The sequence below is a fragment of the Chelon labrosus genome, assembly GCF_963514085.1.
Source record: "Chelon labrosus genome assembly, chromosome: 17".
In the NCBI taxonomy this organism is placed as follows: domain Eukaryota; kingdom Metazoa; phylum Chordata; class Actinopteri; order Mugiliformes; family Mugilidae; genus Chelon; species Chelon labrosus.
Window position 1 is genome coordinate 5259602 of NC_140350.1, and position 144179 is coordinate 5403780.

The 144179-nt window shown below is 40.5% G+C and overlaps 1 protein-coding gene across 3 annotated transcripts; it reads right to left on the bottom strand.

Moving 5' to 3' along the window:
* Positions 1–11589: 11589 nt before the first annotated feature.
* pcdh1a (protocadherin 1a) lies at positions 11590–83293 on the bottom strand. 3 transcript variants are annotated; one of them, XM_084565150.1, is made up of 4 exons: positions 82227–83293; positions 79231–81417; positions 31890–32109; positions 11590–12927 (listed from the first exon to the last, which is right to left on the bottom strand). In XM_084565150.1, exons 1-4 carry the CDS (start codon positions 83019–83021, stop codon positions 12557–12559), a joined length of 3573 nt encoding a protein of 1190 aa, XP_084421276.1. In that variant the 5' UTR covers positions 83022–83293; the 3' UTR covers positions 11590–12556. The 3 variants fall into 3 exon arrangements, with proteins under 3 accessions (XP_084421276.1, XP_084421278.1, XP_084421277.1); XM_084565152.1 differs by lacking the exons at positions 11590–12927; positions 31890–32109 and adding an exon at positions 59805–60156; XM_084565151.1 differs by lacking the exons at positions 11590–12927; positions 31890–32109 and adding an exon at positions 61118–61214.
* Between the last annotated feature and the right edge of the window lie 60886 nt (positions 83294–144179).

The window sequence follows — 144179 nt, forward strand, 5'->3', positions numbered from 1 at the left end:
CGGGCTCTATTTAGAGGAAGATTTGCTGAAGTGAAGATATTAACTCAGAAATTTGTTTTGCGATGTTTTCAAAGAGGAACCGAGGGTGACAGCTAAATTTGACAATTCGGTGGACTTTTAAAGAGATTTATATTTGTTGAGGAGAAGATTTGGCTGGAAGTAAATCTGCCTTCTGCGCTGTGATAGATTTAGTTTATCTGTAGCTACAGCTGGCCAGAATCTTCAAACAACGACAAAAGATGAGTTGAATTGTCTTGAAGGTAGATACGTTATGGGTTATTGCAATGTTGATCTGAGACCAGCAAATATGTTTGATTTGAAACTGTGCGAGAGCTCACAGCTTCTAACAAAAGGTCTGTCGATGCAAATGGATGGCTTGTATGTAATTTAGTAATGGCTGAGAGTGTGCTCTGCCAATGCACATACAGTGTGTTTTATGTGTGAGAGCAACTGATGGGCACGGTTAAATTAATGATGATGATGTACATGAAACATACCAAGTGCACTTCTCTAGAGTACTTTTTCACTTAAAGCAAACGTCCCGTAATGATGATTCACTTTAATTCACTTCATCAATTTTAATGCCGTAATAACCTGCTCGGTTAAAGTAAAAATGCTGGAAAGTAATTTAAATCGGAGAGTTTGATCGGACTTAAAGGCATCATTTAAGGCCGTCGTTCATGCCACCTATATTTCAATTATCAATCATTTATACAGGAATGGCCTTGAACGGATGAGCGGTGCGAATCCTCCGCATTTCCTGCGGCGCTTGAGACGAACCCCGCTGCACACACAAGGATGCAGATTTGGATTGATCACTCAGGCATTTTTCTGCTCCTGTGAAAAAGCCGTGACAATGTCTGGAACATTGTTTTCCTCGTTTGAGCACAGAGCGGCGTTGAAACGGCGTAACAAGCCAGTGTCTGATCTATGTTACATTTGTATCCTCGGTATTAAAAGGAATGGATTTGTGAAGTCATTCATTGATATAGCAACCATGGCGCAGGCTTTGAGAAGCATGGCTCCCAGGTGCATGGTTTATTATATAGAGAGCAGATGTAGCTTGAAGAAACATTGCGATTTGAAAGTATTTAATTGGAGACTGCATTTCAAGACAGCCAGCCCCGCCGCTGGTTTTATTCTAATTGCCAGCAGCAACGCACTTAATGAAGCGAGTGGTGAAGAGTGTGGGTAAAAGAGTGAGAGTGACCAGGTTTCCAAGGCAACAGCAGCGGTAGCTGAGTAGTGTTTTCATCTTGAGGAAAAGGCTACAGGAGAGCAGTGTTTCCCTGCAGTGTTTCCTGCAGCTTTATAATGAATATCTATACAGTAATAGACATATTTGTGGAAATGTTGCGGAGCTGAAAAATGCACACCAACCTGTAGAGCAAAGCCTCAACTATCCACCAGAGGAACAATTTTCCTCCAAACCTCAGGATTAGACGTGTGTAGGCCACTTCTGAAGTATACTAGTGCACCGGCTTAAAAGTAACTCTGCAGGGACCAAGCTTTGAAAGCTTTCTGTCTTAAGCTTTGAACAAAGAAACAGACTAGTAATATTTTCCCTGCTTATCCTATTGATGTATATCACTGAAGCAGCCACAATGGATGTCCACAATGGACCATCACAGCAGAACAGCTCCGCAACGCTCCAACGAAGTATCAGGTTTTCTTTTCTTTTCGTTGGTTTGTTTGGTGCACTAAAACCTTGGGTTGTGTTCAAGTTTAGTTATTTTTCAAACCATCGTTTATTAAAAAATTGCTTTCTTGCTTTGTTTTCACCAATGGTCGGCATCCATGTGCGTCATATGTTCCAAGTAGGACACGCCATGCCCAGCAGGGAAAGAGGAAGAAAGGCAGAGCGTAGCCGATGCGTTGCATTAGCCTGACGGGCAGTAATGGATGAAATAAAGCAAAAACTTGCTAAGGGAAATGTCTCAGAATCCCCAGTGATTCGGGGAAGGCTTCTTTACTGTAGGAACATTACATCCTTGTGTGATCTATGATTATGCCTGTGTACATAGAATTGTCAAATCTCTCTGAGTAAGATGCTCGGAGTATAAATAAGCCAGGATGTAGCCGGTATCGAGAAAAGGCAATATTAAGCTTGAACTGAACAAGTTTTAAAACCTACTATAACTGGTGGCGTGTCAGTGCTTTCAAAATGTCCTGTGAGAATTTGCCACAGTTACAGTATGTTTAGGGTATAGCGCAGTAAATCTTAACTAAAGACATCTGTAGACAGTGTAGTTTTCTTGTTGCATTTTGTCAAATTCTTACTGATTGTAGATACATTTAGTCCATAAATTTGTTCTCAAATTCTTAAAACCTAATGTCACTGAACGCAGTATGTGTCTTAACAATGGTAGAGGGTCAAATTCATGAGAGTTATTTAAAGATCGCGGTTTGATATTTACACTTTTTAACTCTAAAGCAAGCTGAGATGTCACAGTTGATGCCAACCTATTACACTGCTAACGGAGTACAACCTGTAAAACTGAATTATAAGTCAGGCTGCTCATGAGATATGTATGGAGTTATTGATTCAATTTAACGTCTTCAATTTATCATCTTCCTGGCCTCACCTTTATTGCGTTGTCAATTACCACATGGTCTCGAGTCTCTCTTGCCTGATTCCAGGTGACTCCCCTGAATAGCAAAACACTTCCATGAGTCAAAAAGCAGATAATAACCATAATACTGAGACAGCACATCCCTCAACTAAGAGGGTCTCCAGCAGAACATAGACACATTAATAATTGATAGATAGAAAGCCAGCACTACACGACAATTGCGAGGGGCCCAGTGCCTGCCACAGGAGAAATTTCCAGCAGCAAATAGGTCTAGAAGGTGCCAGTTATGTCATCTTTCGCTACGGCAGTGAAGTGAAATGGCGAGCAAGTCTAATAGACTAATAAATTAAAAAACGGAGCCCCTTACCCTGAGTTAGAATTCAGTGGAGAGTGGAATTGTGAAGAGTAGAACAATTGCATCAGTGTTACAGAGATCACAAAATATCTGTGAATGGTGAAAAAGATTTTCACGGCCAAAAAGCACCAAAAATGTGTCTACTGTTACAGTTAAGTGTTTAGACAAGTGGTCCATCACTCAGCAGCATGCTATAATACTTTAACCTTTTCCCTTTGTTATTTCGACTGTGGGTTTGAAGAGCAGGGCCAGTCTGCCAGCCACTGTTTGTGAGTTCATGCAACATTGAAAGCTTCATTTTTTTTCTTCTTCTATCACAGCAGTCTCTGTCCAGCTTTAAGGTTAGATGCTATTGATAATATTGGCTTTTCTCACTCCCTAGGAAGCTGGGGAGGCTAAAATTAGCAGCAAGTTAAGCATGGCATCAGAGCTGATAAACTCAGTGAAGTTACTCATGCAAGTTCCTTACTCATGCAAGTCCCTTAAGCAAGGACCGTATAGGAAGGGAAACATGGGATGGGGAGTCTCTTAAAGCACTTGCACATTCACCGTGCTGTTTGGCGTGACAAAGGTTCACTCAAGTGGCAACTTTTGTTTTGGTCTCTAAGGGCTAGGATTAGGGTCCCGCTCATTACAACTACAGAGGGAAGGATTTTTATTAGGGCTGTCAATAGATTAAAAGATTTAATTGCATGATTTCCATTTTCATGTGTATGAGCAGAAATTAATCATACTTTTTTAAATCACACATCTGTTGTAAATGGTACTGGAAGGGATATATTTCAAGTTTGTATTTCTCTTGTCAACACATCAGCTGCTCAGAAAATCGTCCTGTTCAGTTCATCACTAAGTTCGCATTGACAGTAAATGCAGATCATTGTGTTATTGTCAAGACAACCATCTGATAAGGCTTAGAAACGACTTGCTGTTCAAAACATTGATGTATTTATCCATTTTTGTTGTTTCTGCTTGCTTCCTTATTCTGTTTCTTTAGTGATTCTTGGCAGTTTTTATGCTAAAGTACATATTAGTGCCCCCTGCAGGCTAAAATTACTTATTACAACAGCACTTCAAATGCTGCTTGCTTTCCACACCATTATTGCTGCTTCTGGATTGTACAACGTTTGACTTGCAGTTGGCGTTAACACATTAGTCTGTTTTTGATAGTTCAAATGTTTATGTAACTCGCACATTTAAATGATACTGAGGCTTTAAGTTGTGCCACAAAAGGTCGCTAGCTGTCTGCCTACACATCCACATCAGCTCCGCTCACATTCCACCTCTTTGCCCATTTTTGGATTAGCCAGGATTTAGGAGGAGTCAGGTGCCAGGACGGCTGGTGCCACCGCACTGAGCTTCAAAACAGCTCATACATGAAATCCATGGTGGCATTTATGTGAGGAATGTAACAAACCTAGACGTATGAGGTACCAATTCTTCAGACCCTCACGCCGTCAATAAGATATTGTTTTGACCAATATTTATAGGCTGTAATTAATATATCTATCAAATGTTCCGTATGAATATGTGTTTAAGTTTGCTTCCATGTGCAGAGGTACTGAAGACATTTCCCTTGGGGCTAGGCCTTCTGAATCCATCAACTGAATCCCTTTTCAGGCTACTTTCTATTAAGATACAGCTACTGCTTGCCTTAACAGCAGGTAACAGGGTGAGGGACCTTTGATCTATTCGCCCATCAAAATCACAAACTCATCAGACTGGACTGGAGCTACGGCACGCTGAGGCAGGACCCACCCTTCATACCTAAAAGCACTGGGAGTTTTTTCAAGTTTTGGATGGATGACTTGGATGCTTTTAATCCTCTTTCTCACGCAGAGAAAAACACACATCACAGTTGCACCGTGCGTTTGCCGCTGCACGCAGAATTTCAAGGTCTCTCTTAGGGTCTGTTTTGAACTGTGGCTCGAGTCAGCCATGTGCCCCCTCTTTTTCAGTGTGACTTGTTCTCAACAATGCACATCCCTCCGCCTCAGCCTCTGCTAAACACCGCTAGTGAGCCCTGCAGGAGCAAGAGGCCATGCGCACAACCAAGAACATGCGTCGCATTCTCAAGAGACCCGAGCCATGTGAGGGCATGTGTCGCTTTATGCTCAAATCGGTATTTGAGCTTTTAAAGTCTTTTTTTTTCACAGTGTGGGCACATAATGTGAATATTGTGACAGCTTTCACAGTCAGATAATATTAGATTTGACACAAAAATGCTGAATATGTACCTTGTACTCAAAGACAACAAAGGTGAGAACCAAAGGCAGCAAATAAGTGATGTGTCTCCCTTCCTGTCAGTTAGCCACTGAGCACTCGTACAGTGTAAGTCTCACTATGCTACATAATGAATATGTTGTTTGTGGTTTACTGGGACATATCCTCACATTTACACATGACTGGATCTGATGCCAAAGTGTTGTGTTGTTTCTGGAATATAATTATTTTAGGAAGAGGAACGGTGATCCTTAACATCTGCAAGATCCAATTAAATATGATGAGCTGTTTTCCTTTGTGTAACCCTTTATGCTCAGTGTCACTTTTTTGCCAGTGTTCATTGAGATAAAGTATGAAAAGCAAGCATGCAATTATTGACTACACTGAAGTCTTTCCATAATAAAGCCATACACTGACTGAAGTCTAAGCCCTAATGTTCACTGGCAGCTATGACCGAGGACAATGTGAATAATGAGTGTAGATTAACAGGCTTACACAAGGGGGGAAATGCTGCCTTTATGTATTTCCTAAAGAGTTAATACCTCCATTTGTGCTGGCCAGTGCAATTCTCCAGCAGCCTCATGTTGCCTGTAGCATATGTTTGATCTTTGAGGTAAATATTAGCCTATGTAGGTATATTAGCCTTGTCCGCTGTGATAATATAATTACATAACGCCTGAGTGCTCAGTGTCCTAGACTGTTATATTATCTGCCATATTTTAACCATGCCAGTAGCATGGCAATGTCCTGGGCAAAGGTTTTTCAGAAGTTTTTTGATTATTATTTGAAATTTTTGTACTCATTCATGTTATTCAAATCATGATTCCTAATTACTTTTAAGATAATGTTTATATGCCCCTAAATTCTGGTTCCTGGAGCAGTAGTGGGCCACAAAGCATTTACTGCCAGTTCATGACTGACTATTTGTGCGGTAATTGCACTGAACTTGGCAATGTTTGTCTGTATTGCAGCAAAGGGGGGGCTCACTGGTAAGGGCTTTTGAGCTGCTGCAGAGATTTCTTTCTGAGTAAAAGTCAACAGTGGCACCAGACTACAATGGGAAGGGAGGATAGCAAAACTCGATAACCTGAAATCTTCAACTTCTTCAATGAACTCAATTTGTCCCTTCAGGGGAGAATGACAACTTCAAGATGGCAAAAAAAAAAAAAAAAAAAGTGTCTGCATTCAAACCAAGCTGAAACTTCGGGGACGGTGAGTGAACAGGAGCAAGTTTGACATGTTCCCAAATTAACTGGGATTTTGGGAGAAACTGACGGTGGGCCGTCCTAATCCCAGCTGGTGTGCTGTCACCTGGCGTTACGGTAGACAGACTTTGACTGTTACGTCAAACTGCAGATGACTCAAGGAACGCGAAGGAATGGATGAGTGACCCATTTGTGAATATTTCCCGGCAACGTCCAAGTCAGTGCACGGAGAAGATCGACTCGTGGAGCTTGCAGTGATGGTGGGCTGGAATGTATGTTTGATATAATACGGCAGGTGGTATTTTGGATTAAAGCCAAGGCTGAATATTCTGAGATACAGTAGCTACAAAGCACTGAAAGGTCTGATATTTGCTTCCATTCCCCATATCATATCTCTGGCTTTCTGCAATAAACAGAAACTAAACTGAAGAATGGACAAAAGGGTGCTTTGGTTGGCACTGTCACCCATCCTTCATCACCCAGCCTGGTGATATTGCAGAGTTGCAGTGTTTTCTATGTTCACAATAGGAAAAAAGTACACTAATCCAAACAACGTGGCATATATTATCTCGTCCCAGCTAACAGAAGAACATCACAGATTTTGGCACACATATAAATGTTCATGTTCCTCAGAGGATGTATTCTAACGGGTTTGATGATCCTCCTGCCTCACTGGTGGGTCAACATTTGGGCTTCAGAATGAAATATCTTGACATGTATTGGATGGATTAAGTCAAAATACAGTAAACACAGGCTCTCAATATATTTATTTGTTTTCTACTAATAGTACCTATACTGACAATATACTAAATTGAAATGTTAACAGTGGTAAACAACACTGAAAATCTCTGATGCGTAAATTATATAGAATTAACAATCTCTGCTGTGTTATAAATATACCCCGACTACATCTTGACTTACTGCATCTTTGCTCGCACAAGATATAATATAAAATCTCACTAGTGACATGATGTAATTCCTGCTTGCATGATTAAATTCCTACCGCCACGCACAGTTCTTAACACTTCAATACTCACAACGTGATGAATCCCTCTGATATAGGCTGCCAAAAACCGTTAATGTGCATCTGTGCACCCGAAAAATTGCTCAAACCTACAAAACAAGAAAGTGCACAGACACAGTTTCAGATTCTAGTGTAGATCCCCTCAAAAAAAAAAAAAGATACCAAATATTTCAAAGTGAATGTCGGTGGAACTTATAGAAAATCTTGCAAGAGATTATTTTATTTGACTCCAGAAGTGAATCCAGAGGAGAATCTTCTTCTAAATCATCTATCAAATGAGAAAAAGATGGCACTCTATAAAACACTTCTCTAAGCCTGGATATATAGTTAATGAAGAGTTGTAACAAGCTGATACTGTCAGTCTGCGAGGAATACAATGATTTTAATGTTAAAGCTACTGAAGGGAAATGAATGGTAAAAACTGTATGTTAAGGATTCACAGATACAAATGGTAGAATGTCAGTGCTTTGTCTATGCAGCACTGTAGTTCTCTCCACAGTGAGTATTATAGGCTCACTGAACTGTGAGCATGACTATAAACTATTTGCAGCTTTTCACTGTCTCTCATGTAAGACAGTCTCTTGTCATTCTCTTCTGGATTTCTGAAGTTACTCAGAGAACTGTCCACCCCTCTGACATTTTGATGATTTTCGAGGACAAGCTTTTCTTACCCCCGAAAAGACTACACTGAGCGCGGTCTTAAAATTCCTTGAGCGCAGAGTAAAGGCAATGAGGAGTAAAAGGCGCAATGACATGCAGACCCATATTCTCTCCGTTCAGTAACGCTACATTGCCAAATAAAAAAAGTAGTGACACACGACTCGGACCGCCGTTCGTGAAAGAAGCCTTAGATTACCTAATCGCTCATGTTGCATTACCGCAGTTCACACATAATTAAATAATATGGTATCTGTGCAACAGTGATTAAGTCAATTAAGCTCAGAGCTTATGTGCCGGCAGTGAAACAAGTAGGAACGCATAGAGCGTAAATATCCAGACATAGAATGGGTTCCCCTTTTAGCTGAATGCTTCCAACCGGAGCTTATTGTTCATTAAAAAAATTCTTTTCTCTCTCACTTTAAGCAAAGGCATCTCAAAATTAACATCACAAGACAGCAGCCTTGTAAGCCTTGAAGGCAATGTGTGGCTCTGGGCCGCTCATCAATGCTTTGTGGAAACGCTGTGCTGAGCTAAGTGCATGATGAGGACCATGCACATTGTTTTTCCAGTTGAGGCAGTGAACACAGGTCCTGGGACTCTCCTACTTCAAGCCCTTGAATGCTTCTCTCTCAACATTCTGAGGCTTCCTGACTCAGAAATGAGGCGCTGGCCCCCTGCATGACAAGAATACTAGTTCTTCTTAATGAGCCCCGGTCCTGGAGCGAGACACATTTTAAACAATGTCGCTCCAAGGCTGAAGAAACGCAACAACCGAACCCTTGTTTAACAGTCAAAAGTGATGAATGATAACAGCAAACAAAGAAAACACTGACAAAATTCTCTTTTTTTTTTTTTTTTTTCCCTGAAGTGATTTTATTATAAAGTTCATGAGGACTTACAGTATTACAAGAGAATTTGTCAACATGCGGAAACAGAACAAAGCAGAACACAGGAGTTTAACAAACTGGTAAGATAGGACGATCCACTGTTCACGATAAACATAAAAACTGAATAAGTCCTCAGGAGGTGGGAGCCAGTGAATGACTACAGTGCAGGCATAGAACGGCCACATTCACACTGACTCAGCAAAGGTCAATCCAACCAAGGCAAGATGTGCACATCTCAAGAAAACATGTTACAATTTTTATATGCCATCGGCTTTTCTCAGAACTTTTAGAAAGCTTCACTTGTATGTACATAAAACTGTACAAAAACATGGCATCACAAGCATTTTATCCTATATAAATATACCAACAATTAGGATAACAACTAGATTCTCTCTTGCAAAGACATATTTTCAAGGCAATTGTCTTTGTTCTAGATGAACTGTGGAGAAAAAAGAAAAAAAAAATAGATGAAACGTTCTGTTAATTTCAGTTCGTTTGTGAGAGGGCCTTTTTGATTATGAACCAGCACTGACACTGCGGAAAATTAAAATGAAAGAAAAAAAAAAAGAGTAAACAGCTTCTACCAAATTATCTTTGGAATTCATGCTAAAATCGTCGCCCGCTTGACGGCAGACATGGGGTTGTGGAGATCTATGTACACTACACCACCGACAGGTTTCTTTATTTTTTTCACACAACCAGTTTGCTAAGAGTCTTTGACCAGTAAGAAGAAAAAAATAATAGTTCCTCGCCAATTACAGTACGGTAATTTGTCCATCTGTCCACAGAAATCATCACCATACGATACACACTACAGAGAGGCAAAAGATACTCAAGTGAATTCAACATTAAATCAATGTTAAGTACAAATTAAACATTATTCAACATACTTTCGAGTGTATTTAGGTGCTTCGTGATGTCCTCTTACTTTGACCGAGGTTCTGTGTTTGAGCCAGAAGTAAACACAGTTCATTCAGCATGAGTTCAAAAGAAAGGTCAAACCTGGTAATGTATTGTTCCAGAAGTAAGTAGCAGGAGGTCATTATCGGGCGGAGCAAAAACAGTCCGGCTCGTCGAGAGAGAGAGAGAGACGAGGAGGAAGGAGGCCGGGGCTTGTTTTTGTTTTGCAGAGCACCTACATCAAACTCCTGTCATCTCATTTGGATCGACAACCGGCGATAACGGCTTATCTGCTGAGAGTTATGCAATTTACGTCACATAGCGGCGAGACAAATCAGAAGACGTGTTCCAGATTCGCTGAAGTGATACTCAGGCTGGAATCAGGTTAAGATTTAACCCAAGAGGTCGATCTGGAAGCGAAGCAGTAGCGGATCTGAGTCGATTCAAAGCATTTGAATAGATGAAATCGTGATTGAGGCTATGTGACACTGGTTTTATCACTCATTGCTATCCTTCTCACTTGTCATTAATTCCAGGTCAGTGATCTTACCCGCTGCCTTCAGTTCGTGAAGCGGCTATCCACAGCTCTGAGAGGGGCGCTCGGGGGAGCCGTGGGGGTTTAATCACAGTGTATCATGGCTGTTGTTTGAATTTTATTTCAGTCGCTAAATGGCTTTGAAAACGGCATAATGTGCTTTCTTCCCCTCAAGGCGGGATAATCGCCCACCTTATTTAATCATGGCCATGTCCAGTAATTTCCATATGTTTTCAGTTTAATTATTCGAGACGCAGATTTCAACGGCGGCATGATGAGGTAAGTGCTGATAAAAATACCCCTTTTAACTGATTGTAGCTCCGTGGGTGGATTTGCATTATCTGGTGGGTGCCTTGTCCTGGGGGTGTGCTCACACATGCCCTCGCTCAGGACTCATTACTCACCCTAATTAGGAAATGTCCATTCTAAGCTCTTCCACCCTTACTCAGAGACACAATCTCACTATGGAAATACTCCGCAGAGGTGAAAGGTATCTACAAATCTAATCAAATCAATGTTTAAATCAAAGACACCGACTAGCTCTATGCCGTCGTAAGGCAGGCCAGTGGAGTTATCATTAACATCCAATTACTGACTAATACTTAGTGTCCTTCAGACATATCCTTCAGATTCACTTGGAAAATCTTTGTAAAGATAAATGAAGCCCACAGGCATGCCCTATTTTTATTCTCTGTTCAATAGCCAGAGGAGGAAAAATGCCTAATAACTTATTAAGCATGTTGTCCTCAATACAAGGAAAATGATAATTAGCAGGAGCTGTAAATCGAGCCCGACTCCTGCTGTCTAAACCTACGCTAAAGCTCAACAGATTTACTGTCTTTGCAGATATTACTGAATTACTGACACAAAATCAGATATTTGCTTCAGATATTCTTTTCGGAATCTGCCATCTGCCGCCAGATTCTATCGGTGCGCTGTGCATTGAGTTCAGCTCTGAAGAAGCGCACGTCAAGCGAGGAGCGAAGCAGTCGGAATGCAGAGCGAGTTTATATTATACCTTATATTAAGTTCCGTGAGTACGCCATCTCTCCAGTGGCTCTCGACACTCAATTGCCCTTTTGTGTAAATAACTCCTCGGGCATTCATTAGATGTACAAACTTTATGGATTTCAAGGGGAAGGGACTGTGAGCTTTAGAGGAACTGCTTGTGAGTTAGGGCCCATCTGATTGTCACAACAGAGAGGAGCTTTCTAAACTGACACACGGGTATAATCTCATCAACAAAGTGAAAAGCCAATCAGAATGTGTCCAACCAGTACTCTGCGCTTGGTCGTTGTGACTCTGGGGTACTGTGGCCGAGTCAACCGTTTTCATGATGAACGATAGGTCACAGTGCTGCGAGTCAGTGGAACATAATGTCAGTTTAAATGCTGCCACACTGCTCTCTCCACCAGTGGCAGAGCTCTACAGGGAGCAGAGGTAAAGGCCATTCTACTATGATTAGGGGTCGAAGGTGTGTGTGTGTGTGTGTGCGTGCGTGTGTTTGCGATTGTGTGGAGCGGATAAATGCCTTCCACAATATCAAGCGCCACTCTGGGAGATGGTTTCAATCAAGTTTAAACAGCAGCAGTAAAGAAAAGCTTAATATGCTAAAATTCTGAGGCAAATCTTTTTTTTTCTTTTTTTTTTTTTCAGCTTTATGCCAGACAAAAATATATGTAGAACACACCATTCAAATGTATTTACAGCTCTGTACATTAAGATAGACCATGTGATTGTTAATCAAAAGCGTTATGCCTTCCGATATGGCCTGACTGGCTGTCTATTAAATTATACCTAATAATGGCACAAGAGCACTGATCACAACTTTCAAATTCAAGAGATCACTTCACAGAATGGGACTTGGCTAACTACAACGATAATTATTCACTGCTAAAGTAGCAATTACCATCTACATTTCCTTTTCATCAGTCTGAATTGTATTCTTCAAGGTTTCGAATAAATTAATGAGCGAGTGCACCAATTGACTTTGTGGAATCATTAATAAATATGCTAATAAATTATTAATTTAAGGAGGAAATGTCAAAAACAAGTGTTCATGCCAGTAATTGAATGAGTCACAGCCTATTGTTACCTACAAAATGGGCACTGGCTTTAGAGTGTGGACAGCTTGTTTCTCCTTCTGAAGTGGGCGTATCTTTTCTTCGTTTGTATACCAATCGGATGAATATGTTCCTCACAGATAAATTTCTCTTTTCGGGGTGTGGGCAGATGGGGAGGTGGGCGGGAACTCAGAGGCCACGCTCAGGGGCATCTCCTCTAACGGGCAGTCCTGATTGGCGTCATGACCACCGCTGGAATAGGCACTGCGGGAGGGTGGAAGGCGCGACCGGTGCTCCTCGCCACCCAGCCTGGCGCTCCCGTTGGCCAGGCGTCCCAGGCTCCCTCTCTCCTGGTAAGGCACGAAGGTGGAGAGTTTCGGGGGGTTCCTGGTCTTGCGTACGGGGGAGGGATGCCCAGGCATCCAGCAGGCGTCTGAGTGGCCCAATTCGCTGCACTCAGTCGTACAGTTTCCAGTCATTGCCACATCAGGGAGGGAGCGGATGTCTGTGGGCAGGAGAGAGAGAAAACAGCACAATCAGAGAGGGCTTCATAGTGATAAACACTGGAACAATATTCATTAGGAAAAAAAAAAAGTTGTAAAAAGGGCATTTGTGAGCAGAAATGGTGTCATCTGAAACACCCCATGAAACCCACCCCCTCCTCCTTGAGGTCTTTGCAGCTGTTGCTAAGCAGTCAGCAGCAGTTGCTATGTAGCTGTTGCTATGCACTGTGTAATGAGCGCCACTGTGTGTGTAGTCCACGAGCTCGATGTGATACATTGAAGAGATGGCGTGCTGCGTCTATGTCATTTAGAAGTCTCCAACAGCAGTTCGCCTGGTATGTTTGTAATATATCATTGCATTGTTCAGCAGCGATGTATTCATTTTTATCACACGCAATTTGTAAGCCGTAAACGGTGCCGTCTTTAACACAAAGAAACGGTGAAAGGGTGGACAAAGTACAACAGGCACACAAGCTGGAGTTACGCAGTGTTTGGTTACAGAGGGAATAGCTGAATCCCTTTGGGCAATACCAGCGCAGAATGAGTTATTGACTGACAGTGAAATGAGTTCCCCTGCCCTTGATTATCATCCATTTTTTTTTTATTCAACTGTTCCTAATTAAATAAATGGGCCCATGACCCAGTGACCTCATTTTAATGTACAAGCTGTTAACGCGCCAAAATAAGTTTGCCACAGCTGTCACTCACACAGTTCTACAGGCAAAATCCGAACCAAGGAAGAAATATTTGTTCTCAAATACTGTACAGCTGGCAGCCCGTAGGACTTTTTAAGCAGCCCACCTGTTGACAAGCCAAACATACTGCCCAGATTAAATGGAAATACAACTCAATTTATCTTTGTTATCCCCTCAGACTCAGACTCCGGACGGCCAGATCAATGTCTGCGAGAGGAGCAGACAACTAAGATCTGTGCGCCTGTGATGTCACCGACATGTGAAGTTTTGATTGCTGTGATAAATGCATTACTGTAACGCCACGGCGCTGTCCACGCCATGAGAGAACACGTCCATCACGGGCGCTCTCTGCCTTCGTCTGCGGCTACGGGACAGTGTGTGAAACGGAACAAGTGTACCACTCGCAGGGGACGCCGAGAAGTGGGTGCCGCACAGGCACACTGAACGTGCGAATGATGCAACCACGAGAGGTGACGTATTCGAGACAGTAGTAAGAGTTCGCAGCTAACAGAGAAAATGCCAGCTTGACAGTAAGCCTATGAGACGTATCATCAGTATTGTATTCGTGACCAGAGGAAGGATAATTATCCCACAAAATGTCAGACCTCTGAGGCAGGAAAAACTGCATCAGGTTTTTTTTTCCCTTCTTCAGTCAGTCAAAAGCCAAAAAGACACAATTTCTGTGTTAAAGATTGAACGTTAAATAACACTGAATGGAAGTTATTCATTTTAAGTCACTGTCCTTGTTGGTGTCTATAATATTCACTTCTCATGGTTAATCCAAATACAATTGTCCTATTGTTTATAGAAATAATAATAATGGGACAAAGAAGAATGCATAGCATGATCTATTGTTGCAGTTCATCTCATTTTTCCTGTAATCCTAACTAGATGGATGTTTAAGCCATTTAATACTGTACATTCATGCTTAATTATATCATTAAGCTTAAGTGGCAGATTCTTCTCTGCTTTTATTAGGTCAATGTCAACGATCTAAGATTCTTATCAAATGAATGAACTACATTTTTATGCTTGACTAAGAGCAATAAAACTGAATCTGAAACTATAAGACTCGACAGGCAACCAAGGCAATGCTGTGTGTGTGTGTGTGCGTGTGAGTGAGGACTGCCTCATGCACACAACGATGATTGGAGTTTCATTTTCTCAGCTCAGCTAAGAGCGCTGTCTGTATGCATCACTGCAGCGAAATGGACTCTTGCTACAAAAGATGTTCATGGGAAGAGAGGGTTGAGGAGTGCGCTTCCAAGGCATCTACCCCAAAAGGATTTCACACTTGATTAAAACCGCTCCACAGCTTCCAGGAGGTTTATGCCACACCAAGAAGCCTCATGTTAAAAACGGGGCAGCTCCACATCTACAAATTAGTCTACGGGGAGGAAAAAGGTACACAGGTTTTCTGAAACACTTCACATGCCAAAACTTTGCGTGTTTCTGCCTTTGAACTACAAATTGCCATTATATGAGTGAGGTCGGGTTTGGTATGAATACAAGCCCAGCTAACTCAGAGTTACCTACTGAAATACACCCAAGTTCCCCTATTTTATGAATATTTCCTCTTTGAAATCATTCAGTCCAACTTAAGAACAGATAAAAGGCATGCACGTTAGCGGTGATTGCCACTTTGTCACCTAATGTCAGGTCGGTAATTGACTTCAGGTTGACTGTGTTTTTAGAAAACATAATGCGGACTTATTTAATGAAATGCCAACAAAAGGAAAACATGCAAAATGATCCCATGCACCAGTGACAGGAACTGGAGCACATCCTGAACCGTGCTCATCATCATCAAGGGCCAGAAAATCAGCAGTGACAGCTAAATAAACCGACAAACATGCCAGATTCTGCCATTTTCTTCCAACGGTGCCAAGGCACATATCGCGCGTCATCGAGCGGGAACATAGATGCTCTAATGCCAGATATTTTAGTAGGCCATCACCTTGTCTCTTAGCGTTTCATCTAAATTTCATATGGTTTTATTTATAATGTAGCTTTGACATACAGTCTATTCTTAACAGACAATTTAACAAATGAAAGGTCTATATGCAACCTGCCTTGTTGCCACATGCTGTCATTAGCATTCAGCAGCGCCTATAATCCAGTCACACATGTCAGCTCGCCACATATAATAATAATGAGTTGGTTATTGTGCGGTTATGACAGCATGTTATGATAGGGTGTATCATTTGTGAAAGCACAAGTTTTTGCATTTGCTTGCGCTGACCTTTCTGCCACACTCAAATCCATTTCCACAAAAAAAAGAATCAATACCGATAATTATACTTTTGTGTCTGCCTTTCGCTGCGGCCATTAGCCATCTGTAGCTGTAGTACAGTCCGCTTACAGCGTGGAGGAATACTGTCTGCTGTGCACATCAAAACATACTCCCACACTTGGATCATTGTTGGAATATTAGGTGGACATGCCGAAGCAAATGACTCAACCTCGGGTTTAAGGTGCAGTCAAAGGCACAGAGGGAAAATTGGTATTTTCTCACCCACTCAACCCTGTTTTCTGCTGCACCTATACCTGAAATAAATCTGCTCACAGTCTGGAACAAACCCTTTAGAGTTTATAGTCTTGTATGTCATGGATGGGGAGCTAAGGTGGACAATGGAGAACAGATGGGCAAACCGCACTACTATTATGCAAGTAGCTGAAACAGGCTGACTGGATTTGGAGAGCTTGTGATTTGATTTTGAAGAGCAATGACTCGATGACATTTCTTCCTCTCTGCACAGCAGAATTCTTTTCCTCTAGACTTGGAGATAGGTTGCACCAGCGCCTTTCTCCTTTTATATTGGGTCAGTCTCAATGCTTGCTTAAAAAAAAAATATCATGAAAAGAAAAACAGTAATTTTTTTTTTTTTCTTTTACCTTCCACCACGTTCAGTACCACATCAGCGACTCACAGTGAACCTTAGCCAAGCTTCTGAAAGCACCTCCACCGGAGCAGCATAACATCCACTCCACAGTGCAGTTACAGAGTTGGGGTACACACAGAGCTTAACCCCCCCCCCACCCCCCCGGCTGACGGATACATGTGAGGGGTGGGTTTGCATGCTGCTTGCATCAGGGTGCCAGTGGGAGGTGTTGAGTGTCTGAGGCAGGCTTCCTCATCGTCTGATCCCCTGCCCACGGGCATGGGGGAAGCTGCCTCTTCCTGAGATTTCACACTGCTCCTCTCTGTTTGATTGCAAATGCTGCCTCTCCCCACCGGCTGCTTTCCAGCGTGCGCGCCACACCGCTATGATCGATGGCGAACAAATATGAGAGACCCACAGCTCACGGAGGGATAACCGGGGGAAAAAAAAAAAAAAACAGCTACTATCGTTAGGGAGTGTGCGAGCGATATTAATGATATATTTTTTTGGTCTCTGCAAACAGTTTATGTGGCAAATGACTGAAGAAGTTCCACGGAAACAAAAATAGAAGAAATAGCCCACATCTGAGCAGACATTAGCGAATGTGGTGGCTCTCAATGTAATGAGTGGGTGTGAATGTATCCAGTGGTTGTCGTCCTCTGTGAAGAAAAGCAACAAGAAGCTAGGGTTTTGTATTTCTTTAGTTGTGACATGTCAACTCTTGTTATTCGAGTGTTCACAGCGAGCACAGTAAGCTGGAGCTACCAAAACAGTATTTTTTTTTTTTTTTTGCTCCAGAGCGGTACATTTTTAAGAGAGTGAAACTTACTACAAGTACACAAACATTGTTGACATGCACATTTCCCTTGCTTATTGTAATGGATTCCGAGAGAACAATGGAGGAGTTCGTAACGTCAGATGTACACTCTCACATCTCACCGGTGAAATTACAATGCTTGGGAGCTTTGTCACCTTACCTAACCATGTTGTTACTATACTGTGGTGTTGCTCTAAACATAATTGGTATGCATTTATTCTGAAAACTGCTGTGTGTGAAATAGTTCATTATATGCACTGGCACTTGCATATTTAGTAGGGCCGGGACTCGATTAAAAAAATTAATCTAATTAATTAGAGGCTTTGTAATTAATTAATCGAAATTAATCGCATTTTAATCGCATATAAATATTTGACCTGAGAACAGTGAGAAGTAATTTTTTTCATATGGATATTTAGTATACCATTGAATAATGACTAAATTTCCCATCCACGGGGCCAACCAAAGCGGTCTCATCAGCTTCTTCTTTCATGTTCACTGTGGTTTGTTGTTGTCTGAAGTATTGAACAGTGTTGCCAACTCCTCAGGAAAGGAAAGTAGCTATTGGCTGTCCTAAAAGTCGCTGGAAGTCGCTAAATGACGTCATCGGCTAATTTGCATAATTTACCTTTTGGATGTAATTGTGATGGACGCTGTATTATTAACGCGCCTCCTTTATCCGGGCTTGGTATTGGCAAAATGACTCTAAAGAGACACTCTGGCACAGTAACTTAAGTTTTTTTTTTTGTTTTGTTTTTTTTTAGTTTTCTTAAGTTTGGTTTAGTTTCTAGCCTACAAGTCACAGGCACAGAAGAACATGAGCATTTTTTGCCATAACTAGAATATTTTTAAAAATTTTTGTACAAACGGTTTTTACTTGACAAAATTAACAATCTAAATGGATTATTATTTTATTATTTATTTTAGTGTGACAGTGAAGAAACATTTACATCCCGCTCTGTAAACCAGGGCGCGATCAGCGGCAGTTTTGCGCATGCGTCATTCGTTTGCAGTCTGGACCATACCTGTCAAGTATCCCGTTTTGGCCGGGAAAGTCCCGTATTTTACCCTTCTTTCCCGCCGTCCTCCCGTATTAGTATTTTCCCGTAAATCTCCCGTATTTTAACATGCGGAGTAAAAAAAATAAAATAAAAATATTCCCAATCTGAGCTCTGTCACTAGCCTCGCGATAACTGCCACCTGCAGTAGCGTACTACGGGTACTGTAGATCGCGATGGTAGTGCGGGTAGATCGCGTGCCATTGAATTTTTTTTTTTTTTTTTTTTTTTTTGATGTTAGTCTAAAACATGCATCCATTGCAACTCCAAAACAAACAGCAAGACAAACCTTCATCTTTATTTTTACTTTATAGTTGCAACATGCCCTCAGTTCAGAGGCACACATCCACATCCACGAACAACTCCAGACTACCGTCTTTCTTAAAGAGACAGCGCTATTTTTGTAAAGGTGCAGTGCACCAATTTTTCTTGATAAAAACAAAAACAAAGATGGATAGAGCTTTTAACACTGTAACAACTACTAATATGACAATAAAAAAAAAATGTGTATATATATATATATATATATATACGGGTAGATCACTTTGACTTGGTCATTGTAAAAGTAGCTCGCAAGCCAGAAAAATGTGGGCACCCCTGATATAAGGGATACTGGAGCTTGGTTGGGGTGGTGGGACTGCTTGCGGCGGGCGCCGGAAAATTTCCCTTATTTTTAAATCCAAAACTTGACAGGTATGGTCTGGACGCGGTGGCGTGGTTCTCCCTCTCTGCTCTGACCGCTGCTGCGCGGGGCTACTGTGAGACTGACCGCCTGTGAGTGCTTTGGGACGGGAGAGGGGCTCACGGCAGCACCCGCTGCTTGTTGAGGACACTGGTAATGAACGCTAGTTGGTGCTCCAGTATAATCGGTCCGCCGAAACTCATCCAGTGAGAAACGTTCCGCGGTGCAAAAATAAGTGTGATTAAAATGCGTTAAAAAAAATTAACGCGTTATTTTTGTGTAATTAATTAATCTTAATTAACGCGTTAAAGTCCCGGCCCTAATATTTAGACAAATTCAAATACTTATAGGGCCGATCATAAATGTTTTATATCTTTTATTTTAGGAAGAATGTATAAAGAATGTATAAATGTATAAAACACTAACCAACCAATTTATAAAGCCATAAAGATAATTCTGTCTGTTAGTCTAAATGGTTAGATTTAATCAGCTCTCAGTCAAAACTACCACCAGACGGTGATGCCAGGATAAGATTTGTATTGGGTTTGAGACACACGTGTTAAAGTCTCCTTTCCCAGACTCGGCGAGATCTGAATTCTCAGTTTCCTGAGCAGCCAGGCCTTTCGCTGACGAGCAAGTCTGATGAGTGGACATGTCGACCAGAGGCACGTCAGGAAAAGACGCTGTAGATGGTTCAGTGGGCGATGGTACACCTCCTGTCAGTTCTCTCACCATCCACCATTTTGTCTAGGAGCTCCTTTATTTGAAGACTGCCTTTTGTATCACTGCATTTGACAAAGCCTTAGCACCTGCTGACAGATCACGCTATGCACCAGCTCCTCCAATTGAGAAGTTGATATGCGGTGTGATACGTCAACCAATACTAAGGCTTTGTCAAACTGTGACACGCACAAGGCATCCACAGATAAAATAGATTCAAAACACCGGTATAGGGCTGAGGGGTAAAGTGTGCTAAATGATGATATAGTTCCCTTTGCAAGTAATAAAATCACTTCTCTGCTGGTGCACACAGGTATTTGTGGACAACAGCTTCATGGCTCTGCCTACAGCTACAGTATATGTTTGGTTTGCTGGCCAATTACCGACTGGAAATTGCTTTCTGAACCTTGACAACAAAATATCGATCCACAGCACCTGCCAATGAAAACAAACAAAAACAAAACAAATAATATATTATGAGCGCATAAGATGTAGGTTTAGGCTGATTATACGAGTGTAAGGAACCTAAAATTGCCCATGAACTTACCTAGTTCAAACAATATCCCTTTTGTTTTCGCAGTCAATAAACTGAACTGCGCGGAAACACCAAATTAATCCAAAGTGGGCCTTCAGATAATCGACCTATGCATCGTCATTAAGACTACAACATCTACACTTGACCACACCGTTACCTAAATATTTCATTAGAGCAGTCAGCTCCGAGCATATAAAGAGCATCACTCTGTGTGTTGTTTCCAATCTCACATTCATTCACCGAGGGCTTCGGGGAGTTGAATGTACACGCCGAGTCTTAAAAGCATTAGTTAGACCTTGGCGCTTTACTCTAAATTTAGAAATTTGCATTTGCACTCCGGGCCGGTGCAGGTATTTTTATTAATGCTGTTCATTTAAAGCTTTACTGTGGGCTGTGCCACACTTGCTAAAAAGATGGATGCTGATTAGGATTAAAATACAGTGGTAGCACAAAGACTTAGTACTTTATGCATGTGTTAAATATATTTGTAAATCTGTAATATGTACTGACAACATCAGATACTGTATATATATCATTGGGCGTTGTCGCATTAACATGCAGGATTGAATATAGTGGGAAACTACTGCATAGACATTTTAGCTTCATAGGTTTCTCCTAATATATTTCTACCAGCTTGTGTAATTACATTTATGCCCACTCTGCTTCTTCTCCTCTGTTTCCCTCACTCCTGAAATAGGAAACCTTGCATTTCCCATTCAGTTTTCTGTGTAATTTAATTAGAAATGCTCAAAGAAATGTAGACTAAATCCCTGTGGTGTGGGGTTGTGACTGGACGCTCAATAGCCTGATGATTCCTTTTATTTTATTTTACTTTTTTTTCCACGCCATTTAATTCAATCACACATTTTGCGCAGGTTAAAGAAGAACCACACTTGAAAATGTTAAGACTACATCTGTAGCTGAACAGCTCGATTACCTTTTAGCAAATGCTGGATGTGTACATCAATTGGCAGCGGAAGTCTGTCTCTTGAGCAGATTAATTAAAAAATAAAAAAAAACATGCAAGACTGCAGCTTAATAATGGGTGACAGTACAAAAATGTAGCTAAGAAAATAATTTTTTTGTGTGTGTGTGTGTGTGTGAAGTTTATGACTGATTTAATGGGAAATATCATCATGATAATTAAACAGAACATTTTATCACCCAACCCATTCTCTGATTACTGCGGAACTTTGACTCTGGAGGCGCTTGTCTATTCCTGTCTCACACCCGAACGTTCTTTCTTCCTCATGTCTGAATGTGTCTTTTTTGGTCCCTGCCTTTGAAGCTTTCTTCCTGCTTTAGGCTCTTTCTATGGCCCTTTCACAGTGACAGCACTCCATGGCCTCACACTGGCAGGTAGGAGATGTTTCATTTTGCAGAAGCTGAAAAAGGGGACACGTTAAGTCTTCAGTTCAATGTTTGTTACATTTAAAGAGTTTATTTCCTTTGAATTAATTATCCTTGAAGCACCTGCATAACATACATACACTGCCATGCCGCCTTCAGCTTTGATTACAGCACTCATTTGCTGTGGCATTGTTTCAATAAGCTTCTGCAATGTCACAAGATTTATTTCCATCCAGTGTTGCATTAATTTTTCACTAAGATCGTGTATTGATGATGGGAGAGCCTGACCACTGCGCAAAGCCTTCTCGCAAATGGGGTTAAGGTCTGGACTCTGTGGTGGCCAATCCATGTGTGAAAATGATGTCTCATGCTCCCTGAACCACTCTTTCACAATTTGAGCCCGATGAATCCTGGCATTGTCATCTGGGAATATGCCCGCACCATCAGGGAAGAAAAACTCCATTGATGTAATAACCTGGTCATTCAGTATATTAAGGTAGTCAGCTGACCCCATTCTTTGGATACATAATGTTGCTCAACCTAGACCTGAGCAACTGCAGCAACCCCAGATCATAGCACTGCCCCCACAGGGTTGTACAGTAGACACTAGGCATGATGGGTGCATCACTTCATCTGCCTCTCTTCTTACCCTGATGCCCCCATCACTCTGGAACAGGGTAAATCTGGACTCATCAGACCACATGACCTTCTTCCATTGCTCCAGAGTCCAATCTTTGTGCTCCCTAGCAAACTGAAGCCTTTTTTTCTGGTTAGCTTCACTGATTAGTGGTTTTCTTAAGGCTACACAGCTGTTCAGTCTTGAAAACGATGGTTCCCCACTATCCTTCCAGTTTTTAATAATGCGTTGGACAGTTCTTAACCCAATTTTAGTAGTTTCTTCAATCTCCTTAGATGTTTTCTCTGCTTGATGCATGCTGATGATTTGACCCTTCTCAAACAGACTAACATCTTTTCCACGTCCACGGGATGTGTCTTTAGACATGGTTGTTTAAGAAATGAGAAGCTATTCATTGCATCGGTTGGGGTTAAATAAGTTGTTGCCAGCTGAAAGATAATCACCCATGCAGTAATTATCCAATAGGAGACTCATACCTATTTGCTTAGTTAAATCCAGGTGGTGACTTTTTTTTTCGGCCAGGCAGTGTATATCTAATAACCGACAATATATTGAATAGATAGTCGTTGTTCTATGTTCAAATCACACTCAACAAAGTGGGTAAATCTGCAATTTTATTTCAGTCAACAATAAAATCAAAGTCTTCCTTATACATGATTTCCATCTCTAACTATCAAAGAAGGAATTAATGTCCTCTCAGGATTTTCCCCAAGAGTACATTCTCGCGTTCGGCTTTCATGCTCACTATCTTTCACTCATTGATCTTATTGACATGTAAAACGAATGTCTTCCATAATCTATGCGTTACTCTTCCTCCCCTTTCGATCAAGACGTTATCTTTTCGCTAATTCTGCCTTTGATCAACACTGTCTGTGACGTGGTTAATCTGGGTGAGCTAACTTTAGCTGCTACTTAGCCTACACCTGCGCGGGAGCCCGAGTTAAAAATAGAACGGGTAAACACAGTTTCAAAGAGTTTGTGTACAATGCTGTGACATAGATTCCCCATGTCTTGTTTGCTATCTAACCTTGCCTATGGCCCTGCATGTTCCATGACTACTGTTATTATCTGATCCTGCATCCTATCCTTCAACCATAAACCAAATGGTTTCCGTCAGATTTATATCAGAGTACTATGTAGTCTGGACACATTGCAGGCATAATGCATGTATCAGCACTAGTGATGTAACTGTGATAAAACTTAATACACCCAGATTTAAATAACACAGTCACAGGAGGTACATCATTTTCATGCCCAGTATGGACAAATATCAGCGTAATCTCACAAAATCCGTTCTTTAGAATCATGTAAGCAGTCCATGCAGCGGCTAAATAACGACCCCGGAGAGGCAGAGCTTTATTTGACCATTTACTGGAGATAGAGAGTTGCTGCATGACTGACAATTCTCTACGAAAGTCAGCATACTAATGCAGTCAGATGGAAAGCTCTGTTCTCACAATGCTCTGAACAATACAGCCATGTGTTTGGAGCAGGACAATTCAAATTTATTCCATGATGGAATATGAAAATTGCCTTTTGTGTAGCAGAGAGACTTTAGGGAAAGAACAGCGGCAATCTCCCAATGCTGCTCTACCAGTCTATACCCTCAGCTGGGCGGTACCGTTTCTGACAAGGCTTTGATTAAGGGAAGGGGGAAAAAAAATATCACATGGAATCAAGAACATGATTGAATACATAATTATTAAGGGAAACTGCACATTTCCGTCTTTAAATATGGACTTAAAGAGAAACGCAAAACACAGAAGGCAGTGGGGGGTCATCAAGGCGGCTTTTGAGGCCAGCATGAATCCTCCCTCCCCTGTTGCTCCCTACTGATCCGTTGCATTCAGATGCTGGTGTTTGATTGACCTTTTTTAAGCTCATTCGGCGAAGAAGGGTCAACATTCATGTTCTTTGCTGCTGTCGAAATCCCCCGACAGAAATAATCCAGTACAATAACAACATCAACTTAACATTTCCTCAGATTTGGGAGCGAATGTGGGTGAAAGGCAGAAACACTCGTGTCTTGGAGGCCAAGTATTTCAGTTAATTTAATGAAAACCGCAGCAGCACTTTAGTGCTGTCTTGTGAATTAAAGAAGCGGTAAAATAGCTATATAAATGTTTTATCACATAAAAAATATCATAAATGGACAGGACATACTCTACATTATGAGATAATAAAATTAAAATTTAATGCACTGATGAGTAAATTGGGTCATGTGCACAGCAGCAGTCTGGATCTGTCTGCGACCCCGGGAGTGCATGGCTCACTGTCCCTGACCAGTTAAAACATCAATGTTATGTTTCAACAATATTTGTCATATTCACAGTGTCTTTTTTTCTGCAATGTGTTCTAGTGGTGAGTTCGACTGGGGTAACTGAGCGCAAAGAAGCCACCGCAATTACAATAACAAAGTAGGGAATCAGTAAGAGAAGAAAAAAACAACATATAGTAAATGTACAACGAGAGTAAACATAAGTATCACTTCATCTTTTTTTTCCTTTTTTTTTTTTTACTGAATGTCTCCTCTCGCCATCTGTTTTTTCAGTGCCTGTGGTGGCTGTATGTTTGATGGGTACCTCATCTTCAGGCTAGATACTGTTTCAGCAGACAGCTCATCAAGATGAGTGACAAGTGTTGGGGCCTTGCACATGGCATGGCCATCTGAGAAGGAGTTAGCCAAAGGGAAAATGAAAAAAAACAAAAAAACAAAAACCCACTTTGTTTCTTTAAGTAAAAAAAAAAAAAAAAAAAGACCTCTTCTAGTGACCAAGAAATCGCATGAAGATGTACAGAACGTGCCTCTGTTACAGCAAAAATCAGTCACTTTTTTTTTTACAACGAAGACAAGCACGCTCTCTAATTAGACCGCAGATGCAGCAGCAATACGTGGTGGAACCAAGCTACATCGTCATGCAATATTCTGTCAGAATTACTTTACTTTTGGCTTAAGAACAAGGACTCTTTAGGGATACAGTAGCTTACAGACGTGCGCTTTAAAGTAAGTTTTGAAAGGCAGAAATTCCTAGAATTGGTGAAGTCAACGTAGAGATACGGCACAGATGAAAAGCTCTGTCAAGCCCATGTAAGAATACTGTGATGATTTTGTGTAAAAGGGAAGTAAAATGTCAGTCGCGTCACCTTAAACGCATAACATTGCAGTACTGTTGGCCATGAGGGTAAGCATGACTAAAGTCGTTTTTATTTAGCTTAAGGCATGTAGAACATCGACTGCATGATATACCATGTTAACACAAGACTGCAAATTAGGAATTGATTCTTTCACCAGGGGTATAAAAAAAAAAAAAAAAAAAAAAGAATTTACTGCTGCTTTCCGTTTGGTGACATGAGGACATTTTCAGTTTCACTGGATGTAGTGCTCATTGAGTTTGTGCGGTCCTTGAACTGCAGTGAATTCTTGAGATATCTGTGAGAAAGCCTTAAAGCCAGAGCGGCTCCATTCCTGTGAGACTCACTGGAAATAAGGAAATGCATGTCAGGCCCATACAGTACAATTCCAGTCCCTCAAGTACCATCCATCATTGAAGGGCAGAACACTAGTTAGTGGGAGGTTCAGCGGCTCTTGGTCCCCATCACACTATGATGGAGAGATGACCCCCGGGGCCTTTCTCTGATGCTGGCTTGAGCAGCCCGACCAACTGAGGCTGAAGTGGACCTGGCCCCCATCCAGCATCCCCTCCCCAATGCACAGTGCTCTACCTGCTCAACGAATCACATCTGGGGTGACACTAGGTAAGACCTACTGAGAGCAACAGTACTCTACCACCACTTTCTATTTCTGCCTCCATAATCACCCTTAAGTTTCAACTCAAGACCTCATAGATCTGCCAGTGGACGCCGGGCTAAAAGAAGCATCTCTTACAGCCTTGAGCTACACCAGGCTAATTAAGTAATTCTCCATGTGTCTTTACAAACTCATAATTTCAAGCCCAAATTTACACACACATTGCCACCTCCAGACCTGCTGCTTCAGTACGCTTCTGCCCAGACTCACTGGCGTGGCAAGAGTAGGCACCGCGCTATCCAATTTTTGCCTAAGTACAGAGAGCCATCCACTTTTGTTAGAGTAATACATGAGCACATCTAAAGCTTAGGGATTCTGGCTTAGGCGTACTGGCTCACTCATTCATTTTACAAGCTTAGTGCTAAAACCAGACACTTTCTGTGGTGGCATGGTGTTAAAAGCACTATTTATGGAACGTAATGTGTGGTTATATGCATGTACTTTTCTTTCTGCACATAATTCTCAACACTCATCTGGGTTTTTACCCATGTTATATACATGTGGATAAGAGCCGAATAGCTTGTGTAGATCTCAATTAAACTGAAGAGGACCGGGAATCTGTCCTTCGAAAATGTGCCAAATATCTTCCACTAAATCTCTTCTGATTTTAGCTTCCCCCTCATTTTATTATTTAGGCAGCATCTATGTAGCTGTGTTTTATTATTAAGCATGTTTTTCTGCTCTTTTTCTTTTGACCAAAATAATAATAGAGCAAAAACAAACACTGAGATAATAAGATATGATGAACAAAAGCCCAAATGATTTTCAGGTTCTGACAAAAACATGCCATTATCAGTGATGGTACAGTCTTCCAGTCAACTGGACACAATGATGAAACTGCAGAGAAATCACTTTTATGGGCAGAAGAAGGTAGTATGAAATTGAATGCAAGGGGTAGATTTATTGGGATAATGGGACTTCTATTCTGGTTCCATCTTGATTTCACATGTGGCTGCAATCACTGCCACACACTAAGATCAGTTCACTCTGGAAGACAATAAGCCAATTCTGTACTTTGCTACGGTTAATGGTCTGAGATGTAATAACATGGACCTTCTGTCTCACAGCCCCTTTCAAAGGTCTGGCCTGTCTGCAGTCATTTGACAATTGCTGTAATGTGTGTGGCCAAAGTTTGGGTCGGGTGCGTGGGTCTCATTGTCAGTGACCACACAACCGAAAGCACATTTTCAATGTCAAATTGGGCGAGGGGAAATCTAGACGCATTCAAAACTGTGACATGTTGACATATAATCATGGCCATTTTGGATTCTGAAGCGATGTCTCATAAAGTAATTTGTAAAGAGCTTTAGTTAACCATTGTGTGTGGTGTCAAAGCCTTATCCAGGTTAGAGAGTTTAATTCTGCTCCAGTAAGGCTCTTCCAATGACCTATTTGTTCTGGAATAAAACTAACCAACAATTCGGGGGCAACAAACAGCAGTGGCTGATGTGTGCAGAGCATAATGTGTTTGCTAGAATGAGCTCGGGATTATAAGCGTATTACTCATGACAACTTGCCTCAGGGGGCCACTTGTAAGGACTTTTTTTTCCACAGAAGCCTCCACAAAACTGCCAGTCCCATGACCTGTCCCTTCTCTGGGTGGTGGCAGTTCCAGCAGCGGCTGGCATAGGCCATGATGCTGGTACAAGCTGGCGTGGTCAACTCCCCTCAATATTACTAACAGGCAGGGACACTGACAAGGCACAATGACATCTGTTTGAGGAAACCTACTCCCTTGCACGCGATACTAGCACCCGGGCAGGGGCCCAAGCTGGCACTCATAGGACAAACAAGCCCCATTAGGTTGACATCCAATGTCTTTCTCTACATCTTTATTTGTTGAAATATTTCCTCATGCTTTGTGCAAACAAACCAGATGTCCGAGTCATAATGTTAAAGAACTAATGGCTAAAATACAGAGATGGCAAGCACTGAAAGCATATTAAATCCCTTGACAGGACTTCAAATGGAACAAATATATGTCACTACATGCATCATCCCCAAGATCTAAGGCAGAAAAATCAGACAGCATTACTAAAGAACCTCATTATCATGCAAATGCCATTTATTCCATTTTATCTCACCCCTCTCAATAGCCCATATGGCAGTGAGTCCGCACAGAGGAAGACACAGGGAGACCTCGTGCTGGGCAAGCGGCCACATCAAAATTCCTCCATCTGTGGTCAATTGAGTTTGCGTGTGTCTGTGTTCGTGTGTGTGTGCGCTTGCTAGTACCTGTCTTCAATCCACCTGTGTCGGTGCTAGCCCTCATATTACAGCCAAGATGCCTAACCACTGATCCCTGGAAGAGTGATTACTGCCTAGGTTGGTGTGGACCAGACAGACTTGCCGGTCAAACTCGTGTCCCAAGAAGAGAGAAGGAGGCCTATCATGTGTCCTAGGTGACTCGTGCTTGGGGTTCTGGGGCAGCAGGAGGTTAAACCTCTTCTGGTATGTTAATTCAGGTGTGTGCTGGGATCAAAATACACCCACTGACATGGGCTAATGTTGGCAAAAGTGTACAGAAGAAAAAAGTAATTAACGTAAACAACTGAAAAGGGATGTGAAATTAAATCAAGATTAAAGCTGCCTGAAGTCATCTCAACTTTTTTGCCACTTTGTTCTTTTATGGAGGCTTAAAATCATTTAATGAACATATCAATCATATGATCACACTCGAACATACAATGAACATAGCAAATCCTCATTATGCATTTGCCTTGAGAACCAATCAGTAATGAATACTCTAAATCACTCTGACATCGTCACTAATCGAAATCTGATCAGCAGTGTCTGAGATGCAATGGGTGGAGAGATGGGACAGACAGAGAGCAGTCACTGGTCTCCCTCTGATTTCACTGTGAATGACAAATCATGCATCTTGACAGCAACCAGACATACAAGATAAGCAGTTTTCATGCTGTCTGAAGCAATCAATTTAAAGGGAATTACAGAGCTCAGTGATTATGATGAGAGTCTATTAAAGTAAAATAGCACAGCAATCAAAATGATTTAGAGATACGGGGTGTGGTGCAACACCCCTCCACAGCAAACGACCACATGCATGTATGCAGGTTCATGTATGCATGCATCTGATGGACAAACAGCTCTGATTAGAATGAGGACTGTGCACGCTACACACAAGAGTGGAAAATACACACGGGGAAACTGGAAATGGAGTGCACTCTAACACAGCCTGAAGACAAGAATTAGAAAAAATGGGAGGAGGGAGCAGCTGCTCAGGCATACGACAGGAAAAAAAAAAAAAGAACTCCCGCAATTAATTGCTGCAGATCAGACAGTGTACATGTCACATATCAGAAATTTTATTCCTGTAGTTTGAATCTACTTTTAATTCCAAAGCCAAGGACCATAGGGGAATATGTTGATGTCTACTTCAGTGAACCGGTGAGACTGTTCCAGACCGCAGACACATAGTTTCCTTTCTGCTATTCAGTCCACCAGACCAAGGTCATGTTACTTATGTCTGCAGACAGCAATCAGAGAGGCACAGCTAACTAAAAGAAATCACCACTGAATGTAGATGAACTAAAACTAAAAAGAGAAGGCATTGATTTGATCAGTTAAATATACTAAAAGCCTGACAAATACCCAAATATAATATAACATCACTCTCCACTTGATGCCACTGAGAATCTCTAAAAATCTGGATGTGCCAGTGTCAAAGTTCAACTTGTATAACAGAACACACATCCATGCTGATATTTCCAGGGCCCGGTGACGCAGAGGCTGACAGTCTGGGGTTCATATATTGCGTTTTATCCAACTTAAACGGAATGACACATCATGCTCACCTCCCCATTTTTTGCCTGTCAGTCATCTTTACTGCAATGAATAAAGCTCTGCACCAGTACAACCTGACACTCTGTCACTCAAATGTTTAAAAAAAGACTTCATGTCACTATTCAGGTGGAGCTGGGGAGGAATTCCACTGTCTCATTTGATTTTCCTGTCTAATCTTTCATTTTATGTGGGCTCTCTGTTATCTCCCTGAAGTGGGAATCACATTTTAATTAGGTCTGTCCTTGCTTAGCGGTTCATCTTTGCATCTCCCTGTCCTGTTTTCTCATCCTATGGGCTTTTGCTTCCTTGTCGGAGACTCCTGGTTCCCACACACGATCTAACATCTCCCCCATCTTGTGCCACCTTTTCATTCTTTAACTGCTCCATCTCCACTCACAATCAGGCTCTCCTGCTACTGACAACAAAGAGAACCCTGTCCCACAAAAAAACTGTGCTCTGCAGATGGGGGAAACACAATAAACAGCCACAACAATAGAGAAAGGAAAATGCACATTATTATGCATCCTAAGCACAGGGAGAGAAAGGAAATACAGGAGTCAACTGCTGGCTGCTTGGGCAATCAACAGCTAGCCTGGATTGATTGAGTCTATCAATTAACAAGATGTTAAGCTATGTCTGACCTCTAAAGGGTCGAGAGAACCGAACACCCACCACCCACTCCATTCTATAATTATCGTGTCACTAATTGGCACAAAACAAAAACATTCTCAATAGAGATTAATAAACTGACTAATGAGACCCAACACAATTGTCTAGTAAAGAGGCAATGCATTACAATGCAAGACGCCGTACTAATAATAGAAGCAAGTCATCTGCTGTTTTGCTGTGACGGTGACACATCATTTTAGCCTTTCATCCTGCAATGTTTTGCAACCTGGGAATGCTTGAGATTGAAGCAGGCTTTTTTTTCCTCCTCTCACTTAAAAAAAAAAAAAAAGACAAAAATCTTTCTTGCATTCATGATGAACAGTCCCCCTGACAATAGATACATCTGTGGCTTTTTCCACTCACAGTGCGACAACATAACTGTCAATGTTGATCACCGGGTCCTTGCTGATACATTCCCCTGTTTTCTATGGGACAGTAAAAGCCTTAAAATCCACACCTTGTGCACAAAAAGCAGAGCCAACGGTTCATGCTGCTGAGATAACAACACATTATTATGACAAACTAATGATATCCAGATATAAGGGGAAATACGAGGCCTTCTAGGTGAGCAGTGATATATCACACCATGTAAAAGTGTCCACTCCACAGCGGTGCAATGCGAAACACAATAATAACTGAAAATGCACCATGTGAATCACTTATCATAGCACATTACAAGACAGGTAATGGATTATTTTTGGCAGCTTAAGGCAGCAAAATTGTTACTATTGTACACTCGCTCACAAAATGGCAGAATTGGCTATGACTATTTTTCTAATATGGACCAATGCTGAGAGTATCAGCTTACTGAGCCTAGAAATGATGGCACCTGCACACCTAAGCTGCGGTGTAGCTTGCTACCAGCCAGAGACAAGCAAATGCTTAGAGAAAACACAGTGTTGTCTGCACAGATGTCATGGTTCAGATTTATTTAGAGGGCAAATGCTCCATTAGTTGGGCTTTTTAATTAGCACACTTGTGAGAGAGGGTCATTAAGGATGTCTGACAGAAGACCTGCTGATGAGGGGGATGGAGACACTGCTTACTCCGGCCCTGATACACACACACAAACACAAACACACAAATCTGCCTAAAACCCAATAACATTTCACACAGTCATCGACAAACGCAGCAACTCAACGTCACGGGTGCCACAATATTTCCACTCCGAAATGGCCACAGAGCGCAAACAAATCTCCCACAAATGTCTCCATCACCAACAACGCAGCACACACACAACAAGCCCCTATTAGAGCCCATTTACATTTAAATACATATTCATAAAGAACGAGCCAGTGTCACCGTACCATTTTCCGGGTGTTCGGTCTCTCCAATGCTGCCATCTGGAGTGGTTCTCTCGTAGTGGTCCTCAGGCAGGGTCAGGGGTCCGATGCGAGGACCAGACGATGACTTACTGCTGGGAGTCTCCGATTCCTCCAAGCCGCTGTCATAGTAGCTGTGCTGAGAGGCATCCTGCAGGTCCTGCACAGGGTTGGTGGTGGAAAAGGTCACTCGCCGATGGGGATGCTAGAAAACAGTGAGACGACTAATGAATTTCATCAACGTAAAGAAACTTTTTTCCAGCTACATTTTATTCTAATGCATTTTCCTTTTTGTTTGGTGGTTCCTCAACGGGTTGCATGGTAAATGTTCCAACTCAAAACTCACCCATTTAAGACCCATTGCTGGCCTTATAAAGTTCACTCTTCAGAAGTCAGAAAATAGAATTAAATATTAAACGCTCTTAAATATTAAATAGTCTTTTGCACTATTATTATTCTGAAGATTATATAAGGTAGAAATATATGGACAGAGCAAGGTTTTCGACTTCAATAATAAGTGTGCAAATTAGCCTCTGCAGAAATGAATAAACTAAGGCAAAAGTATTACATATTCCATGCTGTATGACCAAGTTTTAGTCTAAATATGGGGCACGCATTTGAATATGCTTTACAATACTGTCATGTTTATGCAGTATAATAAATAATTGGCTGTCCTGCATGTTCAGGATGTTGTGCATCTACAGATGGTAAGGCTTTACAGAACAGATCCAGGCATGCTGTATGTGGTGTCCCTGCCCATCTTATCTACAGTAATAAAAGAGGAGATATCGATCCAGCGTGCAAAACGTAAAGACGTGCATTTACTTTGTTCATTTTCCATCTTATGAAGAGCTCCAGATGGAGGTGGGATACGCTATGTAAGTGCCACGTGCATTATCATCAGTCAAAATGACAAGTTGAGAACTAGTTATAAAATGTGTGTACAGATACAGCCTTATTGTTCCCATACACTGCATAGTGCACAGTATATGTACACTTGCATGGACATGAAAGCAAACATCATGAAACAAGTGTCACAGGGTGTCGCCAAAAGTGAGAATGTGAAAAGTATTCTATTATTATCATTATTAGCCAGACAGAAGTTTCATTTTCTAAATCTGCCACTGCCAAATGAATTCTGATGACAATGATTGGTACACTAATCAGTAGCCCCAGTGAGCTACTTCCTATCTCCATATTTTAATATTTCTCTTTCCGAGGCTTTTGATGTTTAACTGAGCGGAGAGCTAGACAATATTTCCTCAATTTAACTAAAAAGGAATCCCAGGAAGATCTAAATAAGGCTAACAAAACACTGAAAATATGCTTTGGCTTTATTTTACAAGTATTAGAAGATGTCATTAAATCTGACTTCGATGAATGGAAACACTGATGAATCCTGATTTTGATAGTTTGAAGAAGCCTAAAGAAACGTATTATAAATCATTTGAGATCACACCCCTTATCAAATTGAATGGCTTGTAAATACAGTTAGGAGACCATTAAATTTCCTCTTCCAAAGATCAGTTTACTAATGGCTACTTACCACCGATCCACAACAGAAAGATGACTCCTTACAGCGCGCATGCATTCGCACTCTTCCCCCCGCCCCACCCCACACACGAGCTCCTCTCGTAAAAGTCAGGAAAGCACTGATACAGCAGAACAGGCCTGCCTCTGCTACACAAGTCAGCCCCGATCAATACCACGGGCCTGCGCTTTCTACCATTCAACCACTTTTCTGGCAAACAAATCCATGCCAGAAATCATTCGAACCGTCCGCTTTTTAGTACACACACGCCAGAATACTGAGAAATGCTTTTAGAGCTCAGGTAAGTGCCATCAACACCATGTCCTTAATGCTGTTAGTGGGCTTCCAAATGATTCCAGAAACCTCTTTTTCGCCCATCATCCCGACCTGTCAAACAGTCGTGTTTTTCTGGCTTTACATATGCGTCTCTCGGACTTTCCTCTAAATAATGATTATTAGGTTTTTGGGATGCATTATTATTATTATTTCTTTTTTCCTCCCAGCAGTGCTGTTACATCAATAAAGTGTACATAGTATTGATAATTCACCTGTAACATTTGATGGAACTAAATCTACATTTTCAAACAGGTTTCGTGAAATATAAGAAATGTTGTGTTTCTTTCAAACAGTGATTTGTAGAATGGGTGCTCAAATGAGAAAAAGCGTGTAATCTGAGGTTATGGTTTGCTTTCTTTCTATTGAACGTGCCTTTGATAGGTCTTTGATCTACACATGAAACAGTTTTAACTGTCAAAATGTGCTATGTGTGGAACTGAAAATACAAAGCAAGAACGTTTAAATTATACTGACTGATCTATTTTAACCCATTAACACCCGAGGTGCCCCCTAAAACAGCATTCTCAAGCCTGAGCATTGTTTGAAAACATACTGAGGCTTGAAAAATGTGAAAACGTGACAATGTGGTCACGCTGCATCCGACTTTAAAGGGAGAAGCATGCAAGTGTCGCAGTCAGTCTTAAAGAGATGTATGCACGCACGAACTTAATGCATTAAAGAAGCAGGGTCAAGGAAAAATTGGCAACTAGTGGTGAGGTTGGAGATTGCAAACCACCGAATGCCCCTCCCTTAATCTGCCCTTTCCAAGCATGTACAGTGGCAGCTAGTTAAGTCAAAAAGCCGTTATTGTTGGTAACATGGTGGCACAACTGGGCGGATATGAAGGACTAAAGAAAATAATGATTAGTAGTTACAAGTGATTACAAATGAATGAAAACACTATAGTCCATTTGTGCAAGTACAGATTTCCCTAAATTCTACGCATTGGTTCTTTTGTTCCATCTTCCATGATATTACAATATAAACTGTAAAAAATATACCATACTGTAGGTGAAGAACTCCTCCATCACCCAGGTAAATAATGAGTTCTGCTGCTTTTGTAATATTCAGATAAATGCAATGTTGACACATGACCAGACGAATTACCACTAAAACATGACTGGCCACGACTATTTAGATGTGAGGGGGCATTTAGTTGTTCAAATATGGATTCTTGCTTAAACTTCTCCTCAAGGCATCACTCCAGAGAGTCAGCATGTTTCCAGAGTATGATAACTAGCTAAGGCTGCAGAGATGGAAAATAGATTCTCCTTTTAGTCAGAGCACAAATCCTTTGCCAGGCCTTGGGGGCTGCAGGGATGCGGCAAGACGGAAGGATGGAAGGGGAGGCTGAGCAGGAGTGGGGAGTTGGTCAGGCAGACATAGGCGGCGCTTTGGCTGGAGGGGACAAGCAGAAGGATTAGATTCTGGGAGACTAGGGGGCGGGAGAGCGGGATTGTTTGGGCATTGTTGTAGGAGTAAGAAGCTATGGGGCTCGGAATGAAAGAGGGGACATTTACGGTGACATCGGAATTCATAGCCCCATTTAGATTGGGCTAAAATGGCCTTATTTATAATAATGCAATCCCAAAGCAGATGGAAAGCTACAGCAGGGCGTGGTCTTTGCAGGAAACAATTTTATTAAAGAGCAATCAACCTCTTCTCACCCAGAGCGCCCTTTTTTTCTGTGAGACTGACAAACGTGTTTACAGTTACATACTGACTCTAAATAAAATGAAAAGTGATCGGGTGCACTAATTTGTCATATAAGTTTCCTCATTATACTAAATAAACCAGTGGTCTTCCGGTACATTAAGTTGATATAAATTGAAAGAAATGGAAATGCTCCTGTATGTCCACTTGTTTTTCTCAAACTATTAAAACGACAGATCTTACACTCACCTGCACCCCAGAGCTGGAATTCCTTGAACTTAATACACAGTGAATGACAACCTGTTCCTTTATTTCCCATTGACCATCTCACAGAACATAAAAAGTGGTATTTCAAAAACATGGGTCAGTACCTGAGCCGGCTGACTTTAAATGAAGCTTGTTATAAATGACATTTTTATAATTGGTTTGCACATTATCACCTTGATGAGAAAAGCGGATGTCTGTATCACATTCCGATTACAAGTCATCTTTTGATATTTTCTAAAATAGAAAGCGAACTGGACATTTCTGAGTTTGTTTGAAGAGGTTTCACCACCACTCATCCAGCTGACGTCTTCAGTCTTAAATGACTGGTGGTGAGTTTTAGGTTCTATTTGAAACATCCCACCCAAAACTCACCTGCAATTAGAGGATGTTGTTCAGATTAACCTGGGTTCTATTCTATTATTTCTTTGACAGCGGTTCTCTAAAGACCCATTAAGGGTCAGAAACTCCAAAGACTGCCCAAGAGTAAGCTAGAACTGCAGAAGCCACTTAGATGAGTGGTAATACGTCTTCAAGAAGGCTGAAACAAGTTTGGTAGCCTTTGTTTTAGCATTTTAGATATCTCAATATTAACGTATTTTTAGATATACCATGACCTGGATAAGTCAAAGTCTTCACAGACATTTCTAAAAAAGGGCTCTGCACTTAAGGAAAATATACTTTAAGGTGATGGACTGATTGTGCCTGATATTTCATTGTTTTTTTTTTATGGGGGACGCAGCCTTTTCTGGAGTTTCAAATGACAGAATGTCAAATTAAAAGGCCTTGTCAAAGAAAACAAACACCGCACGGTACACCAAAATGCTTTTTATGGGCTTGTATTCGAGGCTGTTATGTAAGCTGATGGAACTCATTGTTAATTAACAGAACCACTGATAAAAAAAAAAAAAAAACATCAACACGGAAAGACATCTGAGCTCAGGAGCACTATACCCTCTCACCGTCTAATCCTTTCATTGATCTGTAGCAGCCAACAAATCTCATAGTATAGGCACAGACATACAGTATAGATCGTGCGAGGTGTAAAGGCTGAGTCACCTCTATCTAATGTCAGAAGTTGTGACTTTATCGGATTTAAAATATCAGATGTTTTATCAACCGGATATTACAACATTGACATAACACGGATTAAAACAACCACCAGTTGTGTTTGAATTGATGCGTATTGAAACAGTCTGAAGCAAAACATTGCAAGTGATGATCTGTGGGAATTAAATCACGAGTCTGTGGTGAAGCAGAGAGAAGACGTCTGGTTTGAACTTAAGAGTGCATTTTAGGTTATGTTGCGACTGGCGGCCCCTATGAAATTTTCGGCACGCAGACACATCAGCATAAATATTTCATTCATCATATCAGATTTAAAACAAATTCATGAGGGGCGCTGATATCTGATATAAAAACTAGCTTTCAAAGCATCCTTTACATCATTTTCTACTTGGCACCACAACAGTGACGTCACACCCGGAGAGCTGCTAGCTCCGTTAGCTGGCTGCTGCAAAAACCATATATCAACCACCTCTGTCAGTAATGTTGTCTGCTGTGATGGAAGACTTCTGCACTGAGACTAGATATTGGTACGGTGTGAAGAGTGAGAGGATATATCTCCATTATTCACCCGGCCTGTGGCTCGCCGTTTTGTGTCTGTATTGGAGAAATGCACCACCGGTTTGTGAATGTACTCACGCCTATGTCATCTCCACAGCAACTGACCCAGATGGGTTATTGTTAATGGTTATATTTAATCACATGCAAATAACAGTCTGGACAGCCTGTCCTCAAGATCGGGCTTGAAATAAAAAGTAATGTGTTTGCCGGCAGCTCAGATAAAGGAATAAAAAGAAGTTCCTGGGGCAAGTAGCTGTGCCTGAGCAACAAGGATAGCATTTTGGGGGACTGTGGCGCATCTCGATAGCCGCCGCAGATTTGCACCACTGATCCCTGATGGGATAGCAGACCCCACCGCTGCTGTGCTCTCACATTGCACCGAGTTCCCTGTCCATTGCGAATGCCCTGGAGCTACCTGACACCACTCTGCCGTCAGGTGCCCTGTCATCCAGCCAAGCCTCACTGATTGCCAGTGCACAGGGCTGCTGGTACTTATGCAGATGGGAAAGCTCCTCCATCTTCTCTGCCACTTTTGGAGCAGACTCCCAGCAGAGCCGCAAGTGAATTAGACTCAGTGTTTGAATCTCTGTCTTGTGCTTCCAAATTTGTGTTTTGACTGATCTGTGTGTGAACATTTGGTGATCAAGCTGGTGACTGTTTTGTTTGTAATTTAACCACTTAAGATGCAAAAGCTTATAGGTTGTATAATATACTACAAGAAACTATACATATACTGCAGAGGCAGTGGATGCATATTCATGAATTTAACAAATAAAACACTAAAGATTAGATTATTTTTAGTATAGTAGATTAATACTGGTTGTTCCCATTGACTACTGGTTCTTCCACACAAGTACTCCCCATTTGTTCTGAGTAATAACTGTACATTCTTTAATATCTAACCTAAGCAGCTAATCCTGGATGAATAACCTCTGAATTTTAAGTCAAAGTGCTTGATAACCCACTTATGCCCTCTGATTGCATCTCCATTTATACTACTCCGTCTGCTTGCTAAAACATATCTGGATCATAGTCAAGTGTTGCATCATTTTTATGAATTAATCATAAAATAATCCTTTTTAACCAATTTAGCTATCCATTTTCTCCCAGGGATGAATAACGACATGTGCTAAATTAGTGTAGAGTAGTTAAAATAGATTTGCAACTTGCAGGAAAAATAATCAGCATTTGCTACTTTATTTTCCACCGCTGTGTTGGGTAAATGTTACTTTTTTCCAAAGCTTAACTAATCAACACAAGCACCCAAACATCGTATCTTAAACAAAATCTCTTGCTGCTTTCCATGTCCAATGGGTACCAATTTATTTGTCACAGCTAGTTTGTTGCCAAATGTTTGTATTTAAATTTTTTATTACACTGTGGTATTGTTCAAGCTGCGTCACTGCAGCCGGTGAAACATGCTGAATATTCAGAATTTGCAGCAGCAAAGCAAGAGTCTGACTTTCATAACTCAGAAGACGACACATGAATGGGGATAATAACCGACTAAACACAATCATTGCCACACTGTAGCAACTTGGGAGCAATTTGTTGAGAGTGGAAAATACCGCTTCTGCAAAGACAATTAGGGAGCAGTATCTTCTCCTCATATAAAAGCGAACGGGTAAAATGGGAGGCTTCGGAGGGTAAAGAATGTGGGCAATATGCTTCGCACTGAGACAGGTGGAGAGAAAGGAATGCATAAGGTTATGAGCGTGAGCTGAATTTAATTTAGTTTACAATGGAGTGCTTTTAACCGGTTGTGAAGCCAAACAGCTATAGCATGCTCTCCTCCAACTTTTCAAGCTGCAGGAAACCTATGTGGCCCTGTTTATCAATCCTGAGTTGGGGTATATCGTATGTGTACTGGTGCTGGAAGCCAGAGTTTTCCTATTGAATCACAGTTATGTGTCTCTCTGATATTATGAAATGGGTTTTCTGCCCATGTTAAAGGAAACGGCTGATGTCTCAGTGCCCCTGTGATATGAAAAATTCAATTTAAAAGGATGAGAGAAAGAATGGTGCACGGCCTATTTTCATTCCCTCACACTGAGAGATATGAGAATGATGTTCTATTGTGTGGAGGAAATGATGCCAATCGTGCTGCAGAGAAATTCCTTCATAATTCAATTCAATTTCTTCTAAATCCCAATGGCAAGCTCCTCTGCCAAAGAGAGGCAGAATGACAGAGACAAAAAGGGAGGGCTAGAGACTGAGATGGAAGGAGAGGGACCGAAGATTGAGACTGAAACAATGGAGAAATGGAGACAGACTAGCAGAGAGCAGACACACTTAGCGAAAGGTAAGAGGAGGAGACGGCGATACAAAGTGGAGGGGAAGTGGATGGAAGAAAAATGTTTTAGTAGTGATTAATTCTGATCACTGTGGCATTTTGAGTATAGCCAACTAATTTTCTCTAATTATCACTTTGCAGCGTCTGACAGAAACTGAAAACAATTTTTTTTTTGAGACATAGCTTGTGGTTTATTTGAAGTAGTGTTCAAACTGCACACGGGCATACAGTAAATGTATAATATATATGCACGCTCTGTTATTCTAAGTGAAGCGCTATCTACAAAATGTGCATCTTTGATAGCCTGGGAGAGTTCCCCCCAGTGAGGGACGTAGAATTTCCATTTAGTTACAGTGTTTGTGAGTACATCCTGGCTCTGGCATTTTGGGCGTGTATGCAGGAATCAATGAGCTGCTGCCTCTGAAGGCACAGAAAAAATGAGCTGCACCAACAAATGTGACAATGAAGAAGTGCACCTCTCAGTGTATGCAGCAAGCATAAAACCATAAAGACAGAAGCAGTTGCAAAGGAAATGCATATGGAACTGTTTTTATTTTCCATCCCACCATTATGTCCTCCATTCTCATCCCATCCACTGCTCTCTCTCTCCCTCCCTCTTTCACCACACACACACACACGCACAAACACCCACGCACCCACGCACACACACAGTTGTTTTTGTAGGTGCAATAGCTCCGAGGCAAGCAGCGTGGAATTGGAGTCTTCAAAGAGTCTTGGATTATCAAAGAGACACAGCTACCAGAAAACTAGGGGACACGCTGGAGAGGGGGAGGGAAGAACATAAGCGTGAGGCAGGGAGGGGGAAAGAGTGCAGAGGAGTCAGCATGGGTTTGGGTGGAGGATGAAGTGATCAGACAGGGGAGGGGTGGGGGTGAGGGGAGGATAAAGACCAGAAGTCCCTTTGTTCACGTACTGTAAATGGAGAGAGGGAGAAAAGAAAAAAAAGGGGCTGGAGTGAATGCATTAAAAAACAATCACATAGACCTTAATGGTCTTGATAGGCAAGACTGGATTTGCATTCTTCACCGTCTGCGTTGTGGCCTATTCTGGAGTATTTCTTTTACCCTACACAGTGAATTTCATTTCAATAGGCACACTGGCCTTGAAATACCATAATGTTGTCACAGTAAAACCAAGTATTACTGCAGCAGGACCCACCAACTGTAAATATAGCTGCCACATCTAATGACAAATCTGACTGTTCATGCCATTCCATATGACATGAAGTGGGAGTGCTGGTGCGAATGCATCACCCTCCGACAAAAAGCTCTCCGTCAGCCTCTCTGTCCCACAGTGAGCTATGGATGTCTTTTTTTCCCCCACCCATTACAAAAACACTCCTCTCTATAGAACACATTTCAGGCGAGTGTATGAAACTGATTCTGGTCGGTTCGCTGCCGTGAGCTACAGGGCATCATCCGGCGATGATCTTGTCCCGGTGCCACACATGCAGCTCCCATGTTCGCTGACCTGGTTCCGACTAAATTACGTCTGATGAAAGGATAAAAAACGCTTTGAACACACAATATCAAAAACAAATCATAGTCTGAAAAGTGATCTTCTTCTCTACACAACTCTTGCTGGGAAGCTGGGTACTTTCATGAACAAAAGTGTTCTCCCTGCCGGCGCCCATTCGGTAATTTCGGGGCACGCCAAGACTGCGCTGGTGGTGCAGTCATTTGTTGTGACACAGGAAGAGGAGTGCAGGGGAGAATCGTGTCTGCTCAACTGTTTGTCTACAGAGGCCACATGTGTAGATGGCCTGTGCCTTTTTAATTGCACCTGTTAATTCAGGCACATGTGCACATGAACAAAGAGAAAACCGCTACATCCAAACCTGCAAAAATACAGTTTCTTTGAGTATGTGTGGGTGTAACGCTAAAGTTAATATAGACACACAATGTTCACAGATAGTCAAAGCAGCTTTACAGTACACAATATATGTCGGCTAATTGGTAGCTTTCTGACATAATTAAATAAGATGATGGAATGAGGAGACACAAACGTAATATTCTTTGGTGTCGGGAGAGATTCTGAGGCAAGGGATAAGCTTGGGGGTAGCCAGAGAAAGGATCAGTGGTAAAACTTAATTGGGAAGGGTGCAGGATTAAAATTTTTGATTGGTTTAGGGTTTAGATGGCGACGTCTTTCGACTGACACTCTCATTGTCTTAAACTACGGGGACCGAATATGCTAATATGAATAAGCTAAAAGTGGGGGGAGGAAATCTTAAAGGATGGAGCGCAATTTTTAGAGCAAGAGGTTTGCAAGAAAAGTGCTACCAGATGCTCTGGAAAGGAACCAGCATTCAAAACACAGGTAACACGAGGTAAGCAGACAGGTTGAAATGGAGGACACAATGCACAGTGAGTCAGTGGAGCATAGAGATGGGGAGGGATTGCAGGAGCTATTCCCTGCTACATAAGGAAGAAAAATACAACTATGTTGGAAATTCAGCCACCAGTGAAGTCAATATTTTCCACTTATCAGCTTTAAATATCTCATGAGCTTTTACTGAAAACTTGATTAACCTTGACGAGGTACAAGACTGCAACCTCAGATGTACATGAATTCATGGCCAGTGTTTTGTTATCTAACATACAGTGGAACAGTGGTACAGTGTATCGGCAGAGTGTATGGTTTTATTTCCCTTATGTAAAGGGCCCGTGTTCACGGTGACTCATTCGGATTTCATCGGTTTCACTGTGAGCGATTATGTTATAAAACTATTTCTTTATTCCCTCTTTTTGGTTTATCCGTTGACCCAGACATTAACAGTCTCTTTGAGGCCAAAGTATATTTGCAGCTGAAAAAAAATCCAGGAACCACGAAAAGAGCTGCATTAAGAAGAGGACTGTTGTGAATCACAGTCAATGGTACAATGTACCTTGGAAGCAGGCCAGCAGGGCACAGGGTAAGTGAGAAGCAGGGAAGAAGACAAATGTTTAGAAACCTGGACTATTCAAAATAGAGGGGCTAATCTTTGTTCTCATTAGGATGAGGGCTCGAGTGTGGTTCTATATATATATGTATATATATAATATATATACACAGTGTAGGTGCGCCTCCAAAACAGTTGTGACTCATCAGAGAATGGACATGGGCCTTCTGAGGGTGTCCTATGGTGTCTGGCAACAGAATGTTATTAGTGGGGGCCTTTGGGTCCTATGGGTTGAGGGGAGGAGCCTCTGTGTATCATCCCACAGATACTTGATCAGTTTGGGATCTAGTGAATTTGGAGGCCAGGTCAACACCTTGTGCTGTTCTTCATGTTCTTTGTGTTGTTCCTAAAGCGTTTTTGTGTGTGTGCCTGTGTCAGGCTGCATCCTGCTGGGGATGGCTGCTGACATCAAGGAGTGTCATTGCTATGGGGTGGGGGTGTCTGGTCTGGTCTAAGTGGGTGGTACATGTCTAAGTAACATCCACATGAATGCCAGGTCCAAAAGTTTCCCAGCAGAACATTGAATTGTCACAAGATGGTCAATGTTATTCACTTCTCCTGTGACTGGTTTTAATGTTGTGGCTGATTGGTGTATATAGATAATATACTGTATGCTGGACTTCATGCTAACTTGATTCCTGATAACAAAATAGAGTGTAAACACTACAAAGATAGCAGTAGTTCTCTTTATATCATCTAACTGTGAAAATCTCTGTCAGCCACCATCCTAACTATAAATTCACATCACCCCACATGAAAAGCATGTTGACAGTGATTTTAATGCTTACAGAAATTTAGTTTCAACCTAAAAGCTGAGATCATATCACCTCAGCAAGATATTTTTGGAGGCATATATTTGTGCACAGAGCCTCTGCACCTCTGATCCTGGTAGATCACTTATCTCTTTTGTGAAACAGTTTTCCAATAGTGGAGAGGTCACTGCTTTTTTTTTTTTTTTTTTTGGTCAGGTGAGCTGATTTCATTGGGTACAGAGTAAGCCTGCGCCATGGATATGTTATGCAAAATATCCCAATTAAACCCACATTAATGTACTGCAGGTTAAAAAAAAAAAATCTTTCGGAGATCTAATGTTACAAATTTGAGCCAGCATCCGCGTTTGAACATTAAAGCAGAATCTCTAATTTGCTATGCCAAAAGCAAGACGAACCAAATTTTACATAACTGTCGGGAATTGGCCCCAAATTTTGTCAGATCACATCTGGCCATGCTCTATAATGTTGCTGAGCAGACGCTTTGGCAGCTTTGCAAATTGCTGTATCTGTGTGAGTTTGGCCTCTGGCTTTAGAGCCCCCAAATGGTCAACTGTAGCTATATATTTTTTTTATCTAAATAAATGTCCCAAGGGCAAGTTTCCAATTCAATCTCAGAGAGCTGTGGTGCTAAACAAAATTGAATTAAAGGCAAACAGAATTTAAAGGCAATGCTTTTACAGAAAGATGTGAAAAGGGGTAAAGTCAATGGACCAATTTTCCACCATACTGATGGTAAGCAGAAACCGGTCACTGACACCAGCAAACAACTTATTTGGAGAGTTGGCATCTATGAAAGTAATGTTGTTGTTTTTTTTAAACCACATCATGGCCTTGTCTGACATGGATTATGGCAGATTTTCGCACTTTACAATACATTTTCTATTTGTTTAACCTCGCAAGCAGTTGCTTCAAGTTTGTGTGAAACCAATCAATATTTACTGGTCTTAAGCCCAGAGCAGAAGCTGCACAGTCACCACACCTTAATAGCTGTCTGTGGGCCAGTATACACTTTGTCAGTAGACGCATGTCAGCAAGGAATGGTAAGCTCAATTGAGCAAGGTTTATGTCAAGTACCTACTTAGATTTTCTGATACTTCAGATATTGTAAATTGCAGACTGTCCGAGGTTATTTCACGTATCTAATATCTCCATCTCCTGTAATGCACTGTAAAATAAGCATCTTCAAAACTGCCTATCTGAAAGACATATCAGGAGTTAATAACGGCAGAGATGGGGGAAGATAGACAGAGAAGGAGATGGGATGATGGGGAAGTAAAGAATCAGACATGAGAGAAATTAATCCTCAATATCCACTCCCTGCTGGGTACCTTATTGCCTCTCAAACTTCCCATCTTCAGAGTTAATATCTCTATTGCTGCAGCATCTGGCTGAAAAGCATGCATATACTTCCATTTGTTTGAACTGGAACATAATTGGATTGGGGAGAGGGATGAAAAAGCCTTCAACCGTACTTAAAACTTCCTCTAATATGTGCACGAGGGTGTGCAACTTGGCATTCCAGGGCGTGCGTGCGTGTGCATGGACATTTATGTGTTGCTATTAATAGCACCTCTCATGGTCTCGCTTGTCTTGATTTGTTACCCTGCATCCGAGATTGTCCCGATTGGCAATACATTCGGAGAGCTGGACCATTTCGGAAGTGTGTCTGCATCTCATTCTTGCACTCAAAGTAATCCTTTCGATGCAACTGGATGGGGAGCCCTCATGCGCCGCCATCTTATCGAGGAAGTGAAAAATCATGCTTAATTAGATTCAGAGTGACCTTTTTCATCTCTGGCTACAAGCGCCCAGCTACCGCCGAGGCAGAATGTGTTCTCGTCATTGATCTGCCTTCAGACCTGGGGATTGAGAAGAACCCGGATCGGTGAAACGAGGCAGAAAAACAACACATCAAAAATCATCAGATGTAGAGATTACTCAGTTTGAGTGAGCGGCTCCGAGCGTCGAGGACTTTGAAGAGTTAGCATGTTTTTGCGAGAGGAGCTCTGTAATCCACCTACTGCATCTCAGTCGCAGAGCAAACACACTCGCACACTCGCATCAAGAGCTGCCCTCTGTCTAATCGCCCATTTGCCAGACATGCGCATGTAATCCTAGTGCATTTCACCTTCTAAAATCCTACCTACAATCTCTTCTTCTTTTGCATCACGCTACTCGGCTTTCTACTCCCTTTTTTTTCTTTTTTTTTTCTCGCAACAACAGACCGCGACTGAGCTATGATCTTCCTGGAGGCCTCAAACAAAAGATGACTTACAACTTCCACACAGGAAAAAAAAAAAAAAAAAAAAAAAAAAAATAGATGCCCTGCTGATGAGGCCCTGCTGATGAGGCCCTGCTGAGTTTCAGGCACTGAAGAATGCATGAGTTGTTCCCAAAATTTTCAACACAGACTCAGTACATGCATGCATTCACCATCATTACGGCTTGGTTTACACTGTTATAAATAAAGAGCGCATCACTAAGAAAAGAGCTACTAAGATATAAATATATATATATATATATATATATATATATATATATATATATTTAAGCACATTCCTGTCACAGTCTTTCTGCAGCTTTGCTAATACTGTGGAGGAATACATTAGACACAGTTGATACAGATATGGTATGATATTGATGACAGATTTGATTAATCTTCTGATGAAATTTTGGCGGAGTGCTCACAATAGGGTTTAGACAAGGCCCCAAAGCAGAATATCTAGAATGAATACTCAATTGCCGTATCCTTTCAGAGCACATTTGAGTCATATCTGACATATTTATGGCTCATCATGTCATATTGTAGCCATCAGAGTACAAGCACCATGAACCATTTAAATACTGTGGGCCATGCTGTCATCTCCTGTTAGTAACATATGTCTGATAGATAGCATAAGAAGAGGCACTCAACTTGATTCTTTTTGTAGTGCTGCGGAGAAGCCGGAGCCCAGAGTTGGCGAATTTACTGGCAGGAATGCTATTTTGCAAGGAGGCCTATTTAGCTGAAAAAAAAAAATAATTATAAAAAAATAAAATAAAAATGGACCACTTCATGCTGAATGGTATGCAAGGGGTGTGCTGTTGTAACAAACAGGAGCCTTATCAGGGTACAGAACGGTACAATATCTTTATAAAGAAGTACAAGTTAACAGTTGCACCCAAGAAATCTATAATGGTCCTTTGTGTGCGCCCTAACAGAGTTGCCTGGCAACAGAAGTCGAGCTCTGCAGTGAATTAAAGTGTCAAACGAAATACATTTGTAATCCAAAGGCAACATGGATTAAATTTTAGACAGTAGGAGTGCCTCTTAGACAAGATTTCAATAGCTAAGGTGGGCAAAGTGAATTGGAAGAAGGCAAATAATTTTCTGCACCTTAATAACTTTCTGAACACCAAGTTGCACCGGAACATGGATGGTTGAATGAGCACAGAATAAGCATAACTAATTAACAGTATGGTTTTACAATAGTCCGCCCGAATGGACACAGTTATTCATCTGCCCTCAGCTGGAATCTATGAACTATCATGAGGGCGGACGTAAAGCGGATAAATCACGACAGCATATAGATCTGTGTCATACCATTTGCTATGGAATTATTGACGAACTCATAAGCAGAGCTGCTGTTTGAAAAATATATTTCCTGTTGGTATTTGGCCACTAAAAGGAGCTTGATACATATCATATGGCTCATGGAAAACAATGCTGCAAATGTGTTAAAATATGCTTTATGTATGAGGAAGATGAAAAATCTTAGAGACTCTCTTTCTACGCCCCCCCTCCCCCTCGTTCCTGTCGTCTCTGCATTTAATGCCACACACACAAATAAGCAGACTGCTTATTTTGTGCTAAACAATGTTAAGCATTAACACAAAGGAACCCAAATGAGCCACTGATTGAAGATGGAATCAGTGCCCGAGCAACCCATCACAGAGCCTCTCAATCCCACATATGCATGATTAATACATCAAACAACATCAATTCTCCTTCCTCTTCCACTTGTCAATGAGCGCGCACATGCACGTTCACACCCACGTGCACATTATGTGGGCCAGCGCACGCATACGCGCACGCACAGACACAATGTACCCAAATCCTTACAGGACTGCACATGAACACACAGACACTGCCCCCTCCATCATGGTTAATACATCAAACAGCATTAGCTTCCTGGATTCCTGAAGCTTAGACAGACACGGTTCTGACAGCCCATGATTCCTCACTGGCTGCCTCCCCCTCCAGCTTCCCCACTTTCTTTATTCCCTATGAAGTCTGTTTGGGTGGTTACAGAACATGCTGCCAAAATAGATTCACTTACATATTACCTTTGCTTTTTGTAAGTCTGTATAATGTCATGTTAGAAAGCCATCTCTACAATGAGATGACACTGCTGAGGAGCTTTAGAAGCTCAGGAGACACAACAATAATAACAGCAATGCCCTGATCAACAAAGTATTTTATAAGATTTCCATATTCTTCTGCCATCAGCAGGTATTTATAACTGCAGCTGCTTTTGTGCCAGCGTCAGTTCGTGGAAATAAAATGGGAGCCTGAGATCAGCATCAAAACCTGCAGGCCATCAAATGCATTCAAATCTGACCTTTACAATTCAAATATGCTCTTTTTTTCCCTTTTTGGCTGGTCATACTCTAACATCAATGAATCTTCACTGAATGAAGAGAGCAGGTGGCTTATTGGATCCCGGTCTAATAAAATGGACATTCATTAGTATATCTTTAGCATTAAGTGCTCTGTAATTACCATGAGAGGCCTGTATCCTTACAGTGCAATCCTGCATATGATCTCCATTTATTTTACGGTGCTTTCAGCGCGATATTGATTTGAACTTGATTTTAGCGATCTTAGCTGGATGATGTGTTTGCATGAATTAGTAAACCCGAGTCACTGAGTATCCTGTAACGAACCTGAACCACAAAGGAAGTATTAGACATGGTATATCTCCCCTAATACGGCTTTTTTTCTGATGCTTTCAACATCAAATGAATAAACATGCTGTTGCCTCCAGTCTCCATCTGTTTTCCCTTCAATGTGTGCTCACACAAACACTACAGCAGTTTTAGAATTTCTGAGAAAAAAAAAAAAAAAGCTTTACATTTAAGGCCCACTATTTACTTATTCCAATACAAACTACCCCATGCTGTTATCTGTAAACTGGTGGTTATCTAATGTTTTTTTTTTTTAGATTGAACAAGTGATTTAGCAGTGAGCTTCTTAGGCAACAAAGACAGATGCAGCACTGATATTTTTCCAGAATACTTTCATTGGCTTAAAGTAGTAACTTTAAGGCACTTAGGAGATTGCTTTGTGAATTTGAACGGTATCCAATGAGTATAGCTCCTCAGTAAATGAGGAAAAAGAAAAAAAAGGAGAAAAAGAAAAGAGGTTGCATGTGTTATGGATAGCATACTGAGCTACTGATAGTGTAGCTTAAGTGCAGGGGAGAGTCACATGTGATCTGCTATACAGCAAATCCTCAAAAAGAGGATAAAGAGGCTTTAAAATCACATTTACAGCGCAGGAACAGCATCCTGCTGATAAATACAGATCATGGTATTTGACCCTGTCCGTCAGAGCATTGAAAGGCTTGTGGCTTCTGCACTATAGAGTCGCAAACCTACTTTTGTCACCAGCAGACACAGGGCTGCACTTTGAGAACTCCAGATAGCGGCATAGGTTTTTGAGGCCTTGAGGGACCAACCGGGGGCACGTCAACAAAATCTTCCAGTTGTTTGACCTTTTATTTGTTCTATTAAGTGAAAACATGTTCTTGATTTTAATTCAGACTTGCGTTTTCAAAGATCCTGTTGGGAAATACGTTGTATGTCACGTAGATCAATGGGCTTCCTAAAAGCCAACATGCCTTAAATGTCAATACTGATCACCATCTGCTAGACATTTTTAGCTGTACCTGAAAGGAATTAACCTCGCTAGATTACAGGACAGAATGAGCATGGATCTAACTCCTCCACCCATGGCCATGTTATTGTTGCTGAAACTAATGACATCCAGCTGAGGAAATATGACCTTTATTGGGCCAATGTGTCACATCAGGCTTTTTAGCTAATAACACAAGCAAGATACTTGTGTCTTTATGCAGAAAAAAAGAAAAATAACAAGATGCCTGTTAATCGCTGGCAGAGAGCCATATTTTATCTGTATTGACATTTATCTCTACAGAGGGTTTTCAAAGTGTGTAGCAGTTTATTAATTATTAGCTCTGTTTTCCTGGAGAGAAAATACTCAGAGTTGAATGAAAAGAAATAATGGATATTGGAGTGGTTTTTAAGGGCGAGCTTGTGTTATATTAGCCTTGAAATGTGGAAATATTTTATTGTCCCCTCAATCTAATGGGAGCCAATCTGTGGACAGGCTCCTATTATCTGATTTTGGCAGGAAGTAACGCACGCCGTAAGTCATTCTGAAAATAAAGTTAGGGCATGAATGCAGCACCATAGTTTTCAGGTCTTTCCATAGAGAATAGTGCACGCAAGGACACAGCTCCTCACGGTTTATATTATGGAGCTTGTCAGGTGGGAATTAAATAATAAAACTGGAGGGGAAAACATCATACATGAGTTGACATTTCCTCTTTATTTATTTCTTTTTATGTGATGAACATGGCAGAGAGAAGTCACAGAAGGATGCTGTATGCTTTGAAGGCTACAGTGTGGAACTCATGTCCATAGATGGGCTTCGTTTTAAATACATATACGGTGCGATGAAAGATGCATATCCGGCTTTACAAAACAGAAGGTACAAGTTACAGCGGAACTACTAGAAGAAAACTGCAGGGGCTTTTCTTGATAATGCTTTAGAAACGTTTGCAAATTGCCTTTAAAATGGCCTCTGGTATGAGCCTTTCTGAGGTCTGGCATTAAGTTCCACATATTGATCCCGTGAGTTGGGAAAATTCCCTGAGTAACTGAGCAAGAGAGATTTCACCATATCGCTGAGCACAAGGTGCAGCTTATATGTGTATGGATACAGCAGGCCTAGCATTGAGATGTCAGGGTTAGAGACCCTATCTGGTTACAGACTTGCTGACTGTTTTACATAAGCATCCTAAGAGTGCTGATTACTGAAGAAGATGCTTAAAATGATGACTTTTCATTCTTTTCATTGCAGCAGCTGCTACAATGGTATATAAAATAACACTTATACCAATTATTTAAAAGAAGCTTCAGCTACGCTGGCGATAAAACGGCATCAGCCTCGTTGCAAATCTCAACTTATTTATTGCCTTCAAAACTCAAACACCACAGATCCTCATAACCCTGTTATTTGATGGAGATAATGAACAGCCGCTCTAAGAATTCAGCTGTGTTTTTTTCCTTCCTTCATACATGAGTGAAAAAAATAGCTCTATTTCCCTGGTGGCATTTTAGTGACATTTTGATGTGAAGCATCTCTGGTGAGTTGGGCAGAAATCATATGTTCAAATAAAGGATGCTGTGCGCCTGATAACCACCTTGTATCATCTATCTCGGATCAATCGCCAAATCCAAAATCCACATGACCACCCAAATCAATAGGAGGAAATTAAATGTGTGTTCTTTATCTAATCTTCACGGAGTTTAGCAAAAGTGTGTTTTTACACACTGCACTGGGGTGGATGGAAGCAGGGGAGGGAGGGTACGGGTTAGTGCAAATGCAATCATGGCTGGTTTTCATAAGTGTTGGAGGTGGTTTGTCATGCTTTCCGACCATTTCCTAAACTCAGTGAGAACAGACCTAGATGACTCATTGGCACTACAGTAGTAGGTTCCTGCTTTATTTATGAGAGCTGGTGGTTTTCTCCTGCGTGTCTCATAGGCCCAGTGATTCATGAATGGACTAGACAGCCTGAGCCTGCAATTGTGGAGGTGCACTGGGAGCAGTGGATATTGAGGATTAATTTCCTTCGTGTCAGACTGTTATTCCCAACCCCCATCAAATCCATCTCTTTCTTGCTCTCTATCTACGATGACTTTCTCATTTCTTAGTTTAATAGTGTGAAGCACAATTATTTGTCCACTACCTGACAAATGGTCTGAATATTACGGCCCTCTGATATACTGCAGTCTGTGTTATGTTGTTGGTGCTGGTAATGATTTAGACACCACCAGTCAAATTCCAGCTTGTTTTTAAGCACATACTGTATAGGGTTTCATTACTTGTGCTGGGGGCCGAGGCAGAAAGAACAGTGCGCCTATTATGCTGCGGGGTGATGCAATCGAAGGTTCAAAGAGTGAATGAACCAGTATATCCGGCAGCGCTAATGCAACAAGGCTCAGTTATTTTCTGGCAATGGCGAGATCTGGACATTTTCTTGCTCACTGACTAAACTGTGTTGTACTGACACTCAAATGGGGGAAGCCCATTTATTTGATGAGCCTAAATGACGAAAATCATGCCACATTCTGTCACAATTGGAGCCGTTAGACGGTTCTCTTGAAATACAGCCCGTGTCTCCAGTTTCAGCGACACACTAGGTGTCCAGAGGAATCTTTGAAATAGATGAATATGTCCTGGTTTCAACAGTATGTGTCCCCAGATATTCAATTTTTTGGCAGATTGTTAAATATTCCTTCCTAAGTAATGTTTCCTCTGCATCCTGACCCACAAAAATCAAACCATAAAACAAACAGCTATAACCCCATGTGGGGTTATTTCAGCAGCTGTTGACGGTTGCTCAGCTGCTGGCACGCCAGTCAATCACAACAGAAATAGTCTGAACCGTCTTTCCAACATTGATTCTGAAGCATCTCCTGCAGTCTGACAGGAGAGATTGCTGACATTCTGCATTTCGCCTCACCAAAGACAAACTGTTTAACAAAGACCCATCTATCTAGAATTCCTTTAATATTGGCACACACTGAGCAAAAAGATTGCATTCCGATAGAAAAAAGGAATGTAGCAGATCTTTATATGTTTTGAAAGTACAGTGTGTCTGTCAGTGTCAGTTCAACTATTTGTTATGTAACCTGTCATGCACATTAGAACAATGTGATTACCTTGGCCTGGATGTTACAGCGCTAATGCATAAGGCTATCAGCAGTAACGCTGGACTCATCCAATAAGCTTCACCAGAACAAAAGATTTCTATAGGGCCAAAAGCGCATTTGCATTAATTATAAAAGAAGCAAGTGCTGCAGACTTCAAAAGACTGATGACACTATTTTCTACTGGCCCACTTTGTGTTGTTATTAGGCAGCTTCCTGGCTGATCAATGTGTTAATTTGATTTATAAAGAACAAGATGTATTGAACTTACCAATTACTAAGGGTTGTAGAGAGTGACTGTGGAGAAGATCAACGCACACCCACCACAACCCATTTTGTGCCTGGGTACAGCTTTGATCTGTGAGAAAACATATGCAGATCTGCAAGCATCCTTTACATTCTAATCCCATTTTGTGGTATAATCTGTTCTCTCATAGTTGTTTCATAGTTCAGCTGTCACTGTCAAATCTTGCTATTTTTTACTTGTGCCACGTCATGAGTCTCTCTAAAAATTTCAGCAGATCAAGGCCATTCACCCCTGCTTCATATTCACATTTCCCGGAGAAAAAAAAATAAAAATACATTTTGCAACACTAGGATTTGAAACTCGGTTATGAAATGATACATTCAAGCTCTCTGTTACACCTCTCCGGCACTGTAAATATTACAAGATAAGCTACAGGCTAACAGTCTGAACCTTCCAAAAAGAAGGATGTGCTAAATTTCTCTCAAGACGTTTTGCTGGGGTGTTTTTTTTAACAACACTGGAGACATGACCACTTGACCTTAGAATTACTTGTGTTAAAATACAGGTTTAATTTTCACTGTGAATACAATGGGACAAACAGCTGTATCTGGACAGTAAGAAAGAGCTTCCAAGTGCTCTTTAATACACATTCAGAGTTTTGTATCTATGATTTAATAGGATTCATTTAAACTGGTGCGTAGCAGTTATAATGTAGCAGATAAAATGATGGCAACTTTATATGTTAGCACACACTAACAATAGTTATAATGTTATAGTAACATACTTTATATGCAAACCATTCCCTAGTCCTAAAGTCATGCAGGTATCATTTTGTTAAGGGTCCCCTTTTGTGACGACAGTTTATAGTTTTGTTGTTCCTGAAATACAATCTCAGATTTCTGACTGACGCGAAACCGTAGCTCAGCTCAAATTAATGTCAGATTGGCTAAATATGTCTGGAAATGATTTTTTTTGTTTTGGAGAGATAACTCCCACTGGAAATAGTAGAATGTTTTTCTTCAGTCTGCAGTCAGACCTGACTAAGTAGCCAGGAGGGTTATGATGAGAACAAAACCAACAGGACTCGGGTAGCCCCGGAGCTAACAGTGGGTTTATCATAAGATAAATATTAGAGGAAAGAGATGGAATAATTCCAAGCAGCTCGATGGCAGCAGAACAACATGACCCAGCCACTCTTTCTCATCATGACATCTTCTCTACAGCCAAGCAAATAATAAGACAGAATTTCTTTCTTTTTCTTTCCATGCCACACTCTCTTGCCCCCGTGCTCCGTCACTCACTGTCTGCGGTCTGCTGGGTGTAAGAGCATGTCTGACACATTTCCATTAGTGGGGAGACTATTCAATTACCATAGCTCAAGATATTTAAACCTTGCCAATTACTGAACATCTCCCCTTTAAATTATGCATACAAGGAGCTGATAAGGTTGTGTGTAGTGATTTCTCCTTTTGACAAGTTGCAAGAGTGCTCTGTTGTGTCAGACTTGCTTCTTTGGAGAGAAAGCTTCCTTTTCATTTCTCCAGACAATCAGGCCTAGTATAGCTCAGTCATATTGGACATCTATAGCCTGTATCCATCCACCTGTAGACCGAACGTTGTGTTAAACTCCTGAAAGTTTTATTTATTTATTTATTTTTCTATATGAAGGGTGAGGATGATCAATTTTGCAGAACTTTGTACATGTTTTTGTGCGCTAAACTGCTGATTTTGCTGAGGGCATCTTAATCACAAAATTGCTTGATCGTTTGCGCTTAAACAAGTATGAATGATTGGCTCTAATTTTTTTTTATGCCAAATCCGGTCGACAAATTGTGTGCGCTCTCCAAGAGCATCTGATCTCTTCCCTCGTCTCCTAGCAACCCCCTCCATTTCAAACAACGCTGTAACGTTCGCACCAACTCCTACTCGACAACATCCCACACACCTTTTCCATACCCGCTCTGTTTCTGCTCTCTGCTCCTGACCCCCATCCCCAGGTGAGCAGCTACCTCCACTCTCTTACCAGACTTTTTCTTCACCTTCACCTCAACCCACTCATTTTGTTCAGCTGAGACACAGGACTAAAGGACTTTCTCTCTATTCTCTAACTATATTCTATACATACTCTTTATTCTTCAGAGCTTTATGTTGTGTGCACTTTGACACTTTCAGTTCAGTATGGCATGGCGCTCTCCGGCAACCACTCACTTGCAGTGAAGCCCTTGTGACCTAGAAATCTATTTCTTTCTTTGTACTTGTACTAAATTAACAATTTTGTCTCGTTCAAGAAAGAGGAGGAAAAAAAAGGCGAGTTATAGGAATCTGCTAAGAGATTCGAGGAGAGACTACATTAAAAGATGCGTGGAAATGGAAGACAAACTGAAACATTTATACAATTGGGGTGAAGGTGTATATTATAAAAGATCTGCCTGAAAGTCCAGATTACCTTGAATGAGAACTCTTACATGGTAACTGACTCAGTTCGGTTCAATGGAGTATGCCAAGTTGTTTTCTGTTCATAAGGCATTATCATATATATAAAGAATTAAAGGTTAAAGTGTATTTCATCAACACGTTTAATTGTAATCGGAACACAATTAATCGTCGCTAACCAGCTTTTATAGATTTAATCAATGGAGAAAATAAACAGTTAATTGGTGCTTGGAGAAAAGCTTAGTTGGATTATATCTGCCAGCAATTAGTAACGAGAAACTGTGACTTCAAATATAGGAAAGAGACGCTACTCTGTGACCTCCAAAGTGAGTCAAAATCAGAACAGACAGTAAACAGATGAGCTGTGTCATTAGCTTGTAAGTCCTAATGACAAACAAACCACGCTAGTGTCAACTATTATGCACAAAGCAAGCAGGGTAATTGCTAATTTTATTGATAAAATATCACTGAGAAGCTAACAGGCTGGCGACTACAGGTAGCAGGCTTTTCAATACCAGTGTTCCTACTTTACATCTTGACTGTAGATCCAAATGAACTGCTTTTACATATCATATATAAAAATTTAAGTTCAGTTTTCCCAAACAGAAGGACACTTCAGGTTGCCACATGCACATATTTATGTAAGCAGTTCATGCTTAACATTATGACCACCTTCCTAATATTGTGTAGGTCTCCCTTGTGCCTCCAAAACAGTTGTGACTCATCAGAGAATGGACATGGGCCTCCTGAGGGTGTCCTGCGGTGTCTGGCAACAGAATGTTGTTAGTGGGGGCCTTTGGGTCCTATGGGTTGAGGGGAGGAGCCTCTGTGGATCATCCCACAGATACTTGATCAGTTTGGGATCTAGTGAATTTGGAGGCCAGGTCAACACCTTGTGATGTTCTATATGTTTTTTTTTTTAGTTGTTCCTGAAGCGTTTTTGTGTGTGTGCCTGGAGTGTCATTGCTATGGGGTGGGGCTGCCTGGTCTGGTCCGGTCTAGCTGGCATGTCTTAGTAACATCCACATGAATGCCAGGTCGAAAGTTTCCCAGTAGAACACTGATTGTCACGAGATGGTCAATGTTATGTATTTCTTCTGTCAGTGGTTTTAATGTTGTGGCTGATTGGTGTATTTCCACAAAACTGCATTTATTTCTGAAATGACCGTCACACACACAAGCCCTGACAGAGTCAAGCATGTTTCAAAATGTGGGGGGGCATTCCCTCTGATCTTATCCTGGAATAAATGACATGCCAAGGGATCACTTTGATAAGAAGAAAAGGCTGACTTCAGGGAGGGGGAAGAATGGGCTAAGGTTTTTCTTTCTTTTTTTTCCCCATCACATTACATCAAATGCTGTGATGAAGCCCTGAATCGCATCATTTTCCGAGACACAACGAAAATATTTTATTGCGCCGGGATTCTTTACATAACAGCAAATGTCATCAAGATGTAAATTAGAGGTGTCAAGATGTCTGCGCTGGGGCTGTGGCATATTATTAAATACATGTCAAATTTAAACTGAAAGCATGAGGCGCATTCTCCTTCCAAACCTATTCATTCATCACTATTGTGACTGGCAGGAGAAAAATACTTTAAAAGGGTGGAAGGAGGGAAAAGACACACGGGTGAAGATTTAAGAGTGTGCTTATTTTGCTGTCCCACTCTTTACCGGACATTTTGATAAACAAAGTAAGCGCTCCCTGCAAACTCATAAATCATCTCAAATGAGTGGAGGAGATTAAGGACTTTCATCCAAGAAAGCAGAAAAACAGAAGCCGATGGCAACGGCACTCTCTCGTGAAAACCCTATGTGTTTTATAGGAGTGCAGAAAATGAACTCTGTTATGCGTTATTACTTGTGAAATGAAGGAAATTAATTGAATTATATTCAAGTCATAAGGGTAATTGTTTCTGAGTCAATGACTGTTTCCGACAGTGAGGCAGACAAGCTGAAAGACACAAACAAGCTCCCAGCTGGAGAGATACATGCACAAAATCACAGAGTCAAGCAAACTGCAAATGGCTAAAATCAAATATATACTCTGATATTATTAAAAACACACTAAGCATACGCTGTGCTTTCACTGGGTAGATTTTTATCGAAACCATAAATCAAAAGGGCCTATTGTTACAAGCAGACATCATGTACAGCTGTGCAGCAAGTCTACATTGTGCCAGACATAAACATGAAGAATGAAAAAAGAAAAGGTTATTAAAATAACCCTAGTTTCTCTGATTAGGGAATAAAATATACAATTAACAATGCTGAGCCAAGGACATGGCTCGCATTAAAGATAACTCACATGAGTCCCAACATGTACAGGTGTGTGAAATCAAGTTATGCCGCAGCGGGGACAGCTATAGAGTCACAAGCAAAACGTATTGTTTAAAATGCAAGACCCACCTCAGCACAGTCATTACATGAGACACTCTGCTACAAACCATAATCAATAAACTTAAACTTCAGCTGAGTTAGGATCAAAAACATGGTGTTAAATGCACAAAGAACACAAGATCTGAGGGATGGGCTCCATAGAGGGCTACAGTCAAACGCAAGGCTTATCACACCCTTGCAGAACATTGATTTAAGACACATGCTTATCCAGCACACCGGAAACATTATTAAATGCATACACTCTTTCTAACATATTCTTGGGACTTTCACAAACAGCAGAAGAGAAATGTTCAGGTTTCTGATTTATTGTATTTGAGCTTATCCATCTCTGCAGACTGTCTGCTATCCAGTTAACGAGGTGGAAATAGTCAAAGGAAGCACACAAGTGGGATAGGATATAAGCAGTTCCTGTCAGATAACAAATATACTGCGAGTGAGTGTGTATCACCTGTGCAGATCAAGTAATCATGGATGTGTTTTTATTTATTTATTTTTTTATTTTTTTGTATTCAGCACTAGCTCAGAAGCAGATTACTTGCTTCGTATCTTAGGTAAGCATTTCTGCCCTCAGTACGCCGCACTGGGAGGACAGCAATGCCTGTTTGTTTGTTCTCCTAGAGCTGGAGCATCTTTTCAAAAACACCTGATGGCTGGTGATACCTTCAGCTGATTAACTACTGCCTGGTCTATGTGGATTCACACAAATGCAATTGGCAATATGTGGACTTGGACTCGGTCAGTTCGTTGTTTTCTGTTTTTCAAAATTGCACGATTGCATGCGATTTTTAGGAGGTACAGGGCTGAAGGAGTTTTTCCGCTTTCTTTGTTTTGGTGTCAGTGGATCATGCGAAGCATCACATTTTTACCTACGGAAGAAGTTGCGCTGTAGCAGTCATGACCACAATGAGTCATGGTTGTTCATTTTCACTGCGTTGGCTTCATTTAAACATAGTGCGACATAATTATAAAAGGGAAAGTTTTGCCAACTTGTATATAGGCTTGTTTTGGTGCTAGTTTGACCTCACTTAAACAATGAACAATGTGGTTATTGAAGAAAAAAACTTTTAGCAGATACTGACACTAGAAACATTTACTGTCAAAGAAACCCTTTCTGTAATTAGTTAACTTCATCTCATGGATGACATGGGCTAAAAGCTTCTTTTTGCAGCATATTAAGAATGAAGCAAAGACTTTTTTTCTCCTGGATAATCTTAGCTGAATTTGAATGTGTTGGAAAGTAGAATGCCTCCTGTGATTCTGAATACATTGTGCTGAAGTTGAAAACAGCGACCGTATGCCTGCCATGTTAACCGTCTGACAGACACGGTCCCGATTTGACAGTATGAAATGCATATTTCTGTGACTGACTTCACAAATGCATCTTTCAGTACGCGACAGTGAATGCAGCTGCAGTGGATGCATATTGTCTGAACTGAAGTGGAAGCTGGACAATCGTCCTAGTGTGGGATGCCCTGGAGCGCAAGCTGTGCAGCCGTGGAAAATTTTCTGTGCCGGGCAAAAGAAGACTAAGATGCAAGCCTACTCCAGCTGTGCCACCGAACCTCTCAACAGCTGGAACCCAACCGGCAGGCTTTGGCAGGCCTGTTTTATTACCCATGTGGTGCTGTTTACAGTACAAACAGGTTCTTCTTAGGCAATGGCAAGATAGCATGTGATCGCATGAATTTTACATGCAAACTCAAAAAACAAACAAAAAACAAAGAAAAGATAGGGGCTGAACAACTGACAACTATTGATCTTCAGTCTTTGAACTAAGGGAATGCTACAGATGAATTTATCACACATGCAACAAATAGGGCTGTGATCTGATCCGGGCGCCTCTTTCATACTCAAGCATAAAGTGCAACTGTGAGCAAGACTTCAAAGGGGAAAAAAGAATGCTTCACCGTTTGGTTGCTAGCTAACTTTAATTATACTGATTATTATTGTGTAGTTGCAGAAGTAGCAAAGGGGAGGCTAAAGTCTAAATAAAAATGGACAAGTGCCTAAGGGAATGCTCTGAAGAAACCCATATTCAGAAATGAGCCAGATGTCTGCAAACCCACGCTAGCTGCAAATAAATAAATGAGCAGATGTGTTACCCAAAGTGTCAACCCGAAGAAAGCGGAAGAATGTTTGCTTGACATTTTTATAGGTTAAAATAACAATTTAAAATTAGTCTCGCCTGTTGTTTTTTAATATTTTATGATCTTTTTGCCATTTGTAATCTGACGAAGAAAAAAATCACGCATAAAAAGAGCTTGATAAAACCTTACAGTGACAAAGAAGAGCCACTTAAAAAAACAACAACCATGGCATCTGCTTGGCTCCGTGATGGCAACAGCAACATGCAAATACTTGGCCAGTGATATAGTATAATCAGTTTAATAGTATAATAAGGCTGCCAGTTATTCTGACCTCAAGACAGCAGAGCCCGATATAATTCTTGTGGCAAATAATTAGTTTTATCACACAATGACATGGGTCACCCGTAAGGGCTTGATCATAACAAGAGAACAGTATAAGAAAATGTGCGGTTCAGTGGAGCTCTCAAAGGGGATTGCTTCTTCATATCTTGTCAAATTCCAGATGACATTTCATATGACTGCAAACCAGACACAATCCTTTCCTGTATGAGCTGCTGCAGCCTCCAAGAGTCATTATGTTGAGAGCTGAAATTCCACACTGCAATGCTTTAGTCTTCACTCGGAGTGCTTTGTTTGTACTGACACTTAGCAGAAAGCAAAAAATAAAAAGGAGATAGAAATCAGATTTTCGAATCAATGCCATTCACAGGATTTGCTCAAGTAAAATATGCAGAAATTATATACATGTGAAAAAGGAATATTGAAATTGTATGAGGGCATGAAGGGCAGCCTTGTTTGCTATTAATATTTACTTCTAACTGATTGACAGTATTTATCTGTGGTTGTATTATTCATCTCAGTATCCATTACCCATGGCGAGCGTGCCTCTGTAAAGTATATGGTGATGCAAACATGCACATGTTGCCGTTTTTTTTTTTTTTCCTCCGACTCCAATCTGTATGGTATTGACCATATGGTGAATAATATAGCCTACTATTTGTTATTCCAATTACATTCAGCACACAGTATTTTTTAGCTCTGCCTGATGGATTTGCACTCATCTAATGTGTGCAGTGTACTGCTGCTTAACAGACTCAGAATTTGCATTATAATGATTTAGAACACCAATGCATTTTTAATGCTCATAAACAAGAGAGTGCACCGTGGCTTTTTTATTTTTGCATTTTTTTTAAAATTTTTATTTATATATATATTTTCTTTCACAGAATATGTTTACGCCACCATTTAACTGTGTATAAGGCTGTGGCATTTGTAGCAAGTCCTTGGCATGACATGGCTTGCTTTCTGTGTGAGACTAATTGTGATGAAAAATGTGTTTTAGCAGAAACACAAAGACGGATCTTTTTGCTGGGATTAGAGGCGCATCAGAGGTGAGCTGCGGCGGCAACTTACACTGACTCTGGCCATGTGGAAAATGTGATTTTTTTTATAAGCCTGCCTTTAAGAAAAATATCTAAATAATAGCGTGTCTCTTATCACAGTGTTGGAGACCTGATATTTTGATACTGATCAGCCTTGAGGACATTATGTATGTCACTGCTGTCAGCGGGGTTTAAGCAGTTTTTTAATAATTCTAATAATTACTTCATTAGCTCAAGGTGGCGCTACAGTACAGTCAGCCTTCATCCCTCCAGGCAACCAAACGCAATATTTCTATTGCCGCCAATGGAATCTGAAACATCTGAGAAGAAGACAGATTGGCCCAAAAGGGCTGCTATGCTTGGCATTTGATTATCCCCATATTAATAACCTGCCACTGAAGTACATTTCTTCACACAGCAAAAGTGAGGACAGAGTTGGCATGATACATTTATCCTGCTGTCAATTTGTATGCTCTTTCATTATTTAGAAGAGAAAAGCACTGAAGAGAAAAGCAGCAAAGACACAAACAAATCACAAATAATAATTGTACTGCTACAGTACTGTGCTCACAACATCCTCATATCTACATTCAATGCGAGCCAGTCATACTGTCAGTCAGAGTACTAAGAAACAGAACGTGGTACAATAGCACAATGGTGAGAAATCGCTGTATAAATTATGTCGCCACACATTCATTATCCGATGCATTTTTAACAATTTTTTTGCGTTGCTCTGCAGGTTATCTGTGAACCCGCGGAGCATCAGAACATTACAAGTTCCCTCCTGCACACCAAATACCAACACAAGGCAACTTAACTCACACAATGCACCCACAATAAACTCAAGACTGTCAACACGAGTCTCTTAAGGTATTAGGGTGGCCCTAAGCCTTTGTCTTATCAGGTTTCATTCCAATACACAGGGGGACTGGGGCGGGGACAAAAGGAAGCCAAGCAATTAATTGTCTTCTCTGCTTGGCATCTCATTTCAACACCCCAGAAGGTCTATTACAGGAGCAGGACAGTCATTAAACCTCAACAATAATCACTGCTGAGCTATGCCTTCATCCTTTTGTGCTACTTCAGTGTCTCCTGGTTAATGGCACCCAGCTATGACAATTCCACTCAACTGCAATAAAATTTTCATACATGCAAGGCAATTTTTTATAGTATTTAAATGCCATGTTAGTCGCATTGGTGACATGAAACAGAAGCCAGGAAGTAATTATGGTGCGCTGAAATCAGTTTAATGGACTAAATAATCCATTAAAGAATACTGCATAATAGAATGCAGCAGTACAAAAAAAAAAAAAAAGAATCCAGTACTTCTCAGGCAACAGAGCAAAGTAGAGAAGGGAGAAAGTAATAGAGGGAGGCAAAGAAGTGAAAGAGCATCACAGGGAGAACAAAAGAAAAGTAAAAATGTAGGACAAGGGAAATTCTGGAGTCTGGAGAAGAGCTTGGTAGGTGAGAATGAATAAGATAGGGGTTGAGGGCACTCAAGAAGAAAATGGTGAGGGGAAGAGGAAGAGACTGAGGGTGAGAAAGGAGTTTGAGAGGCATAAAACTGGCAGTTGGGGAAGAGGAGATGGTTCATTTGTCACTGTCAGATCAGTTTGTTTCTCCTTTATAACTGCAAGGACGAGATCTGGCCCACAACCCAGCCCCCGATCCTCCCCGTTCTTAAGCCAGCCACCCATCACCATCTATCCTCCAACCTCTGCCAGCACCTGCCTTCTCCCCTATCGCTGGAGATGAGGATACAACTCATGCTACAGTGCACGCTGTACACACACACACACACACACACACACACACAATGTTTGCTGCCTGTGTGGACATGCTCACTGAGCTTAATCAAATGTGCGTCCCAGTAACAGTAGCAACCTATAGCCTGGAGTAAAATCCTCTATCTATGGGCGTGTCCAATTTATATAAGCCTGTTCTTTTAGATCTAAATGAATAAGTCAAGGTGCATATCAATGCAATCGGAACCTTTCACAGATCTCATTTCCAATTTAGACGACCAATGTTTGATTTAGATTCAATTTCATACAAATACAGAGCAGCTGCTTATAACTCAGTTTGACCATGCTCCCCCCCTCTTTCTTTTCTATACATACCTCCTGCAATGAAGCGGAGGGAGCCTGCTGATATAGCACTCCTGGATGCATCACAGGCAGAATTCGACAAACTTTTATTGGCTGAGTGTCTCCCCCAACCCGGGTCCTGTAATGAGTACATTGGGGGTGCTTCCTCAGTAAAAAATCTCTCAGTTGGAGGTTAAAAAAACACTTTCTGTGGCTCAGAAAGTGTGGTGTAGTTGGCAGTCATAATGCATGTTCAGTCCCCAGTGGGTAATGTATCTGCGCATCCTTCACCAGGTGCAATTAACCCGAACTGTTTGCGGCGCGTGCGTAAGTCTGCAATTATTGCACCTAACTGTGAGATGTTTCTGCTGCTCATGCAGTTATCTGACAAGCAATTGAGTCTCTCAATGATAAGAGCGGCCACGGCTGTTTTCAGTGAGGATTCCGGTCCTCACTCTGAAGTCTTACTTTTATTTAAATTTCCATTTCCCTTTTAGTCTGCCTGGACTAGACCTTTCTTTCCTGCAGCATATTATCTGCCAATTCCTTTTCATCATCCCTTCATATTGTTACATTGAAATCTATAATGGCTTATTCATTCATCTGTATTTAATTTCCTACCCAAACCAAATTTCAACGTACTGTTGAAAACATCCAGTGGCTTTTAGAATTACTGCAGGTATACGTAATAATTTCAGTTTATGAGAATAGATCGAATATTTTAAGGAAAGTGCAATGGTGTGAGACATTTGTTGAGTTCCAAGGAGTTAGATTATAGGAGTTAGATTATAGAGGATCAGTGTGATTTGTTTTGTGTGATCAATACTTAGTGCTAGAGAATCACTTCTTCGCTCGCTTGTTCACTGCTCCTTATAAAACAGATGCTCTAGTTTACTCTGTGGGTGTGGTTACATGGAGTTGAGTTCACAGATTATGACCGACTTTTTGAACTATCTGGTTTTTGTGTTTTTATACGTGAACATCATATCCAGACTACCGAAACCTGCATTCTCGCATAAACCCTTATCATGGTAACTAGCTGGAATATTACAGGGATACCGCAACATGTGTACGTCTCATTCTCTGCTGACTACCTGCGCAGCCTTCGCTGCATGATACAACTCATGGTTTCCAGCCCAAAAGCTGTTCAAAATGCACACAAAACTGCCCAGAATATTAGATCGATATATTGTTCAGTGCTTTCACCACCCAGATGGCTTACACTAGTGTAGCCTAATATCAAAAACAATGCAGTCGAAGCATAGAAATCTTCCAGCAACATACTGCAGCTGTCAACCACCAAGACAACTCACATCTAGCGACTACGGCACAAGCACAGCACATTCAGGGCACACACAAAAACACACACTGCCCTCGGAAGAGTAAATGCCCTTTGGTTTTGTTTCAAATTAAAAAGTGATTAGAAAAAACACAGAAATGATCCCAAACCAGCCCAAATTTTGTTCACTCGCCCCAACTCTATTTTTACCCTGCTAAATAAAATTCATCACCACCCAAATGGGTGTGGAAGAGCACGACTTGGCAACGCTGTGTGCAAGCACATAGCAGGTCAGGTCGTGGTGGAGAAGAAACATCATTAATGTGCTAACTTTATCTATGCAGGTATGTTGCACAGATAACGTTAGCACATATATACCACGTATATATCCTTTCTTCATTCATATATGGCCACTTTGTGTTCCTGTCATCACAGGCACCTAGACACATGGCAAACAGTAATCAGCAACTGGGATACTAACAATTATTATGTATATTAATCACCAGATTTCTCTTTGTTCCATGTAAATGGTACATCCTGAATATGATGAAAACTGAGGTAAGCCTCGGAAGGAGGATACTGGAGCACTTTTAATCAGAATCAGCGGTGAGCAGTATATTTACATTCTGGAATTTCTAATTGTCATTTTGTTTCATCGCTGTCAACCTGAGCTGCCAGTAAGCTGGGCTTAAATAGCTTCAACCACATATGTGCCACCTATCCTGTCACCTGACACTTGGAAAACAAGCGATTAAAAAGTATTATATACTGAAATGTATTCATTTCATCAAGATTTTCACGACTCAGAGGCTGTAACCTGTTAGCGCTTTCACAGGAGCAGCTCTGTCAGTTTTTACAAGTTAAAAAGTGAGTTACTCAGGAAGACTGGGGCTACTTAGTTGTATCTAAATGTAAAATGAACTGAGTCTAATTGCTTAATAGCTGTTGTAATTGTTGTATGTGTCAAACTGTTCTCTAGTTACATTAAAATGTGATATAATCTAATGCCATACAATGTCACAAATGTTAATGAAAGTCGTGGCTGCTCCTCTAATTAAGTGAAACCTTTGTGAGAAATTCTGATGTAATCTTTGGATTCACATTTAAAATGTTGGGCACATCAAAATTAATGAGATTATTTCCTTTTGACAATTTTCCTTTCTTCCTCTGTCTTTTTGCCCTTCCATTAAAAAAAAAAGAAAAAAGCACACAAGTAAAGTCTCTAACCATAAATGCAGGTGCATGGTCACACTACTGTGGTCTTCGCTCCATTGACTAACTTATAATGCATTTCGAACACTATTGATAACACTGAATTACTCACTCCAGTGGATTAGATGTTGGGATAAAGTGGAGCCCTTCAACACCTGCTTCATAGAGTCGTTCCTCATTATTCCAGATTCCAAGGCCAAACACATTTGAGCCCAGACCACACAGCACGGTTGGTTATTTTGCACACTAACTCACCAGCAAGCTCTCGGCCAATTAGCTATGTATTAAATACACACAAAAAAGCCTTGTGAATGCTAAAAATGTAATGTTGTGCATTCATAATAATATGCTGGACTGAATTTACATAACTTCTTTAAAAACAATACCCATTGTCTGCAATTGATGCTGCAGAAGCCTTTATGATCGTGAAGAGAAAACAGTGACATTAAAAGAAAGCAAAACACCCTTGGAATGAGGTGAACACAGCAACTTATAACGTGAAAAGAAACATTTGCACAGTGGAACACTTGAGGCAGTGTGTTTGAAGTGATCTCCCTTCTGGAGAAGCTCATCTCAATTTCTCTGACTTCTCCGCCATCGTTTTGGAAATAAATTATGAACACCTGAATATATTATCATCAAAAGTATTGATTTTTGTTTTTTTGCTACTGAACCCTTTAAGGCAAACTAGACCAAATATACATGTTCTTGGATCTCCCAGGCATGGCTGGATGAACCTCCCAAGGGCAAAAATCTGTTGCTGGGCTCCTATTAACCCCGACAGTTCCATTATCTACAAAAGCATCCAGAAAAGGACTCGAGAGCAGAAATAATTAGCTGATTAATTGATTATTTGCTTGATAAATTTACCTGGCAACCATTTTTACACTTATTAATCATTCAAGTCACGCCTTCAGGAGAAAGGCAACGAATTCAGATGTGAACAAGTTGCTAGTTTCCCTACATTAAGTTTTTTTCTTTTTACTTTTGATAAGCACTGTATATGAATACAGTGTATTTCACTCCATGAGTCCGTCCATTATGGGCTTTTTCAATTATTAAATTACAGAAATACAACATGTACTTGTGAGGGAGGCTAAATATATATATATGTATCCAGTAGTTCCACACTTGCTGCTGTTGAAGTCAGAATAAGAGCACGAAACACACACAAGAAAAATAATAATCACTCCACAACAGTCTGTCACAAAGAGAAACATTTCCACAAAGCTAATTAAAAACCATTCATTAGGCAGTGCTCCAAACTTTTGGCATGACAGGTGTATGTGGCTGTGACGCATCATTGCATGCATTGCTTTCTAACTGGTGCGCGCCATTTGTAGCTGTTAATAATGTTTATCAAAATCTCCCAAAAGACCAAATGGTTGATGGCACGCCACAGCCGTGCTTTTATGCTCACTCGCCCCCATAAGAAAAAGCTCCAGAAATAGCAATTTGTGGCCAAGTCGGGGATTCACCTTTGACTTGATCTAGGATTTAGAATTTCCAACTCGCCATGGAAAACGTGTCTGCCTCCGCAGAATTTGGGTCATCCTCATCAAACGTAATAAGCAGTGCTCTAATCACATGAGAGGCAGTATGCTGAACCCTCGCAGCTGTACGCAATTGTTCCAATCGAAGGAGGGTGAAACGGCTGCAATTTGCCGGAGAACATGTTCAGGCAGTTACAAAAGGCTGAGAGAAATCTCAGCTGGGATCTGCTTAAACTCGATAATGCTTATGCTAATTTATATTTATTGGAATACTTTGCATTGTGTGCTGGTTTGCTCAACCACAAAAATGGCGTCATAAGGGAAGTTTAACCTGCTGTCACCAAACATCACTGAATTCAAGAAAGGAAATACGGCTTGGTGTTATATGACTGTTGTAATAAAATTCCTGAAGCTATGTTGCAAACATGTAACACAATACATGACATTCACTTGCCATGCGAACCAAGGCTTCGTATGTAACCCTATCCGACATGTGGGTCTGAATACATATCCTCAGGAACACATAGTATTTCAATGACAAATCAAATAAGTTTGACACCATCTGTAACTGTGCACCTTTGTGGCTGACTGGCCTTAAAGGTGTCTGTGGGCTGGAGCACTTCCCTAATGGACCTTAATGGGTTTTATGGTACGCTGTAGGCTTCTAATGGGGTAGTATGTCTGATGGGGATGCTGCTCTCAGGTCCTCTTGGGCCCTGTCTAGGTTCCTAATGTGACCTGAAGAGAAGAATACATAATGTATTTCTGTTTGTCTAAGTCAGAGGTTAGAACGCAGAGTTATAGAAAGTGGAGACTTTTGGGGGGGAGGTAGGTGAGGTGAAAATAGGGAAATGTGAGAGTGTCAGTATGTGTAAGAGCAAAAAGACATGGGGGAAAAAAGAAGCCCAGGAGTTAAAGCAGAGAGAGAGAGAGAGAGAAAAAAAAAATACCATGGCATATTATTGAGGGACACTTTGGTGCTAAGCTGCTTATTGATAAAAGCACTAATCTGCCTGGCAGAAGGTAAGGAGGCTGGGTTGTGTGGTGATATCTCAGCTGAAGGCAATGCCATCAGGGAGCTGAGCCTCCACACAGCTTTACCTAAAGGAGTTACTCATTTTATTTTATTTTTTACATAAAAGACAGAATCTGACCAATGCGCCACTTGCAGACAGCCCGAGGAAAAATGAGAAGGGATCATTGTGAACCGCTGGCTTTTCATCAGACTTGATCGATAGGGAGGGGCCATCACTTTTTAATACCTATATAGATCACCAGCATCACTTTAATTATTTTCCCTCTACATCAAAGAGCAAGTCAGCATTGCTGGGCATTTTGATGAAATCAAGTGGGCTCATAGTTGGCAGTCAGGACTAGCTACACTGAAGGTTCACTTACAATTGGCATTCATCAGGAAGACTTTAGTCATGGATCGTACTGCCCTTAAATCAATACGTTGTTACATTATTAAAAATGTTTAATGCATAATAACTACATTAAAGCTGGCATGATGGATGAAACAGTATGTGTGAAAAGGCAGGCGGACTATTAAAAATCTTTGAAGATGCAGGGGCAAATGGAATCTACCACAGAAACCTCAAATGGTTACCACGGGTCTTTATCAAAAGCCGTGACAGTGAGGTGTTTACTGTATCTCGGTTGAAGATGCTGATGAAATGTTAAACATTGTGTAGCACCAGCCTTGGTGAACAATGGCAATAAAATGAGGGGAAAATGGGAATGTCAAACTATGTCAGCACACTTACCAACCCTTTCAGTTTAAAATGAAACTGAAATCATGTGTTGCTTCTGCAGAGGATTTTGTGTGGAAATTTTTTGAGCTTTTACAGGTACAATAACTGGGGATACAAAAAAAAAAAATCTCCAGATTGGAGTTTCTAGGCATGTTATTGAAAGTTTAATCTATCTACAGCCATCAGACCTGACTTCGTGTCAACCAGTCAAGCGGTCTCAAAGGGCCAACTCAGTCTAAGAGCGAAGTCCGAATGAAATCAATCCTTATGTCCTAGATCAACGGACGGTTCACTCATTAGAGCAGGCCTGCTAACTGAAGTCATTTGCCTCTCTCCTCTTTCTCTTGCCCTCAACATTCTGAATCGATGCCTTCGACAGTATGAAAAGAAAGAATGATATCCTCACGCAGGTGTTAGCAAAGCATTTCTATCACTTTTCTATATAACAGCATATGTTGTTGTTTTTTTTAATTTATGCAACTTTACTGGTGACTTTTTACTTGTACTTCTCATATGGTCACCTGTCCTATTCCCTTTCTTTATTATTCATTTTTGTTGTTAGCTTAGTATTTATCTTGCTGTTCTTTGTTTTGGCTAAGGCAACTAAACTACTTAGGTTTGGACACATAAATACTAAGTGAGATTTAGATAAAGATTAGGGTTTGAGTTAAAATAAACACTCAATGATAAATTGGCTACCATGGTGATAACTTCCGTCCCGATGGGGAGATTTTAGATCATTCACTTTTACATAGGTACTGTAGCAAGGCCATCTAACACTTTTAATTTAGACCTCCTCCGGTTAGGTGAGGCTATTTGATTAACAGTTCAAGACTATAATAAGATTCAGAATACACCATATACAGTATATATACAATCTGTTCTATTGTAATACCTATTAGAATACCTTAGTAATTCAGAATGTATGTATTCATTTGCTATGCTTTTCCATACAAGCTCCTTGTAAACTTTTCACTTAAGCTCATTAACAAGCTGTCTCCTGCCAGATGTACACTGAAGGTGCTAAGCCTGTACATCCAGGCACGTCTAACTTTACATCATGATGTATGGAGTTTGGCTTTCAGTAAATAGTCACGTTTTAATCTTCTCTCCTCAACCACCTGGACTCCACCAACCACTGGCCCGCTGGTGTGAAGCCAGGAATATTGAGCACTGCGTGCATCAAACAGGATCTGACTTGCTAAGTCACAAGAACTTAAAGAAACTGTGCCTCTCCAAGTTTCGACAGTTGTTTGGCCCCTGATTAATTAGGATGTATCCTGGAATTTAGGTGCTCCATCCTTTAAGTGATCATGAAACAGGCAGCATCGGAAGGCTACGCGGAGGGTGCCAAGACATTGTAAATGTGCTGAGTATAGCAGGCGCTCGGAGCATCCAGTGTTTCCGCATAAACCTTGATTATTGAGCTGTGCCATCTTTTATACTGCGCCGAGCCAGATCACACAGCTGACATCCGTCTCCATCTACTGTAAGTCAAGGTAACACACCTTCTCTCTCCTGGCAAGATACTTCAAAGGATGTCTGCGGATGTTATGTGAATATTATTGGCCTCTATTTCCAACTGCCTGGCTCAATTTTTAATGGCAACGAGCAGATACACCAAAGAAGATTCAAATGAGTGGTGATTAAAGATTTCAAGCAACAGCCCACTAGATTTATACAGTCAAACCACCATAAAGTAAAAATAGCCCCTCAGTTTCCTGTGGTTAAATTAGTTTCATTTTCATCAGTAACTTACATATTAGCGCCTTCTTGTAAGTTCTGTCTTGTGGGCATGTTAAGGAGGATCTTATTTAATGTCAATGACAATCTAAAAACACCCTTTCATTCCTTTTATTTTCCAAAGACACGGCAGTAAGTCTGTCTATCCGGATTTTGGATGAGTTAGTTCATAGAGCTTTTTCTGGAGTTGTTACTGTATGTCGGTTTTTTCTGTCAGCACACTAAATGTCTCAAAAGATGCCTACTTCTTTGTAACACACTTAAACAGGTTTGGATGCTGGAGCTATGGCAGCAGTTCTGACAGGAAGGTCAAGGACAGACTTCGATTTGAAGGCAGAAGTAAAGAACCTGTGTCAGAAAATCAACTACAGTCATCCCACGTTGTTTTAGATTACTGTGGTTGTCAGGTGTTGCTCACTAACTGAGCTAGTGATCAAAAGCACAGTCGGGGATGTCTCCATGATACATACCTTTCCTATACCTAAAGCCCTACCTAGAGACCATAGCCAGATTAAGTGTAAATACTTCTAGCGCTTAATTATGTCCAAAATCTGGATTCAATATTTTAAAAAGAAATTATCTTTGGAACTCGACATTATTGTATACTTCAGGCTTTTCTTCTTCTGCTCCTCCTCTTGTCGGTATCACTCTGGTGGATTAGTCCATATTGACAGATGGACACTACAAACAGTGGGCGAACAAGCTGCCTCTCAACCAATGTTTTTCTTTGTCCTCAATAGCCAGCAACCTACAGTACTTACCGCTAAATAAACACTTACTATAATATGAGTGTTTTAGATAAAGCAAGCAGATAGTTTGGAGAGTTGGATTCATCATTTTTAAAGCATCCCTTGCTTTATGTGTTAATGACTACTCACTTGTTCTTAATCCACACACGGTTACAATAAATTCTTTCAGCCTATCTATAATATCCAGCTTAGCTAGCCTGGCGTAACACGCCATTTGAATTTCATTATGTGGCATGCTTCAACCACTACAGAGAGGAAATTACCCCAGCACACCAAAACAGTTTGATTGGCCCGCCACATCTTTGTCAGTTAAAACAGAGTGACCCCACACCAGCTTTCCAACGCAAACATTTTGTGGTCAGGTAACATCATTAGTTACTATAATGAAGAACTGGAAAGGCAAATAAGTACAGATAATAATAATAATAACATTTGTATAGGAATTTTTATATCCAGTTTCTGAAATTATATACTTGTATTTTTGCTTTTATTTTTATTTTTCTATGCAGATAAGTCCAAATCCTTTCAGTGTGTATAAATAATCTTTTATTGTCCTTAAATTTAATTACGGTCCTAAGGGAAGGTGCCGGGTGAGTCTTTGTGTTCACCCATCCTAAACAAAATTAAATGAAAGGCACACAGTATTCAAATGCAATGCTTGAGCAGAAAGTAATGAAAAGGCTCCAGAGTCTTTTGGCTTCATTTTCTAATGGGAAAGAAAGCAAGTCAGGTTGGGAGCAGCTCAAATGCTAACAAACCAGAAGGTCCTGTATAGCTCAACAGTGTAATGAATGCCATTTAGTATTTTGTGCTTTGCTAAAGACAACTGGTGGTTGACACTAAGCTTATTGTTTTAGTGACAGTTGAGCTGAACCCTTTGTTATCTAGTCCTCTGTGGCATATTTGCCAAAATCTTGTTCAGTTAAAGTTAATTGCACTTGACTCCTCTATAATACAGTAAGAAGTCTTCCCCAGAAGCCGCATGCACATAGATTTTTTATTTTATTTTTTTATATATATGAAGCGTTTTGTTCACAAACCCAAACCTGAGCTACACGTAGAGACACACACGTACGGCATTATATCTAGCAAGAAGCATGGCGCCGCTTGCGTCATCCCCCTCGCTTTCTCTTCAGCTTCAGACACAGACTCTGTCTCTTGCCTGCCTTGGATTTTTCTGTTTGTCATTGCTCCTCTTCCGACTGTTTGCGCCCTCCCCACTATAGATCACCTGACCTTATCACCTGGCTGCTGATTCCCATCAGCAACTGGTTCTAATATTTGTAGAGGGCTGCTCACAGCCGGCTGGGGTGCCTCTCTGCTTAAGCGCTTCTGCCATTCCTCTTGTTACATGTTACAGTACCTACAGTATCTGGCCGACATCACTTTCTCTGACATATCTCTTATCTGTGTCTGCAACTTACATGACTACCAGTTGTCATTGTCCTGTCTGTTTGCTTGCTCTGCTGTGAGAGCCTAAAACCTATAAAACAGTTTTTTCCCCTGACTAGTGTCTGGATTTCATCAAACTTCCTGCGTCAGTTACCTGAATGCTGAAAGCACGATCTGGCCAAAGTATGGTCCATGTAGACACAGTATTTATAGAGGGAAGTGGGGGAAATGGGAGATGATGTATGACAAGCAAGTCCACTGTGTGCATTATTCTAGACCCTCACGTTATGTGTTTTCTCCTGTAGCGGATTCCAGGTAAAAATGCATCAAACCCATGAAAGCTTCCTCCGGAGAATATGCTCCTGTCATCTTTGTGACTCTGTTTGATCCTGCCATGCCTTAGCTCCATTGAGGCTGGATCAAAGAACCATACATTCAGCTTGTGCTCTTAACACAGCCTTCCACTGTTGTCTATGTCACAAACAACACATTATCTAAGCCCAAATGGTCAAATCTATTCCCACAAGCTTTTTTATGTAGTGCTTCAAATAAACTTGTGGTCCTGAAACTGCATTGTAATTTCCAGTAAGACTGAACAGTAAAATATTTATTTGCTGGAGAACAAGATAATAGTTCATAATGAAAAACCATCCACGAAATAGAACCGATTTAACTGATGGTATGTAGGTGTGTGTGTATATATAACAATACGCTTCCAAAAAGGGTAGGAGTAGTCTAGGAAGTGAAGTTATATAACTGCACTAGCACAATTCTCAGTGGAAATATGTTGTAATTATAAAAATAGATAAATAGATAAATATTCTTCACTGTGAACTTAGGTCACGAATGTGTATTTTAATACTCATGGTTAGTCAATAGGAATACCACAGTACAGTATGGGCAGACATTTGGGAATGATGTCATTGAGCTGTGAAATGGTGCCAGTATTGGTGACTAAACAATGTATTTTCAGTACAATGCACTGCCAACACAATGCATTGAATCGTGCTTTTCCTCTATAAAACAGTAAGCAAATAATGCAATACAGGCAGGGTAAATTACTCCTGCACCTACAATGCTTTTTACCTCACTTTCCTTCTAGCGTTCCTTTTCTGGGTAATCAGCCAGGCCAAATATGTGGCGCACAAAGAGCTGTGGGTGGATGCCTGTGTGTGTGTGTGTGTGTATGTGTTTGTAAAATACTGAAAGGCAGATTGGAAACCAAGATACTAAAAGATAGGGAAAACGAGTCAGCTGCACTCTGTGCTCTACTAGCTATTCAACGAACGAAACGCAGATGACATATTTTCCAATGATTTCCAGGTTTCACTGGACCCGAGCACGAGGAAGATAGAATAATGTGTCACAGACTTGTAGAACAAGTGCCGATTTTGCCTCCAGCCTCATCTGTAATACACCTCTGCTGACTTCAAACAGCAGTATTGGACTAAATTGGGCTAATCCCCGCTCAAAGGGATGCCTAAAGTTCACAAAGTGTGGGCCCTGCTTAACAAAGAAGCAGGTTAATTAAGACTCACAGTGACTCACTCTATCCTCTTTCCCGCTCCGAGAATCCTCTGGATTGGTTTTAGGTAACCGCAGAGAGAAATGGAAATGAACGAGTAGCCCAGAGGAGGACAACACTTACGCATTGTGGCTAAATAAAGCAGTTTAATAGCGTGAACGTACATAAAGAAAGCATTACATTTAACACAGGCGTTGTGTGGTGCTTCATACCACTCACTTTGCTTTTTGTTCAAATGTAAGATTCTCATTAAGTGGAGTGTGAAATAAGGTGCCAGCTCTTGGACCCAACAGGGCTAATTATCAGCTCTAATGGCTAATGTGAGTCACTGGTTTCTCCAGCAACCATCATGCAATATCACACATTCAAAGGTGATGAGTGGGGGGATGGGGGTAAACTATAAAGGTGCCCACACATCCAGCTTTGTTGCATCAGAAATATACAGCTTACCATGTGTTGTTTTCTGAATATCACCGTGTAGCATGTGCTTGTGTTAAAATATAGTTTTCATATTAATATGACATATTGTAGGCATAATATAAAGTTGCTTTTCAATCACAATAATCCACGGAGAACTATCATAAGTCTTGAATTAACCAGCCTGTATGACATAGTCTGCACCACAATTTTACACAGTACAGGATAATGCCATGTATTGTAATTATTCCTTTGGAATGGCCACAGTTTCCTGGACGTAAATCACTACCTATGCTCAATAATACAACAGTGGCACACGCCTGAGAATGGTTTAACTTGCCAAGACCCTGAGGAAAATTCCCAGTGTCCCCACTTTAATTATAATATTATCCAAACAGGCGCAGGTGGTAATGAAAGCAACAGCATTGACGTCTGTTGAAATTCAGCACAGGTAAGCTACAGCATCCTATCATACAGAGTGCTCATAATGTTGGTTTATATCTAGTTTCAAAGTATGGGGACATGAGTCAGGTCTTGTCTCAATGTATCGATGTTGGTGGGCTTTAACTATTTACAGTAAGATAGAGCTGTTTTTGATTGTTTTAATTTAGCATTTACAACACTTAAATTGTGTTTAGGCTCATTCTAAACAGTGTTGACAAAAAGCCACAGAGGACTACAGTCAGCTGTTATTTGCCATACACAGGCCTAACATCTTACTTTCCAACCGTGATGCAACGGTACTCCCTCTGCACAGAGCCTTTGGAACAGTTGCAGCAAAACCACTGTCCATGGTGCTGAATTTCATTGCTTCTAGACACATACAGTACATGACAACCGTTGGTTATAACTGTGGTTAAGGCTTTCGGGTGTCCAAGTCTATTCCAAGCTTTTCCCGCTTTCACTTTTTGGAACAAGCCTTTTAGGAAAAGGATTCATTTTGAATTTACTTTGGGTACAACCCCCTTCGACTGTGCTCAGAGGGAGTGTGTCAGCTGTAAAATACTATATCCTGGAAAATGTATTTCAGGAATGCTGTGCCAAAGTGGGTTAATCTAAAGCAATTAGAGGGCTGAAAATGTCTCTACAGAGTCTTGGGATAAGATCAAAATGTTTCTGAATTGATAGCAGTACTAGCTCCTAGTGTAGGAAACAAAACAAATATTGCTTCGCACATTCGGTATCGCTGGCACAGGCCTCGCTAATGCTGTGTGCTAATTAGGAGATCTTAAACATCTGTTGGGGTTTCGGCACCCGCGGAAAGCCTTTCCTGAGTGTACAGTACTTAAATATTCTGCTATTTAGCCTCGGGCGGTTCTCAAAGCTAGAACTTATAGTTGGAGACGTTTCTATGAAATAAAAATACCCTCTAATAACTCACTTTATGGTGAACATCTAGGTAAGTAAACAGCAGTAGTAGTAGTAGTAAACTAATACAATACAGTAATTTCTTGGAACAAAATGTAATTAATAAATGATTAATTTGTGTAAAAAATAAATTAGCAAAGTATATAATGATATATAATACATTCACCAGGGCTGTCAAAATTAACGCGTTAACGCGAATTAATCCATCATCATGATTTGATTACAAATCCTAACGCAATTAACCCAGTTTGTCCAAGTAGTTACCGTCGCGCATGCACAAGTGGGCATTTGATCTGATGATCGGTTGCCTGTCCGATAAAGACTGAACCGATAAAAGACGCTAACAGCACGTTATCTTTACCGATAAAGATTGAAGACGCTAACAGCACGTTATCATTATCGGTTGGTTCTGCTGCCTGTCACTACCGGATCACCTGCCCATTTGCGCGACGGTAACTGCCCGAAACGCGTTGCCACAGACTCATTCAGTCATTCTGTGCTGCAGATTAATCATGATGATGGATTAACCCGGGTTAAAGCGTTAGTTTTGACAGCCCTAACATTTACATTTATTGTTGTTACTAGACCAACCACTTTGTAACATGCACAATTTGCAAACATATCTGTAATGTTGCTGTGAAATGATGCAATCCTCCCTGCAGCAGTAATAGCAATTTAAGCCTGGGCAAAACATGCTCATCTTTTAAACATGCCCTCACTATTAACGTCCACTACTCAAACTAGTCCTCACCAAGATACAGCATATGCACAGGAGCACACATGCGCGCCCATTTTACTGTTTTGAAATCAGATGTTTCCGATTAGTTAGTGGAAAACAGACTCAGCTTTCACCCAACGATGGACTGGTGCTCACAAGGAAACTGTCTCTAATTGAAGCCTGGGAGAGAAAAGGAATGATGTTTGTGCAGCAGACCATTACAGAGCTTGAAAAAAAAAAATCAAAAAAAAAAGTTTTTACTGAAGACACTTATTGTATTTGATGTGCTCATAATCCGCACATGCTGTAACTTTTGGAAATAACATTAAGAAATATAGCAAAAACCTAGACACCTGACCACATTCCGAACGAAAAGCCATTGTCGACAGCAGCACAGTTAATTAAAGCAAGGGCACCACTCTACATCTGTCACATCACTTGGCAGTTACTTTAATTATATATTTTGGTCAATCTGTTCTTCCTGATGTGAGAGGGGATGCCATACATGAGACAACATCTGCTGAGGTATGTCACATGAGCTTCAACATCTGTCTGTGTTTTTGCACAGCCTGTCAATCACTCGAGTCATGTCTCATATGCATTTATGTTATCATATTGAGAAAACTACATACACAGCACTGTCAAGCGCTGAGAGCTTACATCTGTGCCGCAGTTACAATTAACACTCTTCCACTAAGCAGCAAATCTACTCACAAATGCAGAGATTGGCACTACACACAAATATCCAGACAAACCCTGTGGCTTGCAGTCATTTTGGTCCCTTATGTTGTCCATCAAGGAGACAGTGGTGACTGTTCCCTAAACTGACTCCACCCACAAAGGCTTGTGATCACCTAAGCTGTCAGCAAGCATCTGCTGAAAGTACCAACCAGCCAACTGTGAGAGCGGCTCTGAAGTTATCTCCACAGAAAAATGTGTCACCTACACGTGTTCAGAACTCAGTGGCATGTTTTCCTCTTCTATTTCTTGCTAATTTTAATGTGGCAAACATTATCAGCAAAGCTTTAGAGAAATGTCAAACTGTTCTGTACGTATGACACTGAGATGTAGGAAGCGCCTTGAAAGCCCGCGTCAGCTTGTCTTGGGTGAAAATAAATTGTACACATCAAAGACAGTAATTTCCAGTAAGACATAATGGCCATCCTTTGAACACCGCAACGTTAGATGTAGCTGTTTGCAAAGAAGTTCAGATGCAAAAGTCATGTTAAGTTGCAAATCATACCCTGCTTTTGTGAATGCAATTGTTGGGGATGGAATGGCCCTTTACCAGCTTGTCTCTGTGCACTCTTTGAGGTTGTGCGATACAGACTCTACCTCTTTGTGACACTGGTCATATTTTGTCATGTTAAATGAGACTTCAGTTTATTTACTTAAAAAAAAAAATCTGATTCATTTTAGAAATGTCAGTCGCTCTAATGTAGATGTATTTAACTGGTGGGATCAAGACATCTGGACATTTTGCTGTATTCTACAAAATGTTAAGAATAATGGTAGTCTACCTTATCCCCTCCTGCACTTACACACTTACACACACACACACACACACACACACACACACACAAAATACATATTTATACTTGTCTAGTCCTAGACACACATTCACACTGTTGCAGATGACACAGAAACCTAGAGACACAGTAGCTTTCTATCCCTAGACTCTCCACAATTTTTCTGTTCGTAATCCCCTCCGAGTCTATTAATATTTCTGTTTCCATGGCGATTCGAGTCTTGCCAAATGTTGTACAGATAAGAGGAGATAAGAGCATAAGGAGCAAGGAGATAAGAGCAAGTGACCTGCAGAGATCAGAGCACCAGAGGTCAGGCAGAAAAGCAGAAGTAAGTAACTGAGAAATGGACCCTGCCCGCTCAAGTCTACTGCCAACCGGACGAGAAAACAAAATATGACAGATTATCTCTGAATTCTAGCGAGTGGTGCAACAATTTTACAAATTTTTTTTTTCTTTTTGCATCCCATTTTACTCCATAGAGAAGTTACATGGTAGAAAAACAAATATACCATGTCACTGCAATTTATATTAACAGGAAAAAACAATACTATATTGCATTTGTACTCAGTTCCCAAAGTATATTGATATTGTCCTTGTGAATAATGAGATATTTATACAAATTTAAAGAAACACGTTTCAGTTGAAACTGGCTTTACTGTAAATATTTCCAATTGGAGTAGGAGTTTGGACTCTCACCTGTAATCTCACATTAGGCACATTTCTACAGACAATGAAATTTCAGAATAAACAATGAGTGGCAATGAATGTTTAAGCATCTGTTGACGTACTTACATTACAGACTGATGGCACTGTAACATCAGACTTTATTCACTTTATTCATATGTGATATTGTGTTTTTCTTTTCAGTAAACAATTGCTATAAAAATAGTGCTCAATATATATACTGTATATGGCTAGTATGTACAGTACAGTATATGGTTCACACATATAAGTTCTAAAATTGACTTATCCCTTTTCAGTACCCTCAAACAATGCAGCACGCCAATAATCCACTCCTCTAACAGACCATTGAGACCGCGGTTACATTTTGTAAGGGATGACTTTACCTGTTTGTTGTTATACTTCGGATGGCTGGTCTTGTAGCTGTAATCTGAGTACTGGTCTGAGCCGGTAGAGTTGTCGTCTCCTCCTGTTCCTACAAATGTGTTGGCAGCGGGGAGGTCCTGGACGGCTTGGTGCTTCTGAGAGGCAGAGGGGGATTGGGCTTGCAGCTGGATGGAGGGTAAGGGGGAGTTTGAGCGGTAGTGCCTGCCTATATCAGGGCTTCCTGGTGAATATGTTAAGGGCAGGTGTATCCTGGGGCTATCATTGACTCCATCAAGGTTAAACTTGAGACTTTTTTGAAGGCTGACCTCCTCATCTTCCCCAAGTGGCTTTGGGGATTTCTGGGGTTTTCCTTTCCTTCCTCGTTTGCCTTTAGCATTCTTTGGTGCCTGCTTGGGCGCATATAAGTCTTTAGTTTCCTTTTTGCCTGCTTGGTACCCACTCTTTGTTTCTCTTTGGATGCGGTGTCGAACAAATACCACCACCAAGATCAACAGTACAACACCTGCCACGCCAGCAAGGCTTCCAAATAAAATGTTACTCCGCTGTGCAGCAAAACCATTGTCAGGATCACCAGCAATATCCCTGTCCAGTGGAGTGTAAAGACTGTGTCCAACTAAGGCTTCCACTAAGCTGACATTTGAAATGGTTTCGTTGACATAGATGTGGACCAGGGCAGTGGCATGGCGTGTGGGTTTCCCCCTGTCACTCACTCGCACCACCAGACGATGTAGTCCACCGTGCTTGCGGGTCATCTCCTTTGCCAGAGTGATCTCTCCACTGGAGGGGGAAATGCGAAATAACCGGTAAGGGTTCCCCCCAGCGATACTGAAGACAAGTTCTGCGTTAGGCCCGCTGTCCAGGTCTTCAGCTTCCACCACCTCAACATGGCTGTCTGGGGAAGCTAAAGGTGACAGGCGCCTGAAGGAGGAGTTGGAGGGCTTAGTGATCACAGGGTCATTGTCATTTTCATCCAAGACATTGATAGTAACACCCACATATGAAGATCTGGGTGGCTCTCCTCCATCGAGTGCTTTTAGACGGAATGTATAGCTGCTTTCTTTCTCCCTGTCAAATGAGATGCTTGAGAGAATTGTGCCTGTTCCGTTTTGAACTACAAATTTCCCTCCATCAGGCTCTACAGAGAGGTGAACATGAGCGTTCTCACCTTTGTCCATATCCAGGACTGTCACCATGCCAACCGGACTGAGAGGAGGCATGTTTTCCAAAACTGAAAAGCTGTAGCCACTAAGCATGAACTTGGGGTCATTGTCATTGCGGTCAAGGACCTTTATTACAACAGTTGCTGTTCCTTTATGAACAGGTGACCCTTTATCTGCTGCTGTGACCCGAAACTCATATCGTTCTTTATGTTCACGATCTAGCGGGCTTCTGGCTCTTACTTCACCTGTGTTTGGGTCAATTTCAAACAAACCTTTGATGGATGAATCTGCCACGATATTATAGAGGAGTTCAGCATTGGTCCCACTGTCAGCATCTGAGGCCGTAACGTCCAAAACCTTCTCACCTGGTTGGTTTTCTTCTGCAAAATCAACCTCAAACAAGGTCGGGGAGAATATTGGGGAGTTATCATTCACATCGGTCACCTGAACCTTTAAAGAGTTTGTGCTAGAGAGCGCTGGGTTTCCAGAATCTACAGCCACAATCTCTACCCTGTAATCCCTAACTCGTTCATAATCAAGAGGAGTGGTGGTCTGTAGGAAATATTTCCTCTTGTTATCAGTAGAAGAGTCGCTGGCAGGACGAAGCTGGAAGGGCACGTCTCCTGCCACAACACAAGTGACCACGGCATTCTCTCCTTCATCTTTGTCAGACACTTGCACCAAGGCAACAGCTGTTCCGACTGGCATGTCCTCTGAAATATTAGCCACTCCTTCGCTGTGCGTCACAAGACCAATCCCGCGAATCTCCACAGCTGGAGCGTTGTCATTTTGGTCAGTCACCTCAATGGTTACGAATGTCTTGGAGCTTTTAGGTTGAGGTCCCTTATCCCTCGCCACCACATAAAAGGACAAGCTGCTGATTTCCTCCCTGTCCAGTGATCCTTTCACATAGATAATGCCCGTGGACCGATCAATTCGTAAAAGTTTCGGCACTGGGTCGACTGCCTGGTGAAGGGTGTACTCAATTTCTCCATTAGGGCCCATGTCAGAGTCATTTGCTTTGACCTAAAAGCAAAACATATTATATGGTTAAAGGCATGAATTACTGTGTGCAACAATTTGAGGTAAAAATATAACCTAATTTTCTCCATTAATCATTGGTGACTGAATGGATGAATAAATGAATCAATGGAGGTCTGATCACTTCAAAGCACAGCATGCAGACAACTTCATTTTGCCCTATTTCATCACTGCCTTTTCTCTGTTCTTTTGATGGTTATGTCATCTGCCTTTTTTTCTCCTTTTCCCTCTCTAGAGTTCTTGTGAAAGCATATGGTAAGATATTAGGGATGCTATTTCTTTCATGCAATTTCACAGCAGTATGCTGAGAAAATCCTACACAGAGCATCTTATGCCTACACTCTGATATTGTGTAGCTCTAACTCTGTTTCTGCAAGTATAATGGCATAACAAATACCGTAAGTAGCTTAATTACCTGCTCAAGAATAATGTGCTAATGTGCTAATATTTCCTGGTATGACTTAAAAGGGTTTGGTACAACAGAAGTGAATTAAACAAATGTAAATTGTTAAAGCAAATATGCCATTTGATACTGTCAGCATGGTTAAGGTTTCATGGCTACAGCATTTAAAGTTGTAAGACTATTTTTAATACTGTAAAAGAATAATATCAGAAACAAAACAACTATATGTAATTTTCATTTACATGTTAACCTTATACCTTGCATGAGTGAAATGGCAAAAACATTATGCATTAAAAATACATCCACCTGCACAAACACTTTTGTCTGCAATTTTATTTTGCAATCCAAGATTACACATTTCCCTAACAGAAGAATTAAATCACAGTCTTACCTGCAGCACAGAGTGCCCCACTGGACTATTTTCTGAAACTTCCGCCTCATACGTGGACTTTTCAAACTTGGGGGAGTTGTCGTTAGCATCGGTCACCACCACTCTCAGCAGAGCACTACTATAGCGCTGAGGGTTTCCTCCATCCACCGCCTTGATTGTGAGGTCGTACGAATCCTTTAACTCACGATCCAGGTTGCCCAGAACGATGAGCTGTGGGAGCTTCCCTCCTCTGTCGTCGGCAACTTGTAAACCAAACAGGGTTGCTGCATCTGGCCCTGCAGTCAGCGCATAGTCAGCCACCCCATTCCTGTCAGAGTCCCGGTCTGTAGCCAGAGGTATGGAGAATAGTGCCCCCATGATTGTGTTCTCAGGGACAGAGATTGTGAGTACAGAAGAAGGAAACTGCGGGGTGTTGTCATTGATGTCCTGTACTTCGATGCGTCCTTCAATGAGTCGTGGGCTCTGGTTTTGTATCAGATCTGTCACAGACACTTCGAATTCCAGGTAGCAGGGCTTCCCCTTAGCTTGGGAGCGACAGTCTCTCAGGGTCTCTCTGTCTATGGGAATCTCTGTGGTGAAAATGTCTCCCGTCTTTCCATCGACGCGAAGATAAGGGGCACCCACCTCTAGCTTGTAGAGGTGACCCGAGTCTGGAAGTCCCTGGTCTGCCGCCAGGCTACCAATAAGTGTGTTGGGAGGCTGCTCCTCCTGGACCCGGTACAGGATGCTGCCTTCAGCATAGCCACAGTGCAGCACCACGACCCAGAACAGCACTACTTGTAAATTCAGTTCCATTAGGTCACCAGATGATCTGCCTGCAAAATGACAAAAAGGATCTGTGTCAAAATATTGTAATAACTTACTTTCATTGCTGCGGCAAGTTCAATAAGTGGTCATTTCATGGTTTATTTTCAAGGAGAAACCCACAACAAAACGTCACAGAGAGACCAGGGTAAAACATTTAGTTATCAGGAAAAAAAACAACAGCACTGTATCATTGTATTATTGTTCTACATCTGTAAAATATCTAATTTCTGTCAATGATTTTTACAAAAACCTACAGCGGGCCCTGAAGCACAACATAATAATTAGACAAGATCACCAAAGAGAGAAGAGGCATTTTTTTTTTTTTTAAATGCAATCATCCCAGCATAGCTTCCTTTACCTCCTGGAGCTTTAAGAGTCAACTTTACAGTTTCCGTGTAGAAATTAAAGGCGGAACAAGAAATTGTATCTTGTGAGCTTACGTACAAAACAAACTTGAGGGCCAATGTGGATTGTTTCAGCTGTGTAATCAAATAAAAATGTAATACAAAACCTCACAGCCTAGGAGACTCATTATTTCTGTATTACACTACTAGAGTTTGAGCAGGGTAACAACGTAGCTCTAAAATAACCTGTGGTATAAACCCTGCCCTCAAGAATGAATCCCTGCTAACCTGCCAAGATACCGTCTATTGATAGAGATGAACTGTTTGCCGGAGAGACAAGGGCTTGCATACTTAGGGGTCATGAAGGCAATTTCTTCCCATGCAGATTATGTAACTTTGCTTTTATCATCGCATGCAGCTTTCAACAATGCACAATGCAGAAATTCCAATCCATGCTCCATTGCTACTGGCTAGCTCAAACACTGTAATCATTATGTTTGATTTTGAACCTTTCAACTCTGTAATTATGACCCATTATTTTAGAGTTTTCTTTGATCTGTATTCCCTCTAGCCAAGAATTCCAGCGTTTTTTTTCATGCTGCGATGATTTCAGACTATAATTATTTCCTCTCTGTGTGTGTGTGGTGCTATTGGTAATTGAAATGGGAGCAAACATTGAGGTTAAGTATCAAGGTCCAGTGTTCTGGAAAATTTAATGATGGCAACATTTTAAAACTTTAGCTAGTGTGGTGCATCAGTGAGTGTCTACTTACAAATCATGCTGTGTTCATTTCGCATGACAGCAGACTGTTATCTGTTGCACTATATTTCTGTTTCTGTTAGTGATGCACCACTTCAATACAGCGATCGATACTGGCTCTTATGAGTCGGGTATTATAACTTATTTGGGTAACTATATTTTGCACAAACCCTCAAAGAAAGATTCTACTCTTTTAATTACAAAGTGCGGCTGAAGCATTATGTTACCTCAAAGATTAAAAAAACTGTTTCAATCGCTTCAGCACAATTTAATGTGAGCCTACACCTAGAGTTTATGGATTTGGAAAAGAACAAGCAGAATCAGTGCACCCTTAGTTGGTGTGGGTGATAGCTGATAAGAGATACGCATAAATATGAGCAAACAGTGTTATCCTGAGCGGAATTAGTACATCACGCATCTGCTCGCACAATACACTGTTCCAGAAGAGTACAGCAAATGTGTATTAAGCGAGACAGCAAAACACAAATATACAGAAATCCGATGGGAAATCCAATTCCTTTTGAATACATTAAAATTGGAAGTGCAGGTTATTGATGCACTAATTGCTCGGTTATCGATGTGTCCCTTTTTACATTTGCAGGGGGAACCTCTGGGCAATGTGGCGTGAACACTGAATGTGCTTTCTGCATGTCCGTGTGTGCAGGGGGAAAGGGAAAAAAAAAAATAACAGCCAGAAGTAAAAACATTATCAGCAGACACACTGCGAAACACATTTCATATACATTGAAACACTATCCCTTGTGATGGCTGCAAATGATTCAAATGATTCATTTCTTAAAGCACAAGAGCTTGAGGATAGGTGTGTTAAATGAAGAAATGTAGATGTACGCATAATCAGATAAAATTGCAGTGCAATTTGAAGAATATAATTATGCTCATCTTACAAAATGAGCCCCCTATATGAGGTCTCATAATATGTGCTTTAGCCTACTTGATATGTGGATCACCCCTCCTCCCATCTCTTTCTTTTAATATTCACTGTTGAATTCAAGTTTGCTAAATTATTTTTACAAAGTGGCCATTTAAAAATGAAACCCGTAATTGATTTCATAATGTTTTGTTTAGTTGTAACTGTCCCCTTGCCATTACGTCCACTTCTAGAACGAATAGGAGTGCTTTGATAGTGACATGATTGTTATGGTTGATGACACTCATGACTTAATGTCTTCCAGTTGGCCTCATGCCTGTCTTCCAGATGGCACCGTGCCTAGCAGCCCAGTGAATTGGTGTTCTCTTTCTTTGTTTACATTTACATTAAAATTCATGCGGCCCATGCAATATGCGCTTTGCCATCGCTCTTGTGAGAATTTCTTATCTGTTGAATGTTATTGACACCGTGCTTTGGGTTCCTCAGCTATCGCACAAATATTTTATCAAAAGTTTGACGGCATCAAATTTCTTTCCCCTTTCTCAAAGTACACTAAGGTGCTAGCAAAGAGGAGCTTGTGCTGATATTTTTCACTACACTGGCATATGTGAGACTTCTTGGGCTACTGCGTGTCTCACCTAAGTTCACTACCTGAGCAGCAAAATGGATAAATTAGAACTGCTGAACACAACTAGGAGTGACGTTTCCTGCATCTCAGCGCTTTTTCTCTGAAAAACTTGGTTATCATCTGCCATCCCAGATGGTCTGGTAGACCCATAAGACTACAAGCTGATTCAGGCAGATCGCAATACATAACTCAGCATAAAATCAAAGGGAGGAACAGGAGATTAGTTGTTCCAGTGTGCTCAAATGGGTTTGTCATATTAGCATCCTGGTCAACTGCTCTAAAATTAATTTTCACAAGCAGGGTTTTGCCTTTGGTAAGCACTGTATCCTACAATATAAATGCCAACCAAAGAGGCAGATAACACAGAAATATTCAGGAAGCTGAGAGGGTCTTTTTGCTATTAACCCTGTCTACACTCTAGCGCAGTGGCAGCACTGCAGCGTTAAACTAAAAGCAGAATGATTGCATAAACTTTTTTTTTGCCCACCGTACAACACGTTATAACTAGAAAATCGCACAGCTACATTTTTTGATAGCAGCGCCACAGGATAGTCAGATTGACAGTACCTACTGTGATACAAGTTGTATGAATGAAGTATACACTGTACTTCCTTCACACAGAATTAAACTAACAGGGCTCTGTGAGACCTAGAGGGCTCATACTGTAATGCCTTTAAATACTGTCTGCTGCAAAAAGCCTTCTATTCAAACAGACAAACCAACAAACACAGGGAGCCAGATACCATGGAGGAGATTCAAAGCAACAAATATTCTGGAAAAAAACATCCATCCAAACACAATCAAGGCACTGGCTGTCTGAGGACTGAATGTTAACTGTACGAGTAAAACAACACTCAACACATAGCCGCATGCTGTGATCATGCAATTGTCCAGATGGTTTCAACACGGAGAAAAACTGAAGGCAGCCTGTACCACAGTATGAAGGTGGGTTTTCAAAGAGAGTCACAAACTGCCTGATGGGTCTGCTATCTGCTGTTTGTCTTGTGAAGATGTTTAAGTTTGAAACAAGTAATGCAGTCGAGGCAAAACTGCTTGGCAAAGGAGTTTAAGATCCCTGAGGACATCAGAGCAGGCTTGCCACAAGGCATGGACGCTGCCTGGCCATAGCCCAACTTATTAAGACCAACAGGGTTGCCAAGTGTAAGAGCAAGACCAGACTATATAGTCAGTGTTTCATGACTCATGCTCAGCACGGCAATCATTCCACAGACACACAATTGGCTGGAGAAGCTCACCCAAGCGTACCCCTTCACCTGCCAACAACCTCTTATACAGATAAGAGTGGCTCTGAGAGAAGATGGAGAGCATGTTAGATTCATGGCCACTATGTCATCTGGGAGTCTGTCGTCACTTATGTTCAAATTAACTCTAAAATGTACTGCAGAAGTGCGTTGATATTCGACGACATGACTGCTTAACCCGTAGGTAAAAAAATGTTTCTTAGCAGGCACTGTATTTTCAAAGAGACCAGCAGTATAAACGTTAGATAAGACTGTGTGAAACTGTTAATTCTGTAAACACTTGCATGACTCACTCCACTACAAATACCCAAATTGTTAAAAAAAAAAAAAAGTGCAGAGACAATTTTCTTTAATATAGCCATATGGCTTTTTAATAATTAAAGGAGAGTGGATTTGGTTTGCTAGAAAACAACATATGCAAAAGAGGATAAAGCCGCAGCGAGGGATGCTGCATTTACAATCAGACTATTGGAACAGTTGCAAACACTTCAAAAGAAACAGAGAAGACTTGAATTTCAACAATGAATTCATTCAAGTCTTAACAATGTGGCTCCTTTTCTGTTCCTTTGCATCTCTCCCTTACCTCATGGATCTACTAATTTCCTCCAAAATTCCTCCTAGCAACTGCCTACAGTCCTCTATGGACCTGTCACACCACCACCACCACCACCACTCCCTAAAGGCTCACTGGCCAGAGCCAGTGCTGCTGTTCTGCTCCTCAGAGTAGAAGGTGAAAGACTTCACTGGCAGCTAAACATCAGTCAAACTACAAGGTCTGATTGAGTCTCACAAGGAGCCCTCACACACTGCATCACCCATCTGACCCCATTGTTCAAGAGAAGGTTTCAGCTTCTACAGTACGTGTCTACAATCAACGACCCAGCCTGTGCCAAGTTGTGCAGTTGTTCCCAAGGAAACCAATCTCTCCCTTAATGAGGCCAGGATGGCTGAACCCAGTCAAAAGAATGACCTCTGAAAAACTAGTACCATCCCAGCTTACATGACAGACCCACTCCTACACCAACTGGAGAACAACTCAGAAATATCTCCACCGCAGCAGAGGATCCTGTTCATTCACTCTGACTTCCAGACCATCATCCAAAAACTGTCCCACATGTGTTTTGCCAAAAACTTTTTGCACCACAGGCAGCTGTCAAACTGTCTTCAGGAAGGCTGACATTTTATAAGTGGGAGGGAAGGAAACCATAAGGTTAACTGCTGCATTCTGAGCTTCGCATTTTTCATTCTGAGGACAAACGACTGTTACGCACAATGTGTCCATATTAATTTAATCTCAACAGCTGTGTGTTTATCAAAGAAAAGCAATGCGCATTAGAAGTTACAACGAGCAGATCCTGTTTATTTTATCAATGAATAATAATGAGTACTGGAGGAAATATAGGGTGAAATATATAAGAGGACTCAGTCGGACAGAATTGAAATTCTGTGTACATACAGATATATTTTAATGGGAGTAACATTATTGAAGCATTAAGTTAACTTTAAAAGGTATGTAATGACCATTGTGTATTTCAGAAATGATTTCCTGCAAAAATTATCAACATCACCAATTTCAGAACACCATCATCAGTTTTCAGCATGTAACACGAACACGTCATAGTTTATTTGAAAAGCAAAATAATTTGGTTTATTTTAAAATTTATTACAGTAGCTACATAGTGCTTTTATATTGGGCTTAAAGGAGGAGAAATAAAAGGATACAGGATTGTGTGGCTGAATCCACGCGAGTACTGTCATCATACACAAACTAAAACAGGTAGTTAAAAAAAAAATGAAGAATTTAATTGTGTTGCGGAGCATGTGCACCGGTTCTGGTTGCCATAGAGACAGACTATCCACTGACTGAGTCAACTCAGTGACTGACTGGGTGACATTTGCTCTTTAAGCTGGCCGCTCCACAGGTCCGGCAGAAATGACTCAAGCGCATCATTAACTGGAGCGTAATTGTAAAACACTAATATGTGAAAGGTAACACCAAACCTCAGATTATATTTTAGACAGTTTTTTTCAACTACTTGCATGTTTTGCGGTGACTGCAGGGTAGATTTAGATCCTGCAGCATCACCATACCACCGCAGAAGCTGAATCTCCACCTGTTACCTGCAACAAATCGAGTTCACAAATTTCTGCTGTAGGATGTGCTCTTCTCTGCGTTGGCAGAGTGTGGAAAGATAACGGATGATTTAATGATTTTCTCAACTGATGTGATTTGATATATTGGCTGACTCTGCGCCTTTAGCTAGTATAACAGGTAAAATCCATTACCCTCCCACCAGCATGATTTATGACGGGTGGTATCACAGCTATGGGTCTCCTTACACAGCTGATCTACCAGTAGAATTTACTGCAAAATGTTGGGATGGACACTTCTACTGGCCACAAACCCTGGACAACCTGGTAATGAGAAAGCAGTGGCCTTTGGTTGGAAAACGCTTGCTAAGGACATGGGCTTTTGATTTAGGTGTACGTAGGCTGAGCCACACGAAAACGCAGATGGAGGGTCAAAAAAATAAAAAAATAAAAATAATCCCATTAAATACACTGAGATCAAAGAGTCTGCATACAGAATATATATGAACATACTGACAGGTCATGGAATTTATATTCCTCTTGGTCTGCATCTGTGACTGAGAGCATGGTTAGGTTTCCTTGCAGGGGTTATTTTACTGCTTTTGTACTGTTTTGTAAAGGTTCTCTTTTTCTCAAGCCGAAATACCTGTTTGAGCAGCCAATTGATCCGCACAGTTAGTCTTCCTTCAGAAACTCAATCATATGACATGTTGCATATTGTTGTACAGTAATCAGAGTAAAGTTGCACACTGTTATAATATTATGGAACTGGCATGCAATTGTGACAGACAATATAGAGGAATAAAGGAATCTTTTATCATGTCATAATTGTAGATGAAAGATAGACAGAAAGATAGACAGAAAGATAGATAGATAGATAGATAGAAAGATAGATAGATAGATAGATAGATAGAACACTTTCATCAGACAAGGGGGTAAAAGTGGGTTATCGGCCTGTTTTGATCTGCTCGGCTTTGACGGCCTTGTAGCCTACAGTATGTGTGGGAACTTAGACCGACATCACTGTGAAGAGCAGACTATTAAAATGTGCCTGGTGGTCGGTGGAGTGGCGAGAAAGAAACAACACCCCAGACTCTCACTGGAGAGCACAGGAGATTACCCATGCGCTGATCAAAGATTTCCCCCCCCCCCCCCCTTTCTCCCCCTCTTCCAATTATGAGCATAAATCTCCTTAGAGGGGGGAAACTGCAGATTAGTTATTAACGTGACGGGCTTTACGTCAGAATTATTTGCGCAAAATAAATAAATAAATAAAAAATGTTACGAGTAAACAGCGCCAAATAAAGATTCACTAATAAAGGCAATTAGTGTGATGTCTGCAGCTGTATGAAATGAATGGCGAGAGAGGGATGTTACAAATGGATCGCATTTTCTGCTTCACAGAACCATAATGGTATAATAAAACGCAATTAGCCGATCGCCAGTGCAGATCAGATTGAAGCGCATGCACTCAGACTGTCGCTGAAGTGCAATGATATGCAGACTTAATGGCTTAATACCATCACTAACGGGGGGCTGGAACTTAGGGATGTGTTTTAATTGCAATGCATCGTCTCATCAATCATGCGGCGGCTCCTCGCCGCGGATGACATATCTGTTGCCTCTCCGTCAACCTGTAACGCCGGGCAGCCACCGCTTTCGCCCGTTGCAAACTGCACCAACTTGTTGTATAAACACCTCAGTCGCAGCCTGCGTTAATAGACAGCAAATATTCTCTAAAGAAACTTCGCCGCCGTCGCTGCACAAACCCGTCCAACAACGGCGACCAATCAAAGCAACTTTCCCCATTAATTCTGCGGTAATTTTCACTACCTGATCCGGAGACTTGAGCGCTCGTCGCCAATTTCCCGTTCGTCCGCGGCTGGTAACGTCCACCGGTGCTCCCAGAGGCAGGTGTCTCACCCTCAAACCTCCGTCACAGCGCTGACATCGAAATCACCAAATCCATTCACGGGGATTCACAACTTTCCGCATCAAAATTCGGGATCCTACGTCCGCCGCCGTCGCCCGGCAGCCTCAGGCACAACAGACGCAGCTTTCCGTCCGTGCGGTATATTCTAAGTTGAGGGCAGTTTTGCGTTAGACGAGATGGCAGAGCTGGGAAGTGAAGAGTGTCAATCCACGGGGGACAACCTAGTGTGTGCCATTTTCAGTCCTCAATAACTGATCCCTGCCAAGATATGCACTCGCTGTCGCATCCCTTTGGTCCAAGTTTCTCCGGCGCTTCCCCCCCCCTCCTCTGACACAAGTAGCTCAGAGCGCACTCTAAGGACGCACGGGATGTCTAAGCGACTGCAACACACATGGCATTTCTGCAACCTAAAACGGAATAGCTAAGCGGTCCTAAACAAGAAGCCCATCTGAAGCATTTCCAGAGAGCAAGTGGTGAGACACAGTGGGTAGGTTAGTTGCTCCTCTCTCTCTCTCTCTCTCTCTCTCTTTCCCTCCCTCCCTCTCTCTCCCTCTTTCTCTCCACTCATCAGAGCGTGGGAGGAGGTGGGGCTCCCATCCACCGCAGCACACAGCAACTTCACACTCAACATCACATTATGCCAGAGCTGCCTACCAGGAAATTGTGTGATTCCTACAGTCTAAGAAGATCTCATCAAACTGGGTCAACTCAAAGAGGGAGAGGGGTGCACCCCATTAAATGAGCCATCAAGAAATCTGCGCCTGCCCTGACCTCAATTTATTATTAGTGCGAAATAATTCCCTTTCCTTGTTTGTGTAAGCGCACTGATTGGGATAAATCTGATGTAACAGGTAGCCCGACAGTTTACTTGTTGATATGCATTACATGTAGCAAATAAGAGTGGCCTAAAATGGAAGCTGTGTGGCCACTGTTTATTCATTTGGCGCCACCCTCAGGCGGTTCTAATAAGGAGAGGATGCAACACGGCTCCTCTCTGTGTCTGCTCAGGAAACTAAAGGGGGATTCAACATTGACGATGGAGCGAGGCGCGTTGCCCTCTCGTCTGTGAAGACAATGTGCTATGGCGTGAAAACAAGAATGCGCCGTTGGTGTGTATTTGTTCAAACTAGTTGTGTCTGACATCATCTGTTAAAAACTGCAGCAGCGTAATTAAAAAGAAGCAGGAGAAGAAGGGGAAAAAACTCCACAATGCTTTTGCTCAAGGCTATAAATCAGCATTGCTCAGCGGGGAGTGAAATCCATCCCACGCCACAGTTACTCTCTTCCTTTCTTCCCGAACACCGTTGCCTGCGATCGTAACTGCTTAAGCATGAAGCAATGGACCGGGAGCAGTGAGTCAAACTCCGGGGTGTGTCACAAAGGAGAGCCTTAAGCAATGTCCTCAGGAGGAAACTTGATTTTCCTATCTGCACCCCAGCCATTCTGAGGCAAGTTTATCAGAGTGCCTCCAGTCTGTGATCCTTTACTCCTCCCCCATCTCTCATTAGCTGCAAACACACAGCTGTTGGGTTACCTCTCCAGGGCTCCCATTAAGGGCTGCCACTCAGGCTTACAGTGTCCCTGAGCCAATCATATTAGAGCTCCCGCCCACGCACTGCCGCCGCTATGCTGCTCTTCAACAGCCATACTAATAACATTTAAGTATTTTCACAGGTGGCCCACGAGTCGTCTGAGAAGATAGACGGCACAAAGACAGGGGGGGATGTTAGAGGCACAGAAATGAACACGCTATGTGTACAAATAAAAGCGGGCTAATTACCAAACTGTGTGTTTGAGCCAGTGTTCCAACAGAGTGACCAAGCGAATGAGTCGAATCATTATATTTCATTATAAAGCCTCATTTGTGGGATTTCTTGGCACTTGACACAAATTAAGTTTGATGATTTCTCTTTTTTTTCTTGTCTCAAGCTGTTCAGCAGTTTTTTTTTTTTTTTAAATCACATAAATTCACAAAGGCGTCTGAGGATAATTCCACTTTCGCTCGGCGCATGTATTGCTACCTTATTAGGGTTCATCAGGTATGCTGCATTCATATTCATGTTTTTATGTGCATAAAACCAAACAGCGGAGTCAAATCAAGGCCGTGAGTGTGGGCTGAAACACTGCTTCATTTGATGTGTTCATTAGCTGGTCGAAAGAGCACGAGCCCGCTTGATTCCCACTCACCTTTTCCTGGTGGCCATATTTGGATGAAAGAGAGAGGGGAAAACGAGGGCACGGCGAGTAATAGTCGCACGAGAAGAAAGGCAGAGAATGCCCTCAAACTCTCTCCAATTCCCCCAAAGAGTCTGCCCAACGTGCAGTATCTGGCCAGCACAATATCTGTAGCCAGTGTCCTGGATATTATAGCCTCCTACTTTGGCTCATCTCCTTTTTTTTTTTTTTCTTTTCAAAGCTGACCTAGTCCAGCCAACACATTCAACAAACACCAATTAACAGTTTGGCAAGTTTAATAAAATGTGTTTTCAAGATCTGTCTCCATTTACATCCCTTGATGCTAAAAACTTTGAAGCTCGGCGAGCTTGAACAGGCTCCGTAGGCACACACACACACACACACACACACACACACACACACACACACACACACACACACACACACACACACACAATGTCAGAATTTTAAGCTTGTGGTTTGTTTGCTGCTGCGGCGCACAGCGACACAGCGTGCGAATGTGATCTGTATACATTTACATCTATTCTCTTATCACATACCCCACCTGGTGCACCCCTCTTCCCCCGATGAACACACACAGCTTCGCGGAGAAAAGGCAAACACAGACACGACGACACAAATGGACAGCTAAAGCAAGAAAAATGAGGTTAAAACGCAGTCAGTGGATACTCTGGAGAGAAGGTCCACACTGAATCGGAAATGGGCAGAAATAAAAAAATAAATAAAAGATACTGAAACTCTGCTCACATGCCAGGCTTTGACAGATGATTGAAAACACCCACTGTGACATCATGGGTGTGGCCAGACACGCTACAAAATTCAAGCCCAGGGGCATCAGCGCAGCACCAGTTTTCTGCCATATGTGATCTGGAGTGGATTTACTCTTTAAATGCCACCACAATAAGATTTATTTCAGCTCAGGAGGAAAAACATCCTTTATCTTCTTCACATTTTCTTTGCCTTCTCTTCTTGCTCTGACACCGAGTTGAAGAATATGCTGCATTCAAATCTGTGGCAAATCCACTTGTGGAGCCACGGCAGTTACAGATGGGTCAACGGAAGAACAGAAGGAGCAGTGAGGTGAAAGGGACACTTCATGATTCTTGAACTGCTCAGCCCGGAGACAAAGCCAGCGACAGAGTCGGCGGGTTGTGAGGCAAAATTTAACACACAGATGTAAATCTGACCTGTGAGTTGCTGCCATTGCTACTGAAACAAGCTTTTAAGTAACTTATGAATCTATATAATGCAAACAAATGTACGCCATTTGTACTACCTTTTCAAATAATGGTATGTTTTTTTACTGAAAAATAAAACGATGAGTCAACCCCGCCACCTCTTCACTGCAGTGTGTGATAACAAATTAGCCAGCATGCAGGAGAGGGGTCTAAATAATTAGATGAAAGTAATGGATAAATGGGTATGACAGAAAGCTAAATTGACAGACTGAAGCACTGGGGGGTATTCCAGAAAGCAGGTTTAACAAACACTGAGATAAAACTTAACCTCTGGCTTGTCTGAACCTGAGGCGACTAAACCCGAGCTGTCGGTTCCAAAACACCGGTTTGCAATCAGTTCAATCAACCCCGGATTGTTTAACCTAGAGTTGTGCGTGATCACGGCGAAGTTATAAAGGCATCATCTATTGAGAGTCGAAACCATGATTAAAAATGGCAAAGCGCAGAGCAGCCTATTTTTCTGAAGCGGAGCAGCAAGTTCTGCTCGAGGCGTACGAGGAGGAAAGAGCGATAATAACGAAAAAAGCAATAAAAGGAACGAGATCTTGCTTGGCAGAGAATTGCCGACCGCGTAAATGCGTAAGTTTAGTAGGATATAGCACACTAATGTGTCAGAAGCACAATAATTCAGTAGATATTAGGCTACATATTAACTTCTTTGTATGAGACTTTCTTATACTATAGAATACCTTGTCATATATTGTATTATTTTTAATTAGATGTAACCCGACCGCCCTCAAGAGAACGTGGCCGCAGGTCAAAACAAAATATAAAAACATTGTCCAAGTTGGTAAGATATATCTGAGTGCATCATCTTAGACATCACTTATCCAGTATTATATTCTTGAATTGCCATATTGCAACAAGTTACATTCATTTCAAAGCCAATAGGAAGAAAGCAGAGGAGAGGAAGACCGGTTCTGGGCCAGCGGTGTCCCCCCTCACCCCTGTGGAGGAGTTGGCGATCAGTATCAATCGAGGGCGTCCGATGATGGAGGGGATTCCTGGGGGCACGTCATCGGAGCCCTCAACCTCCCAGGAGGAGCAAAATGAACAAGTGCAATGTATTTACCCTAATAGGCCCACTTCTGTCTAATTTGTGTAGCCTTGCATGTTCGAAAATGACCAATTTATAGCCAATATTACCGTTCATATAAATAATAGGAGGATGAATAGACATTATCAGCAGTCAAGGAGGAATCGAGGTAAAGAAATGCTGTGCAGAGACTAGAGCATAGTTTCTTCATGTTTTCTGTCAGTGCATGAGAACACTGGATCAGAACATTTGCTCTATAATGAAGTGTTTTCTCTTTTCAGGCCATGAAACACGCAATGGGCAAATAAATGTGTGAAACAGTCTTACGTGCATTTATTTTATTTTTTTTGGTTGAAGTGATTGTGACAGATTTCATCACGCATTCTTTGACCATCTCTGATGTCAAGTTGCTGAATGTGTTCCTATCTGCTCCTCAATAGCAGGAACTAATTCATTGCGCAACGTTGCAATGTTGTGCAATAGGCTATCGCACGCGCAACAATTACGATGAGCGAATCCACGATGCGTAACGTTCGAAATGTGGGGATGGAGAATGCTGTTTAAATATATTAAAGATTCCGAAGAAAAACAGTAGTGCTCTGGCAAAAACTCATCAGGAAAAGAAAGGATATTAAGTCGTGGTCTTATACCCTCTCACGGTGAATAGCCCGAATGATTTGTGCTTCAATGTCAATTGGATCTTCCTCAAAAGGAAACGTCATTGTGTGACAAGTGTGGAAAAAGCGGTCTGGCTGAACGTGCACTTAAATACCCGAACATAACCTGAACAAAACCTACCCCTACCAGGTTAAGTTCAGAGCCTATGTTACTATAGTTACTTACATAGCCTGATCATTTTTGAGCGTTCTGGAACCGAAATCCCAGGTTTACCGCTAACTCTGGGTTTACATACCCAGTTAAGTTCAGAGCCTATGTTACCATGGTTACTTACATAGCCTGATCATATTTGAGCGTTCTGGAACCGAAATCCCAGGTTTACCGCTAACTCTGGGTTTACATACCCAGAGTTAGCGGTAAACCTGCTTTCTGGAATACCCCCCTGGTCTAAAAAGCTTAATGTATCAGATAAATGGATAAAGATTGTTATTGATGCTGATGGATAAAATAAATGGTTGAAATGTCCAGCTGCCAAACCAGTTGTAGCTGGCTATGAATGAAAATACAACTGTAGGACAACAAACGAGATAGATAGATAGATAGATAGATCAAAATGGATGATTTGGAATGGTCAAAGGTCAAAATCAAACAAAGTCCTGATCTTAATCCAATACAAATGTTGTGTTTTTCTTTTGTTCTACTTTCAGGACTTTCTGAAGGATGCAAAAAATGTGAGAGGTTCTCAGTCATCCAGTTCATTGTATATCCAACAACGAAAAATAATAACTAAACAAAGGCAACTGTGTTTTTGGGTTTAAAATGAACTAATCTCATGAATGGAGCTGTAAGTCCTAACAGGGCTGCAGGAGTACATCAGAGGAGAAACTGCAGAATTGAACAGTTTTAATTACAAGATTTAATTCGTAAGCGTTCATCAGCACTTCTTGGGATCTTATCAGCTGTAGCAGTTTGTTCATAGTAGCAACTCTCTTTTGTACCCCTCCCCATTTAACAATGATTTCCTACAGTGTTAATTTCTGCACAAGTTCCATATTCTGGTGCACAATACCCTCCTAATGACTCAATTCTGCTTACCCAATTCTAAACTTCTTTTTTTCCCTCCTAAGCTGAGCTAAAGGGTTTCAAAATATCACGATGAGACAGATTTTATTTTGGTATCACTGATTCATTACATAACCTTAAACCCCACTTGGTGAGTAGAGTAGGGAGAGAGCATTATTTACAGTATAATGGGTGCGCAGCAAGCAGGCTCGGCTTTGTAAACCCTTAATGAATGTGCTGATATATCATTGCAGGGGTCATAAAGCCACTACATAATACAAATCACACTTAAAACTTCACCTGGTAATTTAGATGTTTTTATGTCAATGAAAAATAGAGCTCAAGAGAAAGAAAGAAAAAAATAGAAGGAAAACAAAAGCCATCATTCTCTGCAGGTTGACGGGATCTAACGACTGCAGTGTGTTAATGGAAAACTGATTTCCTAATGGCAGACTGACGTCTGAAGAGATTTAAAAGAGGTGTGTTTATTAAGGTGTCAGCACCACATGAACAACTCACCGTCATTCCTGACTTAGCCGAGCGTTTGTGCGTGTGTGTGTGCATGTGTGATTGGCAGCTACAAAGGCTGAACAATTTACCCACAGTATTTCTTACAGCTGTCGATTCATAGCAAGAACTCAGCCAACAGACATGCACTGGCGTAGGAAATAAAGGAGAAGATGGTCAGTGAGGTGGCGAGGTCAGCGTGCGTAGGAAGTCAAGGGCAGTCCTGGTCACAGGTTAAGGCCATGCTTATTCTTGAACATTTATTCCTTCTGCAGGTCTGACCCTCAACTCACCCTATAGCATCCCACATGCAGCACGAGAACACGCTGGCATAAATTTCAAGTGCAGCCTCTGCCTCTAGCCCATATTCAGCGGGGAGCATATACAGTGAACTTAAATCAAAACAAGAGAGAGCATTTGGACTTATGTTTGGCCCCATGTGGTTTGGTTAATTAACAGAATGGGCTCTCTAGCAAGAAGAGTATTAAGAGGTGGGAGGATCTGCATCACTCTTCCCTCTTGCAGAAAATGCAATATCTGAATTTAGGGGAAAAAACAAGGTGCTTTGGAAACAGCTCTTCACAAAATGGACTTCAAACAAGAAAGCTATGAAGAGATTTCTCAAATTAATATTCTAACACTTTAGCGAGTGCGATGAGAATATTGCACTGTAGGGGTAAGTAATCCTGTTACTGTCATGTAAACATGTCTCTATGTCTTATCCTCAGGCTTTCTCATCTCATTTAGTGCATTTATTCTAGGTGCTGTGCAGCAGTGGTGGATGTCACTATTTCTCTTACAGGGGAGGGGGGTTTGCAGTGTGCTCAGCCATGCCAGGAGCTACAGTAGTTTGCATTTCTTTTTCTTGCTCATTGTTTATGTTTGCCGCCGGGTGCAGATTACACACATGATCCTGACAGTTAGGGACGCTACAGCAGCAACAATAGCATTTCTGATATCGAAACAGTAGGTTTTAAACAGTCATTCGCTTCACGGCACATCTGCTAACCCAGCGCCACGTACAGAAACGGGAGAAGGAGAGCGTGAGAGAGAGGAAATTAAGCTACTTAGCATTTTGGTCGTGCTTTTTAAAATGATTAAATTATGTAGAAAGACATAAATAAATGCTATAGATTTGAATGAATTAGCAAATGGTAGCATTCATCCAGTTCTGCCGTCTGAATCAAGGAGCAACTAAGTGAATTGTGTCAAATTCTGCAAACTTGTCGTTTTACGTATATTGTGCCAAACCATTCAGCTGATTACAGACCACAGGCTTCAGTGGAAACGGAAACATTTCAAGGTTTTATCTCCTGGTTGACAAAAGTAAGATCGCTAAGCTCTCACCTATGAGATACAGTACCCTCCACTGTGCCTCGAAAGGTAAATGAAAGACAAAAAAGGATGAAGGATAAGCTATTGCTTTATAAAATATTTGTTCACAGTGATCCAGTCCAACAAATACAATTTTAGCATTTAGAGTAAAAAAAGTTAGAAAAACAGCCAATGTGATGAGCTACATGGTCACAGAGCCACAGTTGAAGTGTTGGGCAAGTACTCGTTAATGTTGTCATGTATGTTACATACCTAATAATCCCACAATAGACACCGCCTATAGAAGCCAAGCTGTATACTTTTTTTGTCAGTGCCTAAAAAATGGGTCGAGCTTAATAGCACTTGGAAGAACAGGTTTTTCTTCTTTTCAGACAAAACAGTCGGGGGGAGTTCAGGGGAGAGCAAAAGTGGAATTAGTGAAACAAACATATTACTGGTCACGCAGCAACTAAGGGCCAGGCATCCGTTTGTGGCTTCACATCCCCAGCTTCCACTGAAAGTTGTATACCATTTTATCTGTATTCTGAGCACACCATGTGAGCTGGGCAGTTTCAGTAATACCAACAATACAATGGAAGGTGACAGGTTGGTAGTTTAGCTGCTTATCATGTCTGGATTATTACTTGCACTATAACAAAGACAATGTGGGATCAAGTCAGGCAGGATTTAACAGTTACCTTAATAACTATTAAACAAAAATGTTGCTGCATTATGCTTGTTAAATTATAGAGGTGTACCTAAGACCTGCACATTATTTTCTATGAAGCATATCTAAACGACCGTCCCACTGAAGCTTAGGCTCCACTCACTTTGAAGTAAGTGCAATACGAATTATACTGTTTTAACAAAGATTTCCTAACATCAAATATAATCCAACACTGAAAAGGTTTTTTTTTTTTAAAGTTCGGTGTGTTGCAAAATATGACTCCATATTAAACTTCAAAAAGGCTTGGTAATCTGTGTGGTTTGCACAGAGAAAGACTCCAGTGGACAAATGAAATGCCTCTGTATTAACTGAATTGTTGTTTTCATTATTTGATGTTGCCAAAATGGGATCTCATTTCAGTGGGTTTAATAATGTTCAAAATCAGATTCAGACCTCTAAAGAAATTTGCATAACAGCTACAGCAGGAAATCACCTCTTTTTTTTTTTTTTCTCCAAATTAAAGTCTACTCATTGAACGCCATATTCTTAATAGAGATGAGATAAAAACACTATATGTCTTTCTGTTGCATAGCATCAAAATGGAAGTGTGTGTGTGTTTGCAGGAGTCCGTCACTCAGCCCGTCACACAAACACTGCAGTTTCCTTAGGAACAGCCGCTTTAAAACCTTAGCCACCACTGCCACATGTTGACCCTTTCAGTGGTTCACTGGTTTTATGAACGTTGTATCCTCTAATTGCCTTCGCTGATTGTAGACATTGGCTAGAGGGAGAATAAATTATCCGTCAATTGCTGAAGCTCACCCACGCAACTTTATTCAAAGGCAGTATAACAAGGTAAAGGTGAGAGTATTTCTTTTTTCTTTTTTTATAAAACTTGATCTTGGCCTTTCATGTCACCTACATGTCAGACTATTCTTTACCCAATACCTTGTTTATTATATTCTGCTACTAAGATAGATAGTATAGAGTGTGAATGACCTTCAGTCAATAAATTCCATACACTGCCTACCTGACTCCTGAAATAAGAATGTTAATTGAAATCTACAACAAAGTTTGGTTTCATAGTTCTATACGTGCTACACTGCTTACAACATGCAAATGAGGACGTGGACAGCAGCGCTGCCATATTAGACACGGCTATCTTCTCCAGAGAGTCGTTGCTGCGCTTTGTCTCAAGCACAACAGATAAGGTCACAGGAGCGACTCCCAGGAACGTCACCACAAACCAACAAGCGGAAAAGTACACAAAATTCTTACGCTGCCGTCTCGACCTGTTGAAGTCAGAAAGCATGTGGACATGCGCTGCTGACATTTGTAACTAAAGCCTTATACAGTGAGTTTGCATTTGGTGGCTTGGTTTACTTTGTATTCACAGTTTATTTAGCTATTCAAGAGCACTATACTTACTGTATCTTCTGCATGTGTGTTCCTATTATCAGCAGTTTAAGAATTTCACGACCATCTAAAGAAGACATGAAATAAAGTATTAAGTTCTTGTGGCTGGACATCAAACTGACTATTCACACTTTATTTCCCACTTCACAGACATTACTTTCTAAAATAATAATAAAAAACGTCCTTATTAATTCATATTCTCTTGTATGTGCTGCCCCTCGTCCCATTCACTGCCCGTGCTGTTTCTAGTTGGTGTCTAGACAGAACACAGTGCAAGGTTTTTAGCAAATAATCATTACTTCCACTTTATGTCGAACACAAGGTTCAAGAGGTGAATGCCTGCAGTGTTCACCTGATGAGACAATTAATTCAGACACTGTCGATGCTATTCAAGCTCCTAAGTCTTATGCAATGTCCCAACGTGCCGTTTCTTTTATCTCTCTATATTCTAATCCCAGCAGAAAGAGCAGCATTGTGGCCTAATGCTGCACAACTAAATCGAAGTCACACTTGACGCGTTTATTCTGCTTGTTCCGGGTTATGCTTTGTCACAAACTGGACGGCTGATTTACGATTTAAACCTCGAGCAAAACAGGGTGATTTACAAAGTGCTGCCCACAATAACGGTAACAATCTAAAGCAATCCAATTACCTTGCAGTAAAGACCATTTGGTAAAGATGATGCTATTTACTTGTTTAAGAAATGCAATGCTGTAATGGCTTTTGTGCTTTATAAAGCATTTCTGTTATCTACATAAAGTGGATTTTGTTGGATTACAGATTTAAACCACTATTTAAAGCTTAGACAAAACTGTGGTAAAACAGATGATTTCATTTTCACTCAGGTCAGTTTATCTTTTCATGGAAAACTACTATAAATTAATCGCATATATTCATTTCACACTGATACCATGCATATTATTTCACAAGAGTAAAGAATTAAGTATTTTACTAACAGCCTTGAGGACTATGGATTCTGACATGTGGCCAGAAAAAATCACTGTATTTAGCATTAAATCTACAATCCACACAGTCCTGCTTTGCTTTTCAGAATAGAAGATGAAAAAACTGTATTTCTGGCGTGACTTCACCTACTGCCAAGGTGCGTGGAGAAGAAAAAGAAGTATAAAAGGTCAAGACTTCAGCAACACTTGGAGTACAACTTTATCAGACCGATGGATTTCAGCTTGTGGCCTTCATTGGGGATTTTCAAATTGATTGTTTTGGATCAATAAAGAATCGGTAAGGTTAACTGAGGAGTTCTGGAGATACAGACATTTGTATAACTTGTGTTTGGCGAAATTCCGGTGAAAGTTTCAGTCATCATTGTTGGAAGTGAAGCAGGAAGTTGAAAGTGACGCAGAAAGTAGAAACAAAGTTAGTGGGGGGCCTTTGGGTCCTATGGGTTGAGAGGAGGGGCCTCTGTTGATCATCCCACAGATACTTGATCAGTTTGGGATCTAGTGCATTTGGAGGCCAGGTCAACACCTTGTGCTGTTCTTCATGTTTTTTTAGTTGTTCCTAAAGTGTTTTTGTGTGTGTGTCTGTGTCAGGCTGCATCCTGCTGGGGATGGCTGCTGCCATCAAGGAGGGTCATGGGTTGCTATGGGGTGGGGGTGCTACATATCTAAGTAAAATCCACATGAATACCAGGTCCAAACGTTTCCCAGCAGAACACTGAATTGTCACAAGATGGTCAATGTTATTTACTTCTCCTGTCAGTGGTTTTAATGTTGTGGCTGATCGGTGTATGAGCCAGTGTGACACCCGCAAAGTGGGCTTGGTTATGTGGCATCAGGCCAACCAATCTCATCAATATATACGATATATTCCAACCAGAAGACACCTAAAAGTGTAGGTTGGGCATATCGCCATGTGTTTTCAGGGCCATCATTGTACTAGACTGACAAGAGAGGAATGTTCAGCCAGGGTCAATGAGTATCTAATAAAATCCTCCTATTTAGATGACAGAAGCACTATCAAGTCCATGATTGTGGAAAGGTGAAGCAAAATGGATCAAGCATTTTCTATAATTCCATAGGTAAATAAACAAAAGTCTTTGTATTCCTTAAGACAATGTATAGTTAAATACATGTTAAATGTATATACGTTGTTTTCTTCTTCCCAACAGAAGCAAGTATGGCAGAGTTCCAAAAGAAGAGACACAAATTCAGGGTTGACCACGCTGGTAATAAGGCGGACAGAAATAATATGATAGCAGGCCTTTAACGGCGTACACCCTCGTGGTCTCAAAGGGCATTCTGGATGGAAAAACATTCAGCAATTGACATCTATATAAGAATATCCACTGGCTGAAAATGAAAGAAATGGTTCTTGCTTTATTGTGCATCCAAACATCTTCTTGAAAAATACAGTGGCTACAGGCTGCCAATAGAATACTTTGGGGAGAAGAGAGAAGGCAAAACATCTGGCCTCTAAATTTTAATTAGACTTACCACTGGGATTTCTTTCTTTATATGTGCTGGGGTCTTTCTTTTCCTCAAGGATTACTTGACAACATGATGCGAAATAAAATAATAAAAAAAATAAACTGTTCGTTTAACATATAATCTAATTTATTTAGGAATCAAAGCAAATTTATAATTCAGAAATCCATTCTAAAAATACCAACATGCGACAATGACTGAAATTGTACAGATTTAAGCACTACTAAGACTTGGGCTCAGGGCGTTATCCCAGTGTCTGAAGCACAATGTAAACAAGCAAGATTACTTTGACAGTTTGTTTGTTTGATTTGAGATTGACTTTAGACCAGTTCAACTGAAGTTCAACTGGCTTGCAAAACAGAAAACTCACCCTTATCTATGGAAAACACCCCAGAGTGGGTTTCTAACACATGGGAAGGATAATTGCTGCTAAATGTGCACAGTTTAATCTGTCTCCAAAATACGTCCTAGCATTTCTCTCAGTCATCATTGCACATTGTATTTTAAGACTGGTCAGCTTGCTTAAACTTAAGAAGGATACAAAGAATATTTACAAAGAAATCTGTTCATGTCCTGGAGATTTATTTTATGCTCTTATTTCAGGAAAATTGTATTTCACATACTGTAAATAAAGAATTATTTTATTCACCTGTCTGCTGGGATATCAAACAGTAATTTTGATTCTGACTGACAATGTTGGTACTGTTAATTTCACTGGTACCCACACAGTATGTGGACCGGCACTAAAAATAGTTTGCAATATTACTTTATTTCCATCAGACGTACTGGCTGGTAATCAGCTGGGGGACCGGCGTTGCTAGCAGTTGCTTAGTTTCATCAGTGATTTGAGTCCTCCCTGCCGTTAGACCATGTTGTGATTGAAATTGCAGGGTAACATGCTGAATGCTGAGATTACAGGATCACTCTTTGCAGTGAGTTTTGGCAGGCCGATGATTTGCCATCACCACAACTGGACCCGCATAACATGAAAAGTTACCCCAGGGAAAGTGGAAGCTAATTAGCTTTGATAATCTGCTACTTTCTGAGTGGAACACAAACCTAACAGCACACATTTTGATTAGTAGGAAAATTACTAGATATCAGTGTTTGTAGGCTATAAAAAGCTATGCACAACTAGTGTATTAATTTAAATATGTACAATTTAGGCTATTCTGACTGCGGAAAGAGTCACTAGTAAAATAGTGTAGGAACTTGTTAAGATGTTTGATATGTAACTAGAGAAAGGGTCCGATACTACAATGACAAACTAGTACTGGTACTTGCAAAACTGCTCCAATACAACCCCAATCAACACCACTGTATAGCACCATACTATGCATATATAGAATCAGGGGTTACAATATGTAACCACCTATAGTGGTAGGCACTTGTTAGCTCTCTGTAAACAAGGTTCTTCTGGCTCAGAGAAGTGTTGTTGTTGTGTTGGTGCCAGTCGGATATATAGTAGTCTTAGCCTACTCCCACCTAGAAGACAGGTGCTGCTCAACCAGCCTATAAAAAGAATTCCTGCATTGGAACAGCACGTACTACACAATGCTACAGTCTCTCATCGAGCAGAAGACAGCTCTGGTAAAATCTGCGTCCAAATATGAGCTCCCGAACAATCTCACTGCTAGCCGGAGGACACTTCTGGAAAAGACGGTGCGTGTGCTTGCCATCCCAAGAAACAGATGAGCACATGGCAACAAAGCAATGTGGAGAGTCCTAACTACATGGGACTCAAACCATTTCCAAGATCAACAGTCAAGACACTAGACACGAACCCCAGTGAGAAGATGAAAGTTCTGAAAAATAGTTACACCACCATCTGATTATTCGTCAGTTTAAGAGTCACTGGAAATCAACTGAGTCTGTTGTTTATTTATGAATATGTGTTGCTTCTGCCATTGACCAAGCGGATATATCAAAAGACATTCAAAAAGCATCGGTTCCTCACAGTCAGACCAAGTTAAATATTGGTCACACACACACTGCTGCAGTCACCATTGGGCAAAGTATTATGGCTTTTTCCATAGTTAAAATCACTTCTAACTTGTGTTCATAAATAATGGGCTTGTATCAGTAAATTATGCTTCTGTGTTAATTTCTTGGGTTTTTAAAGTGAAAAAGGAATATCAAAAATGGCTTTACATTTGTTTCTTATAAAACAAATGTATAACAAACAAAAATAATACATTAAACCACTATTAAATTGCGATGTTATAAAAATAATACTAATATAAAGAGTCATGCAGTGAAGAAACCACAAGATACCAATAGAAACGCTTCAGGTAAGATGTTTTAAAATCGCCTTTGGTCTTCAGACCGCAGAATGGCCGGTGGGGTCTTGAGTTTGTCAGGTTACATACTGGCCAAGGTTAAAAGATCAGAGACCGCTCCAGTCTGACATACCGCAGTGTTATAAGTAATCAGTGCAACCTAACATCACCAGCTCCAAAAGAAATGTAACACTTACAGACAACTGGAGAAGTTGAAAAAAATGGTCTGCAATGCGTGTCTTGAAATAGCCCAGCAGCAGATTTTAACACAACAGATAGAGAAGTGAGCCCAGCTGAGATGAAAGAAAGGTGTAGTACTGTTTGTAAGGTGAGATACAAGTATTTACATCACACACACAATCTCACCTCCCGAGTCTACTGCTCTAGAAGCAAGACTCAATTCTTATCAGAATATGAGTCTGGCAATTTTTTTATTGACACACAGAAAAAAACAAAAAAACAAACTTTGCAAATAGACAAACTACCAATCAGACTGTATGCTTCTCGACAAATGCTTCAATCGCTAATATTGGTTGCCCCTTTGAACTTATTTCACTGTCAGTACCATTTACAGCTGACACGACAGCGGAATCTAAACATCTAGCTTTTTGGGCGGCAGCCATTTTGTTGTGAATCCAATCAACTCCACCGTGCTCAGATGATCATATGACTATGTCACTGTTACTCTTCTGTCCAGTCCCACATGAAGCCCAAGTAATTCCACTGGCCAAGCAGATCTTCACCAGGCATTAGGAATTTATGAATACTGAACGACATTTCCCAACTAAAATGCTGTGGGCAGGGGAACTTACGGCCGGCTTCCAGGAAATATAGTACTGATTATGTATAGATGGTACCCCTCAATTCTGACATTTAAACCAACTACAAAAAAAAGCAAACAGCTCAATATTAAAGTCATATATACTCAATAGGAGCTGTATATTTACTTAACACTTCCATTTCTGATATTGCAGTGGATAAGTTAATATTGCATGTATTGTAAAAGTTTTCAATTGTTTCTGTCAGCTTACTTATAATGAAAAAGTATTCATGCCTTTTAATCAATTTGTTAATGCAGATGAAGCATTAAATTGTATATTCTGGGTGTTTGTGTAATTAGTGGGTGTAACCGTGCCAAGAGGACTTTTTCTGAATAAAGTATGGTTGATTATAGTTGGCGGATGCATTGACTGAAATGTTACAGCATTTATGAACAGCAGCTCTGAACCACTTGTTTGTGTCTATAGTGCCGATTTGACGGATCAGAAATTATGGCTATTTATCTAAAACAATGGAGGAGGAAGGTAATCACATTTAAAATATTGGTGCTAAACATTAATGTCCACCAAGAAAGGGTATCCGTTGATCTGTATTAATCCATACACACCTTCATAGTAATGATCAATACGTTCAGTACATTACTATTACAGAAAATCCAAACATCCACAACACAATTTGTACATAAAAATAACAGCCTTCAGCAAATCTATCAGCCCCTCACTCTCCTGTCCTTGTAGTTAGCCATTTATTTGCTTGTTCATTATTTTGCTCCACAAAATCAATTCAAGACCAATCATGACTGTGGCTACCACATTTGTACCGTAACTTTATCAGTGCAAACGCTCTGCAAGTGCTTTCTGGACAATGTGGTGACATATTTTCCTGGGATTGTTGTAAACACAAAACTAAATGTGTGCTTTTATTCTTTTTCTTCAGTCACCATCAGTGTGACAAGACATTACAGAATACTGCGCCATATGCCTGGTCTCACACTCTGTCCCTCTCTGGATCTGTTGTTTAATTTTAAACTGTGTTTATTATTAAGATGTTGCATGTAGTGCCAAACCTAGAGAATTTTCAGCCATTATCTGAGTCCAATGCCAGAAATGTATATGTATATAGTGACCAACATTACCATTAGAAGGTAATAGCTTGAGCTTATGTGGTCTATCAGTAACAGGCCAAACAGTCTTAAGTATAACAGTAGTTTATGCAATGCAGTGAGCAAAAGATGCAAACAATGTTTGTCAAAACTCCAAGGTTATAGACCAGACTTTGACTGTTGGAACTTTGCATACATGTTCACTAAGGAATTATGCATAGTGAGCTACTTTTATAATAATCAGGCAAGGCAATGTAGGGAGAGCTGTTCCTCATTCTTCTAAATCGCTGCCAACTTTATTTGCATGTCATAGAAAAACTTGTGTTTATACAGGCAGCCAAACTGTGCCTCATTTTGCATATTCCCAAGAATGAGACAGGAGAAGAAAAGTATTCTTTGGATAACTAAACCTCAGAGTGGAAACTTCCCACAACATAGTCACTGGACTCTGAGAAAAATTTGGTTTAGGACACGTGACATGACATGAGATAAAAGTCATGCTGATCAAGGACAGCAATTCAACAATTTGTTTGTCAAATTTCTGTTGATTACCTACACTAGAGGAATTTATTACAATTAATGACACAGAATATTTGTCTGAATATATATGAGGACAAATTGCAAGTAGTATGTAATGCTGCAAATTTGTTTAAAAAAAAAAAAGTCTGCTAGTTGAAAATCAAGGCCATCTTTTGCCAGTATGCCAGACGGGCTCTACAACTGTAGCTCTACAGTACATGATTTACAGGCAACAGAGAAACAGAATTAAGATGGCTTCAAAAGGCTTTTCTTTGAAAGGGGTACGGATGACAGTACTTCAGCTTTTCACTGAGAATGAATAATTGTGTCTTTGGGAGCAATCCTGGTTGAACCTAAGGGATACAGATCAGCAGTTTTGTGAGCAGCGGGCTTTTGTAATCCGTCGCTGGAGTCCTCAACCACCCATTGTGATACTTGGTACCAGAATGTTTTAAATCACCAGTCTGTTCACAGGGTCACACTGGGCAAAGGGTTCACACGGGTGGTTATTCTGAATATTACGCTATGAAAACACCAATTTAACAACTCGGTCATGTCACAAGCAGATATTCTGTAAGGTTTCTATACTGCCATATTAAAAAAAAACACACTATATTTTGAAGCATGATATCATGACGGAGATATACATTAGCATGAGAACTGTCACTCGGTGCTCTTTTGAAGTAGTCACCATGATACAGAGGAAATGAGAAGCTTTTCATGTTTAATTAATAATGCTAATGAAACTTAATTAGAGCAGCTTATGAAAAATGCATTCAAATGAGAGATGAGCTTTATCCTTAAATAACAAGCCTCCTGTGCTGGATTTGGTGTCCTATTACATGCTAATTAGACTGCACTAGGGACTGTTAATGAGCGTATATCATTTCAATCTTTACCATGCTGATGCCCTCGTCCACTGCTTATGACCATATACATGTATGTGGAAATCTCTTTATATATGCATGGATACAGACGACAGTGTTGCTATTTCTTCGTTTCAAATAATAGTTGGATCTGTCTGAGAACATATTATAGATGACTGCTAATTCATGAATGAATTCATCAGACCACATTCCAAATTTGGCTGTCAACATCAGTTACTCCAAGAATAAAATTGAAAATATTTAATTTGCCCTTTTTATCTTTGATGTGAAATCTTTTTGTAAAGTAACATATTTTAATTACAATAATTTACATCTGCTGCACTGAAAACAAGCCGAGACTGACAAGTGCATCGTACATAGCCTCAGAGCATTTGGGCATTCTACAGTCCTTCGGGAGGACTATTAAAAAGCCCTTGCAGACTGCAGGCTATTAGTTCACAGTTTACGGAACTGAAAAAATACATCTTCAAATAAGGTTGTACTGTTCATTTGGTATTCACTGAATCCAATCCAAAAGTATATTTTCAGACATGTATTTAGTATTTTTGCATGCAATTTTATATGTTAGTCATGACAATTATCCACATTAGGTGTTCCGTTCTTTCATCTAAATGCAAAATGTCAAAAATAATAGATTTGTAATGCTAAAAAGCCTATCTATTGAGGCATGCTGTGTGCTGAAAGTACATGAATTGTCTTTATGCAGAGAGACAGTGGTGAACTGTCACAGTGTGTGTGTGTCATCTCTTGCTTTATAACAGCTTACTAACATCACAGCTCAATTGCTGAAAATGCCTGTGTACCCTGCAGGTAAGGGTCTATTAAATCCTCCTACACTGTGATCCTGCTCCTACGCCTGATTCTATCTCAACCTCTAAGGCTTTTGGTCAGTAACATCTTTTGCAATTTGCTTCTCTTGAATTCCACCAAATTAACACATGAAAAAGAGAGCCATCGCCAATTTGAGAGCCAACATATGACAATTCCTATCAGCTGATAAATGATGAGTATGTTGCATATACAGAAACTGATTAACTATATAAGCGGTGTCTCTGTGCTAAAGAAAGAGAGGGGGGTGGATGAATGGGTGGATGTGTGCGCTCTGTTTTACACTGTCAATTTGGCAGACGCCTGCAGGGGCTGGTGTGTTGCCATGGTGATATGAGCACGGCATGAAAGAGCAGCAAGGTTTGCCTAACAGGACCAGTCTTATAAGGACTGATAAAATGAGAACCTTTCTTTAAGAGTCTCACATACACTATGTGCCTGTTCAAGACAACCTGGAGCATTGCTCTTATGCTCAACAAGATTTATAATAGGCGTGGATCAGAGCTGTCCCCCTTAATGTTTGAATCAAAACATTTGCTTTTGTGAAAATAAAACTCTGCTTTCAATCCACTATTATCTATCACTGGCCATATACAGTATAGTATTTAAAATGAGAATACCTCATATTCACTAACAAGTGAAACTAGAGATTACTGAAACTGAAGACTGAATCATATGAAGCAGGGCTTTTTTTTTTGTCGCCTCAGAATGAGCCTTAGTGGGGCGACTACATACGACAGTAAGCATGATTGATGTGTATAAAGGTAACAAGTCTGTGTTACTATATTTGACAGAAATCTCTGCAAATCCTGTTATTGCAGGCCTGTGATGAACAAAAAATATTTAATATACTTGAGTCATTTAATAAACTGAACTAATAATACAAAAAATACAGTGGTAGTTCATTTTCAACCTCTCAGTTGCTGTCCAGTTGCTTCTCTATCAGCAACCATGCTTGGAAGTCTACCTGGGTCTCTCCTGGCCCTGTTGGCCTACATCAGCATTATGACAGAAATCAGAATATCACCTTTCTGACGCTCTCCCTTCTCTGAGAAGACTGCAATTGTGCAAAACAATGTTTTCATTAAATTATAATTTTTTATTTTTAGTAATTGTTCAAATGCAACTCGGTTCCTGGTACCGACTTATATACGCCAATTCATAAGACTTTAAAAAGCTAATATTATTTGACCCTGTGCAAACCATGACAAAATGGTAATACCTGCATTAACTGGCTAGCTGTAGTGTTTGTATGTCTCTCTTTACTCCACTACAAATACATTGGCAATCACTGACTGATATGCTGATGGGGTCCAGTGAGAAAAATTTGTCATGAAGGCCAAGTTCCGGAATGAAACGTGCACACATCACTCATAATAACAAACAGAAAATAAGGAGGAAACGTACCAGTAACCTAATTTGTAGGCTGTCTTCCAAGAACATCCACTAGATGTCTTCTTCATCTTCTTTGGTTTAGCTGGTGGACTACCACTGCCAACCATTCTACTACTAACTACATGGAGATGCCAGAGGAAGAGGAGGGTGAACGTCTGGATGATCAAACTGATTTTAAATTTCATTAAAACCATCTGCTGCAAAAACTCTATGCTATATAAATAAAATAAAAAGTCCCACGCCTCTGATTTAAGTGTTCTAGGTACTCTGCATTGCTGAATACATGCTTGCAGTTCCACTTCTTTCAGCAGCATAAAACACTGCATGTGTTATACATTAAAAGAAAATCTCACAGTTAGATTCCAAAAGGCTAAATAAATGACCCACTAAGACCCTAAGGCAATGATAGCAATGATGCACACCGGTGCTTTGCACTAAATGCTAAAATCAACATGCTGCTATGTTTAAAATGGCAATGTTCACATGGTGAAGTTGAGGTGGGCTGCTAAGCATGTTTACCATCTCAGTTTAGTGCGTTTAGGTGGCAACATTTGCAAATTACAATTAACAACAAAGTACAGCTGAGGCTAAGGGAATGCAATTTGTTATTTACAGCATAAATAAAAATGATATGAATAGCAACCTATGCAGTACTGCAAGCCTCATAATGCAAGCCTGGAGAAAACTTCAGGGGATCATCAAAGTCAGTAGATTAGCATACATCATCGTGTAACTATAATCGTCTGCAGGACATTTTATGGAACTCCATGCGGTAGTTCTTTTGATATTTCAACTCTTTGAGCAAAGCTGAAAAACAAGAAAATGAACATTTTTACTCATCTAGTGCAGGAACTCTGGTACAGTCCCCAGACAAATCCCTTCTGACTTGGCCAGACTGGCAGCGTGCTCAGGTGTGAATTTGGTGAGGGATCACACCCTCTCCACCGCATTCAGGACTCCTACTGGCTGAACAGAGTGGGATTTTCAGGGGTGAATAGTGTGCCATGAGGTTCCGTGGGGATTAGGTGCTCCTTGTCAGGCCTGTCACTGTCAGATGAAAAGAAGCAGCTGATGTGATTCCATGCCTATGTGGTTGCCTGCGTCTCCTTCGACCGACAGCGCACAGGGACGAGAAACACATGGCACAGTGAATAAGCCATTCCACAGTGGGGGAAAAAAACTGAGCGAAAACAAGAAAAACTCCAGTCAGGACAGAACAGTTTATCATATATAAGGAAATAACAAATTAGTACTGAGTAGAGCTTGGGTCTCACATTGACCTCAAATTTTACACCATGAGCTGAACAGCATTCACAACATTTCCAAGTATTATGATGAAGGCATATTTTATAGTAAAAGGCCAAACAGCCAGCATGCCACATTCACTTCTTAAGTTAATAAGATGTGAAAGTCAATTCAATATACTGTATATGGGCGATGTTTAAGAAATAAATTGGTGCAGTGGATGTACTCGGTTATCTCAGAAAAGACAAATATGATATTGTAGTGATGATATAAATAGCAGTGTGCACTTTAATGCTGCGACATTTGTGCTGGCTCTTTCCTTTCAGATAGCTAGAATTTGATTAAGGCTAGTATTTTTTCCTATTTGGAGCTTTAGATATTATCTTCCAGTATTGAGTTCAAGTCTTTTTTTGTTTTCCAATTAAAGTCATTTTTCAACCGGCAATCCTTTTTATTCGGTATAATTTATTCGTATAATTTTTCAGATATTAGCTTGTTGACCTTTTTGTTTAACCAACAAGTCATTAACCATTACTAATTGTTGACGCAGTGTCCTAGCATTTCATTATCTTTCCTTCTTCATTCACAACACACAGGATTGTGGTGACTCCATTTCACGACATGCTTTTTTTACAACGTAAACCGTTGTTCTATATTCTCAGTCAGTGTTCTTCTCCGTGTAGGGTGTTGTAGTTTAACCAGGCAGAAGCACAACTTCTTTCATCTTCTGGCCATACAATAGATTGACTGTTTACTGTTCTCATTAGTGATCTGCTACACTCCAGTCATTATTCCAGCTGACAGGTCAGTGTACCCTTTGGGTGAGCCTAATTCGTTTTCATGCTTGAGCCCAATCATTAATTCAACCAACAGACATGGCCTTGAGCTTCAGAGAAGACAGAACAGTGAATACTTTATGCTGCCTTTCAGCAACCTCAGAAACACGTAATTAAGAACTCCCAACCAGGACAGATGCAGTGGAGTGGCCTGCGAAATCAGTAACAATCCCTGACTTTGTGGAATATTATCCCAGTGTATGAAATCTCCAAATCTCACATGATCAACAAAATGAAAGGCTTAAATTGGGCATTCTGGTGTTTGGGAATAGGCGTTGGACAGGTGCAACACATAAATGGTGGTTCAGTCATCCTCAGTGCATACAGCAACACGCAGGTTTCCATAGATCTGATGCTCAAACCTTAGTAGAACTGAGAGTGTTTTATAGAGTTGAAATGATTTGAGCATGCTTCAGCTCAAAACCAAGCTCCACCATCCTCCAGAAGGAGCTGCGTGGTGCTCAACCACCTCCTTGTGTCAGCTATTTTCAGCTGTGTGTGTCTAATCAAACCAACTGTCACAGAAGTGCGAGAAATGGTCTGGACTCACAAAACTGGTCCAAATATTTTTCACATTATTTATTTATTTTTTTAATTAGAAAAGACAGAGTAAAGACAGCAAAGGAGATTCAGCCTCAGTTCGTCCTTGATGTTTACAAGGACTAAATATGCTTAAGAATACAGAATATGTGCGCTAAGAGATTATATTTTGGTATTTTAGTGACAGGTGTCACTGATATGTCCCCTCATTGTTTATGTGCAGCCAGTCAGAAAGATCCATACATATCACTAGTACAGCAGTGGCACAGTTTGAGTTGTATAATTTTATCAGTTTGGGATTTTTTGCAGGTTTCCTCGACTCAAATATATGTTAATTTTTTGGGATGTTGACCTTCACTGCACGGAAAAATGTTTAAAGTTTGACACTAGAGGACTGTTTGACAATTCTTCTGCTGAAAGTGGAAAATTTCTCTGGTGTGTGCTCACCTAAAGCTGAGGGTGTGTACTCGTGAGCACAATTTAAGGCCACACAAGTAGGGCTGAACGATTAATTGCATTTGCGATAATATCGCGATATGACCTGACCTGGACGATGTCGTGTCTGAGCGGCATGCACACACCCACTACGGTCGTCTTGTTTACCTGTAATTTTCTACTGCTAGTTTTTTGCAACATGGCTGAATATTTGTCCGACTCTGAGGTTGTGGATGAACCATAGCAGTGGCAAATTACTGGCAAACAAGCCGACCGTAGCGGGTGCGTGCGCCGCTCAGAGATGACATCATCCAGGTCAGAAGACATGATGTTAACGCGTAACTCCGGACTCAGCGGGGAATAGCACAAGCGTATCATAACGTATTGGCGGAATGAACGAGTTTCGCTGCAAATAATGTGTTATTTAGAGGCTGTGTTTCGATGCCCTGACCACTCCCGCTATATGGATATACACTGATCTAATTATCTCCTGAACACGTGCAAATGAAACAAAAGTGATATTGGTGAGTAAATGATGATATTTTATGCTAGAAATAAGGTCCAGGTTGTAAAAAACAGTAGTTCCCCTTTTAATGCACGGTGGCAAAGCCACAAATGTTTCTGTAATGAGCAGTTAAATAAAAATATCATTTATTTCAAGTCATACATCTTTTAATTTAATTCTAACAAATAGGCCCAGCCTATGGGAAAGAACATTTACACTGAATGTATCTAATATTGTGTTGTTCATATTTAAATCATTCCTTTTGTTGTGTTGGGGAAAAAAAGAGGACAAAATAAAAAATAAATAAAAAATCGCATATTAAATCGCAATCGCAATATTGGGGGAAAAAAATCGCAATTAGATTTTTTTTTCAAATCGTTCAGCCCTACACACAAGAAATCTGAAAGACAACTGCAAATACTTGAGACTAATACTTCTGTGATGTGAGAAGCACCTTGTATTCAACAGTCAAACTTCAAAATTACATTCCCTATTGTAGACTCACACATTGAGGTTTTTGACTGGTGCTTTGTCCTTCTTTTATCATTGTTCCAGTTTTCTTTATCTGTCCCTTACAACTTCTCACCATCTTTCAGTGACTTCTTTGTCTTTTTTTCCCTCAAAATTTTACCTTTTGTCATCCATTTCTTGATAAACTTTTTTTGTCCCTGCTCGTCTTCCACCTCTCCCCTCGATGTAATATCCTGCTCCTTTAAACTTTTTCAGCTAGTCCCTCTTTTGTTTCCTTCTGTTTTATTCTCCACCTTGTATCTCTCCTTTTTCGCCTTTGCTCTTGTAATTCTCTTCCCCGTCCTCTCCTCTCCTTTTGTGTTTCTCTGTTCGTCTCATTTATTCCTGTCCTCCAGCTCTCTTTGTGTTCATTACTATGCTTCTAATCCCGCGCTCCCTTTTGCCCGTGTTCCCGACTCTTTGTTTTTTTTTTTATTTCCAGCTGTGTAATCTTGTATACTTAAATTAACACAATGAATGTAAGCAATAGTAGAGTAACAGTTGCACTGGCTGTAAAGCACTCATTCAACCTGTACTGGAACTTTGCGGCCCGTGCTACTGCAGGTAAAGTTTGCCTGAGAATTAAAAAGCAAACACACTAATTCAGATTTGGTAAGCTTGAGAATCCGTGAAGGTTCTTAACTACACATTTTTAACAAGTTTCAACAGGACATATAGTACTCACAACAGCCTGTCAGATTATGTTTCATTGATAATTCACTGTAGCCTGAGAAAAAAATAAAAATAAAAAAAAACTGAGGAAGCACCGAGTCTGACGTTAGTTACTGTAAAATGTGACACTTCAAGGTCATGTCCATTGGAATCAACTCTGCTCTCAGTATGTGTGTGGGGGGACACTGACTGCCAAGACTACGCTGTGCAATGGGCAACTCTGAAAACAGCTGGCAAAAGGAATTAAAGTTACAAATTCTCCTGAAATTCAAACATATACTCACTAAAAAAAAATATATATATATATATATATATATATTGCGGTCTCATGAGAATACTAATGCAAATCCGGTCTCGTGAGACAAGATTAGTCCATGTGTGTGGGAGATCCAAATCATGACAGAAGCTACTTAACTCTGAGAGCACTGTCAGGCTTGGAAGCTGATGTATGGGATCATTCTGGAATGTCAACATTCTTAATAATGCACCTGGTCAGAGTTCAATTTTGGTACAACTTGAAACATTAATTTAACTAATACTGAACTGGAATTCAATCAATTTAGTAGCAAATTCCCAGCCCCACTAGATAGTCATTTAGGTATATTGAAAACAAATTTATTCTAGAGTAATAGTCTCCTAAATCTTAGCCTCATGAAGGTTATGGTATTTACTATTTGTTGAAAATAACTGAGAGAACTGTTCTTTCAACTGTGTTTTTATTTTGGAGGCTGTGGTTTGTAGTAACCCACTGACAGTCATGAAGGCAGATTTAGTGCAGTACTGTCATATTGGAGAACATTCATTTTGACTACTCTACCTAATGTTTTGTTAAGTGCGTGTATAAATTATGAGGCACACAGGTTAGACTCAGTTGTCCTTTCCCTGCATCAAAACCTGACCTGACGTACTGGGTAGTTAACAGTATTGAATGTGTTGCATAAGATGACTGAATCATTTGTAGCCAAGTCTTTTTATTTTATTTTACAGTGGCATATTCCATGATGTGAAGGGGTTTAGCAAGGAACTATTTTCAAATTTGAAAGAAAACTGTCACCTGCGTTGTGGGGGAGAAAAAAACACTCAATGGACCTTTTGTCTGCTGATTTTCATCAAGGTACAATTTTTCACTTTCCCACACATTGTGCAACTTTGCACAATAGTTACCTGTAGTGATGTAGACACATGACAACCTTTTTTAGAAGCGCTGAAAACAGCCTTTGTCTCAAAATCTGACAGCTTGAAAATCTCAGATGAAGTAATGAAATTTTCAAAGAACACTGTATCAGATGAGTCACTGCAGGGTGCGAAAAGTGCTGGATTAACGAAATAAGCAAAGTCAAATCTTATTCAAATCAGCCTTATTTGCCATGTATATATGCACAAAGAAACAAGGACTTAGTTCTCTGCATTTAACCAGGCCAAGTGAGCACACTTGGCACAGTGGGAAGCTATACAAGGAAGCCAGGGAGTAGTCTGGGGGTTTTAGGTTCTTGATCAAGTCACAGACATAGCAACCAAAGCAGTGACCTCAAGGGTCAAAAGACACTTCTATAAACACTATTCCCCATAAATGTGATTTTCAGTTGACAAATGGTGATAAGTTGCTTATTTGCTTGAAGTTGGTGCTGCTGGCGGTTAATCCCATTATAATATTATTATAGAAGCAACAAAGTTAATCTGTGCAAACCAACGTCCAGTGTCAAGAATAGAGTGATGAAGTCTATGTGGTTGATGACAATAGGGTGTACAGCAGATATACAATTCCCAAGTGCATAATTACCATGTAAAAGCATAACCAACAGGATCACATTTATACAGTGTAACACAACCTTGGTTGTGACTTTGAGGTGTGAACAGGTGAGCATGCACTTTGATTTTAATATTCTCAAATTGTGAAAGTTGTCGGTCTCACATAATAATGGCTGTCAATGTCCTAAGGCATTTACCATTATGCACATAAAATGTCTAGTTATTGCATGAAACCAAATTTGCTTATCTTTTCTGCTCTTGCAAAACTCAAACATCAATTTTCTGCCAGACAGCAGACATGAAAAAATGTCAAATGTTGTATGATCATAAACTTAGTTAAGTTAAAATGGAAGAAAGAAACCCAACTAAACGCCAATATTGCTTCAAGCATGGTGGATGTGTAAATAGGCTGTTATTTAAGTGTTGTGTTCACACCTTTCTGTAGCTTGAGTTGTGCATACACCTTGTTAAGCCAAAAAAGGAAGACACTAATGCAGGTTCAGACCTCAGTCCTTGGGGTTGGTAGTACCATTAGACATGTTAGCTCACAATTAACTTCTTATACTGGGTGATTTTCTCAGTGTGTCAATGGCATTTGTTGGACTAGATAATAGAGTCTGAAACATAAACTGACAATATAATAAAGGCATTAAAAATTTCTTAATACATTCCCTTTTCACACATAACATGCACATACACACATATTTCATGGTGGAACTAAGACTGGGGGCCTCCCTTGTTTTAACTCTTGAGTGGCAGCTAAACTAAACATTCTTTAATCGCCTTTTTTATACGTTTTGGAGCACATTAATGCGAGTTGCCTTTTTATTCTTGTATGTTAATTGAAATAGAGGTGGAATTATGAGGAGTGTGCCCATTGAGATAACAACATAGTTGGAATGTGGGAAATATTTTTCTTGTTTCCCATTCTTCAATTTTATTGAGACGAATGCGTCTGCTGACTTAAGTGAGGCTTGCAGGCTTGCCGGGCATAAACCATCTTTCAGTCTTTTGTCACTGCTAATAAAGAACACATGGCGAATTAAAACATTCTTATTTTATAACTCCAGATTTAAATAAATAAAATAAAATTTTAAAAAAAACATGCAGCAGGAGGAATACAGCGCATTTGGCTATATGCTTTTTTATGGCAGACATTATGAAGAGTTAGCATTGGTGAAAGCACAGATGTAGTGATGACGAGGAGGTCCTGCTTTTGAGCGTTGTACACCCTCCTCTTGTGGTATTCCCGGCCTCCCAAATGGACATTTCCATAATGTCTGAACTGTGGCGTGTTTGCAAATGTTTTTTGTTTTTTTGAAATGGTGGAAGAGGATAGTAAGTTAGTATATTTTAATTTAGTTATATAGAGTTTTCTTTGTTAATTTACAACATGTCTGAGGACAGCCTCGTCCCTTCATTATCATCCCTCCTTTGCATTCACTAGACGACCTGGTCGTTACTGGCTAAGCTGCTGTTACTGAATGGTTTCCATTAAGTCATTAGCCTTTGTGTTCGCTCGAGTGGTTTTAGGCCAGGTGTTGTTAAGCGTCTTGAGACAATTTGTATTGTTACTGACGCTATATCAATAAAATTTAATTGAATAGAAAATGTCTGTGCATTTCTTACTGTAACAAGTCAAAATGTCTGCCGGGAAAATGGCAAATCACACTGTAACAGAAATGATGCAGGTAAACCAAAACATTATTTAGGGTATGATAACTTTATCAAATCATAAGCTGGAATCTGTCAGCAATAAAAAGGCTGGCAGAATTTATTTTTTTTAAGCAAAGTCATGGCTAGTAAGTGTGTACTAAACAACCAAAAAGAAGTGGCTACAAGTGTTCCAAACCTCATAGTTGTGTATTATTTAGATGTGGATTTGACATTCCAGGGAACCTTTCACATTATTTAGTCATTTGATTTAGTGTTAATATCATAAATGTAGACACAAATTACTTTTGACTTACTTTCTTTATCTTCTAACATGACCTACATTATGAGTAGGAAGTAGTCGACAAGTGGTACATAAATGAAAGGCCTAAGGTATCTCAAGACGGTAGCCTTTATCAGTGTGTTAGCCATCATGGCACCCCACAGAACAGAATGAATACAATTTTGTTCATATCTTCATTTGGTGGTAAATATAGATATTTATATTTGGTGTAGTTTTCAAGATAGTTACACCATTTTTTTTTTTTTTTGCAAGAAGATGTTTTATACAAGATCACATAGGCTTATAATACCAACTCCAACAGATTTAAAACTTCATGAAATTAATTAATTCAACTAAGTGCACAGTAGAATAAAACTGTTATGAGACAATAAGGTAATATTGTAATTGCTGATGCTGCTATGATTACAACTTGAACTAATGGAGAGCATAAACATACTGTACAGGTATATTTGAAACTATAATAAAGCTGAAAAATACAGTAGGAGTTGTGGCCTTATAGACCTTCAAAATCCTGGCTGAGCTGTCAAGTGGAATATACACAGCCAACTAAACAACTAAATAAAATAGTGAGTGAAGAGAAACAAAGCACCCAACGCCACAACTAATCTCACAGACATTTGGCCCCCTATAGCTGTGCTGTTAGCGTCACTTTGCTCTCCAAAGCGTGTGGCGGACGCACATATACATAAACACACACACACATACACAGGGGCTATCCACACTATTCCTTATTATTTCAAGGTAAACCAACAATTCAGCTAACAGCACCCACGTGCTTAAGGCTGTTAGCCAGTGGATGTCTGATAACATAACAGCAGATAATAGCCTACGTTTCTGTTGAGGCTATAAGCATCCCAGTATGTCTGGAGGGGAGGTGAGCATAGCAGCTGGGGTGCCAGCTAACAAGCGTGTAAGTAATTGGTAGCAGTGCTGTGGAACGATCCACACACACACACAACAGCAAACAATCAGATCACAGTAGCAGAATTTGTTTGTCCTCTCCGTGGTTCCCAGCCATCAAGCAAACTTTCATACAGCGCCACTAAGAGATGTCTAGTGTGGTCCATTCAGCCTCCACATGCTTTTTGTGTCTACATGGACCCATTTCTGCAATATTACCCCCTGTAGCACAATGAACTGAAGGAAGTTTGAAGCTACTCACTTCAGTGTAGTGAATAAAATGGGTGATATGCAGTCTATAAAAATATGCAAAATAAAAGCAAATACAGTTTACAAAGTGGAATCAAGTTTTCCTTAAAACTCATGGATGTGCTGTGCAGTATCTGCTTTGACAGTACTTCTATCGCAGTGCAGGTTATTGTCTTACTTGCACACCTTTTGCTGCCAATGTTAGTCTCCGATTTTCTATTTATGTACAGTACTGTGCAAGGGTTTTTGACTTTAGTAGGAAAGTAATGCTTTCAGCTACTGCTTACATACAATCTACAACAGGAAAAAAAAAATAAAAAAAATAATGTTTGCTGTTGCTTATCCTTTACCCTCAAAACTGTGCAAAGTCTCCCCACTAGACCTGTACACAGTTCTTCAGGGTACTTAACAGGCAGGTTCCAATCACTCAACGGTTCACCACATAGCGCCCAGTCTATCATTTACCTTTTGAACAGACTGTGGGAATGGTGGGTGTGCTTGCACCACTGCAAAAGCCTACCATGGAGCTGACACAGGAAACCGGCAATTGACCGGCATTGTGAATAAGAGGGTAGGAGGGGTACCGTGTTAAGAGCCCAGGAAACAGCAGAGTAAAGGAACCTCTGTGTCTGTGGGGTGAGTCACCAATTGCGGAACACTCTCCACATGTTACAGGCGAGCTGGAGTTCCTGAGTTGTATTGGTCAAAATTTAACAACTGCCTCGTCTCTATTGGTATTTCTGATGTCTCAATATAAATCTAGTTTACAATGATACAGGATGCATACGTAATAATAATCCATATGTTCACACACTGCAGTTGAACGTGAGAGAAGCTCACATTCCCCTACCTTATTTTATGTTACTAAACTTACTGCCTGCCATAAAACTGAAATATGTACAAATGTAAGTAGGATTATACACTTATTTATGTGTAACAAAGTTTAGCTTTAAACTATGGAAATTATAACTGACCGATAAATGTTTCCCCCACTGGGCCAGTTGGTGTTATTTAAAAAAGAAGCTCAACAACAGCATGAAAAAAGCTTTTGCCCACAGTCTATAACTCAGTTTCAATGGGCGGCCAGCTCGAGGAAGAGTCCTGCTTCCAATCTTCTCCTGTTTCAGAATTAAAAAGGCCTCACTGGAAAACCTCAAAGCTTTAGAAAAGGATTTATAACCTTTTCTGATCTATGCCTCACCACAGTTCTATTAAGGCGGTCTACAGAGAGTTTGCTGGACTTCATAGCTGGGATTTTTGTCCTGGCAACTGTCAACCCTTATGTACACAAGACTATAACTTTCTAAACTATGTCCAGTCAGTTCAGTCTGTCATAGGTGGACTTCAATCAAGATTTAGACACACTTGAAAGAAAATCAAAGCAAACTAGATGCCACTAAGTACAATCTGGAGTGGCTAGACAAAAGGTTTGAATACTGCACATATACATTTTTTTTTTTTTTTTACTGTGTAAGTACTCACATACCATCACTACAGTATTTCAAGTAAAACAATTGTTGATCTTAAAATTCATGTGCATTATCTTAATAACATTCTGTGCTGTTTTACAGTACTACCCTAGGATGCCAGTGCGACCTCCGCTCTGTGGCCAGAAAGGCGACCAATACCAACTAAACAGAAACTCAAAAAACAAGGAATGTTTAGATGTCCAGACCTTGTACGTTCCAAGGGAAAATAACTCAACACAATTTAGGCAATGTTTCCTCTAGGCTGTTCAGAAGACAGGCAAGAATCAGCATGAGGGAGTCCTGGAGCACCATATGGGCCGCACAGTGGATGACTAGGCGGAGCAGTAATTGGAATCGGGGTCAGGCAGTGCCATTATTTGTTATTATTTGCCTGCATTCAGTGAATAGCTGTAACGTATTTTAGTGATTGTTATCTACTGGCTTAGCATGCCCCAAGTAAAACTGGGGTATTGTATATAGTTAAAGGATTGTTTGTACTATCTGACTGGAGACTGTCATAATTCACTTGCAATTCATGTTCCAAAAAAGGATAGAACAAGGACGGTAGGAATAACAAAAGATGTAAGTCATGCTTACCATCACATATGAAGTTTTGGAAAACAGGACATGAGGACAAAACAAAAAAACTCCAAATGTGCAGACGATTTCCTCGTCAAGCAGGACCAAGCACAACACAACTCATCTGCCACCTTCTTTTAAAGAAACGCCAACTGCCTATCCGTGCCATTTTCTAAAAATGTCCTGCTTTGCACTTACACAATGTCACACATTCACACCTGACAGTTGCCAAGTACAGCTGGAGTGTGGTGACTGATTGCCTTGCAAGAAACAAGGGATTTGAATTGTGTTACTCCCAAAATATTGTTAAGTAGATGGTTTATTAAAACAAGCAGACTTAAAACTGTCACAAGCTGGTGTATTTTGCTTTATTAACAGTAAAGTGTATAAACCATCGTCTTTACTCTGGAAGTCAGAACAACGTCCTGGCCAACACTTTTTTGTAGAAGAAAGTCTGTCTTTAGTTGCTCCTTTGGGATCTTAAAATATACACAGTACAATTATACAATTTTAGGCAATGAATATAAAAAAAGTCTTATATAAATGTGTTCTACTTTTGCCTTTGCAGTTATTCATTATAGTAACTAAGCAGGTACTGTAGCCCGCTGCCCAATGAATTATTGTGGTGGAATGTTGAACCTGGCATTCATGTGGATGTTACTTAAACATGTAGCACCCACCTAGACCACACCAGGTACCCCCACCCATAGCAATGACACTCCTTGATGGCAGCAGCCATCCCCATCAGGATGCAGCCTGACAAGGGAGACCTACACAATATTAGGAAGGTGGTCATGTTGTGCCTGATTGGCGTATGTAAACTGATATGTATACACATGCTGGAAACAAGCACATTCCTCACACTAATCCTCTCTTTTTGTTTTCCTCCAAGTTACATGGCTTCCTACAATTATTGAGCTATCCAGTATAACAGAGCGGAGCGAGGAAATGAGTGTTAATGACTGTTGTGTATGTGTCAATCAAGCCTAACACTGTTTATGAGCATGGCTTTACATATCCTCCCCATGGGAGTATCATATCGGGCCATGGATTCAGTGTATTTGCACAGTGAAAGCCTGCGTGCGCTCACTGGTGGGGATATGTCTGCTACTGCCTCTCTTGTGGCTATATCAGGGAGGAGACCATCTGTTTATATTGTCCTGACATCAACCCTGCACAATACCACAGAGGTTTACATTTTCTAAAAAACTGTATAAAATGGCTTTTGGATGCAGCATTAGTCTATTCCTTGTTATTTTAACAGTTATTGAGTTTTTTTTTCTCTTGTGATTGTTTAATAGGAAAAGTTTATCCCATAAATGTCATGTAAAATGCTTAATGCACTTATAGCATAGGGAGTGTTTAGCTGCCCTGCGGGATGGTGCTAATGCAGAACTGACGGCAACAGCTTTAATGAACAAATTCCTCATGTGCCTCTCTGGTCTTTAGCTTCTCTTACTGAATCATCAGATATACACTTGCAGATTTCTAAAGGAATTACAGTAAAATCATTACAAAAACAGAAATTAAGAATCCTTACATGGCTGCATCAAAAGCTGAAGTTGATCAATTCATTCAAGTCTGACACCAATACAGATTTTAAATACATGGAATTATCTCCTGAGATGTCAATTATGCTAAAAGAAAGTCACGTCTTCTCGCAAATGTCAAACATTTTCAGCAGCCACCGATCAAACTGTTGCCTATAAATAGAAAGGGTTGGTTTATTCCATAAGGATACACATTCCTGCAGTCACATAGTCATTATGTGACACAGTTGGTTATCTTGAGAATTTGAAATGGATGATGTCCCTACTCTTAAAAGACCTCCATTAGCCTGCCAAAAAGTGCAAAGATTGCCAAAGATGATGGAAAATGAATATCAAGTGCAATACATCATTCTTGTCTGGCTGGTGATATAGCAATCCGCTGTGGAAAATTAATTTGATTTTCACTACAGGTTGACATTGTAAGATGAGCGGCAGAGGCTCTTTCTGTATTTTCTGTCGGTACTGATCATCACAGTGCCAAGAATTTCACATTTTGAATATGTTTCATGCGTTGTGCATTTTTGCTGTTTGTTTTATTGTCTATAGTATTCCCTCAGTGTTAATTTAGCCTCAATAGTCGAGTTAATGTGAAGATCCATTTAATCTAACGGCATCTAACAGAATACATGTAAGGCTGTAAGTCGTGCTGTGTGTTTGTACATTTTGTTTGTTTGCCGTGTCATTTCACACCGTGCAGTCTGGATGAAGGGCCCCAACCTTCCCTCATTTAGTGCCGTAAAATGACAAAGGAAAAGCTTAAAATGCCAAGGAAAATGTAGCTATGCGATTTCACGGAAATGCGTACAAATGGCACACCACTTCAAGCTCAATTTGCCGTCATGCTACGCATTTTTAAGCTTTTCAAAAATGACATGCAAGAAGGTTAGGGTTAAGGACAGGGGTCTTTCATCCAGGCATGGTGTGAAATGACAAGTCAAAAACCAAAAGGCACAGTGACGACAGGTGACATGAGTTGTATTGATACATGTAGTGTGATGATACAAGGCTGCCAACCAGCTCTTTTCATTCTCCGGGTACTCTGAGGGACTTTTAGGCTGTCTTCTATGCAGCACACGTGATTTTTAAGCATAATAGTTTCACCCCTGTGCTTAACAGCTGGCTCCATGTTCTTCGTTTCAGCGTCTGGCTTTTCCATATGTTGCTTTGCATGCATCAGCTAAAACCAATTGCATGATTAATTGTAACATTTCCCTTGATAACAATTAACTATTACTTCTTTATGCAGTACTTCACTAAATTTATCAATAAACTAAACATTTTCATGATATGAACTGCTAACAAAATACAACAAAAGTCTGCATTGTTTTATATTATTTTTTTTATTTTGGTTGCAGAGTAACTGTGAGCGTTTGGGACCTTTATTAAGTATATGAAATGTCGCTCTCTTTGATTTGAGAATGCTGCTGCACTGAGGACATCTTTCTGCTTGTTCCTGTATGTCTCTGTCTCTGTCTGCTCATGTAAACACCTTGCATCTTTATCTCCTTTGTCACCATCTTTTTGTATCACAGATTGAACGTCATCCTCATCTTTCCAGTAGTTTAATAATTTAAGTCTTCAGAACTTGAAGATTCAAGAACATCCAACAGAACACTTTATTTGACTGTTTTGGCTATGTCTCACATCCTTTAGATAGAAAAAGGGAAATGAAATTCACAACATCTCACCTGCTACATGACATAGCACTAGAAAGCCTGGGACATCCTCTTCATAATACACCAGGGATTGATTAGTCCAAAACAAAAAACCAAAGAGGAGATGGTTGTGAACAAAATGATGACAACAAAGAAACAGAAATAGTTCATGTGCAGGGTGTCAGCACGGACAATTTGAAGTTTACGCTTATTTAAGAGAACGGTGAAAATGCTGTCCTGCTTTCTAAGGAATTCTCAGTGAATCTTACCATCCTTTTTATCGTTTTCCCGCAGATGCACCAAGCCCCATCAGCTGATAATTTGGAGGAGGATTGTTCTGTCACGTCACACTCCCACTTCTGGTACAGATTCATTGACCCTATGTGTTATGTTCCGATTTTAGTTATTACACTGTATAGTTCGGGTGTTGAATTGAAAGAGTTTTTTTTTTTTTTTTCTTTCACATATGGTATCCACATATTTGTGGAAAACTATATTAAATTGTATTGGAAAATAAAACAACAGATTACAGCCCCCTCAGTTCAACAGCACACGCTGCAGAAAGTCCATTTTTAGTTGTTCAGTTTGTAATTAGTTGATATTGAATTGTATGTTAAATAAGTGTTTTAGAATTGACAGTGTGTACTCTTAATTTGTAGTGGGGTTTATAATAACTTAATATTTGTTGTAATTGTCCTAAATGTCTTATATGGATAATTTTATTAAGTGTTTTCTAAAAACTGGACAAGCTTTTTGACTGTTATTTAGTACAGTCCTTTAAAAGTTAAATGGCAGTTCTAACATTTATTTTCATGTTTATACTGTTAATGTACAAAGACAGTCATTGAATATTGTACTTAGATTGTACTTCTACGATATTTAAACATAAATTGTAAACAAACACTTCGACTTATTGTTAGACATCGCTTAAATATGTTTTATGCAGTATTTTTAGAGCCTTTGTTTTCCAAAATAAAATTGTTACTTTACCCTCTTTAGCATCTTTACACTTTATTGAAGGTGTTTCATGGTCATTATAATTGAGGACAAGTCTGTCGGAGAAATCTCTAAGATGAGTTGTGTTTGTTTTTTTAACTTTAAATGCATCACTGCATAACCATTATTAAACATCTTAGTAAATTTACATTTTTATTTTATTTTAATTTTGAGGTATTTGACCTTACAGTGTACTTCTGACACAGACGTTTGTGATGAGGTTCCACATGTGATTGAATTCTGATGATGCTTCTATGTAAATCCTGTTTGTGCATGCAACGCTACACAGTGGAACAATGCACCACCTCTGCTGTGTCAGTAAAACCTTCCTACAACTCCTTTGCTTTGCTTTTCCTTTGTGCTCAACAAATACGCAATTTTAGCTGAAAGCTGTGTTGGTCTTTCAGATTTTGACTTGACAGCCACAGTTACCAAAAACTGCCATTTCTTAGACAGTGGAAACTGCCAGCTGGACGTGATTTGATATCTCTGTGTGGCCTTTGGCTTCATTTCAGATGCTTAGAGTAGTCCATGGTTGTTGAGTGCTGTGACAAGGTTTAAAGAGTGACTATTTAGCGAGCTTTGTGGTGTTCTCAGCTGACTCCTATCTCGACCTGCCTGACAGTCACTTAATGCCCAAACCGTTAATGAAGTTCTGAGGCTTTACAGAGTTACAAATTTGTGCACATGCCAAAATTACATTTCTTTTTATTCCAGCTTATTGAATACTAAGAAACAGTGCATTAACACGGCTCATTTTGTAGCCTGTGTTTGCTACATTACTTGTATTTACTTCTTTTCACTGAAAAAATAAACAAAATATGTTGCCCAAAGGTGCCAAAGCATGCACACGGTTTTATTATTTTTGTTAAAACCATCAGAGTAATTCTTGAATACGTCTAGATGCCACAATTATAGGAGTGTTTATTTGGCCCAAGGGCAACCATTCAAACCATATTAGAAGTGCAAAATTTCTAACACAGCTCTACGTATATGCAAAGCACAGTATTCAACAATTAAGAAAACAGAGAATTCGTATGAACGGAAACTATGTTTGTGTAAACTACACCAATCAGTCATAACATTATGACCACCTTCCTAATATTGTGTAGGTCTCCGTTATGCCTCCAAATCAGTTGTGACTCATCAGAGAATGGACATGGGCCTTCTGAGGGTGTCCTGTGGTGCCTGGCAACAGAATGTTGTTAGTGGGGGCCTTTGAGGGGAGGGGCCTCTGTGGATCATCCCACAGATACGTGATGAGTTTGGGATCCAGTGAATTTGGAGGCCAGGTCAACACCTTGTGCTGTTCTTCATGTTTTTTGAGTTGTTCCTAAAGTGTTTTTGTGTGTGTGCTTGTGCATCAGGCTGCATCCTGCTGGGGATGGCTGCTGCTATCAAGGAGTGTCATTGCTATGGGGTGGGGGTGCCTGGTCTGGTCTAGGTGGGTGCTACATGTCTAAGTAACATCCACATGAATGCCAGGTCCAAAGGTTTCCCAGCAGAACACTGGATTGTCACAAGATGGTCAATGTTGTATGTCCTACAGAGCAGCCTTGCAGTGACACAATGTAACAGAATATAAAGTTTAGTTTGTACTTAACGCTGACCAGTCATCAATAAACCTAAGCAATCCCTAACTTATGCATGTGCACCAAACAGATTCAGCACAACAACCACATGAACAGAAAAATGAGATCCGTTCTCACTGTGCCTGCCTATGTATGTACATGAGCGTGTTTGTGTCTGTGAAGGCAAGGTGGACTGGTCAGCTTAATGATGCCAGCAAGCTGTTATACATTACACAATCTGCCTAAAGCTGCAGCTATAACTGTAAAAATATGTGTAGGCAACAAATGCTGTTTCACTGCCAACTCTCAATTAATTTGGAAAAACTAACTTGTTGCACAGCTCGAAAAAACGCCAACAATGGAGTCTTGGCCAAAATGTGTTTCGAAAATCTAAGTATCATTTTTGTTTTTCTTATTTGCACATTTTATGATGGAAAATGCTGTGAAACGGACAATTTAATAGTGTTCATTTAGTAGTCTTTGTTTTGCACAGCACTGTGCAGGGGTCAACTAAACTTTTTTCCTCAACTCTTATCTACCTAATTAATAACCTGTCAATCATGCAGGAAAGTAGCAGTCCATATTACAAGCATTCCTTGTCACATTTACATAACTTGTAAATTACTAAACAGTAAGTGACTATTGAAGAACAAATGTTTGCACCAGGAAATAAAGCTGATAAAGGTAAAGGTTAATTATTTCATTATACAACTGACAGTGCACTTCATAGGCATGCATAGAATTAAAGAAAGCAGTTTATATATTTTAACAGATGTGAGGAGAAAACATTCTTTTGTCGAATATTTTGTATAATGGCATATTTTCTTTCATTTCCATAGAGCGCAATGTCAATCTGGTGCAGAATTGTAAAGAAAGGACTTATGCATGACACACAGTAACTGCAACACTGACATACTCAATACTTAAATACTGACATTTTTCAACCGACAGTAGCCCTTCAGCTGAAAAAGAAAAAATCTGAAATACGTGGAAAACAGTGTTCTTTTCGGTGTTCTCATGCTCTGTAGTGTTCTTTCTGTCTTATAATTGAACCTGAAAACTTCAACTGACCCATGCTTCAGCTGCATCAAAGAACAGCGGGGTGTTTTTAACAGCTGTCATTCCAGGAACATCTCTGAATTTTCGAGCTATTTATAAAATCCTTGAATTTGTCCAGATCTCAATCTTGTGGTTTTATTCAGGTTGTAGATCTTTGTTTTCTCTCATTTTGTGATTTAAATCAAGTGACTGCTGCATGACTGGATTTGAGGGTGCATCTGTGCACATAATATCTGTATCCCTGTGGTGAATCTTATCAGCAGTGGGGATTACATTATAAAGTTTGTTTGGAACCTGGTTATTTATACATGGATCTTACAGAGCAAGCTTCAGTCCCCAATATAGCACCTCCTTACAAAATCTTTCAGTGTCAGGTGTTTAGTGCAGAGTGAGAAGTGGGTGTTGTGTTTGCAGACACATACGCACTTGATATAGAAAAAAAAAATGTGAATTTGATTTAATACTGTTCACTGCTGTAACAAGGTACAGACATGCTGTGAAGATGAGTTTTTCAGCATTAACTTGTATCTGATAGCCTTGACAAACAAGTTCTTTGATAATCCTATGTTACTAAGGGCCCGTCCACACGGAAACGCAAAAACGCCGAAACGCAGAAGTTTTTCATCGTTTTGGCCTTTCGTCCACACGTATCCTGTAAACGCATTGCCCTAAAACGCACTTTTCTGAAGGGTCCCAGGGTGGAGAAATTTGAAAACGCGGCTCTTGCGTTTTCATGTGGACGGCGAATACAGGGAAAACGATGACGTCATCGCCACACTCCCGAGCAGCCTTCCACATCCCGCGAGACGTCTTGTAACAACATCAACAACAATGGCGGACTACAAGCTAGTTTTCATGCTGGAGACGATGTTGAGCCTATTAGGGTTACTAGGGCAAAATATCACGCTCCTGTGCCACCACGCTGAGCAAAAAAGGCGATTTGTAAACAGCGCTGAAGATTTGTGCGCATGCTCCGCCTCTTCCTCTTCGTTTTTGGTGAATTTCTGAAACTGAAACAGCGCCACCTATAGGCCTGGAATATGAAGTAGCGTTTTCGGTCGAGCTAAAACGGACCTGTGTGGACACAGATATTTCTTGAAACGATGATCGAAAACGGAGAGGAAAAAGATCGTTTTCGTACGTGTGGACGAGGCCTAAAAGAAAACATGCTCGAGAAATATGTCTGTGTAGGTTCTCTGTGACACAGATCACGGTCATCCAGTGTGCTTGACTTGAAGGCACCTTGAGTTCTTATTAGTTCTGGTTGTTTCACCTCTCATTCAAGACTCTTATTGGGTTCTATATGACTAATAGAGGTTTTTTGTTCTCATTCAGGGCCATCTGGTGTTAATTAATCACCCACCCAAAACAAATATGACTAAGGTTGAGATGGCAAATATGCATGTGCTCTTTTCAGACCTGCAAACTCCTCAGCGAAAAAAAGGTGACAGTGTCCCCGGGTGGGGGGGGGTGGGGGGGGGGGGTGGGCGCTCGATTTTTATTTATTTTTTTTGTGATTTTAATATGCAGATGACACATTTCTCAGCGTGACTCAACTAAATCAATGTCAAAACATCCTTGAGGTTAAGAGGGGAAGAAAGAGAGACATAGAGTGGGTTAGTATTACTATAACTCATGATCAGTGGCGGCTGGTGAATTTTTTGTGATTTTCACATACAAACGAAGCATTCTGGTGCATTCTGACAAAATAATAAAGACACAAGTTAACATTCTCTCCCTGTGTCTGTATGTGTGTTTGTGAGAAAGTGAGAGAGAGAGACAGAGAGAGGGAATGTGATTCTAAAATGGGTGAGTGTGTTACGGCCAATCTATTGTGTTGGTAACTTCACTCATAAATCTATCTACAGTCAAATACGATAAAATACCAATATAATATGTGCAACCTTTTATGTGCCCAACGCACACGACAACATCCGTAATGAATATTCAGGTTAGCTCAGAATTCGAGTAGTAGCCGTATATCGCGGAACTCAGGGCCGAGTACCCGGCTAACAATAAGCCTAGCTAACGTTACTAACGTTAAGGTTACAACCTCCGCTTGTCTTGCAAGCTAGCATTAGCCATTTAGCTCGAAGCATAGGCTAACTTTATGCAAGGTCTACGTTCGTGCAGTACTCGGCGTTGACTCGGTCTTAAAAATACAGGAGCAAGTGCTAAGATTCCGATTGGCCCAGAGAAATGTCAATTATAAGAATGATCCAATAATGTTTTCGCAATTCTAGCCCGCATGGCATGCAGATAAAGGGCAGCCCCAGACCAAGTTTTCCAAGTTTCCATCCTCCTCAATATGCACAGCACAGTGCAAAAAAAGGCCAACTTGTTTTCCTCGACATAATTCCTTGGGAACTATTAAACTATTAGAATGAACTGTGGTTCTAGAGCACTGAGGTGGAATAAGAAGCTGTCATTCAAACTGCTGAGCGGTGAGTAAGCTGGAACTTGTCAAGAAAATACTTTTTGAAGAAAGTTATTGGAAATAGTCAGTTTACCTGAATATCAAAGACGTATGATGAGTTTTAAGTTTATTATCAAGGCATTTGTCAAACAGGTGTTGCAGGTCGTTTTATGGTGTGCCCCTAAACTTTCAGTAAGGGTGGTCCTAGTAAAACTAGTAAAACTTAATTGTGCATACATTTAAGCTTCGGTTTCATGGAGGTCTCGGTTTCCGGTTTTACAGCAGCATATTGAAAGTATAGAATGCAGTGTGCATTTGTGTGAGACTCTTAAAGAGTAGCCAAGAAAAATAATGAAAATTCATCTTCAGCTTGCCTTAATAACTGCACACATTACGGCTGAACAAGCGCGCTGCTTTGTTGCGAGTTGAAATGTATGATGAAAGAGACAATTAGTACTTACACAATCAGAGGGAAACATATCAGCAAGCCCAAAAGAGCGGAGAATGATTGGAGGATTTATTTTCGTCATTAGAGGCCGGCAAATTAAATTAGCCCTTTAGAGCAGTCCTTCTGAGCACCTCAGAACCTAGTTCTTATTCAACAGACAACATGTAAAGGTCTAATCATGCCAGTCCCACTGCCTGCAGTCAGGGAGAGCCACTCCATTCACATGGCTCTTAAACTGCATCTGTGACACTAGAATCCCCAGGGCGTGCTCTCCACAGATGCTGCTGCCAAACTAGCTCTCCCATCTCCATTCCCTATTTGGAAGGAAGAGATATGCAAAGAAAAAAGAACAGCCTTCTTTATATCCTTGACAGCTCATTACCACGGAAACAACCCTGGGCTGGCATCACTGGCCAGCCACCCTCACTGGAGGAAAGAGACAATAAAAAAAGGGAGTGCTGAAAATGAGAGTGCAATATTACATACACTAACTGGACCTCTAATTAAAAGATGCTGAGTGTAGTGGTATGTTATATTGTAGGTACCATTAGCTTCCATGAGTGTGGCATTAACACTCAAAATATAGCAAAGGGCAAAACCAGGTGCAGGAGAGAGCGTCTGACATATTAGATAAACATGACAAATTTTGCATAAGCAGTATCACTTTCCGTGTCCTATTATGGTTTGGCATTCTCACCATATTAAATTGTTTTGTTCTTTGTTCGGTGTAGAAACAGAGTAACAGGGGAGATAGGGAGTAGGATAGAAATGTGGGAAAGCTTTAGCTGGATTCGTTCCTAATAAAGGGGGAGAATGGGTTCCAGGGAACTTTAACAATGGCCGTGCCTGGGCAAACAATGAAAAATCTGTTTAATTAACCATGTTCAGGAAGCCCAAGCGTATAGCAAGCATCAGCAGAAACAACTTTAATACCTCGTGTTTGTAGCCAGAACTCCTTTAACATGGAGCCGGGTCAGATTTAATTTTGTTTTTATAAAAATGCTCTTTACAATCTGTATTGTGTTCTCACAATACATTAATCAAAATGTGGCATGTGACAAAACAGAAGACGACAAAGAATCTACAACGTAAAGTATGTTTAGACTAGTGGATTTTTTGATGGTTTATTTATTATAGTTATAATAATAACTCTTAATACTTTGAGAGCTTCTGCACTTATCTTTAAGGCATTAGCCTATCCTTTAAATTTTTATTGTAGTTCTTCTTTCAGTAATGCTTTAGTTTGATAAACCTCTACCATTAGGGTTTATAAGGACACTGTAGAGATGCGGTCCCAGGCATGAATCATCCAGGTTAAAAACTATATTGACAATCGTGACCTTGTGCTTGGAGGAGTTACTGCTCTAGGTTAATGTGCACTTGATGTGAAATGCCTGAAATCATTTTTGAAGCAAACAGTGGAAGACTCACAAAGAACTTCTGTCTGCCATTGGACTCTGCCAGGATCCAGTTTTAGCGTTGAGACTTCAGAAAACAGTCGTGTCTGCTTCTTGTGGAACTAGGTCAGTCTTTTAAGATTAACACGCGCAGAAAAGATTTTCTTCACAGCTTTCAGCAAACAAACCACAGATGCACAATTTGTTTTGTTCACATTTTAAACAACACTCCTTGAGTGAAATCTGTAATTACTCATCTACTTCATGAAGCAACAGGACTGGAAATGTGTTGTTGCGTTGCCATATTTTATAGCATGGGTGAACTATGCTTAGCTGGTGCTGTCGATCAATCAATGTTGCATTCAATAACATGCGGGCAATTGGGAAAACAAACTGGGAAAAAAAAGCCTTCTATCTGTAATAAAAATCCAAGACCACAACAAATGTTAACAACTGGTGCTTAAGTCTAATCTAATTACACAAACTCTCACTCCACATTAATTTTATGTCACACACAATTTCAGGTTACTATCACAACTCTGTTCTACTGAAGTCCTTGCAGAAAGAACCAAGCAGTTTCTGTGTTGCAAACTGGGCATCCACAAAGTTGCCCCATATGGCTCAAAGAGGATTTCATGTTGGCTTCGACCTAAAACTAGTCCATCTACTACAATGCATATTTATATGTTAATGCATATGTAAATCTCATCTATGTTTATCCATTTCATGCAAACATAACAATGTTTGTAGTCGAGTATATGCAAACTCTCTAGAAATCATACAATTCATCATGACGGCTGGTGTAATTGGTGTGATTACAAGATAAGGATGATGATGTGTGTATTTATGGGTCACAAAATGTTTCTTGCAAATACTCATGCAAAACACACAGTACAGTCTAAAGTAGGACTGGCCGGTACAGCAAATCAATCTGATTAATTCAAGTTAATGTCTACTTTGCCAAGTTTCTTCTCTTTTATTCTCCCTGTTATTCAAATGCCAGCTAGTTCTCTGTAGATGTTGTGATGTTTCCTTTGAGTCAATGGCCCACGCGCTTTGCCACAAGTTGGGATAATATCTGCCGCTGAAGGCAAGGAAATAATACCAAACAAAGGCAGTCACTTTATTAAGCTCATTTAGAAATGGTTCAGTTTTGCAATGTCCGACCTAGAACAGGACACTGGGCTGTGTGCAGTTAATGCATTAAAACTAAAAGTAGTATGACGAACCTTTGACAGCACCAGAAACCAAAGCACACGGTGGAATGGGAGAAATGTGTTCCTCTGTGGGTTTCAGACGCTAGCTCCAACCCAGCTCCAAAACCCCAACTGAACTGCAGCCACATTTTCCAGTGTCACACCGCATGACGAGACAAGGCAGTGCCGGAAGGTAAATACAGAAGTGCTGGCATTTCATATCAAGAAAGAAATGGTACTTGCTTACACCGTCGAGAAGCATATTTGTAAAAGCGTTGAAACCAATCAATTGCAGGTGTGAATCAATGAGCTAGCTATTGCTCTGTCTGAGCATCAAAACACTAGAGAAGACTGCGGTACAGCAGGAGAAGGCATTCCTTTACGTGACAACAAATAGCTGGAGCCACCATGAGTTCATTTTACTGATGAGGGCTACAAGTGATGCAGTTGTTATGTTGTCATAGCAACACTTTATTAAAGAAGACTGCTCACGTAAGGCTACAAAACCGCACACAGTGGTGGAAGGGAGTACACTGGAGACTTTGTTAATGAGTTCAAGACTCAACCTGCTTGTTAAATTTTGTTCATTGTGAATGTTTTTCCACTACTTGCCTAGCAGTAGGACGTTATTTTATTTTAAAATGTTTTTTTGATATTCGTCTTTTTTGTTGACACTAAATATTATATGTGCCATATAGTTTTAATAAAGGAAACTATTTTTGAATTCATACTGACAGAAAAAAAAAAAATCAAATAACATCATGAGCTCCACATAATATTGAAAAAAATATATAGATTTTTTAATAACAATATGTATATATTTGGTAGTCTACAAGAAGAAAGTGAAGAGAAATACTCTGAGTCAGAGCAAGACTTTTATAGGAATCCAAAAACAGACCATTAATTTCATTTCAAAGACATGCACCATTGTGGAATTTCAAGGCCGCCAACAATAATCAGTAATTATCTATTAGATAACTAATGAATAGTCTTCATTTTGCCAAATATGTACTTTTGGAATGACAGGTTAATTGTCCAAATAGATCAAAGGTTAGAGACCCTCCAGCATCCCATAGAATATCTAAAAATGAATGTATTGTAATCCTCTTTGTAGATGTGTCATCTTGCTTTTTTTATAAAAAAAAAAATAATATATATATATATATATATATATATATATGTAGATTAATTAACATCATATCCATATAAAACCTTACTGACAGGCACGTACAGGCTACAATTCCAATAACATTATATACTGTGATACTCAGAGCCTCTGAACTTTAGTTTATAAAGATGCTGGATAACACCCACGTGGCACTATTCATGCTCTCCTTTGTCTTAAGCCTTGTGCTGCAGATGTGAAGAGTCACGTTGGTTAACATCTATGTTTAAAATATATAGTTATCAGGCTCAACTGTCATTTATAATTAGTTTGTAGATAAAGAGGCTGCAGCACATTGACTGTGTGGGGAGCAATGGAAGATGACACATTTCTGCAAATCAAGGTACTGCTTGTTCAACAGGTGTTGGATAAATTGCACATAATGTACTGTCTCTCTCGCTGGTGGATTTTGGTAACTTACAGGGATAACCAGTGCTGTCGTTGTCAACGTGAGCGATAATCTCAAGTCCGTCAGACTCACTCCACTCCGTGCCCTCATGCTCTGCCGTGTGTGAAGAGGCAAGCAGCGAAGCAGGGGACAGAGGACAGAGGACAAGACTCACCACCCAGAGTCAGGTAGGTTTAGAGTGATCATAGTTTGTAGGTCGACATTATCCAACGTAATTATTATCTGAAATTCCCTTTCAGAACAATGACAATGAAAAATATTTCCTTGCTTATCAGTCACGAATACACTGTGGATTCCTAATTATACAGGACCAAAATCAAGTATCTGAAACATGCCAAATATGTCTAACAATGACCAAAGATTACAAAGTCTCTTACACTAAATGTCTTGACTTTCTGAGTTTCCTTGTTAATTCAAAATAGATTTTAGTGATTTTGTTAATTGGTTCCTGCTACGTAGCTGTTTCAAGTCTCTACGAAATTATGACAAAAAATGTGAACTATTCCTTCCAACTGGTCTTACAAGTCAGTAAGGAGGACTCCTTTTGTCACCAGGGCCAAACACACACACTGAGGAAAAATAAGGTCCCCGACAGAGTGACAGCACAACTGAAGCAGAGCAGGCAGCAGAGAGTTAAAAAATATGAAAACATTTAGTTTGTTGTTTTTATTTTTTGTGTGGTTTCCTCCAGATCGTGGCAGATGACACACCCCTCACAGTGCATCAGCTAGCCTGAGGGGTTTGTCTGAAAACTGGGAAAGGAGATTTCTCCAGGTAGTTGAGCAGGAAACAAGACAGAAAAACAAGACAATGCTGAAGAGTGGAGCTGCATAGAGCAATAAGTAAAGCAAGAGCACAACTTTGCTCCTGGCTAAGAGTGAGGGACAGGGAGGTTTAATCTTGTTTCAGCCCCAACAAGATCACCCTGCCTGCTGTGACTCTATTTGATCATCACTGTACAATAGTGGATACATGAAGAAACTCACATGTTGCCTGTATTAGTAACTGATATTTGATGTGTGGAATAGGCCAGCATCTGCCATTATCAACTATGTAAATCAGACACAAGCTAAAATAGTAAAAATGAACCATAGTTGGATCACACTGGGCTGATGAAGAACTGCGGCTCTGGATGCAGAGTATTAAGGACATGTCAACAATCTGGATGTCATAAATATACTGAAAGCTTTTGTGAAGTTTCTGCTGTTCCAGGCAAAATGGTGATGGAGCAAATCAAAATGCTGGAGGGGTAGAACCAAAACATCCAGAACCTCTCAGGAGTAAGGGCAGAGGTGACTACCATTTTATCATGCTAACCATGCTGGGCAGTAACTGCTGAAACCGTACTGCAGGTAAGGGATGACCAGAGGTGTAGAGATGAGTATTGGCAGGTACATGGCCTACACCCACCTCAAGTACCCTGGAAATCCTACACCAAGTCTAGGGAGAAGCACATACACAGATTTGCTACCTCTAGCTAAATGCTGACTTTCTGCATCAGGCCTGAATTTATACACTACTCTATCTCATTTTTGTAGGTTTGTTGTCAGCAGCTTAACTATCTAGAGTGCAGCCGTTGGCTAGCAGTGTCAGCAATGTGATGCACGTCTTCACCCTTCATATTGCAAAACTGCCTCCCATATTTATGAACCAAATGTCACGAACTGATGACTGAATTCAACAGTAAAAGTCTATCCTGTTGGCACGACGCTTTACCTGCCAAAGGGGCATGCTCGGTAAATAGCAGGCGCAAACATCTAGCTGTCTTATTTTAATTAGTCTCGCAAATGTGGTGGCAAGTTTTTCATCCTTTTTTCTTTTTTTTTTTTTTAAAAAGGCAGAGGAATGCCTAAAATTACCTTCCTTGTGAGGTATTACATTTTGCAATGGGGTTCAGGTTCAGAAATCAATAGTCTGTATCTGATATGAAATCATACAATTCAGTTGTTGGGTTTTAAATATTCATTTGAAAGTTCAGAGTGCACTTGAAACTTTGCTCTGATGTGGAAGCTGAAAGTATAATTCTGATGTCTTTGAGATGATGGATGCTGTGTATTGTTGTTGGTGGTGTCTGATGTCGCATGGCTCAAGACAATCTTTTATCTTTTGGCATTTTTGTACACTAGCCCTTTATACTGTGGAAATGGCAGGAAAGGAGACAGTCAATTTATCTCTTTGACCACACAAGTGTGTGTTGTTAAATTCCCCAGACTGGTAAGTGAGTGACAAGAATGCTTCTGCAAAACAAGCCCACAAGCTTGTAATCAATGTATAGCCTTTTTCTATTCAATTACAGTCTGTGCAGGTCTTCACCACAAGGTATGTTACAACATAAAGGACTCATTAAAATGCAAAACAGTAGCAAGAAACGGCCTGTGTTTGTGTTGGTATGTAATATTCAATATATACTATAAATTATGACCTACCGTTGCAAGAAAGAGCATGTGAACCCTTTGGGTTTACTTGGATTTCTGCATAAATTGGTAATAAAATCTGTTCTGATCTTCATTTAAGTCACAACAATAGACAAACACAGTCTACTTAAACTAATACCGCACAAAAAATTATATGTTTTCCTGTTCTTATTGAACACAACATCTAAACGACATGGTGCAAAAAGTATGTGAAGCACTAGGCTAATGACTCTCCAAGAGCTAATTGGAGACAGGAGTCAGCCAACCTGCAGTCCAATGAATGTGATGAGATTGGAGGTGTTGGTTAAAGCTGCCCTGGCCTATAAAAAACACTTGACTTGCATGAAACTGGAAAGTGTTGCAAAGTATCTCTGTGTCCACGGTAAGACAGATTGTTTAAAAGTTCAGCACGGTTACTACTGTCACTAGGCGTGGACGACTGCAAGAGCACAGCACAGAATGCTCAATGAGGTGAAGAAGAAACCTAGAGTGTCAGCTAAAGACTTGCAGAAATCTCTGGCACATGCTAACATTTTTGTTGACAAATCTACAATAAGTAAAATATTTAACAAAAATGGGAGTTCATGGGAGGACACCACGGAGGAAGTTACTGCTGTCCAAAAAAAACCCATTGCTGCACGTGGAGCACCTGGATGTTCCACAGCACTACCGGCAAAATATTCTGTGGACAGATGAAACCAAAATTAAGTTGTTTGGACACACAACGCTATGTGTGGAGGAAAAAGTGGAACAGCACACCAACATCAAAACCTCACCCCAACTGTGAAATATGGTAAAGGAGGCATCATGGTTTGGGGCTGCTTTACTGCCTCAGGGCCTGGACGGATTGCTGTCATCAATGAAAAAATGAAATACCAAGTTTATCAAGACATTTTGCAGGAAAACTTAAGACCATCTGTCTGCCAACTGAAGCTCAACAGAGGATGGGTGATGCAACAGGACAACAACCCAAAGCATAGAAGTAAATCAACAACAGAATGGCTTCAACAGAAGAAAGTACGCCTTCTGGAGTGGCCCAGTCAGATTCCTGACCTCAGCCCGATTGAGATGCTGTGGCATGACCTCAAGAAAGTGATTCACACGAGACATCCCAAGAATATTGCTGAACTGAAACAGTTTTGTAAAGAGGAATGGTCCAAAATTCCTCCTGACTGTTGTGCAGGTCTGATGTGCAACTACAGGAAACGTTTGGTTGAGGTTATTGATGTCAAAGGAGGGTCAACCAGTTATTAAATCCAAAGGTTCACATACTTTTTCCACCCTGCACTGTGAATGTTTACATGTTGTGTTCAATAAAAACATGACAACATCATTTTTTGTGCAGTATTAATTTAAGCAGACTGTGTTTGTCTATTGTTGTGACTTAGATGAAGATCATAACACATTTTATGACCAATTTATGCAGAAATCCAAGTAATCCCAAAGGGTTCACATAATCTTTCCTGCAACTGTCTGCAATATCTGTCTAAAACTAAAACACACTACTGTCGTTTCAATAAAGAAGTCAGGCAATAACTGGCCTTTTTTCCATCATTTTGTGAGTGACTGGACTGGAGGTTTGAGGTGTACAGCTCACCGTGGCTGCTCCTTCTTCTTCAGTTACTCCATGCATTATTGCAAACTTCTAAGATTTTGTTTTTTGGTTAATGATAGCAGTAGGACCTAAGCTCATTTACAACTGAATTACATTTCCTTTGATTGCTTCATTATTAAGTTCATGTCCCGCATTACCAGTTAAATGCTTTTAATGTGAAGCTGCAGCAGTACACAGCAAATGCTGTGGAGTGAAAATTCTGGTGTTGGCGAAATTTTAGCCGAAGTAGAGTTAATAATACTCTTTGTAGAGTTAAATGTGTTACATATAACTCTCCGAGGACAAATAGTTGGTGTTAAAATGGAGTGTCAGAATGGAGTGTTTGTGAATTAACTCAGTCAGTGTAACACATTTAACTATTTTTCATCATTTCTATGATGAGCTCTGAACCAGGATGACACCTAAGGTGTTATGGTGCATTCTATTTGTCTTGTAAGCGCGACTTGCAACTCGGGAGTGACGTCACATCCGTGTCGGAAAACAAGTTACAGCGGGTTTTTGCGTTCTGTTTTGTACACAACACGACAGGTCGGAGAAAAGATGTTTATAGTGTTTATCTCATTTACAGTGCAACCACGGCGGATTTCACATGTTCATTACATATTACACAAACATATTTCACAGTTCGATATCTGAATATTCGGTTTTGATTAACGTTATTGTTGTCATAGCAACATGGAGCGTCTCTAGCCAATTTAAACTGCACAAGCTACAAAATAACTTATTAAGCGGTATTTAGCTGTAGCGACATGCCTATTGGGTAACCGTATACACTGCTATGTGTACGACTTCTACATTTGGTTACAACAAAGACAAAAGTGCTTAAAATAGTAGAAAACCACAATGTTTACTACGTGTGATGCTCGTGGTAGCCATCTTGGAAACTGAACTCGGGGTCCTCTGAGCCTCGACGAGTTGACGACTTGTATATACGACCTCGGGGGCGTTCTTTTTGCAACTTCCGGTTCGTAACTCGGGAAAACGAGTCGGAAAACGAGTTCGGTGGACAAATAGAACGCCCCATTAGTTTATTAACCCCGCCCATTTATTATACTATACCTGCACCTGGACAGTTATCCCGAGAACTAGCGACAGATTTTCACTGATGAGAAAATATTGTTTGGTGAGTAAATGTGAGTCTCTAATTCATGTACACAGTTAACATAAGCAGGCTATTGCAGCTGATGGCACAAACAGTAGTTAATCTAATAAGTAGACAAAGACTGTATAACTAACTGTATAACTGTGTCGGTGTTAACATAGCTGTCTGTTAACCCTAGCTAAACCATGTTGGGTTATCGGGCTCAGCACAATTGGTGCCATTATACACTAAAGGAAGAGTTCCAAATATCCTACAGGGAAATCGAGATGCCTTATTTGGGAGCATTGTGTTTTCCTCTTGTGAGGGAGCTGCACTCACTCTCTCACCTGTCAGGTCAGCTCTTTATTTATTTGAATAATTTTATTTAGAATATTTGTGTTAACTAAATATGGATCCTGTTTAGTTTAATACATTCACTTAAGTTAATATATTTTCCTCCATGTGTTTGTTTCATTAGTGTTTGTTTTGATTTTAACCATTCTCTCCTTTGGAGGTCTTCCTGTCAGAGCTGAGGTCTATAAAATATTAGTAGAGTTGATTGAGACTGACAAGGCAGCAAGTAGAATCGCAACTCAGACCAGTGAGTAAAGTTAGCTGGGTATAACTTTACTGCACGGCACCGCATATTTATACATCGGGAACAAATTTAATGAAAATTTTGTTTTTGAAAGGAGGATTCCACCCACATGTGTGCGGACTACTTTAGGAATTGTGACCCTTTTTTGATACCGCCAGCATCCATACTCTAAAAATGGGTATGTGAGTTCCAAATGTCTACATGAAGTCCAAAAACTCTGTTTTAGTCATTTGACTATATTTCTATATTTCTCACAGGCCTTCTGTCTCATTTTCCTTGATGTTTGGGAACGAAGTATGTGGAAAGTTTGATGTGAAGTGGTGTTTAATGTTGATCCACACAGTTATATGATTTAAATGTATTTTAAAGTGTTACTGTGGGGCATTTCAGACCATTAATTTGGATTCATATCCAGATTATCCTGAGACTCCATTGGAAATAGCTTAATACAGCATTTTGTTTCTTGGAATATCACAAGTGACACCATCATTTGTACTAATACAAATATTTAAACATAATACTTTCAGTGAGCCATGGGGTTACTCATTATTGTGTTGTATTCAGTGATAGATGACCACTTTAAGATACAGGTTTTAGTTTATATTGCATGTTTATATAATGCAAAAATGAATTGTGAAACATTATTTTTTGGGGAAATGATGAATGATGGTTCAGGTATATACAGACAAGAAGGTTCACTGCTGTACTGCACTTAGCAGATGACACGACTGTGGTGGGTCTCATCAGCAACGGAGGCGAGACCAACTACAGGAGCGAGGTGAGCCGCCTGGCTATGTGGTGCGGAGACAACAATTTCTCTCTAAATGTGGAAAAGACAAAAGAGATTGTTGTGGACTTCAGGAGAGCGCACACTCAGCATGCTCCTCTGAACAGCTGCTGTGGAGAGGGTGAGCAGCACCAAGTTCCTGGGTGTGCACATCACAGAGAACCTCTCCTGGGCAACCAACACCGCATCACTGGCGAAGAAGGCTCAACAGCGCCTCTACTTCATGCGCAAACTGAGGAAAGCCAGAGCACCGGCCCCCATCATGCGCACCTTCTACAGAGGCACCATCGACAGCATCCTGACCAGCTGCATCACTGTGTGGTATGGCGCCTGCACCACGTCCTGCCGTAAGACCCTCCAGCGCATAGTGAGAGCAGTTGAGAAGACAATCGGTGTCTCTCTCCCTTCCCTCCAGGACATTCACGACACCCGCCTCACCCGCAAAGCCCTCTGCATTGCAGGTGATCCTACCCACCCGTCACACAACTTACTCAGTCTGCTGCCATCAGGGAGGAGACTGAGGAGTCTTCAGGCCAGGACCAGCAGACTCAAGGACAGCTTCAGCCACCAGGCTGTCAGGAAGCTCAATTCCTTACCTGCTCTGCCCCCTCTCCCTGCTCTGCTCCCCGCACACACACACTAACCTAGGACTCTGAGTTGCTGCACCATAGGCCTTTGAGGAAAGTAATTTCAATCCTGTGTATGTGTTGCACATGTCAGAATCGACAATAAAGCTGACTTTGACTTTGACTGTATTGGTAGATACAGAAACCGCTTGGATAGCATAGCATGGTATGATAATAACACTGCAGCATATGTGTCTTACCGAACAAGAACACTATTAAAGCCTAATAAAAGATTCAACAGAAGAAAAGAACTTCATCTGTAATATAGTACCACCATTATACTGCAGTGCAGAAATTCCAAACTGGTTTTTAGGTAAGT

What these genes read in the sequence shown, in the direction of transcription:
- pcdh1a (XM_084565150.1), bottom strand. Translation starts at nt 83,021, where the DNA reads ATGGAACTGAATTTACAAGTAGTGCTGTTCTGGGTCGTGGTGCTGCAC. An exon ending in CGAAGTATAACAACAAACAG is followed by an intron (nt 32,110 to 79,230) that starts GTAAAGTCATCC and finishes ACTGTTTTCTAG; the next exon opens with CATCCCCATCGGCGAGTGAC. An exon ending in GACCGAACACCCGGAAAATG is followed by an intron (nt 12,928 to 31,889) that starts GTACGGTGACAC and finishes TCCTGCCCACAG; the next exon opens with ACATCCGCTCCCTCCCTGAT.